The sequence below is a fragment of the Apodemus sylvaticus genome, chromosome 1 (assembly GCF_947179515.1).
Source record: "Apodemus sylvaticus chromosome 1, mApoSyl1.1, whole genome shotgun sequence".
NCBI lineage: Eukaryota > Metazoa > Chordata > Mammalia > Rodentia > Muridae > Apodemus > Apodemus sylvaticus.
The window spans coordinates 77,322,649-77,466,303 of NC_067472.1; the positions used below are offsets into that span (position 1 = coordinate 77,322,649).

At 45.6% G+C, this 143,655-nt stretch overlaps 2 protein-coding genes across 7 annotated transcripts; both read left to right on the top strand.

Annotated features, from left to right (window-relative positions):
- Window positions 1-28,414: 28,414 nt before the first annotated feature.
- On the top strand, window positions 28,415-51,501 carry Tial1 (TIA1 cytotoxic granule associated RNA binding protein like 1). Of its 6 annotated transcripts, XM_052197448.1 has the most exons (13): window positions 28,420-28,948; window positions 31,401-31,460; window positions 35,333-35,429; window positions 41,977-42,126; window positions 42,359-42,413; window positions 42,548-42,635; window positions 44,490-44,565; window positions 45,382-45,490; window positions 46,238-46,333; window positions 46,448-46,532; window positions 46,739-46,862; window positions 47,186-47,325; window positions 48,510-51,501. In XM_052197448.1, exons 3-13 carry the CDS (start codon window positions 35,418-35,420, stop codon window positions 48,634-48,636), a joined length of 1,062 nt encoding a protein of 353 aa, XP_052053408.1. In that variant the 5' UTR covers window positions 28,420-28,948; window positions 31,401-31,460; window positions 35,333-35,417; the 3' UTR covers window positions 48,637-51,501. The 6 variants fall into 6 exon arrangements, with proteins under 6 accessions (XP_052053417.1, XP_052053408.1, XP_052053390.1 ...); XM_052197457.1 differs by lacking the exons at window positions 31,401-31,460; window positions 48,510-51,501 and adding an exon at window positions 47,031-47,089 and having other exon boundaries at window positions 28,415-28,948; window positions 47,186-47,274; XM_052197430.1 differs by lacking the exon at window positions 31,401-31,460.
- Window positions 51,502-78,212: 26,711 nt separating this feature from the next.
- Rgs10 (regulator of G protein signaling 10) lies at window positions 78,213-112,820 on the top strand. Its single transcript, XM_052197484.1, has 5 exons — window positions 78,213-78,329; window positions 86,139-86,257; window positions 87,355-87,441; window positions 100,420-100,563; window positions 112,404-112,820. The coding sequence occupies exons 1-5, from the start codon at window positions 78,317-78,319 to the stop codon at window positions 112,548-112,550; spliced, it is 510 nt and encodes a 169-aa protein (XP_052053444.1). The 5' UTR covers window positions 78,213-78,316; the 3' UTR covers window positions 112,551-112,820.
- The last annotated feature ends 30,835 nt before the right edge of the window (window positions 112,821-143,655 follow it).

Consider the following 143,655-nt stretch of genomic DNA (forward strand, 5'->3'; position numbering starts at 1 on the left):
ACAGGATACTCGATAAAGTGGGGCTGAAGAAGCTGCTGCCCTGGGCGCTGGGCCCAGCATGGGAATAGGAGAGAACCGGACTCACATTTCATCAGTTGTCTGTGGACACACCTTAATTTTATAAAATACCAAATTATTAAAACAGGACAAATCAAGTTTATGGCAGTTGGAGATGTCAAAAGAATGCTTATGGGAGGCCTAACAATGTTAGTGTTTAATAACACAGTTTTATCCCAGGGCTGCTGGGTAAAGGTCACAGTGGTGGCAGCTGGGAGGCTTTCTATGCTGTCCCCAAGGTAGATGGAGTCAGGCCACTGTAAGACCATAATCAGGAAGACAATATCAATTACTTTTCCTAAGGGCTTCCCACTGGCCTTCTCTCTACCCTGCTTTTGCCAAATTCTGCCTATGCATCTAGAAACATCTTAAGTACCATCACTGAAGGCTGAGGGAGAGAGGGGCATAGAATCTATGTATGATCTTACTACCAGGGCAGCAGTTAAATATTTTCATGTTCCTCTCAGTTTTCAAACCCCAGAAAAGGGAAAAGCTTAGTTGTTTGGGAGGGTGTTGTTTGTTTTTGATGTTGTTTGTTTGTTTTGGTTTTTGAGACAAGGTTTCTCTGTGTAGCCCTGGCTGTCCCAGAACTTGTTCTTAAGGCCAGGTTGGCCTCAAACTCAGAAGTCTGCCTGCCTCTACCTCCATAGTGTGCCCCCCCCCACACACACACAGAGCTAGAATGTTTATAAGGTTTAAAGACAGGTCTGGAGAAATAGTTCAGTGGACAGTGTCTGCTTTGGACCCCCAGAACACACATAAGATCTGGATGCAGAAGTGCAGATCTGTCATCCCAGCAGTGCAACAGGGAGCCGGGAGGCAGAAACAGCCCATGGGGCAGCTAGACCAGCATGCACAGTGGTGAACAGCGAAAGAGACCCTGTCTCATGCAGGAGGGATAGCAGAGCCTGTCTTCTGATTTCCACATTTGTGCCAATCAAATGCGCATGAACGCACACGCCGCGCGCGCGCAGCGCGCGCACACACACACACACACACACACACACACACACATACACACACACACACACACACATACACACACACACAATTATGCACACACATCCAAGTAAATAAAACATAAAAATAAACAGGGTTTAACAATATCTTAAATAGTGTTTGACTTTGAAGTTGTTATACTTTGCTTCTTCTGGCCTCAGTCTCCTGACATGAACATGCAAGAGAATAGTAACATCTTCCTCGTACAATTACTGTGGAGATTAAATAGGTGCACAGAACAAGTGCTTGGTGTTATGCCCAATGAAAAACAAGCACCTGAAGGTTTTTTGGGTTTTTGTTTGTTTGTTTGGTTTGGTTTTGGTTTTTCAAGACGGGGGGTTTCTCTGTGTAGCCCTGGCTGGCCTCAAACTCACTCTGTAGACCAGGCTGACCTTGAACTCAGAAATCCACCTGCCTCTGCATCCCTAGTGCTGGACTAAAGGCGTGTGCCACCACTGTCCAGAGCCCCTGAAGGTTTCTGTCAGTTTCTGTCACAGACATTCTGTCTCCAAGAGTGTCTTGGAGTCTCTGAAGAAATGTGTTCATGAGAGAATACACGATGTACAAGCTTGTGACTTCAGCAATTGGGAGGCAGAGGCAGGAAGTAACAGGATCAGGAACTCAAGGTTGCTTTGTGAGTCTGAGGTCAGCACAGGATAAGTGAAACCCTATGTCAAAAACAAACAACAAAACCCAACAAACAAACAAAACTAGGTATGGCAGCACATGCCTTTAATTCCAGCACTTGGGATCTGCAGAGGCAGGCAGCTCTCTCTGAGGTTGGGGCCAGCCTGGCTTTTGTAGCAAGACCTTGTCTCAGAAAGAGATGGGGGATGGTGGTGGGGTAGGTGTGGGTGTAGGGGTGGGGGTGGGGGTGGGGGTGGGGGTGGGGAATACATCTGCACACATGCATTGAGGCGTTATATTTACCTCAATATCTTGAGTATATTTCTAGACGAATGAGTACTGATTCACTGTTCTTTTTTAATGATTGGGCAGTATTTCACTGAATGAGTATATCATAATTTATATGACCAAAGAGGATATTTAATATACATAATGACTTATTTGTTTGGATATTTTATTTTTGAAAAATGCATGCAGGCCATCATTTGAATAATTCAAACACAGTTTTGACATCCACAAATCCACAAATCGAGCTGAGAGGCAAACTGGGAAGGACCTCAGATCGAGAGCCAGAACAGATACCTCATGGGACAGGTTAAAAGCAGTCTAAGCTACTATACTTATTCCAGATTAATTTGGAACAGAATGGAGCATAATGGAGGTGTAATAGTTGTGTTTTTAAGCTTTTAACTACGATGTAAAAGGACTAGTAGTTTTACTATTATATTTTCCATTTGACTTCCCAGAACCTCAAATTCAATCAGTGTCCTGCTGTTCAGAGGTATTTTGAAATGTGCCAAATCTTAATTGAAGTGGAAGTGCCTGGAACCAGAGTTAATACCTGGAGCAACAGGGAGCCCAAATTATGGAGGTGAGCTGTTGCTAGTTCTGCATTTCAACTCTTCTCAGCTCCTGGGGCCAGTTTACATTCTGACAGTAGGCCTGGATGGCTGGGTGCTGAGCAGGGCAGGGTCAGACATGCAGCTCTGATGGTTCTGCTGGCCTTCAGAGGCTTGGGAATGTAAGGGCTGACAGAGCTGTGTTACACAGTCGGTCGGGGGTTAAGTCACTAGTACCTGCCATGCGGTCCACCAGTATGGAGTATCCTCTGATCCAGTGTAGAGAGAAGCTAACAACAGGACGAGGCTGGGTCTCACTTTCTTGGGGTTTAGAATCTACTCAGTGGTTTCCACACAAAGAAATAAATAAAACAAGCATGTGTGTGTGTGTGTGTGTGTGTGTGTGGTGTGTCCTGAGGAGGCCAAAGGAGTCAGATCCCCTGGAGCTGGAGTTATAGGTAGTTGTGAGGCACTCAATATGGATGCTGGAAATAAAACTGAGGTTCTCTGCAAGTTGTTACATGCGTTTAATGGCTGGTCTATCTCTCCAGCCCCAGCAGGTAAACCTTGTGATTAACCGCATGAGAAACAGGAGAGTGATGAACCAAAGAGTAACTGGGCATCTCCTGCCTTTCTGTTGCTGCCACAAGTCTCAAGAGCCTGGACATTCTGTTGAAAAGGGAGTTTCATCTGGCTCAGAGTCCTAGAGGGTCAAGAGCATTTCACTGACAGCTTCTTGTCTCTGGTGAGGACTTTTATGGCGGATAGCATCACAGTGAGAGTATGTACAAGAGGGTAAGCCAAATGTTAAAACTGGAAACAAGAAACTAAGGAAGGATCCAGGCCTATTATTTTTACAATAACCCAATCTTCAGGAACTAACTCCCCCAAGACCCGTGTTAATAATCTCTTTAGAAGGCAGAACCCATCCAAAGCAGACTAGGAGCCACTTACAGGTTCTGCCTCCTTAACATCACTACCCTAAGGATCATGCCTCAGGTCGGACACCTTTAACTGACACACTCACACCAGTCCCAAACCACAGCATCTGCTTTCAGTGGGAGGTATTGTGAACTCTGGCCTGATGGATGGATGAGACAGGCCCAGCTTTGAGAAAAGCTGCGAAAGAGCTTTCTAGACTCTGGCCCTGGGGTAGGATATGCCCATGGCCTGAGGCAATGCCCGTGGGAATCACAGTGAGCATAGGAGAATGTTCTCTGAGCCAGTGGGATTCTACAGAACAAATGGAAGAATTCAGACATCCGTTTCGCTGTGAGATGCGCAGGGGATTTTAGGCAAACAGTGGAATTATGCAAATCCTATTCTTTTCAAAAAATAGCTTCAACCTGTTGGTTTGAGGATTTGTCAAAAGAAGTAAGACCAACCCAGTAGTTGGTTGCAACTTTTCTCCAAAGACGTGATGTTATTGTTCTGTTTCTGTAAAGGACAACATGACCAAGGCAACTCTTATAAAAGAAAGCATTTAGTTGGGAGCTTTCTTACGGTTTCAGAGGCTTAGTCCATTACCGTCATGGCGGAGAGCGTGGCAGTAGGCAGGCGTGCTGCAGGAGAAGTAATCTGAAAGTGCATCTTGATCTGCAAGCAGAGGGGACGATTCTGGGCCTGGCACGGACTTTTGAAACCTCCAAGTGATAGACTTCTTTCAGCTGGCACCTCCTGATCCTTTTAATCCGTTCAAACAGTGTCACTCCCTGGTGACTAAGCCAACAAATATATGAGCCTAGTGGTGTTGACTTTGATTTTTCAAAGCCTACTTTTAATAAGGGCTCTTAAATGCTTTAACCTCCCTTCTAGCCCACCATTCACCAGAGGAAGTGGAAAGGAAAGCTTATTAGGGTGTGGGGGAAGTGGGCCTGTTTAAACTATTCCTTTGGAGTAAATCCACTTTGCATTGTCAGGATGTATATACCAGCAGTCCAGTTCAGCAGTGTCAGGATGGCCAACGTGAATCAGCAGTGATGGCCTGACCCAGCCAGCATAAACAGCCAGGCCTCTGCTGAACGGGAACAAGTCAGCAGATGCTACCAGGACCAGCAGGGACACCAGGAAAGTTCTCTGCCATGCTTCTCTCAATGGAGACCAGCGAAGATGAAGACATGACACCCCCGAACCGTCGCAAAGCTGGCTATGCAAGCTTCCACTCACTGTTTGTTGAGTCCTATTTATACTCCCTCCAAACAGCATCTGTCCTCCCATGAGTCTTGGCTCAGCCAAATACCATGTGAGTCTGTCTTAGCAAAACTCCATGTGAGTCTTGCCTGAGGCTGAGGTAAGAGGCAAGAAGCTGTCAGAACACCACCAGTTTTTTTGGTGTGTTTCTTTCTATGAAAAAATGATGACCTATAAGGAATGGCAAGGCATACCAATACCATCCAGCATCGTCCACCATCTGTTGGGTCCTTCTTAAGATCATACATTCTTTCATGTGTCTGCTTTAGCACAACATCCTTTCATCTGTGTCTGCTTCAGAGAAATGTTCCTTCATGACATATCTGCTCCAATAAAACACCATCCAACACAACTGACTTTCCAAACAAAAACAAACAAACAAAAAACCATGTTTCTACTTTATATCCCCCTTTCTGTTTAAGAATTGACCTTTTCTCTAACAAACATAATAGAAATAATTATAAGGACTACCACATTTTGAATAAATGGCTTATATACAATATAATCAAACAATAGTCTAACAAAACAACCTTAAATTTCTATCAATATACAGTAATTAAACAAAAAACCTTGCCTGACAGTGGTGGTGCACACCTTTAATGCCAGCACTTGGGAGGCAGAGGCAGGGAGATTTCTGAGTTCAAGGCTACCCTGGTCACAGAGTGAGTTCCAGGACAGCTAGGGCTACACAGGGCTACACTGTTCCAGTGTCTGTGTGATTGATCATTAGAGCTAGTCCTTTTGAAGTTGACTTGCATATTTTGGAGAAATCAGTAACTGAGACCTTCTGTGAATCACCTAGGCTATTTGCTTTGTGACAACATCTATGTCTCAGATGATGAGAGGTTTTTTTCTGGTTTAAACTACTCTTTAAAAAAAAAAAAGATTTATTTATTTATTTTGTATATGAGTACACTGTATCTGTCTTCAGACACACCAGAAGAGAGCATTAGATCCCATCACAGATGGTTGTGAGCCACCATGTGGTTGTTGGGTATTGAACTCAGGACCTCTGGAATAGCAGTCAGTGTTCTTAACCACTAAGCCATCTCTCCAGCCCCTGACCTAATCTTTATAAGTTTTGTTGGTAACCATATTTTTCATTCCCTGTAGATACACAAGCATAACCACGTCCCCATCTTAACACTATCACAGGTTTCCACTCTAATGTGGACCCATCCTTGTAGTGTTCTGGTTGACCCAGTTCCTCAGGTTTTTCCATAACCCAGTATCTCTCAGCAGCTGCTGCTGTTCCTTTTTCACCAACAGTAAGAAAACGTAGAGTTAACAAAGAATTATTTAGGCTGTCCCTGTGGGGATTACTCTCCCTTTTTTATTTAATAAGCATCTCTTTTAAGGTTTGATTGGCTTTCTACAACTGCTTGTCCTGTGAGATTATGTGGTATACCAGTAACATGTTTTATATTGTAATATGTGAAAAATTGCTTCATCTTATTGGAAGCATTGTCAGTGGGATCATCGTCAGTTTTAATGTGTACAGGTATCCCCATAATTGCCATTATCTCCAATAAATGCATAATTGTAATTACACAATCAGTCTTTTCAGAACTAAAGCAATTACTCATTGAAACCATGAGTAGGTGTCAATGGTGTGATGGACTTGCCTTTGTTTTCCAAGTTCTGCAAAATGGAGAACATCCATCTGTTAGCTGTCATTTCTTTTGGTACCCCTAGGGTTACTACCAGCAGGTAACAGACTTTGTTTGTATAGAGAACACATAGGACTCTTTGGTTTGTTGACAAGTGATGGTAATTTTTTTTTCTTTAAACTTTTCCCATTAACATGATCTCCAACATTTTAGGGTTTCCAAGGCAATCTGGGCTTCAACTTCACAGTTTCCTACAGTGGCTTCATTGGGCTACTATTCAGGGACATCCTTGACACATGCCTGGCCTCAGTGGCTTTTTGGGCTGTAGAGGAAGATTCAACAATACATTTCTTGTATTCTTAACTCTAAAGCCAGAACCATGTGATTGAAGCTGCCAAGTTCTGCTGTTTGCTATGGCTGGGACATGGCTCCCTCATTCAAATCGTTTTCATAATTTCTGTTGTTGATGGTTCCCTACACTATTTTAATTCTCCTTTAATTCTTTTTCTTGAGTTGGAAGCTTGGGTGGGTGGGGTCTTGCCCTGGGGTAATCATTCCCTTTATTCCATTTAGCAATAGGCTTTTCCTTAAACTTTTTATCTCTTCAAACACTGGGCTTGGCTCCCATATCACATTTCCTAGTGTTCTTTTTCTCCTTAAATTGTACATTTTGTATTTTCTTCATTTCTCAGTGTGTTCCTTTTCATTATAGATCTGCATAAGAGTGACTACTAATAGCTGCATATTAGATGCAACATTGAACTGTCTTGAAATCTCCTCTGCCAACACCATTAATCCCAGTGTCTGGGGCCTGGAGAGATGACTTAGAGGTTAAGAGCGCTGGCTGTTCTTCCAGAGGTCCTCAGTTCAATTCCCAGCAACCACATGGTGGCTCACAACCATCTGTAATGGCATCTGATGCCCTCTTCTGGTGTGTGTGAAGACAGGGTACTCATATACATAAGATAAATAGATTAAAAAAAAAAACAGCATCTTCAATTTAGCTTCAGATAGATTTTCAAAGCCATCATAAAAGACAGCCAAAATAGGGTAGGAATGGTGTCTAGGCCATTTACTAGTATAGTAGTCTTCCCCTCTGAAACTTCTTGAGGAGGCCTCCCACAGTTCCAATTGCCCTCAACACAGTCTTGCATGCTCCTAGGATGGTCCATTAAGCCCTGCTTAAAGCATCCAACTGCTTTTATAGCCCAAGTTCCCAAGTCTTTCAAACTCCTTCAGACAAAAGCATGGTCTGGCCTGTCATAGCAATACTCTAGTCCCTGGTACCAACTTCTGTCTTTCTTATTGTTCTATGAAGAGACACCATGACCAAGGCAATTTTTTTGTTTTTGTTTTTGTTTTGTTTTTTGAGACACGGTTTCTCTATATAGCCTTGGCTGTCCTGGAACTTACTCTGTAGACCAGGTTGGCCTCGAACTCAGAAATCTGCCTGCCTCTGCCTTCCGAGTGCTGGGATTAAAGGTGTGTGCCAACACTGCCTGGCTAGGCAATTATTTTAATTTTTTTTAACTAATTAAATGTTACTCTTGACAGCCATAAAGGCCTTAATTCATCCAGATGTGGTAGCACATACCTTTAATTCCAGTAGAGGCAGGAGGATCTCTGTGAGTTCCAGGCCAGTCTGGTCTATATAGAAAGTTCCAGGGTATGCAGGTATGGTATTTTGGGTGAAACCATCCCCCCATAGGCTCATAGGGAGTGATACTATTTTGGTAGTTGTGGTCTTGATGAAGTAGGTGTGGCCTCATTAGTGGGAGTATGTCACTGGGGGTGGTTTTGAGGTTCCAGATGTTCAAGACAGGCCCAGAGTCTCTCTTCCTGCGGCCTGCTGATCCAGATGTAGTATTCTCAACTACCTGTCCAGCACCATGTCTGCCTGCATGCTGCCATGCCTCCCACAATGATGATAATAGACTAAACTTCTGAACTGCAAGCCAGCCCCAATTAAATGTTTTTCTTTATAAGAGTTGCTGTGGTTGTGGTGTTTCCTTACAGCAATAGAAATCCTAAATACATACATCGGAGAATGACACCACATGAAAGGGATTAGAAATGCAGCCTCTTTGGAGTAGGTGTGGCTGTATTAGAGGAAGTGTGTCACTGGGAGTGGGCTTTGAGGTCTCAAGGGTCCAAACCAAGCCCAATTCTCTCTCTTCCTGCTGCCTGTGGATCTGGGTATAGAACTCTCATTTCCTTCTGATGTAGTATTCTCAACTACTCCAGCATCATGTCTGCCTGTGTGTCTCCACACTTGCCGCCATGCTGATAATAAACTAAACTCCTAAAACTGTATGCAAACCCCAATTAAATGCTTTCCTTTTTCTTTTATAAGAGTTGCTGTGGTCATAGTGTCTCTTCACAGCAACAGAACACTGACTAAGACACCAGGACTACATAGTGAGCATTTGTCTAAGAATAAAATATAAAATAAAGACCTTGCATGCTGCTATTGTCATCTTTGAAAGTCCAGCTGCTGTCATCCATCTTGCTCTAAGGATTCTGATCTGAAGACATCTCAGCTCCTGTAATATCTGACACATTTCACTTCTCCTGTGAATCCATTGGCTCAAGAAAACTTATAAATTGTTGGTATAGAAAAAAACATATTCGGAGATTTCAGACATGGCCTCAGAAAGCAATCTACCCGTTCTTTTGCTCATGTTTGGTACCATGACACAACCTTCTTCGCTAGCATGTTGTCACCAAGGGAATGGGGCTCTGATTTCTGAGCTATGATTACTTTTCTATTATGATAAGACATCATAACCAAGGCAATTTATTTTTTTATTTAGCTTTTTTATGATTTGTGAGTTTTTCACATCATGCATCCCAATCCCACTCATCTTCTTGTCCCACCCTTGCAACCTCCCCCACAAAAGAAAAAAAGTAAAAATAAAAATCTCATCATGGAAGCTGTAGTGTGTCCCACAGCATATCCTTTTGTCCACACTTCTTTACTTGCAAATGTGCATTACAATGAGTCATTGGTCTGGATCCAGGCCTCTGGCTTCTGCCATGCTATCAACACTGGATACTCAACAGGACTCTTCTCAGATATCCTGTTGTTGCCCTGTGTCATGCAACTTTGATCCTGCAGCTTTGGATCTGCAGAGCTGGTCTTTTCAACTGCTCCAGCAGTTCACAGACCAGGTAGATGTTGGGGTGGGCCAACTCAAAGCTCTGGATCTGGACCTGGGTAGTAACTGAACTGCTCGGCCTGCCAACTCTCCCACACCCACCAGAGCCAGCTCTTTTCTGTTGCCCAGATGTGGTGGTGTAGGGCCTGATCTCCTGAGTGTTGCAGCCAGTGAGGGGCTGGTCCAACTCCTCTGTTCTCATGACCCCAGAGCCAGCTCTCTCACCTGCTGCAGGTGGCGAGGGGTGGGGTCAGCTCAACCATCAGACATCAACACTTCCATGGGTGGCAGCCCAGACCTGGAACATGTGCCTGACCTTTGGTGGTAACAGATCTCTGCTATTGCAGGGGCCTGACCTGTCCATGGCCTTGGTGACTTTGCTAGCTACTCACATCAGGCTGTTCCTCAGTACCCTCGTGTCTCCAGTTCTGCCTCTCTTTATTGTGTATACTACCCCCTGCTTCTCCTTCTCTTCCATCTCTCTACCACTCACTTGCTCATCTTAGCGGTAACCAGGCCCTCTGGGTGTCTGGGGTTGTCTAAGGAGTGCTATGCCTCTCTAGTGTTTTGTGACACTGGGCAGGGGTTGACTTGGGCATAGTCTGTCTGTTTGAGCGATGTGACTCAGGACTGGGGGTCATCTCAGGGTTGCTTCCTGCCCTGGTTGCATGGCACCAGGCTGCAAGTCAACTTATTTTTAAAAATCATTTATTTGGACTTAAGTTTCCAGAGGATTAAAATGCATTATGGCGGAACAGTAAAGGCACAATGACAAGAATAGCAAAGGCACAAAGACAAGAATAGCTAAGAACTCACATTTGAACAGGAAGTAAGGAGAGCACTGGATGTCAAGAAGCTTGTGAGGCCTCCAAGCACAGCCTGGTGACACAGTTCCTTCAACAAGGCCACTCTTAATCCTTCCCTAACAGTTCAATCAACTGGAGACCAAGTAGCTAAGCATATGAGTCTATGAGGGTCATTCTCACTCAAACCTCCACATTCTACTTCCTGGCTCTCACACAGGCTTGTAGCTGAATCTTAATGCAACAGGTATTTAATCTGACTTCAAAAGTCTCTGTAGTCTTTCAGTCTAAACACTGTTTTAAAAAAAAAGTCCAAAGTTCATAATCTCTCCTGGGACTCAAGGCAATCGCTTAACTGTAAACCCCTGTAAATCAAAAGGCAAATTACAAACTTCCGACATGCAATGGGATAGACCGTTTATTCCATTCTAAAAGGGGGGAAACCAAGGCAGAGTGAGGAAATACTGGTTCTAAGCAAGATGGAAACCTAGCAGGGCAAACTCCAAATCCTGTATCTCTATGTCTAACAAGAGGATTCATGTGACTCTGTCCTCCCAGCTTTGCTAACTGCAACATTCTGCTCTCTCGGGCTTGTTCTGATTCCTGTGTGCATCTGTCCTTGGCAGATTCCCATACCACAGACTCCTTTACCACCTTGGAGTCCCCAATATAATCCTAATCCAGGCCTCACTTTCACAGCGGTACATCATGTTCTCTTAGGCCTCTTGCTCTTTCAAGGCCTTCAGGCAGAGACTTCCCTGACATCTGTGGCTCTTTAGCCAGGGAGGAAGATTCCACAATTCCTTTACTAGCCTAACTGTCAAAGAAATTAGTCCATTACTGTTCAATTTAGCCTCAGGCAAGTTCTTAGGAAGAAGGCAGAAAGCAGCCACTTTCTTTGCTAAAAGATTACTAGAATAGTCCCTGACCCGGTGGACTTACCCACTAAAACTTCCTGCGTTGGACCTCCACAATCCACATAGGTCTCAGCACTCCTGAGTAGATAGCTGTCTTTGGCTACTTGGTGGATTCTTCTTTCTTCCACCTCTCTCCACCCTTTTCCTTCCACTTTTCCAACTCTCTAACACTAGATAAGAGAGAAAAAAAGGATGGAGAGGAAAAAGCTCCCGGAATAACCTCCGGAGTCAGGAAAGGGGCAACTGTTATTGTTTGACTACTTCCTGCTGATCAGGTGCATCAAATTCCTTGGGGGCAATCCACTGTCTCTACTACCTAACAAAAGGTGACCAGCCACAACCAACAACCCACCTCTTCCCAGGCGCTAGCATTTATACACCCTCAGAAAAGTCCCCAGAAATCTGAATGTTACAAATCACAGAAACTGCAGATTTTGCAGCTGGCAAAATCACACCCTGCCAGAGCAGTAAGCAAATCATAGTCAGCAGCTGTGGACAGACTGAACCAGCCCCATAGCCCACACCTAGAATTAAAATGAAAGCATATTCTTTTACCATTTCTGTGTTTTTTTAAAGAAACCAAAATTCTCACCACACCACTGACTTCCAAGTTCCTACTGGGATGGCCTATTAAATTCTACTTAGAGCATTCAACAGCTTTTCTATTCCAAGTCCAAAGTCTTCCTGCAAGCCACCACATGGTCAGGTCTGTGGCGAACCTGCCTGACTCCATTCTGCGAGCAGAGGCCATTATGTTATATGGTTAAAAATAAGTTTCTATTTACTTTAGGAGATTCGGTTTTTAAGTCTCCCAGCCCTAGCCCATGACCTTGACTTGTTTTTGAGAACACCCAAACCCTTCCTAATTGGTGACTACACCCGCAGTTTTTTGTTTGTTTGTTTGGTTGGTTTTTTTGTGCATGGTTGTTTGTTTTGAGATCTCTTTGTACTATTTTACTGCTCCATTGTCTCTGCTTTGCAACTGCTTGCATTTTGCTCCTTAAAAGGGCCACTCGGGCCGCTTGCTTGCTCTCTAGCCCAGCTTAGGAGGCAGTCACTGGCCAGCTCTCAGAAACACGCCAATAAAAATCAAGCTTGCTTCACATTTGGCTCAAAAATGGTAGTGGTCTTATTCTATCTGGTGAGATTAACAGTCTGCCACAGTAATAGACCACTTCCTGGTAACAACTTCTGTTATTAGTTACTTTTTTATTGTGATGCTGTGATAAGACGTAACAACTAAGGTAGGTTATCAAAAAAAAAAAAAATCAATTGATTGGGCTTAAGTTTCCAGAGGTTAGAGCTCAAGATGGGGAGGAAAAAGCATGGTGTGAGCAGCAGATGAGGTCTCACATCGAGAGAGAGAGAGAGAGAGAGAGAGAGAGAGAGAGAGAGAAACACTGGGGGTGTTGGGAAGCTATTGAAGCCTCAAAGCCTACTCTTAGGACACATCTCCTCCTCTGAGAACACAAGTCCCTTCCCAAATAGTTCCGTCTACTGGATACCAAGTATTCAAACATACGTTCCCATTCAAATCACCACACTAGGCAAATGATGTACCAACTAAGACGGATCTTAAACTCATGATCCTCCTGCCTCAGCCTGCCAAGTATTGTTATACTGGCCTTTGTTACAATACCAAGCTTTGTCTTCGTTACTTTTTTTTTTTTTTATTGCTGGGAATAACACCATGACCAAGGCAGTTTATAAAAGGAAGGATTTATTTGGGCTTAGGTTCTAAAGAGATGAATCTATCACCATCATTGAGGGGAACATGGCAGCAGGCAGTATGGTGCTGGAGCAACAGCTGAGAGCTTACATTTCAACCTATAAACAGGAAGCAGAGAAAGCTAACTGAAAATGACATGAGCTTTTTGAAACTTCAAAGTTCACCCCACTGGCATACTTCCTCCAGCATGGCCACACTTCCCAAACCTTCCCAAAGAGCCGCCACTGGAATTCAAGTATTTAAACTATGGGGGCCATTCTCATTCAAACCACCACACTCTTTAGCAGGAGTTAGAATTACATCTGTATTTCTTTTGAGATAGATTCTCACTTTATAGTCCAGGCTGGCTCTAAAATCACAGTATATCCCAGGCTGGAATTGGATTTATGTTCCATTTTAGTGGAATTTTGCTAGGCATATTGGAAATGGCCATACACTTCCTTTGGCCTATTAGTTTTTCCTAGACCTTGATCTAAAACAGGCATCAATATAAAGGTGGTCAGAGAAGACAAAAGATGGTCAAAGGATCGTTCATTGTTTTTTCCAAGGCCTGATGCAGAGAAAGTGGGTAGAATGGGCTACATTGGGAGACTATGAAACCTGGGTGAGTACCAAGAACTACTGTTCATCTCCCATGTGGACTTGAGTCTCTGATTTTGCCTCAGTAGGGGAGGAGAGTCCCTTTTCCCTCACCCATCAACATCAGAGAAAATATTGCCAAAGGGCAAGAATGAGGCAGCTCCTAGAGCCAAATATAGGGACAGGACTAAGGATTTAGGGAGACAAGGTGGTCCAGGGAGGGAACAGACCTGCTCTCCAGTATTCCTGCCAGGGAATGCAGAACTAAGGAAGACAGCCATGCTGCTATTTCAGATTGCTTTTACTTGGGAACCTCTATGGGCCACTCCAGAGAACTGCCGTTCACCTTGGTGTGGGATTGGATGCAGTACAGTGTTATCCAGTGAAGGACCTTGGATTCTTTAAGGCAGATCCAGGTTCTTGTATTAAAAATTAACACTGTTAATCTGGAGCGTAGTCAATACTTTCTTCTTTTCCCTTCCCCAGCAAGGAGCCTTCCATCTCACAGGACACCCCGGGGTAGTGGCTCCTTAGAAACAGAGCTCCCCCTGCTGGGCCATGAGTGGGAACCTTCCGGATAATGTTCGTTCTTCCAGTGACATCAACCTCAATCGCCATCATGATTAGGTAGAATGATTAATAGTTGCTTACTAGTGTTGAAATGGTAAAGGTTCATGAGTTAGCTGAAACTCTTAGGAAGTTGTGACCTTTGGTATACTTCTTAAGCTCCCCATTTTCTCATCTTTAAAGTAAGGAGACAGAAATTACAAGCTAACAGAGAACATATGGGGAGGGAATTTTTAAAGATATGTTGGAAAATAGAAAAGTCACACAGGCCTTTGGAGACTACAGAGGATAATTGAATGAATTATCTTCCATCTTTTTTGGTTGAGGGGAGTCAGAATTGTTACTGTCACCAACTGCTGCATAACAACCATCCCAAATCTCTTTTGTCTTTTCTTTCCTTGTTTTTCTTTCCTTCCCTCCCTTCTTCCTCTTCTGCTCCTCCTTTTCCTCCTTTTATTCCTCCTTCTCCTTCTTCTCCTCCTACTCCTCCTTCTCCTTTTCCTCTCCTTCTTCTCCTTTCTTCTCCTCTTTCTCCTTCTCCTCCTCCCCCTCCTCCCCCTCTACCTCCCCCTTGTTCTTTCTTCTTTTTGACAGAGCTTCACTGTATGGACAGCCATTGTTGGCTTGGAACTCTTTATGTTAGACCAGTCTGACCTTGAATTTATAGAGATTCCCCTGCCTTTTGACTCCCAAGTTCTGGGATTAAGGATGTGGTCAATAACACCTGGCCTATTTTTATAATTATTATTTTTAATTTTGTGTATTTGTGTGTGTGGGGGGGGTGAGGTATACACATCTGAGTACAGGGTCTACAGATACTGGATACCCTGGAGCTGCAGTTACAGGTAGTTGTGACCCACTTGACATAGGTGCTAGAAACCAAGCGTGGGTCCTCTGTAAGAGTACTATGTGCACCTAACATGCCCAGTACTTGGGATACAGAGGCATGCATATATCTCTGTGAGTTCTAGGTCAGCCTGGTTTACAAATCGAGTTCCAGGACAACCAAGGCTATTAAGAGTTTAGCCTGTCTTGAAATCAAAAACAAAAACAAACCTCCCAACCAACCAACCAACAAACAAGAGTAGTATGTACTCTTAACTTTTGAACTATCTGTCAAGGTCCCAATTTCATTGATTCTTTTAAGAGTTATTTTTATTTGTATGGGCATTTTGTCTGTGTGTATCTATGTGTACCATATGCATGCTTGGTATTATCAGAGGCCAGAAGTAGACTTCAGATTCCTTGAAAAGGAGTTATTGGCAGTTATGAGCTCTGTGGACAGTGGGAACTAAACCTAGTCCTCTGTAAGAATAGCAACTATTCTTAACGCCAAGCCATCTCTTCAGCCCCACCTAATTCTTAAAAGTATTCATTTATTTGGTTTATTCTGCATAGTCCTGGCTTTCCTGGGACTCCCTCTATAGACCAGGCTGGCCTCAAGCTCATGGGGCTCTGCCTGCCTCTGCCTTCCAAGTGCTGGGATTAAAGGTGTGAGCCACCTATGTGAGCATTTATTTGTTTTGTTTTTGAAACAGGTTTTCACTCTGTAGCCCCTAGCTGACATGGAACCAGGCTTCCCTAGAACTTATAGACATCCTCTTGCCTTTGCCTCCTGAATTTGGGGATTAAAGGCATGAGCCATTATACCTGTCCCCTGTTTTATTTTTAGAGAAGAATCAAGCATAGTTTTACTAAGGGAAAGTGAGGAAAATTCCCAAGCATGGGAAGAGTTCTAAGGGAGAACTACGTGAATGTGTGTTTACTCCTTGTAGTTCTCTGAATATCCCAGGTTTTTTATTTCTATGAATAAGGTGCTTTGCCTAAATCTATATCTGTGCAATACTTGAGCACGTAGTACTCACAGAGGCCAGGAGAGGACTTTGAATCCCCTAGAACTGGAATTACAGAGAGTTGTGAGCTGCCAAGTGAGTGCTGGGAATTGAACCCAGGTCCTCTGGTGTAGTGGGAAATTGTTAAAATAAAGTACTGCCCTGCCAGGCCTCTGCTCCAAGTCCTGGTGGGTCTCTCTTTCCTGCCCAGCACCCACTCCTTCCAAGTATCCGGAAAGCATGACTCTTAAATTTGAGTGGTTAACCAAATATATTTATGTATATGAAACTCCCAATTACATAATGCCAAATTACAATGATAAAGTTTTATCCAACATTTCTAACCTCTCAGCACACCAGAAACACATCTGATGCCATCTGAATCTGCACATCTCACCCCTCCTCTCCCTCATGCAGCTCCCGGGCTCCCTCACTCTCCGCCCCTCCTTCTCTTAGCTCCTCCTTCTCATCTCTCCCCTCCAATACTGGCCTCTCATTGCTTCAATGGGAATGGATAGGAGATATCTTGCAACACTTTGGAAGAGTAGCAGTTCTCTTAATTACAGAGTCATCTCTCTAACTTTATCTTATTAATCCTCTGTATAATGTGTGTTTGGAAAGAATTTTGTTTTTTCATTCTTTTTTTTTTGTTTGTTTGTTTTTTTCCGAGACAGGGTTTCTCTGTGTAGCCCTGGCTGTCCTGGCACTCATTCTGTAGATCAGGCTGGCCTCCAACTCAGAAATCCACCTGCCTCTGCCTCCCAAGTGCTGGGATTAAAGGTGTGCGCCACCACTGACCGGCTTGTTTTTTTATTCTTTAGCAGGGTATCCAACATGCAACCTGCCAGGTTATTAGACTAAACATATATTTTTAATGACATTAAGACATAACATTATCATTTATAAAGTCTATGCTCTAGAACTGCTTGACCAAGTTACAAATTAATAAATAAAATATCACACACACACACATGTAATATAATAATGTGTCTATAGGTATAATAATGTCATAATTGTTATGGTAGTAACCCATCATTCTCTGCTTGCTTTGAGGCCTGCCTGCATCACAGGAAGGAATCTATCCTGGTACTGTAAACCTGGTTAAAACTCTGAGGGCAACCTACTACTGTTTTATTAAATGGGCATGCAGTCAAGCTGTCTTCTAAATATTTATGCTTACAAACATAGATTAGTGCTGCTCTTAACTTTGATCAGATATGCCCCCCACCCCCCCCCCACCAAGCAGAGAGCAATCAATGCAGAGAATCCAAAGGTCAAAGTGCTTTGACTGCTCAGCCCTAAGCATCTATATTATTTCCCACAAGGCTCAGGGAACTTCCGGAACAGAGGGTGGAAAGAAATTAAGAGCTGGAGGCCAAGGAGGAGTGCTGTGAAATTCTGTCTTCTGGACATGACATGGCCATTGTACTCATGAACTCACAGGAGCTGCAGTTATTTGCACAAGATCAATCCAGTCAATAATTCTAGCATGGATGGGGGAGGTGCTCATGAGCTCCCTCCTTGGCTGAGGTGCTATTGGCGACTGATGGCTGCTGGGGTGCTAGGGAGGCTAAAGTATGAGAGGGGACAGGCTAAAGAATGATGAGAAAGAAGAAGAAAGAATGAGAATATTCAGGGAACAGAGAGAGCGCATGAACTGGCACCTTGCATCTACTCTTCAATAATGACTCTGAGTCATTATTGAATCAGCTCAGCTCCCATTCCTGCCTTTCTCAGGACCCTCCTCATGCTGAGGCTGGACCTCGGCACTGGGGAGACAGTCACTGCCACCTATCTTAGATGGTGGTGACCACTTGTAGGTTGCCTGTGCACATGCAGGCAGCACTAATTAAACTGTAATTACACAGTAGGTTATGAAAGGGGAGGAGGGAGAGGAAGAGGAGGAGGAAGAGGTGGAGGAGGAGGAGAAAGAGGAGTGGAAGATGGGGGAGGGCACATTTAGGGAGCCTGTGGGGAAGGGGAAAAAGATAGGTTGAGTGTGGAGAATATGACCAAAATACATTGTATATGTGTGAGAGAAATTGTCAGAGAGGAAATGCAAATTTTAAAATAAAAATAATCTTATGCAGAAAAATGATTTAATATTTTAAGTAAGTTTATGCTTTTGTGTGGCCTTATAGTTAGTTACCTTTAGATGCATACAGCCTACAGGCCATGGAATGGACATTCCCCTAGGCTGTCTGTTCATTCTGCTGATTATTTCCTTTGCTGTGCAGCTTTATAATCTCACATAATCTTATTTGTCAGTTTTAGGAATTATATATTCTATTATTGGATTCATTTTCTTCTTAACGTATGTATTTCTACATATGTATATGTACTCCAGTATGCAGGAGCCCTTGGAGATCAGAAGAGACGTTACAGATACCTGCGATGGTGGTGCTGGGAACTGACCGAGTCCTCTACAAGGCAGTAACCACTCCTAACCATCAAACTATCTATCTAACCCCTATTGGAATCATATTCAGAAAGTCTTTATCTATGCATGTAGATCAAAGTATTTTGCTCCAGTATTTTCAGGTGTTCAAATCTTATGGTAGGATCTTTGATCTATTTTGAACTGATTTGGTGTGTGTGTGTGTGTGTGTGTGTGTGTGTGTGTGTTGAGTGAGAGATATGGATGCAATTTTATTATTCTCCATAGAGAATACAGTTTTTTTTTGGCATGATTTGTTAGAAGCTTTCTTTCCCTCAATACATGTTTTTAGACAACTTTGTCAAAATTAAGTAGCACTAACAGAGTAAGATTCTTTCTGGGTCTATATTATATTCTACTAGTCTACCTGTCTGTTTTTCTAGTTCTGTCTTTTGTTGTTGTTGTTGTTGTTGTTATTTTGAAAAAGAGTCTTGATATATAGCTCTTACTATGCAGACTAGGTTGGCCTTGAACTCATAGAGACCCTCCTGGTTCTGTCTGATCCCTGCTTCTGCTGGAATTAAAGGCTTGAGCCACCGCACCCAGCTGCATAGAAAACAAACAAACAAGGCCTTTTAATATTATTTGAGACTGGCTATTGTGGCACCCTGAGGATTGTTCTTTTCCTCATGAGTTGCTTGGCTTTCTGGGAGTCTTTTATGAATCTATATGAATTTTAGGATTTTTTCCCTAGTTCTGTGAAGCATGTCATTGGACTCTTGGTAGTTTTTGTATTGAATTGCAAAAATGCTCTCATATGTAGCCATTTCACAGTATTACTTTTGCCAATCTGTGTGCATAGGACATCTTTCCACCCTCTAGCATTCCTTTCTTTTCTTTCTTTGGGATCTTAAAAGTTTCTATTGTTGAGGCCAATCACTTTCTTGGTGAGTCTAAGTATTTTTTTAAGCTATTGGAAATGAAACTTCTCCTTTTGCTTTCTTTCTCAGTAACTTTGTTATTAGTATATAGGAAAGATACTAGTATTTGTATCCTGCTACTTTGTGGGAAGATTTTATCAGACCTAGGAGTTTTCTGGTGGAGTCTCTGGGAGTCTTTTAAGTATAACATCATGTGTACCACCATGCCTGACCTGAATATATTCTTGAACTCAATTCGCAAAACCTTTATCAAGACTTTTGAACATCTATATTCACCAGGGAAATTGGTCTATAAATTCTTTCTTTGTTGTGTTATTTGGTTTTAGTATCTGAGTAAAACTAACTTCATAGGTTGCTTTTGGTAGCTAGCTCAGTTAGCTAGCTCAGTCAGTAGAACATGAGACTCTTAATCTCAGGGTTGTCGGTTCAAGCCCCACGTTGGGCACCAATTGTTGCAAGAACTATTAAAAAAGAAACTCCCGGCAACTCACCAAAGCAGTGCCGGACCACGCTCCTGTGCTCCTGCCATCACCGCAGACTCTCTGGAACAGTCTCTGCCATTCCTGGAGCTAGCCCCCTGCAGCACCTGGCTTGCTTGTCTTGTGAGCCACTAGTTCCCTGTCACAATTCCCCATAACCAGAGGTCCCACAATCTAGTAACCAACTAGATCTGCTATCCTCATGGTTAGATAATACAATATACAGTAACCTGGTAAAGCATGACTTTTAATTAGTTAGCCAATTATATATATATGGCTAACTATATATATATAGTTAGCCATATATATATAATTGGCTAACTAATATATAATAGCCAGTTCCTGGCTGTCCTGGAACTTACTCCATAGACCAGGCTGGCCTCAAACTCAGAAATCTGCCTGCTTCTGCCTCCCAAGTGCTGGGATTATATATATATATAATAGACATGATTACAAGATGCCAATACAGTAATTCCAGAGCCAATTAAAAGTGATAAAGCTTTATCCCAGTATTTCTCTTTTTTTGTTTTTGTTTTTGTTTTTGGTTTTTGGTTTTTTTTGTTTTTTTTGTTTTTTTGGTTTTGGTTTTTGAGACAGGGTTTCTTTGTGTAGCCCTGGCTGTCCTGGAACTTACTCCATAGACCAGGCTGGCCTCAAACTCAGAAATCTGCCTGCTTCTGCCTCCCAAGTGCTGGGATTAAAGACGTGAACCACCAGCGCCCGGCTTATCCCAATATTTCTAACCTTATGAAATCACACAGAAAAACATCTGAAGCCATTCTGGTTCTTCTCTTCCTTCCGGAAAATGTGTGCCCTCTCCCCACAACTCCTAGCTCTGCCCCCTATTTCCCTGTCCAATCATAGACCCTCTCTGTACTGATGCAACTGGACAGGAAAATTCCTGCAAAGAGTGTTTCTTCCTTATCCATTTTATGAATGTTTGAAGTACAATGATGTTGGTTCCTTCGTAAATATTTGGTATATTCAGCAGTGACTCCATCTGGTCTTGACCTTTTCTTTGTTGGAAAGTTTTTTTCTTTCAAACTTCAGTTTTACTGGTGGTTATGGATGTCTTTAAGCTGTTTATATCTTCTTGATTTCAGTTATATATGACTAGAAACTTAACCATTTCTTCTAGTTTTTAAAAAATATTTAATGTATATGAGTACACTGTAGTTATCTTCAGATACAACAAAAGAGGGCATCAGACCCCATGACAGATGGTTGTGAGCCACCACGTGGTTGCTGGAAATTAAACTCAGGGCCTCAGAAGAGCAGTCAGTGCTCATAACCACTGAGCCGTCTCTCCAACCCCTAGTTTTGTTTTTTAATGTTTTCAAAATACTTTCTAATGATTTGTTCCATTTCATTAGTATCTATAGCAACCTTCCCCCTTTTCATCTCTAATTTAATGGATTTGTATCTTTTCTTTTAATTTTAGTTTGTCAGCCTTTTCCAAAGAGCCTTGTCTGATGAGCTTTATGAATTATTTTACTCACAATTTCATCAAATTCTATCCTTTGTTATTTTTTTCTGCCTGCTGCTTTGGGTTTGTTCTTGCTTTTCTAAAAACCCAAGTTGCGCCATTGATTTCTCCACTTTTTTGATGTAAATACTCTGTATTTGACAGGGTTCTCTAGAGCCATGGAACTTGTGGAAGGCCTCTATATATTAAGGAAATTTATTGTAATGACTTACAGTCTGCAGTCCAACTAACCCAACAATGGGCTGCTGTAAATGGGAAGTCTAACAATCTAGTAGTTGCTCAGTCCCATGGGGCTAGTTGTTTTTAGCTAGTCTTTTGTACAAGCTGGAATCCTGAAGAAGTATGTTCCAAAAGATGTGCTGGCAAGTAAGTATAAGTCTTTCTCTTTCCATTATCCTTATGTAGGCCTCTGCAGGCCATTCTGATGCGGGCCCATTTACCTGTGAAGGGAGATTGGGCCAGGGAGGGGATGGAAGTGAGTCCTTGGTCTAGTCTGGATGCTGGAAGCAGCTGAGAGGCCTGTTCCATTGTTCTAATACATCAGGTTTAGATAAGAGGAGACAGCCATGATTTTAAAGCTTTATTATAGAAAAGTAGGGGAAAAGAAAAGAGATAAAAGGTAAAGAGAGAAAGAAGAGATAGAGGGGTGAGAGCTGGTCATGGCCACGTAGAACGAGGAAGGGGAGAGAGGGGGAGCAGGGATGGGGCAAGAGAAAAAGAGGAGAAAAGAGGACAAGAGAGCGTGGGTAAGAGAGTGAGGAGGGGCCATGCATCCCCTTTTATAGTAGGCTGGGCTACCTGTCTGTAGCCAAGTGGCTGTGGAGGTGGAGTCCAGTCAGAATAGTAGAGGCCTATGTGACTGATGGCCACAGGGTTATGTCCGACAGGCCTCCAACAGAAGGTGTGGCCAAGATTAAAGTGTGTACCACCATGCCTGGATTTGGAACTTGCTCTGTCCCAGGTTGGCCTTGAACTCAGAGATCTGCTTGCCTCAGTCTACTGGGATTAAAGGCATGTACTACCTTGCTTGGGCTTAAACTGTTCATGACCACTATGCCTCAAGATCTCAATCAAAAGTGGGTGTCATCCCATGTCAAGATCTGGGTTAGAAGCCTGTGTCTTCCAGCCTCAAGATCTGGATCAAAGGTGTACTCTCCATTTCTGAACCATAGTTCATTCCAGATGTAGTCAAGTTGACAACCAAGAATAGCCATCACACACTCATAGCTATGAATGTTTTCTTGAAACTGCCTTAAACATATCCCAAAGGTTTTGCTTTCATTTTCACTTGCTTTTGTAAACGTTTATTTCCTCCCTAATTTCCACAATGCTCATTCCAACGTGTACTATTCAGTTTTCTATGCATTTGTGTAGTTTCTATAGTTTTTCTTGCTATCAATTTCTAGTTTGATTGCACTATTATCTAATAAGAGATATTTTGTGCACTTGATAAGACTTTATGACACAGAGTGTGGCTATTTTATGGTCTATTTAATACTTCATAGCTGCTAAGAAAAATGAGTGTTTTTGTTGGATGGACCATCCTGAAGATACTGGTTAAGATTATTTAATCTATGATGTCTCTAACTGAGGTTTCTTTATTTTTAGTTTGTGTTACCCATCTAGGGTACTAGAGCTACTCATCTGTCTGTCTATCTATCTATCTATCTATCTATCTATCTATCTATCTATCTATCTTATCATCTCTTATCTTATCATCTCTTATAAGTATCAAGTCAATAAAAAAGCTGATGGCCAATGAGTTGAGGCAAAAAATAGGTGGGGCACTGGCAGGAAGAGAAGATTCTAAGAGATAGTGAAAGGTGAAAGAGATTCAAGCAAGATGATTGGAGCACACAAAGGAAGCAGGTTGGGACTGAAGGAGAGGTAACTAACCATGTAGAAGACATAGAATAGTTTGAATGGGTTAAATAAATTACAAACTAGTCAGGGAATGAGCCAAAGCTTGTGGCCAAGGCATTTATTAATAGTCTCAGAGTTGTCATTCTGGGAGCAGGGAATGGGAAGAAGATGGATTATTTTTTACATATACACAATTGTTTAGTATCTTCTTCATGCAGTTTCTTCCTTAATATGTAGAGGCCTTTATTTCTCTTAATTTTGAGATCTACTTAATTAGATGTTAGAATGTCTATGCCAACATGTTTCATTTCCCCTTGCTTGCTTTCCATCTTTTGACTGTTAGTGTCTTCATCAGTGAGATGTGTTCCTTGCAGTCTATGGGTAGTTGGATATATTTTTTAAAATCCAGTTAGACACTCTGCATCACTTTTTTGGCAAGGTGGGGTCATTTATATTTAAGGGTACTAGTATGAGGATGCATACTAACTACTGTAATTTTTGTCCACTTTCTCTCATTGGTTGGATTACTGATTGTTTTTTACTTCTTCCCCATAAGTATCAGAGGTTCGATGGATTACTTAGTTTTTGATTTGTTCAGCTATTCATTTCACAAAATTTATTATTTTTTGTGATGTTGTGACTGAGACTTTCCCCCTCCTCTGTATAACATTCTTTTCAGTATTTCTCCAGCATTGGTCTGACTGTCATGTATGGTATTAGTCTGTGCTTGACTTGAAATGCTTGTCAAATTTAAAAGATAGCTTTGTTAACTACAGAAATCTTGATGGGCAATTATTTTCTTTCAGAAATTAAATATACCACTTCATGCTTCCCTGGATTTGAGGATTGCTGATGGGGGTCTGATGTTCTTCTGCCTCTGTAAGTGAGTTAATATTTTTCATTACTGCTTTAAATAGTTACTTTGTATGTTCTTCTTCTGAGACAGTTTCTCATGCATCCCTGAATGTCCTTGTACTTACTGTAGAGCTTAAACTTATGATCTTCGTGCCTTCTTCATCTCCCAAGTACTGCAATTACAGGTATGCATGGCTATAACCAATTCTTTATTGTGTTAGAGATTGAACTTGTGGCATCAGTTAGGCAAGTGCTCTACCAACTGAGCTACCCCAAGACTTTTTTTGGTATTTCTGACATGTTTATTATAATATTCTGTAGAAACATGGTATGTACTCACTTATAAGTGAATATTAGCTTAAAGGATGATCATGCTACAATCCACAGACCAGAGAGGTTAACACGGTGGGTTTAGGTTGGGGGAATGAAAGGTTCTTCCTGGGAAGATGCGGCATTAGAGTGGCTTCTTTCCAGGTCCTCAAAAACTGGAGACTGAGTTAACTGGTTGAGAGCTCACAGTGCTCTTGTAGAGGACCGAGTTTCAGTATTATCACCCACATTGTTGGGAAACTCACAACTGCCTCCAGCTTCAGGGGTAGCTCCTGCTTCTGGCCTCTCCAGGAACTGCCATTCTTGAGCACTTCCCCATACACATACCTAAAATTTAAAATCTCTAAAATATAAGGAGTTCAGGAAAAGGACAGGACTGTCTGTGTGTGCAGGATCAGGAAGGGATGTCAGCTGAACCCAGACTCTGGTCCTTCCTATGACTTACAATACTGAGGAATGGCTACTGATTGTCTGCAGTCTCCCAGTTCGGTCTCCACAGTGGCTGCTTTCCTTGTTTGTGCAACAGGGATGTCTGCTGGTCAAGTTTTACATTTTGTGGACTAGGCAGGTTTTCTCACTCTGCCCTGACTCTCCATATTACACTGCTAGGATAACTAGTGTTTTAGCTGAAGAGTGTCTCCCAAATGCAATGGGGTATGAGCTGCAGCCGCAGTATGGAGACTGAGACAGCTAGAGGCCCCGGCTTCATCCTTACAAGACCTCCTGAATACTAACCACCCTGCTGGAGGGATCCAGCTGTGGGTATCAGAAACACCCTGTTGGAACTTCAGTATCCTTAAGCACTAACAGTAGTAACAGGTAGGTGACTAGAATTTGATCCACCCATGAGTCTCATATCCACGTAATAATTTCTCCATGCTTTTCCCAGCTTGAGAATATACTGTCACTTGCATCCTTTGGTTTGTTGGTGATTGGCTCTTCTGCTCTCCACACAACATGTCTGGACCTTCCTTTATCTCCAGGTGCTAACAGGTTGAGGCTCTGTGGATGCTCCCTGGTTTCAGGTCCCCAGGTATCTGTTTTTAAAAATAGATTCTTCCTTCAGATTGCTTCTGGCTACTGTCCTCTGAATCATACCGTGTGACAAGATGAGATTCTCTCTGCTGCTGAATTTTTCTGCTGTGCAATTACTGTTGTGTCAAACATGGATTTAAGGCTTACAAGGGTTGTGGGCTTGTTCTGGGTATAGGACTGCCTGAGTTTCATTTGGCTTACCTTTTGGAAGTGGCTTCTTGTTTTTTTTGTTTTGTTTTGTTTTTTTTCCCCCGAGACAGGGTTTCTCTGTGTAGCCCTGGCTGTCTCGGAACTCACTCTGTAGACCAGGCTGGCCTTGAACTCAGAAATCCACCTGCCTCTGCCTCCCAAGTGCTGGGATTAAAGGTGTGCGCCACCACTGCCCGGCTGGAAGTGGCTTCTATTTTGCCTCCCTATCCTTGCCAGGGACTGTATGGCTGAGGCTGAGCTTAGGGCCTTGCCCCCCCACACACACACTTTTTTTTTTTTTTTAAGCAATTTCTTTTCTGATCCTTTTGTTTCACTTGTGTAGATTTCTGAAACTCTTCCCTTTTCACTTTGGAAAGCAATCCGTTTCCCATTCAGACTCTCCTTCCTGGGCTCATGGAGAAGCAGTATCCAATCTCCCACTGTCCTTATAAATTCATGTAGGGTTTCATTATGCAGCTAAGCAGATCTAGAAGCTACCCCAAAACTTTCTCTTGGCCACCAGACTTTTCTTTCCTTCAATGAGACACCATGCACAGAGATAATATCAAGCAACGGGGGGCATGGGAGAGATGGCTAAGAGCACACTTGCTCTTTCAGAGGTTTCTAGTTTGGTTCTCAGCATTCACATGCAGCTCACAACCACTCTTAACTCCAGTTTCAGGGAATCCCATACCCTTGTCTGACCCCTAGGGGCATCAGCCACACATACAGTGTACATACATGCAAACATACACTCATACCCACGAAATAAAAAGAAATCTTTGAAACAAACAAAAAAAAAGCTATGTGCCTAAGATGGTGCAGGCTGCTTCTCTACCAGAGAACTGAGTTACTTTTGTTCTCAGAGACAACTCTGTATGTAGGTTTTGGGTGTGGTATTAGTTACTTTTTAAATTGTTGTTGCTGGGACAAAATATCCAATAAATGCAAAAGAAAAGGGGATTCTGTCATACAATTTGAGGGTACTGTCCATCATGGAAGGTAAGAGATTGTGGTGGGTGTAGGAGGCAGTGGTCACTTTAAGGTCACAGTGATGAAGTAGAAGGAGATGAAGCTAAAAGATGATTTAAATAAGCATGCACTGTAAAGGAGCTTATGTATGCAGAACACAACTTAATAAGAGAACAAGAAATGGTAAAGACAGAAATTAGGGTCATGTACCTAAAGTGAAAGAAGATGTGGATAAATTAATATTACATTATTAAAAAGTCACTAATATGTACATTGAATAGCATAAAAAACCCTCAGAATGAGACTTTTAATATGGGAGCTAGGACTTTTTGCATGTGTTAAAAATCTTGAAATGGTCAAATTAATCACAAAGAGTTAAGTGAAAAGTTAATTAGAAAGAGATGAAAGAATAGGCCAAAAACGTAATATACTGCAGCCTTTGAAGATGGAGAGAGGTGCTAAGAGCCTAATAATATAGGCTATATCCAGAAATCAGAAGGAGGCAAAAACAAACCAAAGCAAAAGAGCTCAGTTAACACCTTGACTTTAGCCTAGTCTCTCATACCAACCCTGTTTTTTTTTTTTAATTAATTTAATTTTATGTGCATTGATGTGAGATCCCTTAGAACTGGGGTTACAGACAGTTGTGAGCTGCAGGTGCTAAGGATTGAACCCAGGTCCTCTGGAAGAGCAAGACAGTGCTCCTAACTGAGCCATCTCTCCAGCCCCTTTCTTGAGACAAGGTCTTAGATATGCGCGGCTGAATTTGCCTTTCTGACCTCTAGGACTGTAAGATAATGCACGTTGGTTTAAATTTATAATTTGTTACAATATCAACAAGAAATGTACACTGGGCTAGGCATGGGCTAATGAAATTATGGATACGATTAATGTAGTTCTATACCTATGTTTAACACTCCACCCCCCCCACCCCCACCCCTCACCCCCGAGTAGCCCTGGCTGTCTTGGATCTCGCTCTGAAGACCAGGCTGGCCTCAAACTCAGAGATCTGCTTGCCCCTACCTCCTGGGATTAACGGTGACCATCACCACCCAGCTTCTAGTAGACTGTCATGATTCTATCTTCTCTCTTGCTTTAGCAACTCAATACTAGCAATTCATACCCCCCCCCCCGGCCCCCCAATACCTAACTCCAGACTATGTTTTAGTATGAGATCTGGTCATTGAGTCTCTTTACTGTTTTCACTGATTATTAGTTTTTGATAAGGTCTTGATATCTATTTCCAGGTTGGCCTTAAATCCATTATCTTCCTGCTCAGCAATACTGTGCGCCACCACGCGAATATTTAAGTTTTAAGTAGGGATTTGAAAGAGCGGTAGAGGCGCATGTCATTTGCATGAGGGGCTGCTCTTTTGCCGCCTTACCCACTAATCCGATGAGATAATGGGTAGCGATCCTTGTGGAACTTGTAAAGCAAGTTAAAAGCAGTATAGTCTAGAAAGGCCTATCTGGTTGGAACACGTGCTCAGAGACCAGGCTGGCTCTGGTGTAGCTCGATGTCCGCCACATCCCTCTGGGTTCAGAGTTGCCTCTCTCCTGCCCGTCGCGTGAGGCGTCGGTTGTTGAACACGGACCAGCAGTTCTGAGAGTAGAGGCGGGCAAGGCCGGCTGGCGGGTGAACCACGAGGAGCCAGCACTCCGCCTGATCCGCAGTTGAAGAAACCGCTCTGGGGCTGGACGGAGGCGGAGCAGAAGCTCACACTGGACCAACAGAAGAGCCTTAAGATGCTAGGAGCGATCCTGGGGCGGGCCCCGGCGCGAGGCACTCTGGGATTTGTAGTTTACTTCCCGGACAGCTCCTCTCTCATTTCGGCCACCCGCCTTTCATTCCTCGCTCTCTCCCTGTACACCGCCTACTTTGTCGCGGCACGTCCTCACGTACGACTACACTACCCAGAAATCTCTCCTTCGCGCTCCGGCAGGCACAGGGTCTTCCTTGAACTACAGTTCCCAGAAGGCCACTGGAGAAGGGCTTCCCCCACTTTCCCGGGACTGCAATTCCCAGAGACTTGATTTCGCGGCTTTTTTCTCTGTGTTGGGTCTCTCTTGGAGCTGGATAGGTCTTGACCGGCTAGCAGACCCACAGCGACGACGTGTTCTGTCGTGTCCAGTCGTAGGGTATACTCTTTGGCCGGGCTTTCTGTCTCTTCAGCCACTTTTGCCGGACAGGCCGTCGCAGCTGGCCTGAGCAGTGACCTGGCGGGCCGCGCCTGCGCCCTGCCGCGTTTCCTGCCTGGCTGGTGGTGGCGGCCATTTTGTTCATCCTCCTCCTCCTCCTGCTCCTCCTGGTTGGAGCGCAGTGTCCGGAGCGGGCTGGGGGGAGCGAGCCCGAGAGCGGGGTTCAGTACCTTTTCCTCTGTCCCCAGCCGGCGCCCGGGGCCCCCCTCCCCTTCCTTCCCGCCCCCTCCCCTCCCCAGCCCTGCCCTCCCCCTTGTCCCGGGATCACTCCGTCGCACCCACCATGATGGAAGACGACGGACAGCCCCGGACTCTGTGAGTACCCGAGACCCGGGGTGCCAGGCACCGAGTGGCCGGGGCACTGCGGGATGCCGAGGGAGGGAGAGCATGAGACCGGGACTAGAAGCGGAGAGCCGGGCGTCGCGGTGGCGCGGCTGTGAAGTGCATTCCTCATCTGTCCCCCTTCCCAGAGAAGGAAGCCCTCCCTTCCCCCCAAACACAGTCACTTCCTAGGGTCTAGTGCTTGTCTCGACTTTTTCCTCCCGACCCCTCTTTTGCACACTCTCGCTTGCCTGGGCTTGTGCACGGCTGAGGCTGTCAGGCGCGGGAGAGCTCCTGTTCCCCCTGTGCTTTGGGGGCCCCGGGCTGAGCCAGGAGCTGTGGGTCCCTACGGGGGCAGGGCTTGGCGGGGGTGGGACCGCTGCTGCATCCTTTGGCTTGAACACTTAGCCTCAGTCCACGTCCTCAGCAGTCCACGTCCTCAGCCTCAGTCGCTCCGAGTCCATCTCTCCAGCCTACCACTCTTTAACCAGAGGAGCCCCTTGTCTCTTTCTGCCCCACGTGCCCCACGCTGTCAGAAACACCCGCCTAGCGCCTGGTGCTTTCGAAGTGCCAAAGTGATTGCCTTTTGCCGCCGTGCACCACCTCTGTCCCTTGGATAACGAAGTTTACTTTGAGCGCTTACTGCGCCAAACTGACAACCAGTTAAACTCCTTTCGCTCAGTTAGTGATGCCGCTTCCTAATCCGTTTGTGCGTCCGGACCATCAGAGTTCCGATGAAGGGATGTCTGCTCCCGCTATTTGATGCGTGTCTTTTGAGTGCTATTTTTCGCGGTATAGCTGTCGGGTTTCACCTGAAGCCCAATCTAATGAATGAATCGCATCTTCCAACTGCTTAATTGGCGTTTCCTTACCCCCCCCCGCACCCCCCCATGCAGAGTGATGACTCAGCGTCTGTATTCCTTTCCAAATAGTGTGGTACTCTTTTTTTTTTTTTTCCCTTTCGTCTGAGTAATTTCCAATTCATTGTAAAGTGAGCACCTTGGGTTTTCCCAGCCTCTCTAGGCCTACTACTCCTACCTGGAGTAAATACACAGAGTCAGCCTGCTGCTTTGTCTCTCTTGCCTCCCACTGCCTAGTATTGATTGATATGATGATCAGAGTCCACTTGGCTGGGTTAGCTGATAGGGAAAGTACTTTTTGGGGAATGGACGGCGGTGGATAGACATTCAGGACCTCTGACTAGCTAGCTTCTCAGAGCTTCATTCGTAGTACAGAAAATATGTTCTGTTAAGAAGGTGTTATATATATTCAGTGTTGATACAGGTTTGGTTTTTTTTGAGCATTGTTTATACTTTCCGTTTTTATTTCTCTTAACATCTGGTTTGGGGAACTTGAAAACATCCTAAACATATCATATACCCCTGAATGAAAAGAATCTTTATGTGTGTGTGTTTTTCAATTTCCATTTTCCCCAGAAAAAAGATAATTGAGACAAAATTTGAAATTTGTTCTGCAGTGAATCCAAGGCTTGGTATTTTACAGTTGTGGTGATAGGAGCATCTGGAAAGCTAGCAAGCATCTGGGGAAGGCCTAGCAAGTATATGTTTAAGGAAGATGACAGCTACATTGTATCTAAAACACCTGAAGTGTCATCATTGCATCATAATAGCTGCTGGATAATTGGTATATTCTCATGTCTCATTAACTGCATCTATTTGTTCCTTAGAGGAGGTTTCCCCGGTTTTGTCTGTTACATAGTATGCCTTTTCTGTTTTCTTTATTCCTGTAATCTTTGCATCCACTCTCAGATATTCTCCTCTAGAGCAGAGCTAAATTTTAATATTTCATACATTTATCATTTCAGATCTCTTGTCTTTTTTTCTGAAACACATTTCAGTTGTGTTTGTTTGGTTACCTAAAACTGTGATGTTTACATATGAGTGAATAAACATCTTAAGCTCTATTGTTCCTGTATGTCAGTATGTGTTTATATAGCTTCCTTTTCCCACTTTTCTCCATGGGAAGTCCAGGTGTTTTTGTTTTGTTTTTAAATGTAAGGACTGTACTGCTTCCTAGGACTTAACCCTTCCTGCACGTATTCACTCCTTGGAATATAAGAGGTGCTCAAATATTACAACTGTACTTTGGTTAAATTAGTGTCTTGTTTTTAAAAGTTCTGATTGATTTAAATTATAGGTATTGTCATACTTCCTGAAGTTCGTTTGTTTTTATATGTGTGTGTGTATGTATATAAATGTATATATATGTATGTGTGTGTAAACCTAATGTATAGTCTTGATATCAAAGTAAATGTTTAATAGGGTATGATTTCGTTTATGAAGGACCTGTATTTTGCATTGTGATCTATGGATTAGGTTTCTCAAGTGGCTACTATGGTTTGAAATAATGTACTCTAAATAAAGCTTATCTTAACTTGTTTACTTTAAAATGCCTGTGTGTTACTAGTAAGGTTTTCTTCCTGCAGACACACACAAGCTAAGACATATGGTTATCTTCAGAAAACAATATGGTGTTTATAGCCTAGGTAGGTTTTTAAATATTCATTTTCTACAGTATTACTAATTTATTTGTTGGTATTTAAAGTGGTATAGAATTGCCTTGATGTTGAGTCTGAAATCCTGTTTGTCATATAGTTGCTTTACAGGTCTGTTTTCTGGTGTTCCTCATTCTTATTTGACATTTAGTTGGGGTTATTAGTATTAGTGATCTTAAAAACAAACCAATGAGATACTAGACCAATGAGATCACAGTATGAGATACTGGACCAATGAAGTCACAGTATGAGATACTGGTGTTTGAAGTAGACCAGCTTGTACGATACACTTTAGCCTTGGGTTGTATCTTTGCAGTGCAGTGATTTATCTGTGGTATCTGAACCCACAGTGCGACACTAAATTATAACAATCAGTTGTAGTTTAGTCATCTGTTTGGTGTACTAAAACCCTAGAAAGTGTGGATCTAGGATAAAACCATTAAAGCTATTTATTCTTCTTTGATACTCAGTAAAAAGGAAGAAATAAGTCATTGATTTAGAGTATGTTCTGAACATGTGTGAACAAAGCAGCAGAAAACAATCTAAGCTCTCATAGCCTTGGCCACACCATTGATTTAGCTGTATTGTGGCTGTAATCAATCTGGTTCAACTTAATCATCTTTGTTTCTTCAAAGTGTGTATGGGGCCAACCTTTAAAAGGTCCTTGGTCAGGTTAGTGTCCTACTCTACTGTGCCTTTCTTCTACTTTGCTGCCTTCCTAAAATGAAGTAGTGACAACTTAGTCTTTTAGAGGACTACTGTTATTGTTGAAAATCTTTTATATAAGAACTTGTTAAGAATAATCCAAAAACTACCTTTATGGAATAAAGTAGCCCCACTATATTTTGTTTAAAAAGTACTGGTAATTTCAGCTTTGGTGGGGTTACTTTTTAGAATGAAAGCACATTCAGTGGAAAAGCTGTCATTAGCTTTCTGCAAGGCACAGTGTTCTTAATTTCTGCCCAGTTGGACATAGGAAGTAGTTCATTGGCAATGTGAACTTCTGCCTGCTGTGAAACTGCCAAGTTTTCTAGTCTCCAATTGACACTTAGACCCAATGTTAGGGATAAAGGTATTGTTTTCAGTTATTAATGCTTCAGTTCCTACAGTCCTGGTCTTAGAAGACAAAATAGACTGTAAAGTATGCATTTTCCTTATTTTTCCTTGAGTTAAAAATTGTTTTGGAATTTCCCAAGTGTTTTCTGTCACTGTACAAATTCAAGCCATTCTGCTGTTTTGTACATGTTTCTCTGGAAGAAACTGCTTATTTAAAAACTTGGACTTTAGAATATACTACTACTTAGCTGCAGCAGAAGGTGAAGTATAGAAAATACTATTTGGAGAGAAATGTATCAATTCAATAAGCTGCCAAAGATGATGCTAGAAGTATAAATTGTGCTTATATACATAAATCACAGAACCTTTAGTAGAAAAGTTAGTCTAAAGTTTAGATAAATGTACTTGAAATTATATACTGAATTGTGTCCTTTACATCTTAATAAATTACAATGTCCTCTGTTATGGAAGGCTTTGTATGTGTTTAAAACTTAGTCTGCTGCTTTAGCAGTTAAATCTTAGTGTAAGTATTTGAAAAAACAGGATAGCTCAGCACAGGACTTTTCTATAAATATTTCATGGCATTCTAAATCTTAAGTGTTAGCAGTTTTGATCTTTGACTGTGCTAGATATGGAAATCAATTATATCCATTAATGTGTCTCTAGAATCTGGCAGTTCCCTCACTGATTGGAAATGGGTTGTTAAACAAAAACAGCTTTTATTGTGACTTAGTTCTGAAAAGTAACATGATTTTTTTCTTTTAAATGAATGTTTTAAAACATTAACCCAAACTTAAACCTGTTTAAATCATCAAAACTTTGTAATAGTAAAATGATGTTCCGTTTTATTTTTGTTACTGGCTGGCTTCACATTTAAAAGCTACTGCTATCCCTTGTCCTCTCCCAGAAGTGAGTACACTAGACTGCTTAGATGAGTATAGTGTTTAGAAAATAAAGATTACTTGCTCATTTTCTTTCTTTTGTTTTTGTTTTGTTTGTTTTGTTTTGTTTTGTTTGTTTTTCGAGACAGGGTTTCTCTGTGTAGTCCTGGCTGTCCTGGAACTCACTTTGTAGACCAGGCTGGCCTTGAACTCAAGAAATCCGCCTACCTTTGCCTCCCAAGTGCTGGGATTACAGGTGTGCACCACTACCACCCGGCTCTCATTTTCTTTATACTGGGTCTCTTACAAAAGCAAGTTCTTCCATAGTCAAAGGCTCATAAAGCCCCGATGAATGAAAAGGAACAAGCAGGTGTTTATAGCTAGTTCATAATCCTTTAACTATCTACTACTACTGGAGAGGAAAAAAATCACTGCATGACCTACAGTGGGGTCAGCTCCATTTAAATTATAAGGAAAAGATGGCATATTAGAATTAAACCAGTTTGTCTGCTAACTTGTTCTTTTATTTCAGTAGCACAGGACTTGTATTTCAGCCTTAGAACATGTACCCTGAGGTTATTGGTAACCACAGTGAAGTTCTTAATAACCTGGGAAGCCGCTGCTCATTTTCTTTTTCTTTTTTTCTTTTTCATTTTTACGTGTGTGTGTGTGTGTGTGTGTGTGTGTGTGTGTGTGTATGTGTATGTGTGTGTGTATGTGCGTGTGCGTGCGTGCATTTTATGGGCATACATGTGAGCACAGAGGTGTGGGAGGAGGCCAGAAGAGAGTGCTGGTTCTTCTGGAACTGGAGTTGCAGCATTGTGAGCTGCCAGATTTAGGTGCTGGGAACTGAACTCTGCCCTCCACAAGAACAGCAGGCATACTTAATGTCTGGGCCACCTTTGTTGCCCCAGTTCCTTACCCATTCTTAACCAATCTTTTCAGGTTTTTCTCAACCCTTTCTCTTGCCCTTTTCCTTTTAACATGTTTCATTTGAAAGTTTTTTATGTATTTAATGTGGCAACTGTTGCAAGCCTAATTTTTGTCTCAGCACTTTTTTTTTTTTTTTTTTGATGTTGTATTGTGGTTAGAAAAGTAAAATGGTGTCCTTTTACTTCCTAGAAGAAACTATGTGACGTTTTACAAGTAATATTTTAGTTTATGAAGTAGCTTTTGACAAATGTACATTTAAGGTGTTTGTTGAGAACCAGAAAGACTTTTGTCAATTTGTTGAGATAAGTTAAACCCATAGTATAAGACATAAACCAAGGTAGTAATCTCTTGGGGGTAAGGTGGTGACTTTTCTTTTTTCTTGTTAACATTTTTAATCAATGGTAATTTGGGAGGAAAAAACCCTCAAACTTTTCAGTTAAAATATTCAATTAAAAATATTTTTTGGGTTTATCTTAATCTTTCTCTGAATTTCTAAAGAACTCTTCTTAAATTTTTATTTGTTGTCCTCAGGAAATTGTCTTTTGTTGATCCTGAAACTTTTTTTTTAATGATGAAGTTTAAATTATTCAATTCCCTTTTTCTTAAACAAAGCAGTGAAGATGTACCATCCATCAGTAATAGTCTTCTTTAGCCAAAAGTGGAACAGCCCAGCTTCTCCACCCCACTTACCCTCTGTTTTGCTAGAACTGGACTCCCACTCTCTTCTTTGTAAATGTAATTGTTTTGGTTGGCAGTGTTAAGATGAGCCCACTAACAACTACTGTTTAGTGTTAGTTCATCAAGATGTTTTAATAAATCAATATTTGTGGTATAAATTATTGTGAAATAGAAAATATAGCTATTATAAGGCTAGGCTTAACTGGAAAAAATTATTAAAGACAGGGACTTGAAATAGAAGATAACAAATTAAAATAACATTACAGGTGTAGCTAAAGAAACATTGCTGATAATGTTTTGTGTTTTCTTTCTCAGATACGTAGGTAACCTCTCCAGAGATGTGACAGAAGTCCTTATTCTTCAGTTATTCAGTCAGATCGGACCCTGTAAAAGCTGTAAAATGATAACAGAGGTAAGGTCTTCCTGGCTAGATGTGCCATGTTACCTTGATATTGAACATTTTTAAATGATACATGATTAACACAATTCTAAAATTCATTTTAAGCTTCAGATTATTCTGTTGGAGAGATTCCTGTTTGTGGTATTGACTTAATCTGTTGATTGGCCAGTAATCTAGGTGTGCAGTAAAGTTTGGTGTGAGAAGGCAAAGACTCTGCACTGATATTACATAGTCCTGATGGAGTTACCTTCAGGTGATTCTGCTTATGAACAGTCTGTCTGGGAAAGATGACAGATGATGGTATTTCACATACTCCAATACAAATACTGATAATTCAGTCTACAGTTCAGTTCAGGGTCTGGTATGTTTTGACGTCAGTATTTGGTTATTATGCGCACAGGAGAGCAGCGAACATATTATGTATCTAGAAAATGCTAAAGCTTGTGCAGATAGGAATTTAAACTGCATAATAATTTTATTTGCTCTAGAGATGTAGTACAGTGGTAGAACAGCATGTATTCATGATATGCAAAGCCCTGGGTTCAATCCATAGTCCCCAAATAAAATCTAAAGTTTGTATTACTTTCAAAGGAAAAATTTTACTTTTCTCATTAAGACTCTAGTTGTTGGGGGGGAGACCAAGAAAGGGGAAATCACTTGAAATGTAAATAAAAATTGTATATAATAAAAAAAAAAGAAAAAGAAAGACTCTAGTTGTATACAGTGATGCATGTATCAGTTACTCTTCTCTTCCTTTCTGCTTATTTATCAATTTTTTTTTACTGCTGTATACCAGATACTGTGGTAAGTGCTAAGAATCCATTGGTGAATAAGAGTTCCTATCCTGATAAGATTTTAGGGCTGGTAGGGGACTAAAATCAACACTCACATAGGATGTAGAGGGAAAGCTAGGGATCATTTAGCTTAAAGTGCTGTGGGGACTTCAGGTGACTATCTGCTGTGGTGTGGGTCGTGTGAAGTTTCTACTGGGAGTCAGAGCACAGACTGGAACACAAAGGATAACAGACACTTCAGCAGTGAAGTCTGAGGAAGAAGATCTATCTGTGAAGAGAAGAGTGCCGATGGAGCCTGCGGTGTAAGAGGAGTGCCTGTGAAAAAGAAAAACCAGAGATGTCTTTCCTGTTAGTTGTTTTCAGCATAAATGGAATTGGACATAGAAATGCCAGCAGGTGATAAGACAAGTGTGGGCAGGGCACAGAACTGTACTGCTTTCTAAGGAACTGCTGCTCAGCCGAAAATGGGGAGCTATAAAAAGTCTGTGAAGAGCACTGACCTTATAATTTCTTAATTGATGACACATTCTGTTGTGGTGTGTATATTTTTCCTTCTTTTCATTTCTAACTTTGAGTCTACATTCTTTGATTAATAAAAATACTTTTCATGAGCACTATTGAAGGCACTGTCAATACAATGGAACAGCAGAGGGAGTCCAGATGAATAGAGAGAAGAGCCATGGAGAGAATAAGTGTTCTGTGGGACTGAGTGGAGGGTGAGGCAGAGGCCACATGGCAGGGAAGACCTCACCTCGCTTAGTCTAGGCAGGAATATCACGATGGTATCATCTGTGTTAAAGACTAGAACAGAGGGAAAGCAAAACTGCAAAGCCCTCAACTTGAAAAGAGATGACTGGACTCTAGTTGATGGTTGTGGGGAAGGAGTCTAGTAAGGCAGGCAGGATTCAGAGTCTCATAGGGGCAGTATGGCCCAGGGCAGAGTTGAGATTTTAATGCCAGGTCATTGTAGAGGGTTAGGCAAGGAGAAGACAGAGTCTAATTTGTGTGTTTAAAGCTTAGTCTGTATGGAAAATAATTTGTAGAGGGTTGTAGGCTACAAGAGCAGGAGACAAACCAGGTGGGTTTATTCTGCTCATCTGTAGAAGAGACAATGAATGGCTGGGTGTGAGAGGAGTAGTGAAGAAAGACAGTACGTACGCTGAGACTTTTTATTTTGGAGGTAGGAACAATAGGACTAGAATATTATAGGAATCAGGGGAGACTTAAATTCTTGTCAGTGCAATCATGTGGGAGTAAACATGCTTCTTACTAAAATGGGAAAGACTGAGAAAGGCACAGGATGGATGGGGGAGTGATGGCAATCAAGAATTTTGTCTTGGCAGTGTTAAATTTAAGATACACTTTGGCTATACAAATGGAGGTTTTATGTAGGCAAATGAGTTTGGAATTGCAGAGAGAATAGTGCTGAAGGATACAGTAATGTTTTTAATCCGTGGGACTAGGTAAGATTACCTAGAAAAAGGTGATAGAAGAAAGTGGAGGGCCTGAGGTCTGAGGCCTAGAGCTTAGAACAGCTCAGCATACAAGAGTCACACAGACAGAGTTAAGCTGGACTGACAGACCTTCTGAAACAGCCTCCAGTGAGGAAGTGGGGCACCTACAAAAGAGTCCACTGACAGGAGGGAAGATGAGGGTTAGAAGAACAGAAGAGAGATGAGGTGGCAGAGAGGCCACTGTGAGTTAGCAGTTTCAGTGTCTGGGTTAGCTTGATGGCAGTAGCTCTGAATGACCTCAGGAATACAGAAGATTGAGAAAGGAAAGTCACTAGAATAGTCTTGATTCATCTGATGAGTTTTTTTTTTTTTAAAAAAAAATCTGTGTTTATACAGACATTTGAGGAATGAGAAGAACTCTTTACATCTTAATCATGTATGCTAATACCTAGATTTGAACCTGTAGATAGTTTTAAAATCTCTCATATGTGTTTTGACATTTATGTTATCTAGTCAGTAGTGGTGACCTGACTAATTAAGATAAGGACTCAACTAATTGGTAGAATGTTGCTTGGCAGTGGTCTAGGTCGGAAGTTTCAAAAGGACATAGACTCCAGGAAGGAATATCTAACATCTAGACAGTTTCCTTTACAAATTTGATTTTGTTATATATAAAGAATCCCAAGTAGCTGGATGGTGGTGGTGCACACCTTTAATCCCAGCACTTGAGAGGCAGAGGCAGGTGGATCTCTATGAGTTCAAGGCTAGCCTGGTCTACAGAGTAAGTTTCAGGACAGCCAGGCCTACACAGAGAAACCCTGTCTTGAAAACAAAGCAAAATAGTCTTGTTTTGTGTTTTATGACTATTAATTTGGTCTGTATTGTTGAGACAGGTCTTGCTATGTAGCAATGAAACTCACCCTGTTGTCCTTGAGCTAGTGGTGATACTCCTGAGTGGTGGGCTGTAGACCTGGGTAGCCACATCCACTTGCTTTTATTTCTCCCCCTTATATTAGCTATTATCATAGACTCTAGTTTTTACAGTATAATGGTATGCAATGTGTATATACATATAATCTCTAATTTTAAGACAAACATTAAAAATTTGAATCTTAGATAGTTGAGTTTAAACGGCTCAAACAATACAGTGTGAATGTTTAAACACAGTAGTCTTCCCTTACCTAAGGTCAGCTTCAGTTCAAGATATAAATGGAAATGGAGCCTGGCGGTGGTAATGCACGCCTTTAATTCCAGCACTTGGGAGGCATCGGCAGGTGGATTTATGAGTTTGAGGCCAGCCTGGTCTACAAAGTGAGTGCTAGGATAGCCAGGGCTACACAGAGAAACCCTGTCTCAAAAAAGCCAAAAAAAAAAAAAAAGGAAAAAAAAAGAAAAAATGGAAATGGAAAATTTCATAAGAAAACAATTTATAAGTTTGGTTTTTGTTTTTGAGACAGGGTCCCTGGCTGTTCTGGAGCTTGCTGTGTGAACCAGACTGACCTCAAACTAGCATAGATCCACCTGTTTTTGTCTCCTGAATGCTGGGATAAAAGGCAGGTGCCACCATGCCCATCCCAATTCCAAAGTTTTTATATTACAGATCTGAGTGGTATGAAGAAGTCTCTTAGTGTCCAGAATGAGACACAAAGGAATTGTGTCCAACATACTCAGATTGTGTATGCTACCCACCCATTAGTCACTTAGTAACTGTCACCAGATGACTATGAAGCGTCTATGTAGTGCTCATGTTCCAATAATTTGTACTTAATGATGGCTCCAGTATGAAGTAATGCTGATAATCAGAAATCCCAAAGATCAGTCATAAAGTGCTACCTTTAGATGAAAAGGTGAAAATTCTGCAGTTAGTAAAGAAAATTACATGCTGAGTGTGAATATCAGCAGTAGGAGCGAATCTTCTGTGAAAGTGTAAAAAAATGGGAAAAAAAGTTAATCCAAGTTTTTCTCTTGCACCTGAAACTCCACTTAGGGTATTCAGGCTACAGTGTGTTAAGATGGACCGCCTTTCTGGCCAGTCAGAGTCATGTGGTATTTGAAAACAAACAAACAAAAGATGGAATAGGCATTATAAGAAAAATAGTATGAAGGGGACATAATGCTATCATATATTTCAGGTATCTGTTAGGATCTTAGAACACATTACCCACAGATGAGAGCCACAACACACGCACACACACAGTATGAAAGTATCAATATGAACATATAGGAGCTGGCCTGTTCCTGCTGAGATGAAATTGGTATTATTCTGCATGAATATACTAGTTTTCTAAAATCTGTGTGTTGGTTTTATATATCACTGTATTAAAATGAGACAGGATCTTATTATATAGCCCTAGCTGGTCTAGAACTATGTAGACTAGGCTGGCTTCAAACTTGAATTTTGAGATCCACTTGCCTCTGCCTGCAGGGATTAAATATATGCTCCAAGATTGGCCCATATTGTATTTGTTTGTTTGTTTGTGGTCTGTCTGCCCGTCATCATCAGTGAATGTGTCTGCTAAATATTCACTCTTTCACAAGGGAAAACTTGAGTGTTTTTATTTTTTTGCTTCTTTCTTTTGTCTTATGGCTATGACAATAGGATTTTGTATGAGAGAGTGTAGAGTCTATGTATTATTCTTAGGACATTTTACATTAAATAGTGTTGAATCTTTTCAACCTGACATAAAAAGTATACATTGAGCTGCTGACCCATATAGGTTTCAGTTTTTTTAAAACAATATGTTTTTTAGGTGGCACTAATTTCTTAGCATCCTTATTAGTTATGTAGTTTCCAACTCGTGAACATTGTTTTGGTTTTTTGTTTGTTTTGTTTTTAACTTGGTGCTTTGTGATACGAATTTGTAGCTTTGTCCTGGGTATACTTAATATTTAGTTAGTTACTTGGTTTTAAGATCCTAGGTAGCAAGCCCGTCGGTGGTGGCGCACGCCTGTAATCCCAGCACTCTGGGAGGCAGAGGCAGGTGGATTTCTGAGTTCGAGGCCAGCCTGGTCTACAGAGTGAGTTCCAGGACAGCCAGGGCTATACAGAGAAACCCTGTCCCGGAAAAAAAAAAAAACAAATCAAAAAAAAAACCCCAAAAAAACAAAAAACAAGATCCTAGGTAGCAAACCTACACTTACTCTACCACTGAGCTATACCCAGCATGTACTAGAATATGTACATTTTATACAGCAATTATATTCTAGATCACTAGTATATTTGCTTGACACTGAAAGACAAATCTAAAATGTCTTTATATTTTCTAGTATATTATGCTTTTTTAAAGGTATGTCTTTCAATGTGTGTGTGTGTGCATATGGAGATGTTAGCCTTCAACTTAGTCTTCTGTTTCTCCTGCCTCTGCTTCCCAAATGCTAAGATTACATGTGTATGTAACATGCCCAACTATCATGCCTGTTTGAAAGATGGAGGATTCATTTTATTAATTAGTTACAAGAATTTTTTTTTCTTCTTTATTTCCTCTTTTAGAAAAGGACTACATTATATCTAGTCTGGTTAACAATGCAAAATGCTGTAAATTGTAGTGCTTACCACCCTAGTTTTGATTAGAGGTAAAATGGACTCATTTCTATATATTTTGTTTCTTTCTTTTGAGACAAGGTCTCTCTAGCCTTGGCTGTCCTGAAACTATACAGACTATGCTGGAATATAGACCATGCTGGCCTGGTCACAGATCTGCCTGCCTCTGCCTCCCAAGTGTTAGGATTAAAGGTTTGTGCCACCATGCCCAGCTACAGTTTTGTATTTTTTTTTTCTTATAAGCCTGAAATACAGTATATGAAGTATTGTAATACATAGGTAGAAATCAGCCTTTTAAAATAATGTTGGAGCTGGGTGGTCATGGAGTGTACCTTTAATCCCAGCACTCAGAAGGCAGAGGCAGGCAGATCTCTGAGTTTGAGGCCAGTCTGGTTTACCTAATGAGTTAAAGCACAGGAAGCAGGGTTTCTCTGTTTTGAAAACAAACAAACAAACAAACCCTAATAATAATTAATAATGACAATATTGGAAGAAAAGAGCAGTGATAGTGAGCAGTTCTCAATAAATCTGAGGTAGAGGTTTAAATCTAATAAAAGGTTCTATCTTATTAGACTTACTCCCCTAGTCGTCTATATTCTAATTCAATACTCACAGTCACGATTCTTTTCTGTTTGTATGGCTCTGCTTGAATACAAGAGTATTCTGAGGCTCAGCTTAAGTCTTAAGTGTTAGGCTTTCGTAAACTTATGGAATCTCACCTTGTGCATTCCTAGCTGTCAGTAATGTTTTTTCCTGGATTTTCTTCTCAGCAACCCGATAGCAGAAGGGTCAACTCTTCTGTTGGATTTTCTGTTTTGCAGCATACAAGCAATGACCCATATTGCTTTGTGGAATTTTATGAACACAGAGATGCAGCGGCTGCATTAGCTGCTATGAATGGGAGAAAAATTTTGGGAAAGGTAAGATAATGGGATGATGATATCCAATGAATGTGTATGTTTGCATGCTCAATCAGACTATATTCTTTCTTAGCAAGATTAAAAATAGACAATCGGCTACTGAGTGGTCTCTATTCAGCCTAGTGCCTTCACACAAATAATTCAACTTGATAGATGATTTATTAAGTGGTAAGTGTTAACAGTTCATAATGACATGCTTAATAATTGTATTAAATATAATCTTTGTTTTTAGGAAGTCAAAGTAAACTGGGCAACAACACCAAGTAGCCAGAAAAAAGATACTTCCAGTAAGTACTTCTGCGGCATTTTACTGTGGAAGCGTGACATTATCCTGGCAGCATCACCAGCTTACCTAAGGTCTTTCCTCCTTTAGTGTTGCCTGACTTCTTAAGTATTTGATTACCAAATGCTTTGATTTCAGATCACTTCCATGTGTTTGTTGGGGATTTGAGTCCAGAAATTACAACAGAAGATATCAAATCAGCATTTGCCCCCTTTGGTAAAATATCGTAAGTATCATAATCAGTATCAGACTCAGTAGTGATAGGCAAAACTGTATGATTAACATGTATTAGAATCAAGGTTTTCTTTCTCTAGTTAGTGTGTTTTTCTTTGGTTTTTAGTTTTCTTCTTTTGTTTTGTTTTGTTTTTTGAGTAGATGTTGTTGCAAATGTTGATGTCATTTCAGTGTTTGGGGTCTTGTTTTTAGATAACCTTGTGTATAATATGTTTCAAATTTTTAAGTGATTCTGTTTGTTACATTTAAAGCAAATATTTAGATGGTAAAACTTCTAGCTCTTGTCAAATGTTTTCAAATATTGATGGTTAAGAATATTGGGTTAATGAAAATTAAATGTGATCTTTATTGTGTATAAAACTTTTATTGAAGGAGTTTTTAAGTGGGGGGGATTCTAGGAAAATCCTTGTATTTTATGGTTAAATTGGAAATGTTCATGTTTAAATATAATGATAAATGTGTTTTGATATTTAGCTTTGAGAATATGTAATACCATTGCAATATTAAAATGTTTTCATGTCTAGATAATAAATATGAAATGAAATTGACTTTTGTTAATGGTACTTGATTTTGCTAGTTAGGGGACAAATATGGGTTGATTTTTAAAAATATATGCTCAAATTTTGTTATTTGATTAATTATATTGGAAAATTAAAAGTGGTTGTAAGTCCTATAAAATGTCATAATTTTGATTAAAATGAATTGGTTATGTATTTGTCGATTTAAATTAAATGTATAACTACAGAAATGTTTTAAGAACAACAGCTTTTCTATTCACTTGTAACGTGTTGTTCTATAGATTTAACTTATTTGTAAGAAAGATTTAATTCTTAATTTTCTATTTTGATATTTGCTTTGCTTTTTAATCTAAATGTGGTAAGTAGTACTGTTGTAAAATTAGTGTAAAATGATACAGGTTGCTGTTTTTGATCTTTATTTATACCTGAGACCTGCAGCTTTTCTACAGTCCAAGTCACAATTAAAAGTAATAGCATTCTGGTTATTTTGCAGAATTGCTCATAAGAATGGACAGGATCTTGAAGGCTAACTGCAAGGAACTGTGCACACTGGAACTCAGTTGTAGATTTTTTTTCTCATTTCTATTTATTCTTATTATACATTATTTATATATACATACTTTAGTATTTACATTTTAACATTCTATATTCAGTGGAGTTCTATATTTCCAATCATTTTAACTTACTCACTAAAATTTCTGTGTAAATTTGTTGTTTTCGTACTGGTGTGCTTAGCGTTGTTGTTAGTTTTTTATTCTCCTTTCTTAAATTTCTGAAAATGTCAATTTTTCAAAATTTACAGCTGCCCAAACTCCAAAATGATGATAGAGAATTGACCAAGAAAAATAAAGAAATCTGTTAACAGGCCATGTATGCCTTTTTAATTCCTATTTTTTCCTCTTTTTCAATTTTTTAATATTTCATATATTTTGTATCACTAGGCAGAAGACATTTAACTATTTAGATATTGCATGGTAAAGTAGTTAGCATTGTTACAGTAATTTATAGAATCAGTAAATCTTAGAGGACACTAGCAAATAGAATATTAGAAAAGGAAACTGTTGTTCCTGTTAATCTTCAGATTAGAGTATCTAGTTAGAAAGCACAGGTTATGTGGTTAGGTTGCATGATTATTACATGGTTTTGTCCTACTGCTTTTTTCTAACAGGTAAAGAAGCATTAGGGAGAGTTCAGGAATGGCTGTAGTTAATTAGGGCTAACTGGAGTTTACTTTTAAAATGCTCACAATACAGTGTGTGTGGTTCCTTTTAGTTTTTATTTGGAGGGTGATTTTTACTTCCCTCATTTAGCTGTGCTTCTTTTCACAGGGATGCCCGCGTAGTTAAAGACATGGCAACTGGGAAGTCCAAAGGCTATGGTTTTGTATCTTTTTATAACAAACTGGTATGTCCTTTCAATTAACTCAGCTAAAAACCTTCAGTTCTGGATTTAGTTGCTTCATTAAAATAAATGATTGAAACTTAATATGTTAGAATGTTAACTTAGAAATATATTATATAATTTCTTCAGCATAGTAGTAATAAAAAAATAATTCATCTTTCGTTAACTTGAAAGTACCTAGAGAAGGCTAGGGCGATAACACAGTGAGGGACGATGACTCAGACGCACTTGTACACTGGTGAAAGCAGAGCGAGGGAGACGTGAAGACCAAGACTGTAGGAGCAAACCAGCTACGGGGATTATGTTCAGTTTACCAGGAAAGGCGATTTTAATCATTTCACCAGAGCTATATTTCTACAATGAATATTGTTACAGCAATTATGTATGTATAACTAAAGAGTTAGCCTCTTTTTATATTTTCTTCAGTAAATGTTACAATACAAAGCAGCCATAAAATTAAGGCACTTTGAAGTGACCTTGTGAGATGCCTATTTTTCTTTTGACACATTTGTGTGTATTTGAGAGAAATGATTTTTGGGTGATCAGTGCGATTATTTTTTCCCCCTTATGTTAATTGTAACATAATTCTTGAACTTACGTGTTATATTAGTATTTTGAAACCCATTAAGTAAAAAACAACTTTTATGGTTCAAGTTGTTTTTTTGTTGGCACATTTGTTACTGGTGCTTCGCGCACTCCCAGATAACGATATGCGCTGGACGCAGCAGTGCCGGTTTTCCTTTGTCTTATTAGGTCTTAGGAAGTTTTTTCCTTTGTTTCTGATTGCTCTTTTTAAATTTTTTTTCTTTTTCTCCATAGGATGCAGAGAATGCAATTGTGCATATGGGGGGTCAGTGGTTGGGAGGTCGGCAAATCAGAACCAATTGGGCCACACGTAAACCACCTGCCCCTAAAAGTACACAAGAAAGTAAGTTACATCTGTATATGTATTGCAAGCATAGGTGTGATCACACTATGTAGCATTATGTCTTAATTTCTTAGTATTTAGTGTAAGACCTAACCTTGAATTTCACTATAGTAGCTTTAGATAGAAGTTGAGAACCAACTGGTTTATTTATAGATGAGATTTATATTTAAGACTAAGGCTATAGCTGAGTTTTGGTAGAAGTTCTTGTGCTTCCCTAAGATTCATGAAACTCCTGGATTTGATTCCTAGCATCATACAAACCAGGTGTGGTTGCTCAAACCTATAATTCTAGCACCTGGGAAATGGAGGCAGAAACAGAAGTTCAAAGTCCTCTTCAGTATCATAAGGAGTTCAAGCTTAGCCTGGAATACTTGAGACCCCACGCCCAATGTGTTAAGTCATAACATTGAGAAAAAAAATTTTTCCCTCCTACTGGGATATATCTTAACAATATATAGCCAGGAGTGGTGGAGCATGCCTTTAGTCCCAGTACTTGGAGGCAGAGGCCAGGCTAGTCCACTTAGGTCCAGTTTGGTCAGGGCTACATAGAGAGCCCCTGTCTTTAAAACTAAAGATTTAAAAATTATATATAAGAACAGAAAATTGTGTATGTGTGTAGTGCTGGGGTTTTAACTAGGTCCTTGCACATACTAGACAAATGTTCTACCAATCAGCTATAACCTTAGCTCAAAAAGTAGTTTTATAATACTGTATAACAATCCAGATTTCACTTTTTTCTTCTTATAGCTAACACTAAGCAGTTAAGATTTGAAGATGTAGTAAACCAGTCAAGTCCAAAAAACTGTACTGTGTACTGTGGAGGAATTGCTTCAGGGCTGACAGGTACAGTGCCTGGTTTCCTAATCACCTTCTCTGTTGATAGTTCAGCACTATTAGTATAAATTTCATGCTTACATGAGCTTTAAATATTTTCTTTGTATATTTTTCTTTGCATAGATCAACTTATGAGACAAACATTTTCACCATTTGGACAAATTATGGAAATAAGAGTTTTTCCAGAGAAGGGCTATTCCTTTGTCAGGTAATGCTCAAGCTATGAGATAATTAGTTCTTATGCATCCTCTTCATTCCTTTCACTTACATTATAGGATCCTTACCAGATGTCAATTTACCTATGGAATATATAATTTGAGAAAAGTGCCAGCTGAAAGGTGTCAATGAGTTCCTGTGTTGTTTGCCCAAGTTCTTAAAGATTGAAGGCAAAACCTTACTGTTTTCTCCTCCTAGATTTTCAACTCATGAAAGTGCAGCCCATGCCATTGTTTCTGTGAATGGTACTACAATTGAAGGACATGTGGTTAAATGCTATTGGGGTAAAGAATCTCCTGATATGACTAAAAACTTTCAACAGGTAATTCAATATTTCTTAGCATCTTTTAAGATTTCCATCTTACATACCTACATAGGAACTTTGGAAATTGTAAAATAAAGCATATAGGTGCTTTCAGTTGATTGTGTAAAATGCTATTTCAAAATTGTTTTGCGGTATTAACTGAATCTTAATACTTTCTTTTTACAGGTGTCACCACCCCAATAAACTTAGACAATGATAAATAACAGAGTCCTATTCACATAAGGGTGCTTACTTAGTTTTTCTCTTCCTTGTCTCCCACTCTTTCTTCAAATACGGTGTTTTGTTCTTGTTCCCTAAAACAATCATTTGCTTTTTCCTAGGTTGACTACAGTCAGTGGGGCCAGTGGAGCCAAGTGTATGGAAACCCACAACAGTACGGACAGTATATGGCAAATGGCTGGCAAGTTCCTCCCTATGGAGTATATGGGCAGCCGTGGAGCCAACAAGGATTTGGAGTAGAGTGAGTTGTTTTGGTTTTTCCTTTGTAGAAACAGATGAGCTTCTGGCAAAAGAGAAATCTGTGCTCTCCTAGAGGAGAGTCTATTGAAATGATTGTACATTAAGGCATTTATGTTATAGATGTTACAGTAACAAATCTCAGGAAATATGGTTTGTAATGCTTTTAATTACAGAGATGGGGAATGCAATGTGACCTCTCTGTAAGCAGTTAGTAGAATTTGACTTACCTACAGTTGCATTTTCATTTAATTTTGCGTGTATAAAACATCTATGTCTAGAATATGCTCAGAAACATGTTTTTATATTTTGCCTTTATAAGATATCTTCTCAAGGTATATGACAGCAGTTTGCTTTCTGTGGTGATGGTAGGATGGATTCGTTGCTTTACTTTTCTCTCCTAGGCTGAGCTAGACCTTTATTTTCACTGTTTCATTGAGAATCCTGCAAAGGTCAAGGGCTGTAACGAGTACTGCCTACTAAGTCATTTCTTTTTATTTTTGTAAGACAGTGTTTCCACTATAGCCCAGGTGACTCAGACTTAGACTTAGAGCTGCAGTCCTGTCCCAACTTTCCAGGTACAGGGATTACAGATAGGAAGGAGGCTATATACCTGGCTCTGCTGCTGCTGCTGCTGCTGCTGTTGTTGTTGTTGTTGTTACTATTATATTTTACTTTTAAGACAGGGCCTCTGTGTAGCCCTGGCTGTCCTGGATGTTTACTTTTTGAGATGGTCTCAGTATAAGCCCTGGTTGGCCAGTAATTACATAGACCAGTTTGGCCACAGACTTAAAAAGATCCTCCTGCTTCTGCCTCCTGAGTGCTGGGATTAAAGATGTGTGCTACCGTGCCCAGCCCTCATTATTTAAAAATAAAGTAAAATGGGCTTTCAGGTAGTTTGCAGACAGGAGGGAAGTTATGATTGTCTTAACAAACCGTGCTGGGCTGTTGGGCATTGTATCATGTGATCCCCAAGCACAGCAATGAAGTAAAAACAAATGAAAAGCAACTTAATGGTTAAAAAAAAGAGAGACTTGCTGGTAATGTATGTGTTCTGCATGTGTTCTGTTGGTTGTAGATTTGTGGTTTACCTTTGTGTTCTGTGATTAGACTCTGCCTGATTTTATATAGCTGTATAGATTATCTTTTTCTCGTGTTTGCTGAAGATTTTTCCCCCTTTCTTCCAAGTCAATCACCTTCTGCTGCTTGGATGGGTGGATTTGGTGCTCAGCCTCCTCAAGGACAAGCTCCCCCCCCTGTAATACCTCCTCCCAACCAAGCTGGGTACGGAATGGCGAGTTTCCCAACACAGTGAGCTGGGACTCTAAACAGTTGCAACTCACAGTTGCAACTCACCACAGGCTGCAACCTCCTCTCACACTCTGAAGACATGAAAAGTAAACATCGGAAAATGAAAATATTTATTTTAACAATTGAAATGTTTGGAACCGTTAGCACAGCTTTGCTTGGTGAAGGACACGTGTCTTCTAGTTCTGCCTTTTTAAGTTTTTGTTCATGATGGAGATGAACATGATTTTTCTTTATGTACAAAAAAAACTAAAATAAAGTCAATAAAGACAATTCTGACTATAAATTTTGATATAATAGGAGAAATGGGTAACACACTTTGATCCTTAGACACTATTCCGTTTTTTTTTTGCTGTTCAGTATTTTAACTCACTGTGTTTTTAAAAGAGCAAAAAAGGGAGTATCGTGAAAAACTGAGAATCACATCAGTTCATCTGAATTCTGATACTCCCCTCCCATCCCTGAGGTGGACCACACAAAAGTCAGCAGGAAAAGGTGTGATTTCAGAAGAAGTACATGATGTGAGAATCGCTGTGGAAGAAATACGTTATTCTCTATGTTAAAGAAAATGAAGCAGACTGAAAGCTTGCAGCCTCAATAAGGACCAGCATCGTAGGCGTGCGTCACTTGAATGATTGTTGGTGGTCCATATTAAGACATATTTTTAAAACTTTAAAAGTGTTGGTTATCAAAAATGTATATTACATTTCATTTGGGGGGGAAATTCCAAGTATGGTGTTTATATTAAAGTCAGATGGTCATACTTGTGCTTTTACATGGAGTTTAAATGATAAACATTGTAAATATTGAATAACTACAGTGTTTCAAAAGCATGCTTCAACATAGAAGTAGCAGCAATGTAATTATTCGAGGTGACAAGTAACATGCTCGCTGCCAGTGCAGTGCTCAGTAGCAGTGTTAACACTGACGTCCTCGCGTCTTCACGGTTGGCCATGTAAAATGAGAAGGACACAATGACTACACAGAAGAAGCCTTAATTTAATTTCATACTAATCTTTGATGCATTAGTATATTCTAAATTGTAAGTGGAAGTTAGATTTGGGCTTTTTTCTTTCTTTCTCCCCCACCATCTTCCTTCCTTCCTTCCTTCCTTCCTTCCTTCCTTCCTTCCTTCCTTCCTTCCTTCCTTCCTTCCTTCTCTCTTTCTTCCTTCCTTCCTTCTCTTTCTTTCTTCCTTCTCTCTCTCTCTCTCTCTCTCTCTTCTTTCTTTCTTTCTTTCTTTCTTTCTTTCTGTTTTCTTTCCTTTTCTTTAGTACATAAATACCTGATTAAAACCCAGTGAAGCAATTTCAGGGTTCCTCTAAGTTGTATAGCACAAGTTTTTTTAAAAAAAAAAATCTTGGGATGTTTTTAAAAATTAGTATATTTTGCCCAAGAATTTTTTAAACAAGATTGCTAAAATATCTTAGACAACTTGATGTACCAGTTTATAATCTGATAACCAATTTGAGTCGTACATAAAGTTGTGACTTTTATTTCTAATTTGTTTTTTTTCCCCTTGGGAGTGTGTGGATGACAGATCTGAGTAGGCCTGAGTTGTATGTGTGCAGTTGTAATTGAATCTTTGGGAAGATGCCGGAGTTCCAGGCATGCTCCCTCAGCATCTTCCAGTCTATGTGGATACAGTCTGCCTCATAGTTCTATAAAATGGGAATGTGAAATAGATAAAATCCTATGTGTTTCAATTGTGACAATTAGGAGGTGCAAATGTTTTGATAGTGTGTTAAACCTGTTGGCCTGTGTATGTACAAGAGCAGACAACCCTAACCTAACCTTTTTGAGGTAAGATGGGTAAGATGTACCTGGCGGCCACACTAAAGCATTGAAGTCTAAAGATTAAGATAATGTGTTTTTTTTTTTTTAATATTGCTGACCACAAAGATTCTGGAGTTTATTCCCTCCTTCACTTAGAAATACAGCCAAATGTATTCAGCATAAAAATTTACAGGGTCTGAAGTTCTTTTTTGAGCCGAAATCTTTATGTACCTTAGTTTTCTGTTTTTTTTTTTTTTTTTTTAACCACAACTGCCCTGTGTTATACATGTCAGTGACTAAATATACCCCTGGGTTTTTTTTTTTTTTTTTTTGGTCATACCTTTGGGGAATGTTTTTGGAAAAGTTATTTTATATTTTATAAGAGGAAAACAAGCTATATTCTGCCCTGGAGTTAAGATTTTCATTAAACTTTGTGAAACTCCAACAACCTAAAGACTTTTTAAGTTGATAAATTGATAAAAGCTTATTAAATAAATTTTCAGTTTCCCTGTTTTTTGCCTCTGCCAGTACATTAAGTGGCTTATTGAGATAACTAATGGCTAACTCAAGCTGCAGTCTTTTCTGTTTTATACCCTGTGCGTTAATAAGATTATCCAGACTAGTTACATTGCCATAGTAAGCATATGACTGGCATCTTTTGTCTTAATTTGATGAAAAACAACGTTTTTTGGTAAGTCAGTCATTTCACAGCACATAGTTTTAAGATAGGCCATGTGCAAATGAAATGCGCCATTTTAGGGACGATCAGGCTAACACAGGTCCAGACTGTCTTATAATGCAGATTTGAGTTTGTGCCCTCCGTCCACTTTAAGCCTAAGAACTGTTGCCTTTTCTTTCCTGTGTTCATCAAGAACAGCAGAGAGACTGGCATGCAAGGAAATGTCTCTTCATAGTTTCTTGAGATTTATCTTGGTGTTTCTGCCTGCCATTGTCTGTGCTTGAATCCTTTTCTACTAGCATTTCCTCGGTGCCAGTCCGTCTGATCTTTATGTTTGCCGGCAGTGAGAGGCCAACTAAAGCCAAAGCTGTAAACCACAGTTGAAGTAAGTCTTTCAATAAAGACTAGTCTATGTAAGTGGCTTTCTCTTATTGTTGTTCATTGTGTAACTGTTCAGTCTGCTTGGAATAAGCAGTTTAGCTTTATCAGGGAGAAGAAAGACATACCTATAGTTTCAGGACTTAAGTTCTTTGCATTAACTAAAGTTCAAGTTCTGAATATGGAGGGAAAGGAATTTGTAACCATGGGGTCCGTAAGATGACTCAGTGGGTAAAGGCGTTTGCTGCCACGCCTGAACTTGAGTCCTGTTCCCAGGAAACCATGTGGGAGAAGTGAACTGACCCCTGACTTCCATGCATACTGTGGCTTATGTGCACACTTGCACTGGTTTGTTTTGTTTTGTTTTGTTTCCTTTTGAGACAAGGTCTCTGTGAAATCTGGCTGTCTTAGAGCTAACTGTGTTGACCAGGCTGACTACTTAGAGAAATCTTCCAGCCTCTGCCTTCCAAGTACTGGAATTAAAGGTGTTCATTACCACACCTGACAATACAACTTTTAAAAAGAAAATTTCATCCTAAAAAGTATATTTTGTTATACAGTAAAACTTGGCTATTTTGAGTTCCATAAACTTATTTTTACCATGTTTGGTGGGTAAAAATTTGGTAGCCATCTTTAATATTATCTTTGATTAAAAATTATTGTTTAGAATCATAAATGTTAGGGAGTAAATACTATTGTTCTAGGTATCCCCAAATTAAACTTACTTGTATTGTGCATATTGCAAAGATGCAAAGCTTTTAGCTTTTTCCAATTTTAAAAAAGCCTTCACTCTACTTGGTATGGTGGTACACACCTGTAATCTCAATTCTCCAGATGCTGTATGTCAAGTTCTAGACCAGCCCAAGCTACATAGCAGAAACCTTGCCTTAATACCCTCCCCCAGGAAAAATCCTTACATTGCCTAGTGGGGTGTGTGTTTAAAAGCATGCGCTCCAATGCTTAGTAAAATTGTACCCTAGAAATTATGTTCGTATAGGTGAAGATTGATGACTTTGGGGGAGCAGGTTGATCAGTATGCCAGGGATGGAATCCTGTACCATGCTAGGCAAATGATCTACCCACGTAGCTAAATTTCTTAGGAGACCACCATTTGGTGAAGAGAACTTGAATGGGATCTTTCTATGTGTTCCAGACAGGCATAGAACTCATGATCCTACCAGAGCCTCCCTAGTGCTGGGATTACATGTATGTGCCACCACACCACACAGTGTTTGAATGCCTTGCTACTAAGAAAGTTGCTTCCAGTTCTCTATTGAAGTTAGGCTTGAAAGATAAGCAAGGCTAGGTACTATAATTCTTAAGGTACCTCTGTTAAGACAAAATTGACTAAAAACCTAAATGTGAAAACAGGGATTATGGTTAGCAGTAGAGGAATACACACTTCTATTTTAAACATTTCTACAAGGGGAACAAAGGTGGATCCAGGAAGGTGGCTCAGTTGATAAGAGCTCTGCAAATATGAAGACTTGAGTTGGATACCTAGCACCCACAGTTGGGACAAAGACAAGCAAATCCTGGCAGCTCACTGCTCAAGCCAGTTAGATAAAATGAGGTGTTTAGATTACAGTGAGAGACTTGTCAGGAAAGTCTGGTGAGATGGCCCCACTAGCAGATGCTTGCTGTCCACTGATGACCAGAGCTCCATCCTAGGCATTTGCATTGTGAAAAAAATTGAGTGTTGCAGGTTCTCTTTCTGACCTCTCCAGGTACATCCCCACCCAGTTACATAGACACTTAATACAGCGCATTTAAAGAGGTCAAGAAGCTATTGAGGAAGACGTCCAGTGTCAACCCTACCATATGCTGGCACAGATGAGATGAACACACCCTTACACATGTGCATGAATATATATTCCACCTTGCAGGGAGGCACCAGTTACTGATAGCAGTTGCTTCTTTAGTAGAATCAGACTTGTTTAATGGAGGGAGGCAGGTAGAGAGAGCGAGCATGAGTATTGTGGTTTAGTTTTGTTTCTGTGTAAGAGTTTACACCAGGGGCTTTGCTGTTGCTGAGTATGTCCTTCAGCACTGAGCCTCACAACACATTACTCTCCACTTGCCTTTTGTTTCTTTAAAATTCGTTGTGTATGAATGTTTGCTGGCATTTATATCTGTGTACCAAATGAGTGCCTGATGTCTACAAGGACAGAAGAGGGTTGCCTGATCCCCTGAAATGAGTTAAAAGATGGTTGTGAGCCATCATGGGGTCTGGAAATATAGAACCCAGGTCCTCTGGAAAAGCAGCCAGTGCTGCTGAGCTATTTCTCCAGCACCCTGTTTTCTTTTTATTGAAATTAGGGTGCCTGGGCTGTCCTCCAACTAGTGGACTCAAGGAATCTTCCAGCTACAGCCTCTGGAGTAGTTGGGACTGTAGGTTTAAACCAGTGTACCTGGCTGGTTTCATGTGTGATGTTTTGAAGTCACTTAGAAAATTCAGACCAATTAAAGCTAGTGCATTTGGATAGCTGTTAGAGGATGGCCAGGCAGTCCTGTGCTGAAAGCAATGGCTTCTGCTTAAGGTACAGTCATTAAACTTGAAGCTGAACTCCGCTTACCTGTGGACCTCACTTTGACTTCAGTCTTCCCACTGAGGAGTTTTGCACAATTTCTGGTTATTTGTTTTTTTGGGTTTTTTTTTGGGGGGGGGGTTGTTTGTTTGTTTTGATTTTTGTTTTTTTCCGAGACAGGGTTTCTCTGTATAGCCCTGGCTGTCCTGGAACTCACTCTGTAGACCAGGCTGGCCTTGAACTCAGAAATCCACCTGCCTCTGCCTCCCAGAGTGCTGGGATTACAGGTGTGCGCCACCACCGCCCGGCACAATTTCTGGTTATTAAGTGGCACTGTAGAATTGGGTCATTTTAAATGATAAACTGGATTTTAGTGTATATAGCCAGCAGATATAATGCTGCAATCCCCATCCCTCAGTTTTTTTAAGATTTATTTATTATTATATGTAAGTACTGTGTAGCTGTCTTTAGACATACCAGAAGGTGTCAGATCTCATTACAGATGGTTGTGAGCCACCATATGGTTGTTGGGATTTGAACTCAGGACCTTCGGGAGAGCAGTCAGTGTTCTTTACCGCTGAGCCATCTCACCAGCCCCCAACCCCTCAGTTTTAAAGACATTAAATTTAAGTATGCCAGTAAACAGAAATTCAAGCTTATTTAAGCAAAATGGCAAGAAGTAAGAAGCTGTATATGATATTGTGTTAATAATTGGTATGTGCACATTCCAGATTTTCATATTCAATAAACAGATTAAAAACTAAAGCTAAGCCAGCTGGAGCAATCTCAGCGGTTACAAACATTGACTGCTGTCTCAGAGGACCCAGATTTGATTCCCAGCATCTACAGATACAGATAGCTCGTAGCCATCAGTAACTCTAGTTCCAAGAGATGTAAAGCCCTCTTCTGGCCTCTGCAGATACCAGGCACACACATGGTGCACATATATACACGCAGGCAAAGCATCCATACACATAAACAATAATAAACTCCTAAAGTTAGGGCTGGGGGGATAGCTTAGTCCATAAACTTGACTTGTGGGCAATGAAGACCTGTCTGTTCAGTCTCCAGAACCCATGATAAGGTTGGATATGGGGACCCAAAGTTGTAATCCCAGTCCTGGAGTTGGGAAGAGAGAGGCTTTGGGTTCTTTGGCCAGTCAGCCTAGCCCAATCTAGGAGTCCCAACTCCCAGTGAGAGACTCTGTTTCAGAAAACAAGGTGGGCAGCTCATGAGGGACAACACCTGGGTTTGACCTCTGGCCTCCACATGCCAGCACACATACATGCACACAAATTTAATATTTTTCTTTTTAAAGTAAAGTGGATTTAGTGGCTAATAGTATTTATTGCTCCAACAGGATCTGGGCTTGTTTCCCAGCACCCACATGGTGATTCACAACCACTCATAACCTTAGTTACAGGGTATCTGATATCCTCTTTTGACCTCCATATTGAACCAAGCATGCACATAATGCACATGCATAACATGATGCATGTGCATAACATGATGCACATGCATAACATGGCGGCAAACTCACAAAATGTAGAAATCTAATTTTTAAAAAGTTAAATGGGGGGCTGGAGAGATGGCTCAGTGATTAAGAGCACTGATTGCTCTTCCAAAAGTCCTGAGTTCAAATTCCAGCAACCACATGGTGACTCACAACCATCTGCAACGAGATCTGATGCCCTCTTCTGGAGTGTCTGAAGACAGCTATAGTGTACCTACATATAATGAATAAAATAAATCTTTTTTTAAAAAAAAGTTTAAAAAAAAAAAAGTCAAATGGGATAGTGAGTTGGTGGAAGGGAAAAACTAACTCCTGAAAGTTCTCTTCTGACCACACACTTTGGCACATATATACACATTGTTCACACAATAGCAATTTTAAAAACAAAACATGCATAGGAGAACACACACACTCCTATTCAATCTTAGTTTGCTTCCTTTTAAAGCAAGGAGTAAACTTGAAAAGCATTTTAACTGTGTTTGGCCAGGCACTAGTATGGTACGGCCAACTTGACTGTCACTGGTTTAAGGGTATATATGTTATCAAGAATAGCAAGGCTGGGCATGGTGACACATGCTTATAATCTCAGCAAGAAGCAGGAGATTCACAAATTTGAAGCCAGCCTGGTCAACACAAGTTTCAGGGCAACCAGAGCTAGAAAGCAAGACACTGGTTCCTCCAAGCCCTTCACCCCCACCTAAACAAACAAACAAACAAACAAACAAAAAACCAATATTTGGCCCTGGTAGGTTTAGTTTCTAAGATATATTTATGTTTAGTAAAGTGAATTCTACATGTGTATTGGGCAAATGTTATTGGTTGAAAATAACTTCAAACCTCTAGCTCTATATGACAATGAAGCTGCAATATTTTATATGCAAATAGGAGATTCAGTCTTCCCTCCATCCTGTTATCTCAGTTTTTTATAGCCCCTGTAATGGCTGCTTTGTGTATCTGATAATTCTTTGCTTAATGATGCTCCCCAGAGGTTGGTTTCCTCTAAGGTGTTCCCAGTGGGGCTTGCAAAGGTGCTTGTGCACATATTGGAATGGAATTTCTGAGAGCAAAGCCAGCCTAGGTTTGCACTCTTCCCTTCATCCCAGGCATGCACGCCCTTGGTTCCCAAGTCAAGTTGCTCACTGAGACTTTGCTGTGAGCATCTGATGAGTGCTTATTCTGCTCCCTAGGTTCACTGGTGACTTGTCCCTGGGTGTAGTCTCTGTCAGCTTCTCAGGAACAAGAATAAAGAAAGGACGTGTAAAAGAAGTGGAAATCTAGCTTAATGAAGGATTTGAAATAATACAAAATGTTCGTATCCTGGGAATAGTGATCTAATTAACCACATTTTAAAATGTAGATGGGAAGAGAGAGAGGAAAGGAGGGAGAGGGAGGAGAGGAGGGAGAGAGAGAAGGGATGGGGAAAGAGAGAACACGCAGAGCAGACACATAGACTAGGACATAGGGGAGAGAATGTTGGCTCTCTCCTGCCACCTTGTGGGACCAAGCATCAGGCCTGTGCAGAAGTGTCTACCTGCTGAGCCACCTCACGGGCCTCACTATATGTAAGAATCAATCCTTTCTTCTGTGCATTAGTGGAAAGGGGACAAGTACCACGGAGTACTTGGGAGTACAGGGAGTCGTTCTTGCTTCTCACCCCGTGGGCCCCAGGTTGTCTGGTTTGGTAGCTTTTGCCTTTACCCATGGAATCATCTTGATGGTCCCCAGCTTCCCTGTCTCATACTCGAAACTTTTACATATTTTTTTCCATTTTTTATCTACCTTTCAATAACATACACCGACAAATTTACTATGGGCATTTAAAGTGTATCATTTTAAGCAGATGCCAACTGTGGTGGCTTACACCTATAATCACAGTACTCAGCAAGCTCAGGCAGGAGGATTACCCACAAGGTCAGCGTGAGCTACAGAGCAACTCCATGCCAGCCAGAGCTGCAGAACAAAACCCTGTCTCAAACAATGATTTTAATCAAAGCATTGGCAAGATTGTGGAAAACTAGAATGCTTGTGAATTGTTGGTGGGATGTAAAATTGTAGAGCTGTTATGACGGCAGTGTGGAGGCTTCTAAACACCATGAAATAGAATTGTCACATGACCCTAGCCCCACTTCTGGATGTATACCCAAAAGAACTGAAAGCAGATTTTTCTGAGATTTGCATGTCTCAGTTTGTAGCAACACTATTCACAATTGCCAGAGGCAGGGGGGACCTAAATGCTCACACACAGAGATGAATGGAAAGACAAAATGGGACCTATTCACAACGGAATACTGCTCAACCTTGAATTGAAATTAAGTTGGGTGGTTGTGCACCTGTAATCCCAGGACTGGGGATAGGGCTTAACTTGGCAGCCAAGTCATACTGACCCTGTCATATAAAAGTGGAAAAGGAGGGAAAAGAAGAAATGGAAACAAAGACTGGAGGGAGGAGATGAAGCTGTCAGCTTTTGCAGCATAGAGGAGCCATGAAGACATTTTGCTAAATGAAGTAAGCTAGAGACAAGCAATATGATTTTGTTTACATTATTAAGGTTACCACATTTAAAATACCTAGAGCATTCAAGGTGAAAGGAAAGGGGGTGAAGCTAGTTAATAGGTGGAATATCAGATTGATAAGACAGAAAATACTGGAGAACTTTGTGACCCGAATGTGTTCAATGTGATTGAGTTGAACACCTAAACTAGGTGCAGTATGGAATATGATATTGTGTTTTAATTTTTTTCATTGAATTTTATGTGTATGGGTGTTTTGCCTGCATGTATGTCTACACATCACATGTGTGCCTAGTACCCACAGAAGCCAGAAGAAGGTGTCAGAACCCCTGGAACTGGAATTACAGACAGTTGTGAGCCACTATGTGGGGTCTTGGAATTGAACCTGAGTCCTCTGGAAGAGCATCCAGTGTTCTTAATCACTGAGCCATCTCTCCGGCCCCTAGAGAAGCTTCTTTATGTAGTGCTGGCTAATTCAGAGATTCATAACCAGTGAAACCGCAGACAATCAGTACGACAGGGTGCTCAGCCCCCAGAGAGAATATTGATATCAATTCCCTCTAGGCTCAGGAGACATTACTGATACAGGAATGGGAAGGTAAAAAACCAGACAGAGAGGAGGCTTGCTGCCTCCTGGACATGACAGGCCTGTTGCACCCATCAGCTCACAGTCCTTATGGTTACCTGCACAGCTCCACAAGACTGGGCTCACGGAAGATTCCATCATGAGTGAAGAGAGGGCCCTTCCTTGAGGAGCTACGGACAGTTAGTGTTGCAGGAGAGGCCATCCATGCACACTTACAAGCAGGCCTACTTCATGTCAGCAGGTCACGTACACAAAAATGGACATGAATGTTAACATTAGGTGGTTTTTCCTCCCAGAAATAAGACTCAGACTCGATATAATTACAAATACCTTGGCTATATAGTTAGACTCTCCTCTGACTAGGTCATAACTTAAAACAACCCATTTATTCTTATCTACATTCTGCCACATGGCTGGTTACCTGTGCTCGAGGGACCATGCATCTTTCTTGTCACATCTTCCCTGGCCAATCTTCCTCCCGGCAGTATCCCAGAATCTTTTCTGCCTCCTGGATGTCCCAGCCCCTATTTCTTGCCTAAGCCATAGGCCATCGGATTTATTATTGACAGATGCCACATCCACACAGACACAAGATGTTCTGTCTACACACAAAAGCATGTGCTGGGGGAGGGGGCATTTGCTAGGAAGATAGGTTTCAGCAGGAGAGGGAGAGGGATGAGGGAGAGGGACGAGGGATGAGGAAGGCCAAGGTGGGGAGAAAAGGAAAAGGAAAAGAACCCAGCTACTATTGGCATATTAATAGGTTGTCGTTTGCTTCAAACCGCCATGAGTTAGTTTTAATCTGCTGGCGTGTAAAGCCCAGTGGCATAAAATAATATCTGCAGAAATAATCTCAGTAGTTTTGTTGGGCTCTCCATGCCTGCCGGACCTAGTGGACACAGGCTATGTGCCTCAGCTGCCACAAGTGTCAGCTCATGCTGGTGAGGATGGATGTACAGGGAACTCTCATCCTTGCTGTGGGACTGAGAACCGGTGCAGCCACCGTGGAAATCAGTGCGGCGGTTCCGTTGGAAGATGCACATCAATCTACCCCAGGATGCAGCTATACCACTCTTGGGCCTATACCCAAAGGACACTTCGTCCCACTACAGAGACATGGACTCAGTCATAGTCATTGCTATTATATTTATAATAGCCAGAAATTGGGAACAACCCACATATCCCTAAACAGAAAGAGGTATAAAGAAAATGTAGTATATTTACACAATGGAGTATTATTTGGCTATTTAAAAAAAAATGAAATTCTCAGGTAAATGAATGGAACTAGAAAAAAAATCATCCTGGATGAGGCACCCCATCGCCAGACAGATGAAATCGGTATGCATCTACTCATATGTGGATATTAGCTGTTCAGTGACAACCAAGCTACAGTCCCAAGAACCACTGAGGCTATGTGTAGAGTAAGAGTAAGGGACTGGCGGTGGGGGCATTAGATCTTGTTAGGAAGGGAAATAGAACACAAAGTTATGGATGAATGAAGGGTGGGGCTGAAATGGAAGGACCAAGAGCAGATGGGAAGGAGAGAAAGGGATAAGGGAGAGAATACGGGGAGAGATGGCTAAAAGTAAGGGCCATTTGAGGGTTAGTATGGAAACCTAATACAGTAGAAGCTTCCTAGAATATATACACATATGAAGGTGATCTAGATGAAACCACCAAATAATGAGGGACACAGAGACCCAACTGGACATCTCTTGCCACCAAATGACGCTTTCAGCACTGGGACTGGCTTACATCTGATTGAGCTGTTAGCCCAAGGAGCCCCATGGGAATTCCCAAACGACCCAGGCTGTTGCCAAGACTACAGGTGGCTCTCTACAAACTGATGGTAATGTTGTGGCAGCCCCCAAATATCTCATCAAACATGGAGAAGTCAAGCCGGCGCCTTCCCAGAGCCTTCACCCACGCGTGCTAGCATCTTTGGTACAGGAAGGCACTCTACCAAAGGAGAAACGTGTACTCCAATCCAGCCACAAACCCTCTGATCTACACTGGTGTCCTGTCTGCGAGATACACTAGTGCAATGGTGGCACAAAGCTCGTGAAGCAACCAACTGGTATCTGATCTGACTTAAGGCTCACGCCACGAGAAGGAACCCATACCTGACACTGCTTGGATGACCAAGCACCTGAGACTCGATAGGCCAGGGACCTGGGGCAAAACCAAATACTACTGTTGTAAACGAACAAGAAAAATGTAACAGTAAAATGACTTTTCATGACCTTTTGCTATACTCATAGATCAGTAACTTGCTCAGCCATCATCAGAGATGCTTCCTCCTGCAGCAGGTGGGAACAAATACAGAAATCCACAGCCAGGAATTATGCAGAGAATAAGGGGCCTTGGAATACCCAATCCTAAACTGGATGTCTCCATTAAATCCCTCGCCTTAGCGTTCAGGGTACTCTGTAGAGGAAGAGGCAGAAAGAGAGTAAGAGTCAGAGGGGATGGAGGACACCAGGAGAACAAGGCCTCTAATCCAACCTGATCAAAGCTTGTATGACCTCACAGAGACTGCGGCAGCGTGCACAGCGACTGCGCTAGTCGGCACCAGGTCCTTCCTGTGTATAGTATGGCTTCTGATCTAGTGTCTTGTTTTGTGTTTGCTTAGTTTTTGTTTGTCCGTCTTGTCCATGCAGGGTTTCTCTGTGTAGCCCTGGTTGTCCTGGAACTAGCTCTGTAGACCAAGCTGGCCTTGAACTCACAGAGATTTGATTACCTGTGCCTGTCAAGTGAAGGATTAAAGGTGTGTGCTACCTTCACCTGACTGACCAGTTTAGTGTTTTTATGGGATTTCTGAATGTACAAACAAGCTTCTTGTGCCTTCTCTTGTGCTTTTTTCCTTTTGTGTGTTTGTTTTGTCCAAGTCTAATGTGTTAGTTTTTGTTTTATTTATTTGTTATTATTTTTCTATTTAAACCTTAGGAGTCTGCTTGATTTTTAATGATATACAGAAAGGGAGTGATCCAGACAGGAGGAGGGTGGGGAGGAACTGGTGGGGAGTAGAGGGAGGGGAAACTGTAATCAGGATAAATTATGTAAGAAAGAAATCTTTTTTCAATAAAAGGCGGGGGTGGGGGTGGGGGGATGGGGGGTGGGGGGGAAGACAACGACAGGAAGCAGCCAACTCAAGGTAACTTCCGGAAGTCCCTGAAACTGACCATATTCACTAGGCCCCCTGAATGTGTGTGCTGCGTCTCCCCAGGAGACGTCCATCACGCAACAATATCCCTAGTGGGACATGTGCTTGCTCTGAAAGCCATTTTCCCCGATGTGGGTGGCTCGAACTTATTTCCAGGACCTGGAAGCACACTGACCGGTACACTGGCTCAGCTTCTCCTGAGCTGTGCCCCAGCCCCCACACTGATTTCTCTGTTCACTGTCACCAAAGAGCTTTTGGTAGTTTCCAAAAGCCAGGGAGAGCCATAGAGCCAGAAAAGACTTTTCCAGAAACACTTACAGGACGGACACATTCCCAAGAAGTTTCTGAGAAACCCAAGCATCAAGTGGCCCAGACAACCATCAGAGGCTGTGTGGTAGTAAAGGGTGTTGTATGAGGACAGTATTTACACCACACTTTCTGCAGAGTCAACCGCTTAAAAAGGCTTTGTCAACAGTACCAACTTTGTTCCAGTACCAAGTCTTACTGTGAATTAGGCAAGTGAGATCAGCAGAACTTTCAAGATGTATTTTTATTTTTAGTGAATGATATATGCATGCTATAGTAGTGTGAAAAACCAGACACTATCGATAGTGTTTGGAAAATACCATCTTCCTTTCCGTTTTTTGGGGCTTTCTCCTCAAGGCTGGTAGGTTTTACTTCCTGGTCATTTCTAGTGATTTACTCACTGGATTTACAACTGAAAACAACTCACTCTCTCCCAGAACCTATGGTAGCCAACATTTGGGGCAGGGTGTGCCCGGGGTGGGAGGGGGGAGGGGGGATGGGGAATGGGGGGGTGGGAACATTCTGTTTAAGTTGACAAGTAGTATTCCATTATAACCACACACCAGGATTTCACCTCGCAGTCAACAGCCGATGGGCATTTGGTGTTTCCAATTAGTGCTGCTTCAAATACAGCAGCTATGGGCACTGTGTTCAGCTTTCACATACACTTCCATTTAAAAATTTTATTATATTTTCATGTTTTGAGGGTGAGTTTGTGTGTATGTGTGTGTGTGTATGTGTGTGTGTGTGTGTGTGTGTGTGTGTATGTGTCAGTGTGTCCATGCATGCATGTGTAGCACAGTGTGTGTAGGTCTGAGGACAACTTTCAGGAGTTGATTCTCTCCTTTCACCATATGGGGCCCAGGGACTGAGCTCAGGTCACGGGGCTTGGTGGCAAATGCCTTTATACAATGAGCCATCTAGCTGGCCACATGCTTCCATTTTTTTCTGTGGAATGTTTGGATTATACACTAGACATGTATTTGATTGCCTTTTTTTTTTTTAAGAAAATGACATCTCATATATACATGCTGGCCTCAAAGTCACTGTAGCTAAGGATGACATCGAATCACTGATCCGTCCGTTCCTACTCCATGAGTACTTGCATGACAGCCATGCACGGACACACCTGCCTCATGTGGTGCTGAGGACAGAGCCAGAGCCTTGTGCTGGCAAACACTACCAGATGAGCTGCATCCCACCCCTCAGTGTGTCCAGCCAGATGGTTGTTATGTAGCCCAGGCTAGTCCAGAACTCCTGCTTCTCTAGCCTCTGCCTGGCACGCCGGGCCAAAAGGCTTGCGCCTCCAACAACAGTATATGTTGAAGTGTTCTGTTGTCGTTGGACTATTTACCTGTCTATACATTTATACATATATGCAACAATAACAAAGAATCAGAGGCCATAAGCTTGGGAAGGAAAGGGGTAGGGGCTACAGGAGGCGTTGGGGGGGAAGGGGGAGCGAAGGGGGAAGAGACACAACTAAGTAAATAAAATTGTTTGTTTTGCTTGGTTTTTTTTTTTCAAGACAGGGTTTCTTGTGTGGCTCTGGCTGTCCTGGAGACCAGGCTGGTCTTGAACTCACAGAGATCCATCTGCCTCTGCCTTCTGAGTGCTGGGATTAAATGTGTGGACCACTATTGCCCAGCTTATAATTGTATTTTAATTTCAAAATGTGCAAAGAAAGATAGTAGAAAGAGATCATGAGAGGGGAGAGATGCCTTCTTTTTAAAGTTGTTTTTTTTTTTTTTGTTTTTTTTTTTGTTTTTTTGAGACAGGGTTTCTCTGTGTAGCCCTGGCTGTCCTGGAACTCACTCTGTAGACCAGGCTGACCTCGAACTCAGAAATCTGCCTACCTCTGCCTCCCAAGTGCTGGGATTAAAGGCGTGCACCACCACCGCCTGGCCTTTTAAAAGATTTTTTTATTTATTTTACATATATGAGTGCTCTTCCACCAGCAAATGGGTGCGCTGCCCTGCGCCCCACCACCGGAATGTTCTCGGTGAGTGTTCCTGGTTATTTTTGTTTTGAGATGCCACGCTGGCACCCTTTGTGCAGGGCTGTCGTTATGCCCCTTGTAGGCTCTTTCCACTTGGAGATCAATTTTCTTCAGCCTGGGACATTTTCTCAAAATGCATCTTGGATGCCCTCTTTGACGCTCCCTCTGTAATGTCTTTGGACACTTCCTCGCCTTGGATTGGCTCACTAACCTTTGGTCTTTCTCTCCGCGGGACCCTTTCCTCACCTGATTTTTAGGAGAGTTTGACCTCAGTGTTTGACTCTATTGCTGAAATGCTTTGTTTCTACTTTAGTTTCTACATTCCAACTTCTTAAAAAAAAAAAGATTGATTTATTTTATCTCATGTGCATTGGTGTTCCGTCCGCATGTCTATCTGTGTGAGGATGTCAGATCACTTAGAGCAGGATTACAGGTAGGTAGGAGCTGCCATGTGTGTGCTGGGGTTCCGCTCGGCTCCTCTGGAAGAGTATCCAGGGCTCTTAACTGCTGAGCCATCTCTCCAGCCCCAACTTCTTTTGGAGTCTCTCTGTGTCCCTCTGTCTGTGTCTCTTCAACTTTCTTTGGCATTTCTTACATGACAGCAATCCTTGCACATGTGACTTTCCTATTGGAGAAGTGGGTATTAAATGTCCCTCTGGGTTAGGGCACAGTTTTCTTGTGACTGGACACTGCTAACTTTGGCTGGATGCAGAACGAGGGAGGAACAGGACCTGTGGAAATGGCACCGAGTTGTACTCATCTCAGGGAAGAGTGCTCTAGATATAAGGCACAAGGCACTGGGGCACAGGCAGGGTAATGTGGAGGCATTTAGGGAGTCCCAAGAAGGGTGAACTGGTCACCAGGAGCCTCACAGGTCTCTATGTGACCTAGGGCTTCCTCTCTGGGGACATGAGAGTGTCAAGAGTTCTGGCACGATAAGACCCACCTGGATGGAAGAGTCCCCTTGCATGCCATACAGCAGGTCCCTCAGAAGAGAAAGCAGGCTGGGAAGAGGCACATCCGTTGGCAGAAGTGGTGGTTTGAATGGAATGCAAGAGCAAGAAGTGTCAAATTCTGGATTTTAAAGGACTCCTGGGTGGACGTGACACAAGACAGGAACAATGACTGGCAGATACTTGTCCAAGTGTGAGTAATGGGGTACTGCTGCCTTTAGCTAGGATAGAGCCGCGGTGGGAAGGAAGCATTTGTTCTAGAAACAGTGCATTTGAAATGTCTTACTAGACTGCTCAAGGGGAAATTGAGGAGGTGCCGAGGACTGAAGACACAAGTCCTGGATCTGGAAAGCACATTTGATATAAACTCTGGGTAGCAATGGTGAGTCAGTGTAGCCTCCATCACAGGACCACGGATGCCGCTGTGGTGTGGGAGGCCTGGCGTGGGAGGCCTGGCGTGGGAGGCCTGGCGTGGGAGGCCTGGTGTGGGAGGCTGCCCACATGCAGGTCTGGGAGGAGAGCACAGCTCCGTTGAATTTTGCTGTGAACTTAAAAATTCTTCACAAAATAAACTTGATTTTTTTTGTTTTGTTTTGTTTTAAAGAAAATGCTATTCCAAACCATGAAACTTGACGGAACAGCCAAGAGATTAAGTGGGCATGAGCCTGCTCTGAGGGTCAGGCCTGTGGTGCATCAGTGCCAGGGGTGACTGTGGGACAGAAAGCGATGTGACTCAAGAAGCAACAGGGGTCAGAGGGAGGGACCAGACATGAACTATTGAGAGAGTCAAGTGATGCTGAGGAAGGGCTGGCTGTCAGTCTTCTCATTGAGAGAGATAGGTAATGGGCTAGAAAAGGCTGGGAGACGAGGAGGAGAGGGGGCCGGGGCTGTGAAGGAGGGTTCATTTAAAGTATCTTGTTGAAAAATGCTATGATGAAATTGGGCAAATAGAATAAGACACATTTTAAAGACATGTTTCCCTACGTAGCCCAGGCTGGTCTCAAACTTAGATTGTCTTGCCTCCGTACCCCATTGCTATGATTGTAGATTCACACCTCTACTACATTAGGCAGGCAAGTTTAATTTATTATTTGATTATTTCATAAAAATATTTAAATAGGGGGCTAGAGAGAGGGCTCAGTGGTTAAGAATGTATACTACTCTCAAAGAGGAGTTCAGTTCCCAGTGCTCACAACTGCCTGTCGCCCTAGCTTTAGGGAATTGGACATCCTCTTCTGGTCTCCCTGGGCACCTGCAGTCACATGCACACTCCTATAGGGGGCACACACATAGAGCTGGAATTCACACCATAATTCCCCAACTTCCCTCTTCCTCATGCCTCCGAGCCCTGGCAACCACCATTCTCCTTGGAGACTGTACAGATACAGCTACCATAGATTCCTCTGCTCCGTGGACTCATGGCATTCATTTTTCTGTCTGGCCTATTTCACCTAGCACAATGTCCTTCAAGTTCCCCCAGTTCGTGAGAAATAGCAGGATTTCCTTCTTTTCTTCTCAGGACTATTTTGGATTAGAGAAACACAAGCCTCGCTCACACTGACAGAATTAATTGGCCTTATTTTTATTTTTTGATTTTTTTTCTTGAGATAGTATCTCACTGCCTGACCTAGAACTCATTGTAGTCCAGGCTGGCTTCAAACTCATGGCAACCTTCCTAATTTAACCTCTATACTTCTGGGATTATAGACTTGAGCTAATCTGCCCTGCTAATCTGCCTGTTTAGCTGAAATGCTATCCAGAACTTTCAGTTTTCTCTCCATGGATGCAATGTAGCCCGAGGGGGGTGTTTCCAGTAGCCCTAGGGAGGGCACTTCCAACACAGTCATTAGCTGAAAAATAACCAAACCAGGTTGAGCTGCCGTCTGGCCGTGAGCTCCCTGATTTGCAGCCTAAGATGCTGACCTCCAAGGGTCCCTGAGTTTTGGCATGCCAGGAAGGCGTGGTGTGATTTCAAGAGAGATCAAAGCTGGGAACAGCAGACCCTGTTGGCCTGATGCTTCCATGGAAAATCAAGAGTTTTAAGAAAGAAAAACCAACGAGGTAAAAATGGCAACAGCGAAGAAGAGGACAATATGGGGCGTTAGTAATGGAAAATGATCCATCGGGGCAACGGCGTCCTAAGGAAGCCATTACCTTACATAATTTCACATAATATAACACATTAGTTTGAATACTCACTAAAATTAGGTAGAATTTTGTCAAATCAGAGTCTTACATATTTGTATCATTAACCCAAATGGAGCTTTCGGTTACCTTCCGCTTTCTGAGTTCCGGCTCTCCAGCAGAGGCAAATGGGTTTCTGTGAGTTCTAGGCCAGTCAGGGCTCCGACGCAGTGAGACCTTGTCTCAAAAAAAAAAAAAAAAAAAAAAAAGTGTAGAAGTGAAGCTGCAGCCATCTTTCAAAACATTAAAATGTAACATAAACATTGGCCTCATTTATTCAAAAAGCTTAGGGTTGACTCTACCAACAGGGCTATGTGTCCTGCAGGCTTATATCCCCAGCCAGGCTTATCAAAGTATTTAATCTTTCTCTCTCATTCTCTCTCTCTCTCTCTCTCTCTCTCATCCATGTATGCATGATGTATGTATATATGTATGTATGAAGTATGTATCTATCAGTCTCTCTATTCATCCATCCATCATTCATCATCCATCCATCTACCTACTTACTTATTTATTGTGTATGTGCATGGTTAGTGACAACTTGCAGGAAGTCAGTTCTCTTGTTCCACTCTGTGGGTCCAGGGGATCCTATTTTTCTGTGAAAGTTTTGTTAAAAGTCTGCTTGCACAACTCCACATGAGCTTCATTTGGTCTTTTTTTTTTTTTTTTTTTTTTTTTTTTGTGGTTGTTGTTGGTTTTTTTAGGCAAGGTCTCATGTCATCTAGACTGACCTCAAACTCAGCAGGTGGTTAACAATGATCTTGAATTCCTGATCACCTGCCTCCATCTCTTGAGTGCCAGGATTTAAACCATCCACCACACCACCCAGTTTGTGTGTTGCTGGGGACTGGGGATGGGATCCAGGGATTTTTGTGTGCTAGGCAAGTGCTTTACCAACTTAGTCACACTTCTTTCCAGCACGTGGTCTTTTACAGCTGTTACATAGTCTATCGTAGGAATGTGTTATAGCTTGATCATCTTCTGAGTGGGCATTTTTATCTACTATAAATAATACCAAGAAGAAACATGCAATGACACATGTAATAATTGTGCTGATTTCCTTTTTGTTTTTGGGCAAAAATGACTGGTTGTCAAATTATTTACTAGCTCAATGGACATAAATACTTCAAAGACTCCCATACACAAAGCCAAATAGCATCTTACCGCATCTGCCTCCTTGACCAACTGAGTAGATGTAAGGGCTTGTTCTCCCCTTACATCTTGCAAGAGTTACTATTAGTAATTATACCTTGTGCACATCACACCGTTACTACTATCAACTCCCTTTAATTAAAAAAAAAAAAAAATCCAGGACTGAGGTCTAGCTCAGTGGTAGAGAGAGCTAGCCTAGCATGCGCAAGGCTCTGGGTTTCATCCCCAGCACCGCACATAAGCAAAGCAAACACTCCCAAAACCTTTCCGCCTGTGTGTAGGGTGAGGTTTACTATTTATGGAAACAGCTTGCAGTGGGAGAGGGAGTGGTCTAGATTCCAGTGATTTCTCTGTGCGCCTACATGTGCTAGGCACCACGCCAGGTGCTTTCTGTGTTTATTACTGCTGCAACCACACCTCCAGAATGTAGGTGTTATCCTGTCCCCATGAGGCTGTGATATGTGTGGACAGAGTGCTGGTCATTTTGCACTGTCAAGACTGGTACCAGGTTGCTTGACTTGGAGCCTAGCATTGACCCATTTGTGTATTCAACTCTACCTCAAAGGGTTTTACATATGTATTCACATGTAAATACATACATTGCGTATGATTATGTATGTGTGTCATAAAATGAAGACAATTATTCACAGCTTAACAGTTCTTTCTCTCTCCCTCTCTCTCTTTTTTGAGGTTGAGTTTCATGTAGCATAGACTAGCTTTAAATTCACTCTGTAGTCAAGGGTGATCTTCAATTTTCAATCCTCCTGACTCCTGCTCCTGAGGGCCAGTGCTACAGATGTATACCACCATCACAACTCATCACACACCCCTGCTCTGTTTAGTGCTGGAGATCAAGTCCTCAGCTTGGTGCTTGCCTAGCAACTGAGCTCCAGCACCAGCCAGACTTACTGAAGTTTTACTACAGTTACTTATTTAGATAGTTTTACCTTCCTTTGTGTGTATGAATGGTTTCCTTGCATGCATGTATGTATGGCACATACATGCTTGTTAGATCCTCTGGAACCAGGACTGAGCTCTCTCTACCACTGAGCTAGACCTCAGTCCTGGTTCCAGGTGGTTGTGAATAACGAGGTGGGTCCTGAGCATTGAATCCAGGTCCTCTGTGAGTGCAGCGTGTGTTCTAATCACGGACACACCTCTCCAGTCCCCACACTGTATAAATGTATAAGGGTATACATATTGGGCTGGGCGTAGTGGCGTATGCCTTTAATCTCAGCACTAGGAAGGCAGAGGCAGGTGGATCTCTATGAATTTCAAGGCTAGTCTGGTCTACTTAGTGAGTTCTAAGACAGCCAGGCAGGGCTGCATAGAGAGATCCTATTTTAACAAATAAAATGTAAGTGCACATGCCACCATGTGAATGTGGGAAGTCAGAGGACAATTTGCAGAAGTCAGTTCTCTCTTTCCACCATGTGGATCCTGGTACCTACGGAGCCATTTCGTTCATCCCAATCAGAGTTTTTAAATTCCTGGGTAGAATAAGCCAACTGACCAGTAAAGCTTATTTCTCTGAAATCCCAACCTACCGGAAGAACTCCAGGGCCACCGCTTCTTGTCTGCTGTGATAGGTGGTCCTTGATCTAAATGTAAAGCCAGCGGGGTTGGGGGGGGGGTTGGGGGATTGGGGGGTGGGGGGGGTGAGGGTGGGGGGGGGAATGGGGCAGAGCCTATTTACCTTTTTGGGCAGTCAGCTGCCATCATTTCTTTTGAGGGTGTAAATAAGAAGCTGCAGAGGGAGTGACTTGGGGGATCCCTTGAGGGGGGTGTCTTCACTCGGGACAGAGCTGGTGCCCAGAACATACCCGTGTGAAAAGGTGAGTCTGCTCCGACAGCTTGAGGTGGTTTCCTCCCCCCCCCCCACTTGTTTTATTTTGTTTTGAGACAGGGTCTCACTGTATAGCCCTGGCTATTCTGGAACTCCCTATGTAGATCAGTCTGGCATCAAACCACAGAGATCCAGCAGCCTCTGCCTCTACCTCAAACTTTGGGATCAAAGGTATATCTTACCACAGGGCTTTTACTTTTACTCTGGGTCTCCTGCACACTACATGTGCTGGTTTTTGGATCTTTGGACATTATGAGTGTTTTGTCTGCATGTATGTATGTGTACCGTATGTGTGTCTGGTGCTTGCAGACGTCAGAGGAGGACATCAGATATCCTGGAAATGAAGTTACAGATGGCTGTGAGATGAACTGGTGCTGAGAATTGAACCCTGGAGCTCTGCAAAAGCAAATGCTCTTAATCACTGCGCCATCTCTCCAGCCCCCAGTATGCCCCACGCACCAACTTCATGAGTCAAACGAAAAAGAAAATTAAATTGTTTACTCATTCTTAACGCTGGTCGTTTGACAAGCTCACAGGACAGAAAGGGCTCTAAAGTTGCTAACCTTCCCCATTTTTTCCCATTGTCTAAGAAACTTGGATCTCTATGCTCAGTATGCTGGCCTCGAGCATATCTCAGGCCACACCAGGCTTGCTGAGGGCATGATGGGAGGAACCTGACTGCTAGTGCTGGGCTTGGCTGCCCGTGTCTAACTTCTACTCCACTGTGTAGAGTCTCCTCCTTTCCTGAGTTAGCTTCAGTGTATTTGTGATCAGCCTCTGGTAACGCTTTCAATGGAGGTGGGCAGGGAGAATTCTGTTACTGTTCTCAGAATGCAGTGATCTCATTGGGATGGCTCCACTCTCACTTTTCACCTCTCTCTCTCTCTCTCTCTCTCTCTCTCTCTCTCTCTCTCTCTCTCTCTCTCTCTCTCTCTCTCTCTCTCGTTCCTTTGTTCCCTTCCCTCCTTCCTCCCTCCTTCCCTCCCTTCTTTTCCTCCCTCCCTCCCTTCCTTACTCCCTCCTTCCCTCCCTCCCTCCTTCCCTCCCTCCCTTTCTTCCTTCCTTCCTTCTTTCTTTCCTTCCTTCCTTCCTTCCTTCCTTCCTTCCTTCCTTATAGCTATGTAGCCCTGGCTATCTTAGACACTGCTATGTACATCAGGGTGTCCTCTAACTCAAAGAATCTTCCTGCTTCTGCCTCCGAAGTGCTGGGGTTGCTGGTTGAGCACCATTATGCCTGTGTTGGTTTAGGCTCAGCTTTTACAGAGCCTATGACCCAAGAGCTATTTCAATGGCCAGGAAGCTCGTCCGGCGGCGGGGGGGGGGGGGGGGGGGGTGCCAATAGCAGCTGGAAACATTCAGAAAGCCCTGCTTGGAAGCTAGACTCTCTGATGGTGCTCACCTGCAAGCCGCAGCTGAAGACCTCTGCAGCCTTCAGGGGACGGAACATCCTCTTTGGATAGCACAAATGGCTATGCTATGCATTTGGAAATGACAGAGTGGGGAAGAGTAGGCAGAGAGACGGAGAATAACCACAGAGGACCAGAGCTGAGGTGGCGTTGGGACTGCAGGGTGGACAAAAAGGGAGGAAAATAGAGCAAAATGGGAAGCTCAGAATAGAAGATATAAAGGAAAGTGCCAACTAGTGAAAATCCTGCGAAAGAACGCGCACGGGGGTTGGGGGGGGGCAACTGGGGAATGGTTTAGAAAAATAGCAATTAGCACAGCTAAAAATAAAGACCAATTTCGAGACAAAGCCAGACCCACAAGGAGAAAAATAAAACTCGCCAGAAAGACAATTCCTTGCAAACCAAATGCTCAAGAAAATGGGGCTAACGACACCCCCCTCTTGGGCTGTTTGGTAAAAAGAAATGGGAAACTAGATGAGCGTGGAGCGCGGCGCTGAGCAGGTGACAGGCACCAGGAGGAGCGTTGAGCCCGGCGCTGGGATCTACAGGATTCCGGTAGTTGAGCGCAAAGGTCCTCCTGAGACTGCACCCAAGTGTCGTCCAAGTTAAAAAATGTGCCGGCGCGCTCCGATCCACTCTGGAACCGCAGAGGTTCAGGATATGTTCTCCGAGGTCTGTCCCGGAGCTTGGAAGCCCCGGCACAGGCGTGGCGTGGGCCAGAGTGGGCGCCCACTCGCGGCGGCTTGGCTGGGGACTCTGGTGACGCCTCCCGGGCATTCGCGGCGTGAGCAGGCCGCGCGCCCACGGAATCGGGTAGACCCGGGGGCGATCTGGGAGGTGACTAGGGCCTGGCAGAGACACCAAACACAGTATATCTCCAGGCCGGGAAGGGAGAGACCGGGATGTGCGCGGGAGCTGAGGGTCACCCGGGGCCACCGCGCCCTGCCCTGCGCGGGTAAATGAGGGCTGGACCCAGCAGTGCCCACGGGCGCGGGTGGGCAGGGAGAGGGAAGCGCGGAGGGGAGGAGGCGGAGGGCGGGGCCTGGAGGGGCGGCGTCGCGCGGGCTCCTCCTCCTCCTTGCCCTCTTCGGGCTCTGCCGCCGCGTTGCCCGGCTGCTCCGTCCTCTGGACGCCCGCGGCGATGTTCACCCGCGCCGTGAGCCGACTGAGTAGGAAGCGGCCGCCGTCTGGTAAGCGGTTGCGGGAGCTGGGGCCCGGGAAGGACCGGGTCGCCGGGTCCCCTGGCGCGGCTCGCCGTGCTGCCCGGACAGCAGCCGCGCTCCTCCCCGCTCTCTCTGTCCCAGCCGCGGCGGGAGCGCAGAGCTGGGGAGCCGCCCGGGGAGGAAGTTGGGCTTGAAGCGGGAGTCACAGCAGCTTTCTTTCTAGAGAAGGTCTGGGAGCCACGGGAGACACATTAACAGCCCCACACTCCGAGGCAGCGTGGGAAGCCAGGCTCCCCTCCTGCGTGCAGCCTCTTTCTCGGGCGGAATGGGAAGGATGCTCCGCCGGACCTCTGCATCCCCGGAGTGGCCCGGCCCCGCGGCGCCAAAAAAGTGGAGTCCCAGGGTGGCTGCACACCAGGACGGGGGTGGGGGGGAGGAACTTGTGTGACGCGGCGGGGGAGTCACTTTGTTTTTCCCCCTGAACCTGCCTGACCTACAGTTTGGGGCAACTTGGCAAGACAAAGAACCCAGAGTGCAGAAATGGTGATTTGAATCGTGTCATCCTTTTTGTTCTTAATAACACCTAACACTCTTTGATGGCTTACGTTGTGGCCAGGAGCTGTGTTGACACCTTCTGTGCTTTCTCTTGTCTTCACCATTAGAGCGGCCGCGTCGGAGGGGTGGGGCTCTAAAGCCAGGGTGTTGGGTAACCTGCTCTACTCTTAGCTGATGGATCTTTTAAACGTAGGTTTGTTTGCTTAACTCTAGGTTCAGGGGTTCAAAGGCTTGCTTTTCTGTCTCCTGGAGATTCACTACGCATTAGCTGGTTTCCTCTTTTCACGTAAATATCAAACGTGCTTAAGCGACTGCATTCAGACCTAGACCCAATCCCATTGCCACCACTCACCGGCTGTGTAACTTCTTTGTGACTAGGGATGTGCAAAGTGTAGCTTTAAGTGCTTGATTGGAGCGCTCCCCCCCCCATCAGCCTCATACTAATCATTTCATTAATTATTTAAGACAACCCCACTAAAGTCAGATTCCATAGAGTTATTGTAAAGAGTTTTCACTGTTGTCTTAATAATATACGCTGAAATGCTCCATTAGTGTTACCGGATTGGTCACATTCTCTTGTGATGCTGATGGCTGACACTGAGTGGTGGTCAGATTCTAGGCACCAGAGTTAAACTCCAACCTTGACTCTGCCACTCTGCCACACTGAATAATGAATGTCCTTGGACCTTTTTGTGCTGCAGAGCTGTGCTGGTGCTGGCTCAGTGTAGCTTTCAAGAACCAATTGCTAAATGTTCAGGGCATCTGGGAACTGGTTGCTACGTCATAGGTGGACTGAAATGAACTGTGGTGGGACATATCAACATATGTCAGCCATCAAGGCTTGAACAGTGTATTTCAGAAAGCTGTGGACTTAACTACATACTTAAATTTTATTTTAGATTACATTTATCATGTGTGTGTTTGTGTGTGCGAGTGTGTGTGCATATGTGTGTGTGGTGTGTGTGTGTGTGTACTTGCTACGGCTTGCATGTGGGGGTTAGAGGATGACTTCTGGAAATCAGTTTTCTTCTACCGATAGGTCCCAGTAATCAAAATCAAGCTGTCCGGCTTGGGTGCAAGCATCCTTACCCACTGAACTGTGTTGCGAGCCCTTCACTACAGATTATAATTCTGGTAAATATACACTTACATTAGTAATAGCAGGATCAGCAGTTAAGCGTGAGAGGCCCCAAGCGCAGTGCTGGATATGTGATAAAGGCATGGAACTTGCTAGTTTTCTTTTCTCGCTTTTTCTTATAATGTAGAAGAGTTATGTTTAGCCCTGCATAGGTTGCTTGCTGCTTAGAATTGTATTGGACATACCTGATAATAATACAAATAGAACCACTGAGACATGACAGATACCTGAATTTAGGATGCTTTTGCATATGGCCAGATTACAATCCCAAACTGAAAGGCAGTTTCACAATCATTGGTACCATGTATCTGTTCCGGGGCAACAGATTAACTGATGAAGTCCACAGCAGTGCGAGAAAGGCCAGGAGTTAACCTGCAGTGGTTGGTGTTGGAGGTCTGTACTTCAAGAGCCCAGTTTCCTTGAAATCTGTGGGAATAAGTTCTGCTGCCCTGTCAAAGGACATGAGCCCCTGCCAGTTTGGTCACTATCAACACCAACATCAAGAAAAGAAGGAGCTGAATGAGAGAGGAGGGAGGGTGAGGGCTCCTTACAGAGATGCTGTGCAGCAGGCAAGCGTCTGCAGGACAGTTAAGGATTTGGGAGGGGGTCATCATGATTATTTTTTTCTTGTGGTGCTAGAGGTGTGCCCAAGGCCTTGTACATGTAGGCAGGTGGCCTGCCCAGGGCAACACCCCCTCCGGAACTTCACTTTTAAAGTGGTTTTTCAGAGTATCCAACTGAAGCCCCACCAAAACTGGATACCTCCCTGCAGGAGCCTGGGCTCAGCTTGACTGCAAGCCTGTCTACCCCTGAGCATTCCAAGGTTCGTTGTCAGAGGCTCTGGGTTCTGCCTATCAGGTAGGGGAGGAGGGGCTTGATAAAAGTCAGACCCCAGTTCAATTTTGGGAAACCAAGGGGAGCAGGAAGAGTCACAGCTTCGTTTTTAGCAAGTACCCCAAATGATTTTTATGCTGAAGTGTGGGGAACTCTCAGAGGACCCTGGCTTCTACCCACAACCCACACTGCTAATAACTGGTGAGATCCTACCTCAGAACCAAAGTAAAAGCCACACCCCTACAGCCAGACCGCTGGGTGGCCAGCCTGTCAGAGAAGTCCTCTTTACATTATCCTATTAAACCTTGGCAACGGTTTCAGAGTTATTGCTGGGCTTATGTTTTTAGTCTGTATAGAAATTTAACGAATTTGTTTTAACAGTTTTACAGGGGAGCGTCTTGGCAGTTGGGGAAACCCATGGGCTGGACCTGGGGCTTGGAGGAGAGCAAGAGCAACCTCCAAATGTGGAAAGGCCAGGGCGAGATGGCCTTTTTGTCCAGATGATGTCAGCTCAGTCTGCTTGGGTCCCACCACAAGCAGCCTGTGGATGACAGGGGTGGACACGAGGTGCGATGTGGCTTCAGTTGCTGTCACTTGTCCATGTTTTGTCTTTCATTTTCTGAGACTCCCAGGCAGGGTCTGTGCCTACCATTTCCTAGAGCTTTCATGGGAGACGAGGCACTTCCCTCCCTGAGATGAGTCCCCTAGTGCTGGCTTCTGAGGACTCGTTTAGATGGTACTGAATTTAGTGTGGTTGCTTCTGCTTCCCCCAGATAGCTGTCCACTGCAGCAGCCCGCTGGGTGTCAGTGAGAGAAGAGGGGCCTCAGGCAGGCAATAGCAGCAGCCCCTTGATAAGAGCTGTCGGGAGGCGCCCACTACGTGAAACAGTCTGTGCAAACATTCAGGGACAAATTTCTCTTTGTCCTGGGCTCCCGTTTCTGAGGGCCATGTATGCTCAGGGTCGCCTTGCTGCCCCTCTGCCTCGTCTGCTCTTCTTTTCAACCCTTGCTCTGCTGGCAGAGGTATTGGGTGTCCCTGTCTCCTCCCTCGAGGGTGTCCTTCTTCCAGGCCTGATTGGTCCTCTGTGCCCAACAGTAGTTTGTCTCAGAATTTGGGTCCCCAGGAATGGGGACTATTTCAGGGATATTCATCTCCAAAGAAGCAGACAAGATTAATCTGCCTTGGCCCCTCCCCTGGAGCCACCTGAATGCACATCTACTCAGGCACCTTGTTAAACAGTTAATGAATAAATATGGAGGTGACAGCCTCTCCCCTGTCCTCCTCCTCCTGTCTGGGAATTCCTGGTCTTATTTCCCCTTCAATTCATTGTAAACCTGTGACTAAAAGCTTTCATTTCTCCAATCTTATAGTGCCCTTTCCTTCCCGGCCCCCTCAGCCAGCGGTCCTGAGGTGAATCCAGGCTCCTCCGCTGAGTCTCCTCCTTGTTTCCTTTCATCTCCTCCTGCCTTTTTTCCTTGTTGGGTTGCCGTACTTTCTCGGCGATTGTCACCTGTTTTTAGTGCCTCCCTTCTTTTCCTTTCAGCACCTCTTGATCAGATGCTTAGCTTAGCTCATTGCCCAGAAAGTATTGATCATTATAAGCTATATTCTGGAGTACCAGATGTGAGGTTGACCCTTGAGGAACACGTTGCCTTTGTTCTCAAGGAATGCATGGAACGGAGCAATGAGAGAGAGAGAGAGCACGGGTTGGCGGAGGGATGTCTATTCAACTTTAGGACCTGGGCTGGATCTCCAGAACCCCAAGGGTGGAAATCCCAACACTGGGAAGTGGAGCCACGTGGACCCCTGGAGCTCACTGGCCAGTGAGTCTAGCGTATTTAACACTCCCAGGATGGTGCGAGAATCTATCCAAAGACAAGGTGGACAGTGCCTGAGAAGAGATATCATGCACCAGCACACACAGGGACAGACACACAAATCTGTGGGCTGGGGCTGGGGGTGTAAGAGAGTGCTTATTTAGCAGGCATGACTCTCTGAATTCAATCCCTAGGAAGACATAAAACTGGCCATGGTGGATTTTAGCACCAGAGAGCTAGAGGATCAGAAATTCAGGATCATCCTCGGCTACATAGCAAGTCACGGCCATTCAGAGTACAGAGTACATGTGCCCCTTCACCACACACACACACACACACACAGAGAGAGAGAGAGAGAGAGAGAGACAGAGAGACAGAGAGACAGAGAGAAAGAGACACACACACACACACAAACACCCTACACACCAACACTCACATCCCAAACAAAGTAAAACAAAACAAAACACACAGAACAACAACAAAAACCAACCTCTCTACTAAAACAAACAAACCCTAGCAGGCAAGCAAGCAGGAAAATAAATGTATAGGCTAATTCATGAGTGATAGTGTACTTGGGAGGCTGGAGCCGGGGTTTGCTGGGAGTTGAGACCAACCAGGGCTACACAAGAAGAGCTTGCCTTAAAACTGCCTCCCCCTCACCACAAAGAAAGCATGACTGATCCTGAGGAACTGAACTACGCAGAAACTAAGGGACTTGGGATTAGCCCAGGGCCTGTGTGTGTTGGGTAAGTGCTCTACCACTGAGCCACACCCCCAGCCCAGAGGTCCTTTATCTTTGAAGTAAGGTGGAGACAGGAGGAGTGTGGTAGGGAAGGTACTTTATGCATAAGTGTCAAGCCCCGTTCCTGGAGACAAGGAAAGACAGTGACAGTGATGTGGGCCTGTCATTTTTCAGGGCCTTGGGGGCCATTCTTGTTTTTCTGAGCCTCTGGCTGTCTAGAGAGTGGGGATTCTTGGGAGGGAACAAACAACAGTCTGGCATCCTTATTTCCTTCCCTAGGCAGTGCTGAGCACTGTGACCATCTGTTGTTTAGTCCACCCAAAAGAGGATGTTGAGGATAGTTTTGTGTTTGGACCCAAGTGTGTCAGGGAACCCTGAGCCCCTGTTGTTTTACAAATCGGCTCTGAGAAGGCAGTACCACTTTGCCTGCTGGATCTGCTAGGCGGACCGGAGAGAGCATGGATATGGAACGTAAGGACTGCCCACCCCCCTTCAGAACAGATTCTCAGCACGGGTGTGTGTGTGGGGCAGAACGGGCTTAGGGGGGAGGGCGCTGTGTTGAAATGAGCACACTGGTGGCTTCTGAGGGGCTGCTGGGCACGATTGCTTGTTGAGTCCTGAGCTCTTTGACAAAGCGTCACAGTGCACCTTCAGAGCTGTGTGACCCTCTGTGGCCTGTTTTCCTGTTCCTGTCTTATGTGCCCCTTCTTAGTAGGATTCCTTTAAAACTTTTAAACTTCATTTCTCTCTCTCTTCCCCCCCCCTCTCTCTCTCTCTAACTGTAGTGAATTTCCATGTCCTCTGTTGGGCCCTTGTATACCTGTACATTCATTCTCAGGGGCTAGATACAAGTGATACATATGTAAAGTAATATTTAGATAAAGAATTTCTATGACCCAGTTTCGAGACTTAAGTAGATCACCAGTTAAAACAAACAGATTCTCTGCTTCTATATTGGGATGTAACTTTTTGAAAAATGTATTATGCTTGATGTGGTGTAGGTGATATGAACTTTCTGAATAAGTTTTGTGACTACGGCTTTCCCTTGAAACTATGTGCAAAGGAGAGCATTAATTGTTTTTCTTCCTTGTTCCTGTCCCCATTTCCTTCTTTATGGGCCAGGGTCTTAGGGAACTCACGCTGGTCTCAGGACTCTGCTATATAGATGAGGCCGGCCTGACCCTCCTACCTCTTACCCTTCTAAATCCTGGATTACAGATGGCAGCCACTACACCAGGCTGAAAGGAGAGGGCTTGAAAGTGGGGTGTTCTGTCTAACTGCTTTGGAATTTGGGGCTAACATCTCTGCCTTTTCCTCCATATGAATGTCTCCTTTGTCTCCGTCAACGTGCTATGGGTTTGTGAGTACTTAGAGTGGAGCCTGTGATAATGTACATTGCTTCTGCTATTGAGGAAGTTGGATGTTGAGGGCTTATTAAGATATTATTTGGATTGGGGAAATGGTCTACTACGCAGAGTCCTTACACGGCTCTCTCTACAGAGTCATAGCAGAAATTTAAGCTGCAAACATTCAGGTCTGATGACTGCCCCAGATGCCTTCTGAGTATGGATTTCTAGGGAATTCCTGTCTGGAGAAAGTCTCGATTAGCTGTGACATCATAGCTAATATAAATAATGTATTACGAAATGGATGGCCAGCAACAGGCTCCAGCCATCTGTATAGCAATGCTGCATGCATCTTCGAAGACAGGCTTTTACTGAAGTCAGAAACCACACAAACAGCACAGATGGAAATGAAACTGTCTGCACATTCTGTCTGTGTGCGAGGTGCTCCCCGCTTAGTCTTACAGGACTTCTGCCCTGACTTCCCCAGCACGGAACTCACCCCAAGTTTCTGTCTTTACCCACACGGTAACAATGTAATTGTTATTAGTCAGTCTCCCGTTCCTTGACCCCTCTCCTGACCCCTTCTCTCCCTCTCTCCAGGATCTTACCATAGAACTCTGGCTGAACTCTGTGTAGAGTAGGCTGGCCTTGGACTCAAGAGATGTGCCTGCCTCTGCCCCAAAAAGACTGGGACCAAAGGTGTGCCCGGCCACACCGTGCTGTTGTTAGTTAGCCTCTTCAAAATGCTCCTTTCTGATCTCTCAATGTAAAGATAAGCAGAAATCAGAAGCAAGCAGCAATGGAGCCTTGTGAGAAAGAACAGGTTTCCCAGTGCCAGGCCATCAGCCTTGGACCGAGATCTCCTGTCTTAGCATGTCTCACCTCTCAGCTTCCTTACCTGGAAAACAGGGACATTATAAATGTCGCATGAGGGTGCTTTCAACCCACAGGAAAGTTGCAGCACACAACCTCACACCTGGAGGACAAATCATAAGTAGTTTTGTCATCAGCTAAAGAGAAATTTACTGAAAAAAAAAATTAGGCCCAGACATGCAAAAGAAATTTCGTAGAGCTAGAAGTCAAAAGGAAAACAAAGCAAAGCAAAAACAAAGCCAAAAGCAGCAGCCAAGCAACAGTAGAACCCCCTTTCTTCGCCATAATATTTTAGAGTTGAAATAAACAAGCAAAATATAAGCAGACAAAAATTGAGACAAACTAATATCCCTCCAAATTGCTTCTTATAGCCCGAGAAATCTTAAAGCTACTAGGAAAACATGTTTAGTGTATTTTTTCCCACCTGGGCATTTTAAACCGTGTTTCTTACCTATTCACCCAAAATGGAAACTTGTCGATGAAAATGGGTAAGCAGACTGGGGAGCCTGCTCGGGCAATGAAGTGCCTGTCCTAAATGTGAGGGGGCCTGAGTCTGATCCCCAGGCCCAGGTAGAAGAAGCCAGTTTACTTTGTGATTGTAACCCCAGTGCTGGTGAGGCCAGGACAGGAGGATTCCTGGGACTCAGGGCCAGCCATCCTGGAAGAACCAGCCAGTTCTGGATAAAAGTGGCTAAGAAAAACCTCAGGAATTGACCTCTGGCCTATCCATGCACATGTGTATGCACACATACAGATACTCACGCACAAGAGTGAGAAAATAATCTGAATTTGGGAGACTCTTGGATCAGGTTTGGGCAGCTGTGTTATATTGGTTTTTTTTTTAATTTTTTAATTGTCATTATTAGTACTAATTATGGTAGCATTTTAAGATGGTCTCCCCATATAGCAGTGGCTGGTCAGGAGCTCCCCATGTGGATTGGCCTGGCCTTGAACCCTCAGGATCCTCCTGATAGTGTCTCCATGTATGGGATTACAGACGTGTGCCACCATGTTCAGAAGTAAGCTTAGAAGTAAGCTTGCTTGCTCTTGATAAAAGTTCTTCTTTATCTTGCATGTTATTAGGTAAAATACCATGTTTAAAGTGACCTGAGATAGCGTAGGATTCCTTAGTCTATATCAAAAAATAGATTTTTTCTGAGCAGGGGACACTGAGTCACAGATGTGCTCTGAATTCAGGGCCAGATGGAACAGGCTAGTGATTTGTTTCGTGGAGCCTGGAGAGGAGGGCTTGCTGTGACCTGGCTGAGGATGACTGTGTCAAAGCTCCTGTGCTGAAATGCAGATTCCATTGTGAGGTATTAGGAACGTGGAAGAAACTTTTCTTTTTTTAAGATATGTTTTTTAGAGTTGGGGCCTTTGGGAGCTGAATCAATGAGCCAAAACAAGCCCCTTGCTTTATAAGTAGCTTGCCTCAGGTATGTTGGTATAGAAATAAAAAACAGACAAAATATAGATGCCATTAAGTGAGTTGTGCCTGCAGACGTCGCTCAGAACAGCAACAACAGAAGTCTTCATTTCCAGACCAAGGAAGGGGAGAAGAGGGGGAGGAGGAAGTGGCGGACAGGAACACAGCGGTAAAGCACTTGCCTAGCATGTGCAGGGTCCTGGAGTCAGTCCCCAGGATTGAAAAACAAACAACAAAAACCCTTAAAGTCAATCTGAAGTCTTGGAAAAGATCCAAACCAATATCCAAGGAAAGAGAAGACACATGACAGGAGCCGGCAGAAGGATCCTGTGGGAAAGTTACCGTGGCAGAAACGGCCAAAAGGGAAGTCTTTAGTCAGGAGAACTAAAGTCCCAAAGCAGGCTTCGGAGTTCTTAAGTGTGTCCCTGGTGACTTGGAGTTTGGTTCTCAACTGGCTGGTCCAGTAGCTTGCACCCACCTGGAAACCCAACTCTGATGCCCCCTTCTGGCCTTCTTGGGCACTGTACTCATCAGCACATAATCCCCACCTTACACACACACACACACAAACACACACACACACACACACACACACACACACACACACACACTTAAGAGCTCCAAAGCTGAGGTTGGAGAGATTGCTCAGTGGTTAGAAGCACTGACTGCTCTTCTAGAGGTCCTGAGTTCAATTCACAGCAGCCACATGGTGTCTCACAACCACCTGTAACGGGATCTGATGCCCTTTTCTGGTGTGTCTGAAGGCAGCGACCGTGGACTCACATACATAAAATAAATAAATAAATCTTTTTTTTTTAAGAGCTCCAAAGTCAAAACACCAGTCACCAAGGATTTTGTGAATCCCTCCCCTGAATCACGCAATATCATTTTTATTTTCTGATGCAAGGGAGATGGGAGCCCAGGAACGTACGTGCCTATGAGGGACTACCATTTTCTGTGTTCCAAGGACCCTGGAGTCCCGTCGAGACAATCCTAGTGGGACAAATAGGTCTTACTGGTTCTGTGTAGCGATTCCTTAGAAAAGTCGCTCAGGACAAGTCATTTTCTTGGGCTTTTGCCTTCCAGTCTAAGGAGGCAGTCTAGATAGTAGATCTGGATTTGTATAACTTCGTGTGTGTGTGTGTGTGTGTGTGTGTGTGTGTGTGTGTGTGTTCGTGTGTATATGCATGAGCAGAACACACTTGAGGAAGCTAGAGATTGATGCTAGGTAGCTTCCTCAGTCATTTCCACCTTGTTAATTTGGAACATGATTTCTCACTGAACCTGGGATTCTATAATTCGGTTAGACTACCCTTGTCAGTGAGCCCCAGGAATCCTCCTGCCTCTGCCTTTTCAGCACTGGAACTACATAGGTACTGCTGTTCCTGGCTTTGTGTGTGGGTGCTGAGAATGGACCTAAGGCACCAAAAGGGCCAGCTCACTTCTTGTTCAAATGAGAGCTGACACAAAAAGTTACTCCACAGATTAGTAGTCAAGGGGGTGGTTTGCGTTTCCCCAGCAGTGGAGCCAGCTCTCAACTGGCTGGGTGCAACCTACCGTGTGCATTTATTTGCCAGAGAGCAGGGCAGCGAAACCCTGGCATGGTATGGTTGATTATTTAAGAGTGCCAAGAATTTCCGCGTCCTTTCAGACTAAGGCTAAAAACGTGGAAAGGAGCTCGTGGCTGCCTGAGGTAGTTCCTAGAATAGTGTGCGTGTGTCCTGGTGTTTATTTGCTTAAGAGGATCTGATGCGGCAGCGGAGCAAGCGGTCAGACAGTGCTCCCGAGGCAGAGGGCAGAAGGTGAGCTGGTGGGATGCTTGGCGGAAGAATCCCTCCTTCAGGAACCTCCTGTAATGATTTTCAAAACCTGATATTTGTGGAGAAACTGTGTCCAGGCATAGACATGCCAGAGTAGAGAAGGGGCCAGGAACTCATTTCTTACCCAAGAGTTGGAGAGCCACTTTGGAAGGTCAGCAGGATCATGTGGCCAGTTGTTCTAGGGAGCTTGCTTTGCCAAGAGGAATGGCACTTCCACAAATCCTCTCACGAATTACCTCACTGGTGAGCACTGGTGCACAGGCCCTGGGTTTCTGATGATGTTCTGTTTTATAGAGGTGCAGGAAAAGGACCTCAGAAGAGGTTAAGGTGTCAATCTGGGTGTGGTGGTACACACAGGCAGTTCCAGCCCAGGGAAAAGCTAAGAAGGAAGATGTTGAGTTTATGAGTTATAAGCCAGCACAGGCTACATATTAAGGCCCTCCTCTCTCAAAAAGAAAAGAAAAGAAAACAAACAAAATCAAGGTTAGGATGTGTGGTTTTACCTCCTAAAAAGACATCAATTGGCAACTACTAAGTCTATCATTCTCTCCCTCCCGCTGGCTTTGCACATGTGTGTGCATGTGTGCCCGAGTGTACAGGAGTGCTTGTGTGTATGTGCACATATGTGTTGAAGGCAGTGGACAACTTTAAGGGATGTTCCTTAGTAGCTATCTGCCTTTTTTGGAGATGGGGTCTCTCAGTGACCTGGAGCTTACCGGTTCAGCTAGACTCACATTTGGGTGCTGGGAATCAAACTTGGGTCCCCAGGTCTATGCAGAAGGCACTTTACCCACTAAGCCAGCTCCAAGTCTGGTATATTCTGAATCAAAATATTTCACTTTTATGGTTTCCTAGTTATTTTCAGTGGTTAATATGATTTTTTTCCCCAATCATGCTTTAAAAATGATTCACTTTTTGGTCTCTATATTTTCTCCTAGATTTAAGCTTTTTTTTTTTTTAATAGAACCTTGTCTTTAGTGTTTGGGACGAAAAAGTCAATTGTGGAAAAAAGTACTAGCTGTCAATATGGTTCCCTTGGTGGCTCATTGTTTGTGAGAAAAAGGGGAGAGAGACTGTCACAGTGTGCTGCCAGCTCTCTGATGGACCTCCTATTTTGTCCCCTGATGGACACATGATAATTATACATATTTGTTAGATACAGTGGGGGCATTTAAGTATATATTATTATATAAGGATTAGGTCAGAGTAGTTGTCATATCTATCACTTCAGAGTCTTCTTATTTCTTTGTGCTGGGAACGTGTAAAATCCTTCTACCTGCTGTGAAGAAATGCAGTTTGTACTTCTATCTTGAATGCTTAGATAAGCCCCAGCTCAGAGGATTTTCCTCAGCAGCACACACAGATTTTACTCAAGACCTTGTAGCTCAAACCAGTCAAGTTGGTTTTGAACTTGGACTCAACCAAAGTGACATACCAGCCATGATAGCATGATAGTGCAAGTCCTGTTGTCCCCTCCCCTCCCTCCCTCTTTCTTTCTTCCTTCCTTCCTTCCTTCCTTCCTTCCTTCCTTCCTTCCTTCCTTCCTTCCTTTCTTTCTTTCTTTCTTTCTTTCTTTCTTTCTTTCTTTCTTTCTTTCTTTCTTTCTTTCTTTCTTTCTTTCTTTCTTTCTTTCTTTCTTTCTTTCTTTCTTTCTTTCTTTCTCTCTTTCTCTCTTTCTCTCTTTCTCTCTTTTTTCTCTCTCCCCCTCTCTTTCTTTCTTTCTTTCTTTCTTTCTTTTTTTGGTAAAGAGGATTTTAAGAATCAAGCCTGTTGATATAAAATGTCTCATGCAGTCACCCATTTACCCTGTGTAGCAGCAGGTCAGTGACATTTAACTCTGTCACCATCCATCCATCCATAGGCAGGGTCTCATGTTTCTCAAGCTGGTCTTGAGCTTCCTGTGTAGCCAAGGCTGACTGAACACCTGATCTCTATCCTCCCAGGTGCTAGGATCCCAGGCAGGTGCTCCCATGGCTGCTTTTGTGCAGCTCTGAGGTCAGAACCCAGGACTCTGTGTCGCTAGACTAGCACTCTCCCCATAGAGTCACATCCCTGGCTGTATTTTTAAGGATACGACATACTTAAAAACAAAAAATGATGAACCAAACTACAGAAGTTCAGATAAAAACTGGATAAGTAACTGTGTTGGCAATCCGTCCTGGAGGTCCAGATGAGGGTGAATATGGAGATCTTTGAGGCTTTGTTTAAAATGCTGGCATTGCTTTGTCATGAGCTTTATCCTGGGACTCAGGATGGAACCCAGACGAGCATCCCCACCCACGTACCTCTAGCCCCATTATGTACATTAATTCGTACCACCTGAAGACATTTATCTCGGTGCTCAAGTATCTTTCTGACTCTTGGCGTGATTGCCCTCATCCGGGCCCTGCTCCACACTCTTTCTTATGTTCCACACGAGCTGGCTCCATAGGAGATTTCAGATCCATGGGGTCACCGTAACTGTGCAAAAGGGCAGGGGGATGCGATGTGTCGATGCTGAGTCGGGGCTCGGTGGGAGGTAGGTTGCAGAGAGACTCAAGGTCCAAGGGACAAACTGGGATGTAACAGAAATGGCAAGTCCCTCCATCATTGTTGGTTTGCTTGTTTTGTTGGTTTTGGTTTTGTCTGAACAATGGAGGGAACAGTGACTCTCACCCCAGTGGACTGGGCATTGTGACAGGCCCTAGCACATGTTGGTTTGGTGCCGATGGTGGTGGTGACCTTGCTGTGCAGAGTTACAGTAATTTGCTCATATGCATTGTCTGCGTGGGACAGAGGCTTTGAGTGGTGACACTGTCTGAACTGTGTTTTGCAGATCTCCATGACGGCGATGGGGGCTCAATCAGCGGCCACCAGAGCCTCAAGAGCACAGCCAAGTGGGCGTCCTCTTTGGAAAATCTTCTGGAAGATCCGGAAGGCGTGCAGAGATTTAGGGTTCGCCTTTTCATTGTTCATTAGAGTTGATGCAATAGGAAAAGTTTGATGCGTGTATGATGGGGGGTGGGGTGAGGCTGGGGACCAGGGCAGTGTTTAATACTGACTGTCCTGGCTACAGACTAAGACCTGGTCATCTGTCATGGCCATCTTGGACTTTCATTAAGGGACATGGAGCCTGTCTCTGGTTTTCCTATAGTTTGTGTGTGTGTGGGGGGGGGGCGGAGATTGGGGTGATGGAGGAGGATGTGTTACCTAAATGGGATTTAGAGGAAGTATTTTCAGGACTGGCAAGGATGTCCTGGGTCTTTGGGGTAGAGGTTTGTTCTTTCCAGTCTCAGACCCTCTCTGGATGCATCACTGCTGAGAGAGGTTGGATATTAACTGACTGAAGCAAAGCTAGGGGGAACCCAAAGGAGGGCTGATGGGCCTAAAGAGCTAAGGCCACCAAGAAACAGCTTTTCCTGCCAGCATAACCGCTGCTGCCCGTGGCAGGTCACAAGTGAATCCCACACTGACCCTACAGCTTGGGGCAGGGTGCTGCTGGTCCGCACGGAGCCCCGGGGTGGGAAGGAGAGCGGCGAGCGTTGTCTAGATGCCAGTGAGATTTGGATGCAGTCGTAGAGCTGACCATGTGCTGACTCCTCCATCGGTCATCCCAGGAAAGCACACCTCCAATTTAAAATGGTCTCCATCACTGTGATTTGGAGAGGCTTAATATGTTTTCTTTTCCTTTGTTTAAAAAAAAAGGGCCTGGCTTCGGAGGAATGCACTTTGCTTAAACAGTGTCTGGAAGGGGCTGATATATCTTCCACTTTAATTTACTTTTTGGTAATTTATTGTCAGCTCAGAAATGCAAGTAGATTCCCGCTTCATTTTTATTGTGCCTTGCAATGTCAAAACCATTAAGGTGAAATGCGTAAGAAATATTCGCTTCGACATTAAACACGTTCTTTGTTTTTTCCGGGTGGAGTTTTTTCAAGGGCTGATTAATCCAGGCTCCTCGGTCCACTTTTGCCAAGTCATCTTCTAAAGGAAGCGTGTCTTTTCTCAGTGTTGGACACTGTATGATTCCCTCTCCCCATTTTTATCTATAGGAGTTTCTGAAAAAGGAATTTAGTGAAGAAAATGTCTTGTTTTGGCTAGCGTGCGAAGATTTCAAGAAAACGGAGGACAGGAAGCAGGTACGCCTCTCTGCTTTCTGCTTGCCTGGTGGCTCCCCCTCATGACCCCACCTCAGACACCTGTTGCCCAGATTTAGGAAGTTCCCAGATCATCCTCGCTTATACCAGACTCAAGGGAAGGTTTAAATTTTTCAGTGGATACCTTGTGTTGACCAAATATTAATTTTTTTAAAAAGAGGACAAGTTAGTCATTTCTAAAGAGAGCTGTTCAAGAGGCCAGAATTCAGAACAGACATGAACATTTTTCATTTGTAGTTTGTCACTGTGTGGACTGTTTTCTTTATAAATATGAGGGTGTCTCCTCTGCGTGACACTGGTGTTGTCAGGTGTGAGCCAAGCAATTAGCAGACATATGTGTGGCCGTGAAAGCCCGTGGTTCATCAGACGGACTGCCAGCAGCTGACAGGAATTCTGTGTGAAGAGTTTGTAACGCCTCCCAGAAGGCGTTTGTCCTTTGTCATAGGTAGACTTCAGTCTCCATTCAGCCAGTGAAGGGGGGTCTGAGACAGGTGAGCTGGATGGGTTTCTGATGTTAGCTCCTTGTCTTTCCAAGGCCATACATAAGTCCTGTGAAAAAGTGTGGATTGTGGTCAAGGATGCTGGGAGTGAGGGGGAAGGGGTTGTGCCAGGGTCTGTGTCCAGCGCCTGCACTGCTCGCAGAGACCCCGAGGCTGGGCTTGCCCTGCTCAGCATCTGCCTTCAACTCACCTCCGGGAGGGCACTAGGCACCAGCTTTGCCACCATTGCCCTCTGTCCCTGGGACCTGGGACCTGGGACCCCCTCTTCCTATAGAGCCTTCTCCCCTGATCAGACATTCCGATTCTTCTTTGATTTCTTTTAGTGCTTGGAATCAGGCACCCACCTTACCATTGAGGCTTGTGCCCAGCGCCCACTGCACTGTCCTTTGAGACAAGGGCCCACTGATTGTCCAGGTTGGCCTTGAAGTCACTCCTGGAAGGCCACTGAATCTGAGTAGCTGGGATTACAGGCCTGTGCCTGTAATTCTAAAGTGAAACCACCTAATTTGACAATATTGGAGCTAATTTTAGTTTATAACCTTTCTGTCTTAGTTCCTGTTCTATTGCTGGGAAGAGACACCATGACCAAGGCAACTTATAAAAGAAGAAAAGCATTTAATGGGGGCTTGCTTATAGTTTGAGAAGGTTGGTATATGATCATCAAGGCAGAGAATATGGTGGCAGGCACAGAGCTGGATCTCTCTCTCTCTCTCTCTCTCTCTCTCTCTCACACACACACACACACACACACATACACGAGACAAAGACAGAGAGAGACAGAAAGACAGAAACATAGTGAGATGGAGAGACAGAGACAGAGAGAAATACAGAGACACAGAGACAGAGACAGAGAGACAGATAGAGAGAAAGACAGAGAGTGACAGAGAGAAAACTCCATGGGTAGATATGAGGCTGGTCCTGGCATGAGCTCTTGAAACCCACAACAAGGCCACACCTCCGGATCCTTCCCAGACAGTTCCACCAACTGGGAACCAGGCATCCAAACAAATGAGCTTACGGAGGCCACTCTTACTCAAAGCTCCAGGCTTGCCTCCAGACAGAGCAACACAGACGTCCCCCACACAGACGTTGCTTGTCGGCTGGTTGCAGACAAGCTAAAAGCTGAACTCTCCGGGGCCAGCAGCCATTAGATGTTTGCAGACGACAGCCTGGAAAGCTCACCTTGCTGCTCTCTTTCAAGGCTCTCTAGGATGGAGCAGTCGTGGCCTTCCTCTTCCGGGTGGGCAAGAAGCGATTTTGAGATGGCTTTCTCTGGCTTGAGTCTCTAGAACTGACCCAGCTCTTCTAGCGATGACTGTGTCTCTGCTATTTTCTGCCCAGGACACCCTGAACAGGGAAGGGACTTAGTGGGGGAAGAGTGGAAAGTTGTACTAGCATTGGACAGGTTGGATTCAGAGGTAAGGTCCCCTGGGAAGGAGGACACACCATTCACCTCTGTCCCCAGCACAGAAGACAGGCCTGGGAGAACCTCCGCTGCATTCTGCCCTTGAGCATCTAGTGTGACCAGCATCGCACCGTGGACATCTAGCTCAGAGTAAGGTGGCCATGCAGACATCCTTCATTTGCCTTGTTCTTTGACGGTCACGGGTGGGGAGGACCCACAAGAGAACAACTCCATCCTTGTGGCTCAGACAGGAAGTAGAGGTCCTGGGCAGAGTTGAGCTTAAACAGTGCTCTGGAGGCACCCAGACACCGTCCTGTGCCACACCTACCCTGTGTCTGTTCCCCTGGAGTTCCCAGGCCATGCAGAGTGCCAGGGGTTGTGAGAAGCGCCGGAGACACCCACCTCACGGACAAACCTGATAGCTTCTTTAGAGTACAAAGCTCTGTGAGTGTGATGCACAGAGACTTGGGGAGTGTGAAGACTGAGGACACTCGGGCAGTGGAGCTCACTGAGGTCTCTTGGGAAGTGAGTTGCAGCCTGAAACCGGCAATGGTGGTTGGGAGCAGGGAAGCGGCCATCCTAGACGTAGGAACAGAACTTGGAAAGAGCACAGAGCAGGGTGGGAGGGGAGGGTCCTGCTCGCCAGGGAGCTGCTGGGATGTGCTTGAAGCTAAGAATGGGCGTGGCCAGATATGGGCCTGTGTGTAACACAGCAAGAAGGGGACCTCACACCCTGGCCCTGGAATGTCCCTATAGGACCTTGATGTTCTATGTGGCAGATGTAGTATTGGGTGTGCTCTCCTGTGTGGAGAGCTAGAATCAGCAGCCCTGCTCTTCACCCCCATACCCCACACCTAGCCCAGGGCATCTGGAAGGCTTTTGTCTCTAAGTCTGGAACATACCGAGCAGTTTGGTGAATGCTGTATTGATTCTCTATTCTGTCTACGGAACAAAGACGCTTGTCTCAAACTCTCCTTTGGAACATCACAAGCTGGACCTCCATCTTATGCATTTTTTTCAGTGCTCTTATCTTTCAAGCTCTGACAGACCAGCTCACCAAGCTTTGAACACTTAGCTTTTATAGTCCAAAGTTGTAACCTCAGGCTTTGCCACCCACACCCAAGTTCACGAAATAATGACTCTGGGACTGAATTATTATGAATAATTGCCTGGGCTAAAAGCTGGGGCCTGTTCCTCAGCTTGTAAGTTGGGTATCCTGTTGACTCCATCAGGTTACCTCCCCTCAGGCTCATGACACTGCCTCCATCACCTTTTAGGGAGAATCCCCTGTACCTCAGACTCTCTCCCAGAAATCCTTTTTCTATACTGGAACTTCAGTGTCTCTATTTCTTGCCTAAGCTCACAGGCCAACAGCCTTTATGGACAGGTGAAGCTTCCACACATTGTACAAAAGATTCCCTCCACACAGAGTTCTAAAGGCTTTCTATAGTTCTTCTCAGAACTACATGGTCAGGTATGTCATGGGAATACTTCACTCCTAGAATCAATTTCTTTTTTTTTTTTTTTTTTCCGAGACAGGGTTTCTCTGTGTAGCCCTGGCTGTCCTGGAACTCACTCTGTAGATCAGGCTGGCCTCAAACTCAGAAATTCGCCTGCCTCTGCCTCCCAGCGTGCTGGGATTAAAGGCGTGCACCACCACCACCCAGCTTCTTTTTTTTTATTTTAAAGATTTATTTCATGTATATGAGAACACCATTGCCTTCTTAAGACACACCAGATGAGGGCATCAGATCCCATTACGGATGGTTGTGAGCCACCATGTGGTTGCTGGGAATTGAACTCAGGACCTCTGGAAGAGCAGTCAGTGCTCTTAACCACTGAGCCATCTCTCCAGCCCCTGGAATCAATGTCTATGCAAGTTAAGGTTACTATAGCTTTAATGAAACAAAAACAAGGTGGACAGGAAGGCTTTATTTGGTTTATACTTCCACATCACAATCTACTCTTGAAGGAAGTCAAGGCAGGAACTCTAAACAGGGCAGGAACCTGGAAGCAGAAACTGATGCAGAGGCCGTGAAGGAGTGGCGTTTACTGGGTCGCTCATCATGGCCTTCTCAGCCCCTGTAGCCCAGGAATTGCGGCACCCATAATAGATGGGTTGGCCCTTCCCACATCAATTATTAATTAAGCAAACTAAGGCTGTCTATAGCCTAATCTTATGGAAGCATTTTATCAATGGAGAATTCCTCCTCTCAGATGATTCTAACTTCTGTCAAGTTGACATAGAACCAGCCAGCACAGTGCTGCTGGGGGCGGGGGCGGGGTGGGGGCGGGGGTGGAGTCATTGGTGATACCAGCATGCCTGGGTCTGGGTCTGGGTCACAGCATCTCGCTTTCACACTGCTACGTGTGATTTGCGAGGTCAGTGGCAGCCAACGGTAGACTACTGCATGTTAGTTACATAAATGTGCAGAGCCAACCTCTGGGCCCAAGGCTCAACTGCTGGGGAGGTAAAGCTAGGCAGTCAGCTCTGAGTTACTAGTTTCCAGAAGTGGAGGAGGAGGCAGGCCCTGCAGAAGACACCTAACTGAATTTCACAATCAAGCTTACCACATCTGTCCCAAAGGGAGCGTGGGAGGCTCTATCTCTATCTGCAGTCAATTGCGGCAGCTGTGAGCTTGATGCAAATCAGGCCTTCAAACTTCTGCTGGCTTAAGGACAACTGGTCGGTTTGTTTTCTTTCTTTTTCTGGTGTGTGTACGTCTGTGCTTGCACATGCACAAGCACACACATGTGTTGTGCATGTGTGCAAGAGGCTTTTTTGTCTCTGTGTGAGTACATGCTCATGTACATGTCTGAACATGCGTGTGGAGTCCTGAGACTGATGTGAGGGTATCATCCTCCATCTCTCTTCCATTTCAGTCCCTGAGACAGGGTCTCTCAATCAAACCCAGAGCTTATTCATATGGCTAGTCTTACTAGTCAGCTTACACTGCCTCCCCCTTCCCAGGCTGAAATTGCAGGCAAAGCCAGCATACATAAGTTCTGGGGATCCAGACTCTGGTGTTCACTGTGTGGTGCTGGATTTACCTCTGAGCCTCTCCTCGGTGAATATCTCACGCTCACCTACTCTGAGCATCGTGTATAACAGTCTTCTCCATCTTTTGTAGTTTGTCTTTCTGTCTCCTACACCCATGAGTCTAGGCATCGTTGTCTTTCTTCCTCTCCTTAGTATCCAAACATCTAGATCCGTGCCAGGCACACAGTGTGTTTCTTCTCCTCTGTGGGATGACGGTGTGCCCTCCCAGTTAGCTTAGACTCATAAGAGTCTATGGTATTGATTTGGGGGAAGGCACTATATTTTACTTAACACTACAACTTGGTCTCATAACTGGATCTATTTGGGGCTGATTTTTTTGTTTTGTTTTGTTTTGTTTTGTTTTGTTTTGTTCCAAGACAGGGTTTCTCTGTATAGCCCTGGCTGTCCTGGAACTCACTCTGTAGACCAGGCTGACCTTGAACTCAGAAATCCGCCCGCCTCTGCCTCCCAAGTGCTGGGATTAAAGGCATGAGCCACCACTGCCCGGCTTGGGGGTGATTTTTAAAGTGGTTTTTAAAAGAGTTTGAACTGTTCCTTCAGAGCAGTTTGTGCTCTGTGAGTGAGTGGATTGCACAGGAAAAGCACATTGCCTTCTCCCCAGCCCCCCGCCCTCCGCCCCCGAGAACTCAGGTGCTGTCTAGAGCGGGTACTGTCTTTCTGACTACAGCCTGTGGTATGAAATTTTAATCCATTTCATCCATTTTCACCATGGGGGGTGGCAGGGTCCACACTGAGCCTTGGGAACCTGCTGTGGCATTGGCCCTGTGCCCACTGTCCCCTGCCTCTGCTTCTCCCTTTGTGAGCTGCGGGATGAAACTTCAGGGTAGAGGCCTGGTGGAGCACAGTTAGTGCCTTAATAAAGCATCAACTTACCTCCCCCACCCCTGTTTCTTTTACTGGAGACAGAATCTGGTGGTGACGGATGCAAGGCACACGTGTGGGACCAGCAGAGAAGGCCAGGTGTCAACTCAAGCTCTCTCCACCTCATTCCCTTGAAATGGGGGTTCTCGCTGAACCCGGAGCTCCCCGTTCTCTAGCTAGGCTGACTGGACCTCGAGTCCCAGTGATCTTCCTAAGACAAGCTCTTGCTCTATTGCCCATGCTTACCTTGAACTCTTGGCCTCAAGTGATCCTCCTTCCTGCAGATGCCTGTTGTTCTGTAGGTGTGTGTGTGTGTGTGTGTGTGTGTGTGTGTGTGTGTGTTTCCTATGATGGCCCCTGCCCCTGAGTTGTCAAGCTCTTAATTGTAATCTTTTTTTCTTCCCTTCCCATCTCTTTGGCTTCTAGTTCCTACTTTTTTTTTTTAAGACTTATTTTGTTTATTTCGTGTATATGAGTACACTGTCTGAAGAAGACACACCAGAAAAGGGCGTCGGATCCTATTACAGATGGTTGTGAGCCACCCTGTGGTTGCTGGGAATTGAACTCAGGACCTCTGGAAGAGCAATTGGTGTTCTTAATTGCTGAGCCATCTCCCCAGGCCCTGGTTCCTACTTTTATTTAATTTTTTTTTTTCTTAAAAAGAGTCCTTCTTTATCTGTAGGTGCTCTTTTGGTCTTTTCTTGGTTTTGTGGGGGTTTTTTTGTTTTTTTTTTTTTTTTTGTTTTTTTTGTTTTTTTTGTTTTTTTTTTTTACAGACAGGGACCTTTCAGTCCCTTCCTAGGGGACTGCAAGCCTGATGCACTCACAAACTGAACACATTTCCGTCCGGCTGTCGGAAGGTTTTGCTGGTGGCCTGTATGTAGAACTCATCTTGGCAACCTTATTAATCTTGGCACCCCACCCCCATCCTGGGGCCCTTGCCCTCATTGCTCTGGAGCCTCATCAATCAATCAATCAGTCAATCAATTAGTCAATCAATTTATTTATTTTGGCGCTGAGGACCCAGGCACTCTACTACTGAGCTGACCCCCAAATCCAGTCTTTAACATTATTTTATTAGACTTACTCATTTATTTTATCTGAGAATGTTTTGTGTCCGCACATACGTGTGAGCCACATGTATGCTTGCTAGCTGTGGAGGTCAGAAGTTCTCCTCAGATGATTTCATCTGGATTAATGGATGATTACGAGCCACCTTGAGGGTAATGGGAATTGAACCCGGAAGAGCAACAAGTGCTTTTTACTTGCTGAATCATCTTTCCAGTGGGAGGAGGGGAGACTTTAAAAAAGATTGATTTATTTGTATTTTATGTGCATGAGTGTGTGCGTGTATGTTTGTGTGCCATGTGCATGCCTGGTGCTCATGGAAGCCAAGGGAGGAAGGATGTCCGACTCCTAGAAAAGGCATTAAAGTTTATGACGAGCTTTCATGTAGGATACCAATGTATTTTTATTTACATATGTGGATTTGTGTCTGTGTGACTTTGTGTGTATGGCCGTGGAGGCCAGAGGTGGGCACTGGGCCCCTGATGCTTGAGTTCCAAGTGCTTGTGAGCCACCCAACATGGGTGCTGGGGTGCAGATCCCAACATGGGTGCTGGGGTGCAGATCCCAACATGGGTGCTGGGGTGCAGATCCCAACATGGGTGCTGGGGTGTAGATCCCAGCATGGGAGCTGGGGTCCAGATTCCAGTCCTGTGAAGAGGCAGGGACACTCTCTTTTTTTGGTGGTGGTGGTGGTGGTGGTGGTGGTGGTGGTGTGGGGTAGTGAGAAAGTCTTACCATGTAACCCTGGCTGTCCTAGGACTCACTTTGTAGACCAGGTTGGCCTTGAATTCACAAAGATCTGGCTGCCTTTACCTCCCAGGTGCTGGAATTAAAAGTATGTGCTACCACACCTGGATATCAGGAGACTCTTAACTGCAGAACTGTTTTATAAAAAAATATTTTGTGTGTGTGTGTGTGTGTGTGTGCGCGCGCACACACACATGTGAATGCAGATGTGGATGTATAGTTACTGCAACACACATGTGGAAATCAGAGGACAAGTTTTGGGAGAAACACACACATTTCACTTCCACTTGGGAAAGGTTAGGGTAACTCAGCTGCTCAGGGTTGGGGCGTGTGCTGAGAGCGCAGCCTCCCTCCTGTTGACTCCCCTCAGCCGAGGTGCCCGCCCGGACTCCCACTTGTCCCAGACATGTCTCTTCTACCCCTCCTCGAGGCTCGCTTGGGGGCCCTGGCCTCTTCCTCCTGCTACAGTCCGCTCTATTCCTACTCCGATTACCCTCCTTTTCCTGGCCCAGTTCTCGGAAAGTACCACTTAAAACTTTTAAAGTTACATTTATTTCAGTGCAGTGTGGCGGTCAGAGACCAGCTTGTGGAAGTCAGTTCTCTCCAACTGCCACGTGGGTCCCGGGGTGGGGTGGGTGGGGTGAAGCCCAGGTCACCAGGCTTGGCAACAAGTGCCTTTCTTTACCTGCCGAGCTCTCTGAGTGCCCTTCTATTTATTTGATGTTCCTTCTTCATTCTCTTTGAGAAGCGACGATGACTGCGGCTCATACACGACCCTGTCCCGTGTTTTCTTGTGTTCTCTCTAGGGTCCACCTCTGGGGAGGAGCAGGTGAGCGAGGCTAGAGAGGCTGATGTGTTCCAGAGTCAGGCATGTAGCAGATAGGGTGTGCGCCATATGGAGCGATGCCACAGGGACTTGAAGCTCCACCGCCTTCCTAGAGGAGAGCAGCCAGGAGGCGACCTTCCCTTCTCTTGGCATCTCTGGGACTCCCTACCTATGTTGCCAGTGGTCAGTTGACTCATGGGCCAGTAACTTGGGAGACTGTTGGACTGCATGGTAGAGAGTAGTTTCAGCATCCAGGGCAGGACTCAGATTTAGGGAGTGGCTAGGAGGGCACAGGGCCTGCTAAAGGAGAAAGGTAGAATCTGAGACTCCTGAGAGGACAAGGCTCTTCTGGCAAGCAGTGTGAAGGAAGAAGGCACCTGACCAGAGCCAGAGACCTCTGGAGGGGCTTAGCCCCCAGGATCAGCCAGAAGCCCCCAGGCAGCATGGCCTAGACTGCAGGGCTCAGTTGTGAAGGTAGAGAGCAGAGCGGGCAGGAAGAGCGCCCATCCACTCTCAAGATATGTCTGTGGAAATTGGGAGTGAGGAGGCTGATGGCCGCGAGGAAGTGAAATGAAAGCTTTTACGATGGCAGAGCATCAGCGCGGGCCCTGAGTGGGGGAGAGGAGACCACACCGCACCCTCCTGAGCACTGGACAACTGATGACTCGGCTGTTCTGAGCAGATGGCTGTCTGCGGCTCTGAGCAAAGCGAACTCACTTCTTTTAAACCTACACTGGTTGGGAGCAGGGTCTCAGGCTGACTTCCTACCCAGCGTTGGTGCAAACCAGGCTTTAGAACACAAGAAGGAAAGGCCCTGACCTGTGTCTGGAAGGAGCAGAGACCGGATACATCTATCTGTCTGTCTCAGGGAAGGAAGGGCTGTGGTGAGGGCGGTGGCTAGATGCGCGCATGCTAGCACTTTCACACACCCAGAACTGACTCCACTAAGGGAGCTTGTCTGTTCTTATTCTTACGGTGGCTAGAACAGGGTTAACAAAACTCTGGAAAAATCTACCGGAATAGCTCAAGTGAGCAGTTCTTCTTTTCTGTTCAGTGTTCCCAGCCTGGACACCAGGCCTTCCCGTGACTGGCCTGTGGTCAGCTGTCTCAGGGTTTCCCTTTTCGATCATACTTCCTATCCTAGTACAGATAAACCCAGCTGCTCACTCATTCTCCTGCACCCATTGGGTCAGCACAGGGGCGCACCCTGTGCTCAGTGGCTGGGGGAGGACAGCTGAGGCTCAGGGTTGGTTGAGAGCCGGGGTCTGGACCCCTGCAGCCCCGGCTCTTGCTTCCTCTCCCCTGGGTCACCTGCCCCCACATATGGAGTCCCAAGCTGCTCACTCATTTTTCAGAACTACCCAAGAGAGCCTGAATTCATGTGGGCCATGTGTGTGCATGCGTGCAAGGCAGAAAATCCATGTGCTTGTGGTTGTCTTAGGAGGGGAGGCCTGCAGACTGTAGTGAGGAGTTTGCTCATCTAGCCAACTGAAATTCTACTTTCATGAAGTAACTTTAAAACAGGAAGTGGGTTTCCAAAAATGTTCCCTTCTGACAGAATGGGGGTGGTGGGAGACACTCCTGGCTCTGTGGAGCTGGTGGGTCTTTGAGAGACATGAAGTTCCAAACTGCTTTTCCGGGCGGGCCTCGTGATGGTCCCCAGACCTACCCTAGGAACAGTCGTATTTATCTTTAGAGGCTCCCATGTCTTTGAGTTTGACATTAATTAATTGCTCCTGTAGTCAGAAAGAACAGACACAGGGCTTTGAGCGCTGACCCCCTCTGGGCGCTGTTCCTATATCAGCAGAGACAGAGCCAGGCCTCAGCAAAAAGGGTCTTTTGCCTTCTGGTCTCTGGCATGAAACAGGCTCATTTTCTTCTATTTTCAAGTACTGCTAATTGAAAACTTCCAGGGATTTTCATAAGACCAGAAGTTTTCGGAGCCGGGCGTTCCCCGGTGAAGCTCTGTGAGCACCCTCAGAGGCCGAGAGCCTCTCTGGGGGAAAAAGCGTTTCCTTCGGGCCTCCTGCCCTCCCCCACCTCCTCCACAAACCTCAGTGTGTGCTGCTTGTGAAAGGAATCTCTTCATTGCCTCGCTCTGTGGGGTCTGTGGGGTCGGAGGGGGCCTGAGGCCTGAGCTTCACACAGGAGCCATCTCTGCTGCCACAGAGGGCCCTGTCCTCTTCAAGAAGAGGGAGGGAAGAGCTAGGGAAGTTCTGGTGGAGAGTGCTGAGTCTGCAGCCCTGCCCACCACAGCTTTGAAGACTTTAAATAAAGCTGGCTTCTGCCATCAGGGAAGGTCACAGCCCTGTCGTGGTTCTTAATTGCTCCTACCATCAGGACATGTCACAGCCCTGCCACAACTCTCAGTGTAATGAGACTGCAGGTGAGTGACCATCTTGTCAGCCCTTGTCTCCAAGATTTCCAGTGGGGACGTGATGGGGACTCTGGGCACATAGCGAGTGCTCTCTGCATTACTTACACTTACTGTGTGATCCAGAGAAAGAACACTTCTTTTTCTGGAAGACTGATAAGCCATGTATCCTAGAGAGCTCAGTGTGCCTTGTGGGACCAGAGTAGGACTGAAGTTTGGAGTCCTGGCCCTGATCCCCAGCAGGAAACCAGCATTACCACAGGAAAAGACCAAGAGGTTAAGGGAAGGGAGGCAGGCTCCACAGCACAGCAGGTGCTGGTGGCGATGCGTTCACGTATGGGTGGTTTCGTGGGACTTTTTTTGTCCTGGTGAAACACAAATAATTAAAAACCTTTGTTTGGCGTGTCTCCATGGCACCCAGTGTATTCACAGTGCTGTGCAGGCACGACCACTTACTGGATCCCAAATCCTCTCAACAGTCCAAAGAGAATCTCCATGCCCACCATGCCTCTGCTCCAGGTGTTTACAGGTTCTTAGTCAAGGAACTGAAATAAAGGTGCACAAAAACTGTAAAGTAGCAAGGAAACAGGGCTGGAGAGACGGCGCAGTGGTTAAGAACACTGATTGCTCTTCCAGAGGTCCTGAGTTCAATTCCCAACAACCACATGGTGGCTCACAATCATCTGTAATGGGGATCTGATGCTCTTCTCTGGTGTGTCTGAACACAGCAACGCTGTATTCACATAAATAAATAAATAAATAAATAAATAAATAAATAAATAAATAAATAATAAGAAGCAGAGAAAATATTCAAAAGCTGAGCCGCCATTGTACCGCTCAAAAGAAAGACGCTGTCAGGAGGGACAAAACAGAGGCCAGGCCTGGTGGCACACACCTTTAATCCCAGCACTCAGGAAGCAGAAACAGATGGATGTCTGTGAGTGTGAGGCCAGCCTGGTCTACATAGTGAGTTCCAGGACAGCCAGAGTTACAGAGTGAGACCCCATCTTAAAAACATACGATGATTGGCAGAAGGCCACATGAGTGCGGGTATACTTAGGGGCCCCAGCTTATTGCCCGAGACAACACTGATGGGGGTCCTGAGGAAAGGGGGGCTGTTTACTAAGGGCCATGCCATGGGTGATTCTCTAATTTAACTGACATGTCTAAGACAGAAATTTTACTGGGCATATGTCCCTTCCCACAATGCATCTAGTTTGAATTCTATGCACGCTCAGTGTACACAGATGTAAGATGGTAAATAGAGAGAGTCTCTAAAAATTCACACAGAGGACACAGTTTGTTTTATTGCTCAACCACCCAAAACTAGTTCAGGTCAGGCTGGCCCCTACCAGTGCATCGAGTTACGACTGGAGTATGATTGAAGGGAAACATGGATAATGCTTGGTGGTTGTTAAGGGAAGGAGACATTTCATTCCATTGTTTGCAGGGAACTGTCTGTGTAGCTCAACACAGGCAGGGGTCCTAGGTCCCCAGGTGCATTGTTAGTAGCAGACACATGTGCACATAGTACGTGTGTTGTTGGAAGAAGGCTGTGTGCTCATCCCAGGCACAGTGAAGTCCCAGGATGCTCAGCGGCCGCTGTGCCTGCCCTCCTCATCCCTATCCCCAGTTCTCTCTCCCCCAGTCTCGAGCAACCACTAAATCTTTCTGTTCCTGGGCATCTGCACATTCTGTGAACAGCAGACTACATGCAGCCTCTTGTGTCTGGTTTCCCTCATGTAGCTCAACAGTTCCAAGGTTCCTTTAGGTCTGAGCTTTGACCAGTGAGTTTGATTCCACCTCAGGAGCGGGTAACATTTCCATGAGCTCTGAATTGGGAGGAGTTGCAGGGTGACCCTGGGTCAGGCTGGATTGCCACTTTCATTGTTTCTGAATGGTCAGGGTAGCAATTTTGTTTCAGAATACTTGGTCTCAGAAGCATCATTAGGTGTGGGGTAGGCCAGGCTGCCGCCGGCCTTTTCTGGGAGCTTGGCTCTAGAGGCTGCAACAGCTCCCAGCTGCAGCTCTTCCAGGGCGGGCTGGAGGGTGGAGCTGGCTTTAGGCCAGGAAAGGCTGTGCTGGTGGATAACAGTCCAGCATCTCTGTCTCCTCCAGATGCAGGAAAAAGCCAAGGAGATCTACATGACCTTCCTGTCCAATAAGGCCTCTTCGCAAGTCAACGTGGAGGGGCAGTCTCGGCTCACTGAAAAGATTCTGGAAGAACCACACCCTCTGATGTTCCAAAAGCTCCAGGACCAGGTAATGTGACCTCGTCGCCAGTGTCTTGATCTGAAAAGCTATGTATGTTCACTCCAGGCCTGGGAGAATTCTTCAGGGAAATGCCACATTCCCCAGGGAATACCTCATCCAGCTGTGCAGGCCAGGTTACGGAGGAGGCCTGACTGAGGAAGGTTGGGGAACCCCAGGTTCTGAATTTGGACTATGCTGACTCTTATTTTATGCACCATTTGAACTACTGGGGTTCGCAGCCATTTCCACCCAGATGGGGTGGGAGGCTGGGCCTGTCTGAGGGAAGCCGGGGAAAGAAACATGAAGGGAGGGGCAGTTAGGGAGCTCCACAAAGAGTGGCAGGGAATCCAAGACTGGTTTTGTTCAAATGAACGGACTTTTTTACTGCCGGTGGCCCAAAGCTGTAAGTAAATTTATAACGTGGCCCCTCAGTCACAACGGCGAAGTGAAAATTTTGCAGAATATTCCACTTAGAACCAGAAGAGGTAAGTTTTAAAATGGACATGTTAAAGAGGTAAACCTTAAGTTTTCTGGCAGAATTTCTTATGAGGAATGTTCAATAAATGTCACTAGACGAAAGGGACATGACCTGATATTCAGACCCGAGTTTATATGTGTGTGTGCACATCTGTACTCCTGTTAGATGTGAGACGGGCTCTGGCTGGGCTAAGCTTGCACCTCTACCTTGAAGGCAGACTGAGCCTGAGAGACTCGAAGGAATGTGGAACAGCTGTGGAAGGCAGAAAGAAACGGTTCTGGAAATAGCTGTGAGGATTCAAAGTAGCAGGAGAGCTGCTACTTTGTAGCGTTTTTGTGCACCTTTGAGGTGTTTTTGTGCAGACACCTAAAGACCTTCCTCACTGCCTGCCCTGAGGAGACCATTCACACACAGGCCTCCAACTTGAACAAACCAGTCACTTGAAGGGTGTGTTAAAGCTGATGGTTCACTCTCTCCCAAGGCCAACTTTTCAGAACTGTAGGTCATATATGGTGTGGAAACACTTCCCCATGTTCTTAGGGAAGGTTGTCTTTGCAGGGTTCAGGCTATCCACTGTGGAAACCGTGTTGTCAGCGTGTTGGATGAGCATTTGCTTTTGTGGAGGGGCTTTTTGATCACCTGGTGCATAGAGCCTAGAACAGCTTTCCTGAACCTGTGGGCCAAGACCCCTGTGGGGATCGCACATCAGATCTCCTGTGCATCAGATATTTATGTTACGATTTATAACAGTAGCAAAATTATAGTTATGAAGTAGCAATGAAATAATTTTATAGTGGAAGTTACCACAACCTGGGGATCTGTATTAAAAGGTCACAGCTTTAGGAAGGTTGAAAACCACTGGGCCGCAGGATGTCCCAGCATCCCAGAGGCTCCATCTTTGCTCCTCATCTGATAGAAAACAAAACACCCAGGCAGAAACATGAGCAGAAGTACTTCGAGAACAGTTTCCAACTGACACAGTGGGGAATGTAGATCCCACGTAAATTCTGAATAAAATTTGGGTGTTGAGGGAACTCTGTCTGGGTCTCTGGGGAGACTTATCAAGGGCCTTCTGCAGGAGTGATTTTGAGTAATAGGCATAGATTTGGGAGAGAGAGGGAAAAAGAAAAGGCAGTTTTTGTGACTGTAGACACATGGGAGCATCTGTCTATTCTGGCCCTCAGGATCTTCTAAAAGGTTCCCATGGATGCTTTCAAGTACATCCGGTGTTGAGAGGTTTGCCAACTACTAGGTTCTAGGTTACCTGCAGTAACATTGGCCAATCTGTCCTGAGAACTGTTGTCTCACTTGGCATGTCTTATCCTGGTTTTGTTGACCACCGAAACATGGCTCAAGGAGTCGTGGTGGCTCCTTAGTTGAAGTCACTCAGAAAAACCATGGGCACTCTGCTGCATGCCTCCCCTCATAGCCTTCACCCATCTTCCCATTCCAGGGCAGTTTCTGCTGGGCAGAGGCCATGGTGTCCTTGGGACAGGGATCATGTGGACACAGACACTTGCTCTGTGGGCTTACAGAGACCAAGGTGGAAATGAGCTGGGAGGGCCTGGTAGGACTTCACACAGTGGCTTGCATACAGTGACGAAGATCCCCACAAGACATCAAAATAGAGGCGTCTGCTGTGATCTGCACACAGCCTAGACAGTGCCTGCTGGGGCAGAGGGACGTCTGGCGCAGAAAGGAGACACACAGCAGACAGGATGAGGGGTTTTGTTTTGCTTTGTTTTTTGAGTGACACCACAGTTGTTATTCAGAGACATAGTCTGGCCTCTAACTCACACTCCATTCTTCTGCCTCCCAAATGCCGAGGTCACAGGTGTGTGTCACCACACCTGGCTGAGTGACAAAAGTTTTAAAAATACCTTTAATCTACCTGATAGCAAAAGGCACTTGGAAACAAAACTATGCTGAAGGCCGCCCCCGTGATTTCACCTGGAGATAGCCACTAGGCAACATCCCAGTTCTACCTGCCCATCTTTCGTGTTCTATAAATAACACATGTGACCCACACTCGTCACCAATGCGGTTCAGAGTTTGACTGTAAAGGAAGTGCTTTTATATCCTGTTGTGAAGCACTGTTCAGACAGAGAGAGAGAGAGAGAGAGAGAGAGAGAGAGAGAGAGACAGACAGACAGACAGACAGACAGACAGACAGACAGACAGACAGAAGGCATAGGTGGGTGGAAGAGAAAAAGTTGCAACCATTCCCTCTCTTGGTATCTCTGGAGACTGGGTGCAGGAACTCGTGTGATCCGCACAACTTCTGCTGAAGATCTTCTGTCACGTAGTATTGGATGGTGTATAACCTATACATCTTTCCACAAGGTTCCTCCGTAGGTGACTTACCCATCCTACTGTGTCTGTAGTTACATTATAGTTCTTAGGGAACTGTGACAGGAAAGGAAACCTTTATTTCCCCCTGTGAATTCGTGGCACAGCCTACTTGTGCAGTGTTTGCTGGTTTCCTGGAGGGGGAGTAGTGAAAGCACCAGGGTTTGGATTCCTGTTGGAAACCTCTGTCTGTCTGTCTGTCTGTCTGTCTGTTGGGGACTTAGACACAAAGGGGCTCAGCGTCACCTGCAGCCTTTGCTCCACAAAGCTCCTTAAGAACCCTGCTTTTTTTAAGGGATGGACAATAAATTAGAGAGAAACATGATGGAGACCCCAAGATTTGTGTGTGTGTGTGTGTGTGTGTTGCATATAGAGGACAGAGGTCAACATTGTGTGCCTTCCTCAGTTGCTTCCCACCTCATTTTTTTTAGAGTCTCCTCATTGGTCTAGAGCCCATGGCTTTAACCAGCCTGGCTTTCCAGGGACTCCTCTGCCTTTTCTTCTCCAGTACTGGGTCACAGACATGTATCATCATGACAAACTTTTACGTGGGTGCTGGGAATCAGAACTCAGGTCCTCATGCTTGTCCGACAGTCACTTTGCTGACTGAACCACCTCCCCAGGTCTCATTGAGCCTCATTCACAGCCCCAGATGACCGCCATGTGGCTTACAGTAGACCTACCTGAACAGGCTACCAACTTCTGCTTTCAGTCATCATCACCAGAAAAGCTTTGGGCGGCCCAGCCACTCACAATGCGGCCTTATTCTGCGGTGCTAAGGGGAGGCTGCTGAGGCAGCGGGGCTTTTGTGAGATGCAGCTGGAGCCTAAAGCACAGCAAACCTGGAGCTCAGATTAGATGGCCCCGCATCCTTACGCCCTTAAAAGAGCCCCTTAGGTGCTCTACTCAGGTCCTGCTAACTCTCGGGATGTACACTGGTCAAGCAGGTTTTTTAGTTCAGAGCAGATTTGAAGCAAAGTACTGGCAGGAGCTGGATGGCAGAAAGTATGTAACAACAGGGGAGGGAGCAGACAACGGTACTGAAACTTAACCACAGCACAGCGATCTGGGGCTGGAACACGCGGGGCCCATGTTCCCACACGCGGCAGGAGAGGCTTCTCTGTACTACAGGATGCTGACTCGATTGGTGAACTAACAACACTCACAAGACATCAAGCAAAAGCCAGTGATGGTCAGTATAGTGTGTGAAGGGTGCACTGGGCGTGTTAGCAAGCACGTTAGCAAAAGCCAGAGGAATTAGGGGCTTGTCGCTCTTATCTAGGAAGGTTCCCCTGTGGAATAAGAGGAGAGATGATTTCCTGATATAATTTATAGGTTTGGTCTGTCTGTATGCCCAGTGGTGATAGAAGCTGTACCGTGTGCGTCTCTTGGGCACTGTAGTCTAGAGTCGGAGGCTGAGCTGCATGGGAGGCAATGAGGGAGGCAGGAGCAGGAGGGAAGGTGGCTCCTTTCAGTTACTTCAGTGACTATGCTAAGAGCTATTTGTGCTGCAAGGAAATCAGATCCCGTCCATCCACAAGGACAGAGAAAGATGCTAAGAAGGAAACACAACAGCCATCAGTGAGTGTAGAACGTGGTGCGAGGCCGAGGGATGGGTGGGGGGGGGGGCGCTCCTAGGCTCTCTGGGTCCCTGCAGAAGCCAGAGCCCTGAAAGACAGCAGGTGCTGCAAGAGGAGACCTTGGAGGCGAGGCCAGCGCCAAGGCTGGTGTTGTTGTGTGTCAGGAAGGTCAGTGTCCCTACTAAGTGATGGCTAGGGGAGCTTGTTGGATCCTGGGGCTGTGGTGCCAGTTTAACTGAGGGATTTTGAAATTTAGTGTTTGTTTGTTTGTTTGTTTGTTTGTTTGTTTGTTTGTTTTTGCTTTTTGAGACAGGGTCTCTCTGTGTAGCCTTGACCGTCCTGGAACTCACTCTGTAGATCTGCCCGCCTCTGCCTCCCAAGTGCTGGGAGGACAGGTGTGTGCCATACTGCCAGGCTGAAATTTAGCTTTTTATCAGGTAGGTCAGTTGTACTAGTGTGTTTGCTCTTGAAAGTTGGGCTGATTGGCCCCGATGCCCAGCCCTGACTATCCTGCCTTTTCCTCGCTGGGCTCGAGAGAGCAGATGACTCAGTGAGGAGCCGCCTCTATCATTGAGGGTCAACTGTTGGCCTTGGCCTTCTAACCATGGCTTACCATTGGCTCTTGGCCTGAGTTCCAGTCCTCCACCCCACTCCCTGTCTCAGCCTGTCACTTCCTGGATGTTGGACTCAGAGTCATGGTAATGGTCACTGTGTGGTAAATTGGCTCTTGATATCAAAAGAGGGCTCCATCCTGCCTCAGACCCCACATGGGTTCTGTTTCTTAGTGTGGCCCTGGGTTCACTCTAGCTCCCCTGTTTCTCCACACAGGACCTCAATCTGTGCTTTCCTGCACCACCATGGTCCCTCTGTCTGGGCCTCACTTGGCAATCAGATCCAGGGTGTAGCCTGTCTGTTTACCGGTCCTCCTGACATGCTCTTCCAAGGATCAAACGTTGTCTAGAAATCAGCAGTTTCCAGGGAAGCCTGAATTTTTGTTCCAATGAAAACAAAAGGTTTCCTCACGTCTATGTGGTCAGACACGTTTGGCAGGATGGGGCATGAAGGCCGTTCTCTGAAGGACTTTCAGATCGACCCTATGACTTTAAGATAGCGGGTAGGCTGGGAGGGACATATGGAGAAGCAGCAGAGAAGCCCTAGACTCCAAGTCATGGCAGACGTGCAGGACAATCATTAAACTTTGAACTTGAGTTTTACAGGCTCAGGGGAAGACTGGATAGCCCACACTGAGGGAGTATATTTTGCCTCATGAAGAGGGTCTTTTTGACTCTATCTCTGGTCTTCTTGGAGTTCTGATCCTACCCTCGGTGCGTTCACCATCCCTAGTGGCCTGTCTGTGAACTAAAGTGCTGTCCAGATCGACGAAACCTTTCTAGTGGCCTGCTCATGACTAAGGGCAGGGTCTGCAGCCTCTGCCTGTCACCCTGAGAGCTCCTGGGTGCTCTCCACCCCTTCTGCAGAAGACAGAAGAGGGTCTCCATTCACAGGGTGGGCACATCAGCTTGCCAAACCCATTAAATCACCTGAGAGATGTAGGGAGAGGCTTCCTTTCCTCTCAGTTCTATATTCACACAGCCAGTAATCAGTTCTGTAATCTAGGTCCAAGGAAGGGGGGAGGCAGAGACAGAGAGACAGAGTGGGGGGAGGGGAAGGAATGTTCTAGAATGGCAAGTCCTATTACCAAACTTTATGTTACATTAAAGAATTTACATTTTTCCTCCTTATGTGGGTTGAAGTAACCTACAAAAGAAGGGAGGTGGGTATTTCATTGAGTTCTTCTAATGTACTTGATTCTGAGTGATCAAATATTTATCAAGCTCAAAATGCAGTGGACGGAGGCAGGGGATTAACCTGGAGTGGCCATGGTTCTGAGGCTGAGTGCTTCTAGGGGAGTCCTTCCCTCCCTCGAGCAGTCTGTTGGGTACTGCAAAGGTGGCTTTCCCCCTTGCTGCTCTGTCGCAGCTCCGAGCTCCAGGATTTGAAGAAGCATGGTGGGTGATGTTGGGCCCCTGCCCTGAAAGGCAGGCGCAGCAGGGTACCATTGTGCAGGCTCAGGATTTGCCTTCGCTCTTTTCCTCTCAGTCTGGAGCAGGGGATCCCAGGCAACCGGCTAAACAGTAACAGTTTATAGTGTAGGCATGCAGATGTGGGGCCTGCAAACCAGGAGCCTTGCTAAGCTGCATCTGCCCTGGCCAAAAAAAAAAAAAAAAAAAAAAAATGCCGGGAAGCAGCCCAGCTGCCTACTCACGGTTTTCTGCTTTGCTGCCTGCCTGCCGGGGACAGGTCTTCTCACGCTCAAGGGCCTTCTTCCTCTTCCTCCCCCTGGGCTGTTTCCATTTTCTCCTCTTTCCTGCAGACGTCTAGGATTCTGACCATGTTGTTTAGGTCCAGGTCAGCCTTGCCTGTCGGAGGCCTGGTCTTCTAGAGCAAACTAAGGTCTCAGGGCCAGCTGCTTTCTTCTTGAGTTGAGGCTTGCACATAGACCGTGCACTGCAGGTCTTCAGAACTGTGAGGGGCTCACGTCTGTGTTTCTGTCTGAGCAGTTTCCTAGTCGGTCAGTCTCATACGTTTTCAAACAGCAAACACTTCTTGCATATCTAGGAGACTAGGAATCTGAGCTCAGCCATGGGAGAGTCGGGGTCCTGAGGAAGGGCCTGGAAGAGGAACTTGCCGTAGTTCCAGCTTCTGGTCAGTTGCTTGCTTGTCACCTTTGGAACTCGTAGGCTGTGTCCATGTCATTCCTGTCTCTGTCACTGTTGTCACACACTTCCTTCTTTCTAGTCTCTCTGTGTGTCCTGCCTCTTTGGATCTGGGTCCCCCTACCCTGTAGGATGATTTCAACTTCATAGATATCACCAGATCTGTTTCCAAATAAAGTCGCATTTTGAGGTTCTAGGTAGATATACATTTTTGAAGACACTACCAACCTGTTGCCTTTACGACTATTCCTTTCCCTCTGACATATTTGGTATCATGGGTTAAAATTCAGTACATTTTGAAATTAAATATTCAATTGCTTAATGTTTATGGGCAAGTTTCTATGTTTAACTTTTTGCAAATCTTATTTCTCTGTTTCTCTGCACCTCTCTCTGTCTCTGTCTCTCGTCTGTCTCTATCTCTGTCTCTGTCTCTCTGTCTCTTTGTCTCTCTCTCTCTGCCTCTGTCTCTATCTCTCTCTCTCTCTCTCTCTCTCTCTCTCTCTCTCTCTCTCTCTCTCTCTCTCTCGTTTTCCCATGTAAATGAAAGGCTGATCTGGAACATGCGTGGCCCAGGCTGGTCTTGAACTTGTGATCCTCCTGCCTCTGCATTCCAAAAATGCAGACCATTTTAAAGAAATGTAGACCATTTTTTTTCAGTTGTTTCTTTAAACATTTACTTATTTATTCGAGGGGCAGGGAGCACACGTGCCACAGTGCACACATTAGAGCTGGGACAGCTCGGGAGCCTGGGTTCTCTCCTACCCTGTGGGATGGCAGCAGCGTGCCGTCAGGCTATCGGGCTTGCGTGTCACGTGTCTTTACCATCTGAAACCTCTCACTGGCTCCCAGACCTTATTTTTAATGACTGCATGGTGTTCCGTTGCACGAGGGTCATGCAGCAGGTTAGGTGGGATGGCGGAGAGGCCACCTGCCAGGCTTTGCCTCCCATCTGTCCCTTATGGGCTGTCTTGTGTCCTTCTCCTGTCCTGCTTCATATGTGGAAATTCTCACTTACTGTCAGTGTCTGGAGACGGGCTAAGAAAGGATAATTAGGTTAAATGAGTGGGCCCTGATCCAAAGTGACAAGGTTTTTTTTTAAGTAGTGTGTATGTGTGCATGTGTGTTCTCTGTATATGTGTGCACGTGTGTGGGTGCATATGTGTTGTGTCTGTGTGTGAAAGAGACAATATGCATGTGGTGGTCAGAGGACAACTGTGAGGAGTTGTTTCTCTCCTTCCACGTTTATGTGGATTCTGGAAATCAAATTTTACTTACCAGGCTCCCACAACAAATTACCCTCATCTGAACTTCACCTGCTGAGCCATCCTGTGGACCCCTGATGTGTGTTCTTATAAGACATACACCAGAGATGGCCTTGTGACACAGAGAGACACCCTGGAAGAAATTAGCCCGCTGGTAGCTTGACCTCAGAATCTGGCCTCTGGAACTATGAGGGAAAGTTGTCTATGGTTCTGTTTTGCCAGATAGAGCGGGAGCAGCCCTTGCCATCCACAAGGCCCTGTTTTCCTCCTCAGTGAAACCACAGTCCCCGGGGCCTTGCAATAGTGTCATGGGAGCATGTTCTATCAGATGCCTGGAGTGTGTGGTCACAGACCTCTCAGCAATGTTGGTCTTCGCCTGAATGTCTGCAGAACATGTGGGAAACATATGCAAGGCTTCGCCCTGGCTTCTGCCCTGTGGTGGTCAGTGGCTTCGGAAGGATTCATAGTTTCTGCATGCGCTGACACCTTGTTGCACGTCACCCCTGAGGGGCTCTATGGTGGACATTCCCAGGGCCACACCCTCTTATGCTCATGATTTGCCAGCAGCAGTGAGAAGCTGCCAGCAGCAGTGAGAAGCTGCTCCCTGGATCTCATGCAGAGCCATGGGGCTGTGGACATGCAGGAAGATGAGGTCTTCCTGGGCCTGCTGCCCGCAGTTGCTTCCCAGACCCCCTGGCACCTAGAGGTGACGAGAGCCAGACATCTGGAAACCACAGCCTAAGGACTTCGGTGCTGGCTGGGCATTTCACACCTGCACTCCACAGGGAATGGCCCTGTGCCCTTGATAAATTTTGTGGCTAGGGCAGCAAGATGACTCAGTAGGTTGGAGCACTTGTGACACAAACTTAAGTTGGATCCTTGGATCCTGTGGTAGGAGAGCTGGTTCCCAGAGTTGCCCTCTGATGTGGGTCCATGCACCCCCCATACTCACGTCTCCTCCACCCAAACCCACAATAATGAGACAAACACTTCATTGTGAGTTACTGCGTGGGTGCTGGGAGTCGAACCTGGGTCCTCCGCAAGAGCAACACGTGCTCTTAACTGCGGAGCCACCTCTCCAGCCCATTCGTACTTTTTAAAAGAAAAGTGAAATAGTTTACATCCAAGAGCTGAGTTGGCAGAAGCGAGCAGAGCCTCTGAGTGCCATCTCCCAATGAAGCGGGAGTCCGGGTTCAGTCTCCCACCTCCGCACCGCCCGGGTGCCCCACCACACCCCTTCTCTTCTCTCTGAGCTGTGAGCCTCAGAGTCACAGAAGGCAAACAGGATACTCCTCTCCCACCCACAGAGGCTTCAGATGAGAGGCCCTGCCCCTGCTCCTGGTGCTGGTTGGGTTTGTCACGGACCTGAGGAAGTGACAGGGATGGGGGCGGTGTACAGGGCTGCGGGGGTGGGGGGGAACCTGGGGGAAGTGACGGGGGCACAGACTGCATGCCAGGAAAGGCCTTCATAGAGCTGACTCCACTGGGTACTGCTGGAGCATCCGTCTGGAGTCTGAGCCAGGTGGGCCCATATAAGATCCCCTTGGGGGTCCATGAACTTGAAAGGCTGAAGGATGCCCAGTGGTCAAGGAGGTGAGACCTGCTCGGCGCGTTTGTGGGAACCCTAGCGAGGAGAGTGGCGTCTCTTATCCTCACCCTGCTGCTGATTTTTTTTTTTTTAATTTGGGAGGTGTTATATTTTCTTAAAAAGTGATGTGTCCAGACTTTAGCGAATTATACTCACTACTTAAAGATAACAACATTGATACTAAATAGGTAAACTACTCCAGAGCTTGGGTGAGACAGGAATGTCTCCAGGGGACTGGCGGGCACAGTGGGGTGGCAGGCACAGGTTGAACAGTTTACCGGCAGCCCAACGTACCTAAAGTTTCCTGGGTCATGGTCTCAGCAGAATGGGTGATTTGGGTCTCCAGCAGCTCTCTTGGAAGCATGAAGGTGAAAGATAAAAGGCTTCCATCATTTCTGGAGGAAACTCCTATCTCCCAAGCAGCTATCCCAAGGCCCCAGTACACGTGTGTGCTGGGGAAAACACACTTAAAAGATGCCAGGATTTTACCACCTCCATGACAATCCTGCCTGACAGCGAGTAGCATCTTGGGACTTTTCACTCAGCCAGACATGAGCTAGTGCTGTCCTGGGAGGCACCCCGGTGTGCCTTGTGGCCCTTTGATATGAGGGAAAGAGAGACAGAGATAGTGACAAGGAAAGAGACTATGTCTTGAAAAGGTGATTGTCTACGGCAGGTGGGAGCGCCCCCTTCCTTCCTCCCTTTCTCTGTTGTAGGAGTAGGAAGCAGGAGTGGACCTGGGATCCAGGGGGTGTGGCCCAAAGACAGGAGGCTTCTGTGGGATACAGCCCTTGGAGCACACGCCAGGAGGTGCAGCTCTGTCTAGCCCCAAGGACTTGGGCTCTGTCAGGGGTCCCGCTCAGCCCTGATGTACCTCAGAATCTTTCTAGAGACTCTTTCTAGAGACCTCACTGCTTTCTAGAGACCTCAACCTGTGTGGTTTTGCAGGGGTCTCTGCTGCTGACTTCCATTCTGTGTAACTGAGACCTGGTCCTGTGGCTTCTGACAGAGACTGTGCATAAGACACACTCCACTTTGTCTCTCGGCCTGGTAACAGGTTTGAGGTCTCCTAAACCAAATTTACTGGGTTTATTTATTTATTTAGTCTCAAGACAGGGTTCCACTCTGTAGTCCTGGCTGTCTCAGAACTTGGCTCTGTAGACCAGACTGATTTATCTGACCTCACTAGATCTATCTAACTAGGTCTAAATAGTAAGTTTTAAAATGATTTATTTTTTTCAAGACAAGGTCTCATGTAGCTCAGGCTAGACTCACACTCGCTATGTAGCTGAGGCTGAACTAGAACTCCCGAGTGCTGGAATTACTGGCCAGAGAGCATTCTTAAAGGGCCATTTGAGGCAAAGGTATGACTCAGGTTGTAGGCATCTATACTTCTGTGGGGAAAAAAAAGAGATGTATTTGTACATGTGATTCTCTAATCAATAGCATCCATTGAGATGATTACATGATGATCAGTAATGTACAGGAAGTCTGCCTTGCCCAGCACAGCCCTACCCCGTGCTGTTACTGTTGTCCTTCTCATGTCATTCTTGTCTGTGTGTGCCCTCGTGATGTGTCTGTCGGTGTGGGCAGGTGCATGCCGTGGCATGTGGGCGGAGGCTGGAGGACAACTTTTGGGGGTCAGTTCTCTCTCTTTCTACTGTGGGTTTTGGGGATCGAACTCAGGTCATCAGGCTTGCACGGCAAGTGCTTTTACCTGCTGAGCCATCTCTCGGGTCCTACACTAGCACGGGTGTGTGTGTGTGTGTGTGTATGTGTGTACGTGCTATTCTTTGGCTCACGGTAGGTATCTGACAGGGTGATTTGTGGTCTGCGCTGGCGGTGACCATCAGATGTCTTCTTGCTCCTCTTTAGATCTTCAACCTGATGAAATATGATAGCTACAGCCGCTTCTTGAAGTCTGATTTGTTTCTGAAGTCCAAGCGCCCCGAGGAAGAGGAAGAGGAGCCTCCGGACCCTCAAACTGCCGCGAAGCGAGCCTCCAGAATTTACAACACATGATCGGAGCCCTTCACCCCGACAGAGCGGAGGGACGGACTCTCAGATTGTACAGGGTGTCGTTGCTTTGTTGTGTTTGAGGGCTGGAGTGTGCGAGGCCTTCCCTCGAGATGTGTGCATTTTATTAATTGAACAGCAGCCTCTGCATGATGCTAATCTTCCATTAAAAACAACAGTAGCTTTGAAGTTTTAGTTCACAAAACACATGAGATTCCTCCAACACTGGATACTCAGAGCCTTTTAATCGTAATTAAAGTTTTCTTTTTTTTCTTTTCTTTTCTTTTTTTCTTTTTTTGGTTTTTTCGAGGCAGGGTTTCTCTGTGTAACCCTGGCTGTCCTGGAACTCACTCTGTAGACCAGGCTGGCCCTGGACTCAGAAATCCACCTGCCTCTGCCTCCCAAGTGCTGGGATCAAAGGTGTGTGCGCCGCCACCACCGCCTGGCGTAATTAAAGTTTACAGAGGCTACAGATTAAGCCTTTAGTCGCTCCTACTTTGTAAGCCTTTGTCCTGCCCTTCCTGCCTGGGCTGTGCGCGTCCACAGACCCTCTTGGCTAATGAGCCGAAGCCCCAGTTGGTCTGACAATCATAGGAGTGGTGGGTGTTGTTTGTGGATTGTTTTGGGGTTAAATAGTTCTCGGAAGAAGTTCAGTACTGTCTAAAGCCAATCTCTGACAGCTGCTAATGATCTAGGGGGGTTGCATGGCCATGTTAGCAAAAGGCTGTTATTTCTCATGTGGGGATCCTGAGCCCTTAATCTGTGACATTTCGGGCAACACACATTTAAACATCATCTCCACAGAAACACTGCTTCAGTCAGGAAGAAATCAAAATAGAGATTGTTCAGGGGTGATGGCTGCTCCGGGAGGTGTCCGCTGGGACCTCAACACAAGATATGCGCCGAAGGTGATGTTGATGCGATGTTTACCTGTCCCTTCATCCTCTGAGGGGCAAATCAACCCTGTACCTCCCCATCTGTGAACTCTGGCACTTTCGAGGCTAGGCCGGTCTACATATAAAGAAGCCTGATGCGGCTGGGCAGAGGCTGCGAATAGCCAGTGGGTTTCGGCCACCCTAGGTCACTCTTCTTTCACAGTGGATCCTATTAGGGTACCAGATCAGGCTCAGCTCCCTAGTGTCCACACCACTGGAGGGCATAACACTGCTGCTAGACAGTGTGCTTGCTCCCATCCCTACCCACAAAACAACAAGCCTCCCTTGCTCATCATAAGGCCTCCTGACTCTGTCATCTGCAAAATCTCTTGCCATTGAGGTAACTATGTGACTTATCACTTAAACCAGGACACGTAAGAGACGAGGTGAGGTACATTGTAAAATTATGAAGGTCATGCATGTTGGAATTCCAGCACTTTGGAGGCGAAGGTAGGTGGAGTCCACATCAGTAGACCAGCCTGGTCTACATATAAAGTTCAGGCTAGCCAGAGATACGTAGCGAGAACCTGTCTCACAAAATAATTAAGAGAGATAGCTCAGTGGTTTAAAACATTTGCTGCTTTTTCCAAAGGACCTGGGTTCCATTCCCAACAGCCACAAGGTAGCTCACAACTGTTTATCATTCCAGTTGCAAGGGATCTAATGCCCTCTTCTGGCCTCTGTGAGAACTGCAGGCGCATGGAGCACATAACAAAGTAGGCAAAAAACATTCATACATATAAAATAAAAATAAATCTTTAAAAATAAAAGATAAACATTCAAATAATACAAAAACACAAAGGAAATAAGCATTCAAATAATAAATATTCAAAATTACAAAAATCCAAAGGAATTATGGTGGCCTGACATCTCTGGTATGACCTGATGATGACCCTCTGGTGAACTTACCCTGTGTGGACTCTTTAGTCTGTTGCCTGCTTCCTGTCCTTTCCTCTTGGTCCTGGAGGAGGAAGAGCCTTCGGGCAGCTGTGCCCTGATGGGATTGGAGCAGCCACTGGGCATCTCCTAGTAACCATAAGCCCAGGCTGTTGCACACCCCTCAGGCACACGCCTCCTGTGGGTGTCTCTCTGCCTATCTCTGTAACCTGGGACTGAAGGGAGATACTGAGAGTGACACCTGCTACCAGAGCCTTCTGGTTACCGAAGGTGGAGGAGACCAGTGTATCATAAAGAGTGAAAGTTAACGATGCCGTCCTCCAGCTCCTCCTTTGCTTGGCTGGCCAGGGCGTGCAGGTGGACCCTCTGTGTCACTGAGGGCGCAGGCTGGCATTACTCAGAAGGCCCACCATAGGCAGAGATCGGAGTCGCTGGAGCCTCACGCTGACCTTTCTCTTTATACCACTGGGTTCAGACACTATGTTAGAAGGCACTAAACGGAATAAGAGGAATATAACTGAAGGGAGCCAGCAGGCTGTCCGTGTGAAGAAAGAGAAAGAGCACCTTCCCTCGTGTCCCCTCTCCTCACTTCTAGACTATCAGAATTTACACCAAACTTAGGTACACACAGAATTTTGTACCTGAAAAAGTGGTTGCAATGAGACTGAAATGTAGGGGATCCACGCAGCCAAATAGATGCTTCTATTCAACCCCCCACCTTTATCTCTATGTTTGTCTATTCAGTCCATTCCTCCCCACTTACCCACCCACCCACCCACCCTTTATTTATCCATCCAACACCCAGCCACTCACTCACCCACCGTCATCCCTCCATTCACTCGCCCATCATCCATCCATCCATCCATCCTTCCATCCATCCACTGACTAGAACTGAAACTAGGTCAGCAGTGTGCTGGGGATTGTTAGATGCTAATACTGAAGGTGGCAGGTGGATAAACAGCCGTGACAATTCACACACCATTGAGATCTACAGATGTAGTTCTTCTTATTAAGGTCTAGCAAGGACAACAGGCCAGAAGACAGTTACTATTGGAGAGATTTGGTTGCTCACAGTTCCTAAGAGGAGGGGTGCAGAGTTATGGCTGCACCAGGGTACCATGGGGAGGCAGGACAAGGAGGGTTGGGGAAGGAGCCTTTGTTGTCATTCCTTGGGGAGGGCAAGCAAAGCCAGGATTTTGGGGACTGGCCAATCTGCATATTTTTACTAGGCTCCTGGATATGACTGTCCCCAGTTATCTTGTGCCTGTGGGGTGATGAGGATGGGCAGACAGTAGCCCAGCATGAGAGAGCATGACACAGGTGGGCCCCAACATGGTGGCTTTGTGTACAAAAGACTCAATCCAGTTGCTTTTGACCTGGAAACTGACTAGCTCTGGGAGGAGCAGCCTAAGGTCATCAAGGTCTCAGATATCACAGCAGCAGAATCAAAAGGCGTGCTTAGTCCAGCGGTCTCCAGAGACCTCCGCACTCAGCCTGCAGGCCATGGGTACATTTCGCTGTCCTTGCCTGGGCATCTGTTTAAAATCTTGCTCTGCTGACGCCTGAGGCAGTGAGTGGCATCGTCTCTTGTGGCTCTTATGCTCTCTCTTCCCTGCTGCTTTGTCTCAGCCCCTCACATGCGTCTGTCACCTGCTGGTTCCCAGTGTGCACCCTCATCTCCGGTGCTGCAGAGAACACTGTCTGGGGAACAATTTCTCTGAGTTTGTGGTCACTCACCCCTCTTCCCTAGCCCTGCCCTGCCTGGCCTTCCGAGAGCATACCATGGAGGTTCCCTCCCTGAAGTTTCTGTTTGCCTTCTCTTCATCTTTAAAATTATGGTGTGTGTGTGTGTGTGTGTGTGTGCGCGCGCGCGCATGTGTATGCACATGATAACACATATATGTAGATCAGAGGACAGCTTGCAAAAGATGGTTCCCGCCTCCCACCACGTGGGTCCTAGGAATTGAGCTCAGGCGGTGTCAAGCCTGCAGGAAGTGCCCTTACCTGTGGAGCTACCTCACAGTCCTGCTGTCGCCTTCCCATTGCAGACTCCTTTCTAAACGGTGACAAGAACCACTCAACCACTCGAGCTTCCTTCTCTTAGCCTCCTCCCCAAAGAGATTTGGGGTGAGAACACCAAGCAGCAAATCCTTACAAATGCATGCCTGGGGGTGAAGGCACGCCTGTCTTCTGACCCAGCTCCCTTTAGGCTCATCCCCTCACTGAACAGAACCTTCGCAAGGCTGGGCAGGGGCAAACGCTGGCTTTTGGCGAGCATGCTCATTTCTCACCCAACAGGAATGTAATGAGCACCTACTGCATACATCCTGGGCCAAACAATGAGATATTCTGTGGGAGAAAAGGGTAGAAACAGCCGGTCAGGTGGTGACACAACTGGCCCCAGAAATGCGGGCTAGGTTGTGCTGCGGGTGCTAAGCGGCAATGCACAAAGCTTTGGATGGATAATGGTGGGTGAGTTCTGTTCTTGGGGTGAGCTGCTCATTTCAGCCTCAGGGTCTCCCCACAGTTGTGTGGACAGGGACAGGGACATGCATCCTGTCATGTGTCACAGAGTTAGAAGCTGATTAATTGATAGCCAGCTCCCAGGCTCCGCTCTGCCATGCGAGGAACACTTTGTTTATCCGCTTTGCAAACTGTTAGGCAAGGCCAGAGCACAGTCCAGATTCACATCCGCTACTATTTACTTTCATTTGGCCCGCGGATGGTCACTTAAGAGTGCTGCATGGCCTCGTACCATTAGCTTTCAAGGGGTTCATTTTTAATTGTCTCTCTTTTCGAGGCAGTGAGCCCTTCAAAGAGGCCAATGGCTAGGAAGGGCACAGAGAAACTCTGTGATGCTGAGATGGGCCCTAACCCTTGAGGAGATCCTGGGAACTCTCACAGGAATCCCACCCACGCTTTGAGTCCAAAGTCACATGGAAAGCTCTGGGTCCCTCTTGTGGGAGCCTCTGGGTGAGGGCCGTGTAGGCGACAACTGTGCTGGGGGCCGGACTGGCGGGGTGGTCCCAAAGTGTCGGCCACCACCGAGGAAGGCAGCCATTGTCAGGTTCCCACAACGCTGAAGGACAGAGGCAGCTGGGGGATCAAGCACTTCTTGTTTACCTCGCCTCAACATGTGGCACGTCACTGAGTTGTCTCCGGTTTTTGTTTGTTTTCTGTTTTTGGTACACGCTTGTGTGTTGCCGTGTGCATGTATGTGTGGAGGTGTTTGTGCCCATGCAGAGGTCAGGACTCGCTCTGCCTTGGTTGCTCCCTTCCCTGTCATTTTCTGTTCCTGCTTCCCCAGCTCTAGGGTTACAGGTGCAGTCACTGTATCTGGCATTTATGAGGGTGCCGGGAATCTGAACCTGGATCTTCATGCTTGGACAGCCTGAGCCTTCTAGACTCCAACGTGCGATATCATGCTTGTGTTTCCATTGGTGCAGTCCTGAGCAAGCAGCCTTGTCCCTGACCAGTGGCTGCTCTAGCTTCCCAGAACCCCCATTTCGCTGAGCATCTGTTGGAAACACAAACTTGGCCAGATGCGCTCACCCTGCCTAAGTCTCCTTCATGTTCTGCCTCTTCCTCCTCAGAATGAAAATTCAGGTCATCACTGTGGCCTTGGGGCTGCAAGACGAGAGAGTCCACTTGTACTTTACCTCCAGCAATCCCCAAGGCTCACCCTTCCAAGCCTCTTGGACCTTGTGTCAGATCTGCAAGCAGACACCATGCTACTCTTGGCAATCTTTGCATGCTGCCCTCTTTTGCTGAGGGTAGCCGCTTCTTAACCTTGGAGACCCATTTCTTCCCACGCATCAAGCCTCAGGCGGACTGCTAGCTCTGGGGAGACCCTTGAATCACCCCCTTACTTTGTGCTTCTCCTGGCTTTCTTTTACTTTTTCCAGTTCTGTCTCGCCAGGGGCAGAGACCAGGTCTGTTTCCTAGTGAATGCAGTGGTCAGCTCTCGGTGTGACACTGTGTGACACTGGCCACAGAGAAGTTGCCCCAGGACCACTGCCTGGGTTGAGTGTATGCGTGCAGAGAGGGCTTGGATCTGAAAAGTTCAATCGGTCTCGTTCATAGCCCATGTCACTGGCATCACAGTGCAGATCAGAGGATCAGAGGGTCAAACTCTCCTCCCACATCACAGGCGACACTACGCCACGGCAGCTGCGATTCTCCTGGGCTCTGTGGGGAACTGATCTTCAGGGTTGCTGAAACCTTCCCAGGTCTCTAGAGCTGTCCCCCAGGGCCACCAGAATCAGAATTAGGTCTTCAAGACGAGGCAATTCAAGACCTTTCCTTGCACCAAACTGGGCCAGCCTCTGGCTCGAGCAAAGCTGTTTTCTATTTAGAAAACATGTCTGCGGAAGCCAGGAAGATGGTTCAGTTTGTTAGCATGAGCACCTGAGCCTCACCCCAGAACTCACGCCAAGAGCCAGGTGACGATGCACACTTGTTATCTAATGCTGGAGAGAAGGGGACATGAATTTCTGGGGCTCACCAGCCAGCTAGTGAACCCCATGGAAAAGAAATTTGGTCAATGGCACCTGAAGAACAATGTCCAAAGTAGATCTCTGTCCTCCACATACATGTGCACACATGTCTACACATGAAAAAGAACATGTATCCTGTTTCTCTGGCTTCCACACACATGGGCACACATGGGCACACATGAAAAAGAACATGTATCCTGTTTCTCTGGCTTCCACACACATGTGCACACATGTACACACATGAAAAAGAACATATATCCTGTTTCTCTGGCTTCCACACACATGTACACACATGAAAAAGAACATGTATCCTGTTTCTCTGGCTTCCACACACATGTACACACATGAATACACATGAAAAAGAACATGTATCCTGTTTCTCTGGCTTCCACACACATGTGTACACACGTACACACACACACACACATGAAAATGGAAATGTGTCCCTTTTTTCAAGAACGAGGCTGCAGACAGTCAGTCTTGGTCCTATCTTCCTTTCAGCTTGCAATGCGAGACTGCAGGGGAGAGAGCCCGTCCCCTGCCCAGGGGCAGAGCCAATGCCCCTTCCAAAAGTCTAGTTTCATGTTTACAAACAGTGGGTTTTTTTTTCCCCCTTAGTGATATATAGGGAATGCCTTCCCATGCCAATAAACATAATGACACACTATTCCCCCAAAGTCTTGTTTGGAGATTAGACAGAAGATAAATGTTTCCCTTGTGCTAATTCTAGCTCAGTTTGTATTACTGTTTTGCAACGTAGGCAAACTGTTTTCTTCTTATTTAAGCATCGAAACCCTGTTTTTTAAACTGTTATGGCATACAAATCGCCTCAGAGTAACAGATGTCTGCTGGAGGGAGTTGTTTCCCAGGGAAAAAAACCGGCTGCTCTATGGTCTCCAGAGGAAGGGTGGCCAGGCAAATGTGTGTCATGTGGTCCATTTGTCACCCCCTCCCCCTCTTAAGACAGAGGGGACAATGCAGCGCCTTGGGGCTGCCTTCTCACTGTCTGCACTTCAGACAGAGACAGAGGACAGAGGCAAGACTCTGACATGGCAGGAGGGTCATCCTCTCTCTCCCTCTTGGAGGAAGGACATTTCTTCAGTTTCCTAGGTGAGCAGGGTCATGACACTGAGACACCAAACTGGGTGTATACTTTTACTAAGTTGTCAAATTTCCCCAGAATCTTAGTAGGTAATCTATCGATTATCATGGCCAGCATCAGCTGTCATCATCATAATCATCACCGTCATTATCACCACCAACCTCCACCACCATATCATCCTAATTGTCACCACCATCATCATCATCATCACCACCACCTGCATTAATGCTGATGTCATGATCCCTTTAATATTGAGAATTCTGGTTATGTAAGGATTTCTGGTTCATCCGTGCTGTGATGTTCCACTGTGTAAAGTCTGACCCTGAGCTCTTTCGCTTTCTAGCTGTGTGACCTTGGGTGAGTCCCACATCCTTATAAGCCTGCTTCTTCTTTGGTTAGGTGGTTATACCATGGAAGTCTAAGCTTTAGTCTCTCTAGGCTCCTATAACAAAACACCCTAGGCTGGTTGTTAGACAACGGAAACTCACATCTAGAGGCTGGGAGTCGAGATCAAGGCACTGGCAGGTAAGGTAGCTCCTCATAGGGACGCCGCCCTGCTGTGCTCCTGGATGCTGACAGGGGCAAGCACCCTCCCTCAGACCCCCTTTTAAAGGGCACCAATTCCATTCTTAGGTCAGAACCCCCAAGACTTAAGTCCTAAAGGCTACCCCTCTGGATCAGATCACACTGGGGCTTTGACTCCAACCCATAACTTTCGGAGGGACTCAAGGGTCCAGGTTCCAGCACTGCATAAGACTCACACGAGAGTACATGTCATGTGCAAGGCATGGTGCCCGGTACACAGGGGGTTAATAAATCCTAGTGTACTGGAGAGTGATACAGCTTCAGAGGCTGTCTGGTCTGTCTGAGGTCACACAGGAAGGACAGAGTTTCCTTGTCTGAGTGCTAGACTGGATCTCTTCTCACTGTCACCTGCCCAGCCAGCCCCAACACAAGCTCCGCCTGGCGTTGTTTGAGTAACCGCAGGAAGCAACCCGGAGCCAGAGCTGGCTCTGTATATCATTCAAATGATTAGTATCCTACTCTTCAGAGCGGGATCTGCTGAGGCCCAGAGGATGGCCGGCCAAGGGGCACCAGAGACGAGAGGGAGCAATAGAGACCCCAGCAGCTGGGGCATAGCTCAGTCCTCAACTGGAAGCCAGCTTGCTCAGTAAGTAGAGTGGCTAAGCTGAAGGAAGAGAGTGTGAGGGGCTGGGGGACTACAGGGGGGGGGAGTAGCTAGGGAGGCTGGCGCTGGGCAGCCATTCTCTAGACATCCTGCCTTAGAAGGAAGAAGAGACCTTGGCCTGTCTGGGTCATCTGGCAGGCGGAAAGGTTTCAGGACTGGGAGATGGCTCAGTTGGTATAGTGTTTGCTACATACTCATGAACACTTCAGTTGAGCCCCCAGTACCCACACCAGGGAAAGCTGTAACCCCAGCAGCGCTGTAAAGGTAGAGACAGGGGGATCCCAGGGGCTCGCTGGCCAGATAGTCTCTGTCTGTCTGTCTGTCTGTCTGTCTGTCTGTCTGTCTGTCTGTCTCTCTCTCTCTCTCTCTCTCTCTCTCTCTCTCACACACACACACACACACACACACACACACAGGAAGATTGCAGGATGTTCCTGCAATTCGAAGCTCTACCTCACAGGGGCGATAGTGAGCCACGGAGGGAGAGAGCCACTTAGCTCCTGGCAAAGAAAGTTTTTGCTGAGAGAGGACCCTCCCAGGCCCTGGTCACCATTCTGGGTGGATTCTTTTATACCAGAGGATGTCCCGAGAGGCCCTTTTCCTAGGTCTGGTTGTGAAGGCTCTCGTAATGATCTTCAAAGACCTGCCAGGTTTGTGCCCAGTGACAAGGGCCACTGACCTGGCAACCAAATATGGGCCGCAGAGGCTAAGACTCAGTCTAGAAGACAAACAGCCGTATCTCTCCCTGTCCACAGGCCTAGGGCTACCTGAACAGGAAGAAGAGGCCCAAGGTGACACGTGGTGTGTTGAGATTTACCTCAACTCTTGTTTCTGCTTTGGGTTTCATCTCCTGCTTTGGGCTCTGCCACCCTGACAGACACTACATATTCCCCAGAGGCCATCAGTGGGAAACTCGCTTCGTTAATGCTGATATTCATTTCATTGACACTGGTTTTTTGTTTTGTTTTAATGTGTGGAAGCAACGTTTTGTGGGATTTTCTTGTTGCTTTTTGGTACTGGGGCTTACATATGTAGCCCAGGCTGGCCTTGAACTCATGACAATCCTCTTGCTTCAGTCTCCCAACTGCTCACAAGCGAGATTACAAGCATGTATCACCTTACCCAGCAGAAGTATTGTTTCAACACAAGTTGAACTGAACTTAAAAGAACGGGAAGATTTTTTTTTTTAAATTTTATTTCACAATAAACTGTCTGAGCCTAAAGCTACATTAACAAAAGATCAAGAAGTGACTGGCTGGGCACACAGAAGCTTAAAAGTTTAAAATGGTTGAGATATTAAACTTTCCTTTGACCCATTACTCGGCCCATAAAGTAAACACTTAAATTCTTATCTTGAGCCAAAGAGATGACTCAGCAAGTAAAGGTGCTTGTCGCCCTGCTGACATCCGAGTTGGATCCCAGGTCCACAGGGTGGAAGGAGAGAAGTTATACTCTGACCTCCACACATGTGCCATGGCCCCGTGACAACCCCCACCCTGACACACAGGTACACACATAATAAATGAAGCAATAAAATGTAAATCTTCACTTTGCTTTGGGTGTTTATTATAAACTATAGTCATTATTTCTTAAATGTCAGAGACAAGGGGCTAAAATTTAATTCTTTCTACTCTTGCTGGCTGGAGTAATTTTCCTTGAACAGATGAATTATCTAAAAAAAAAAAAGTCTCAAAACTCAGAACCAGATTGATACCACCAGCTAATTTCCTGTTTCATATCCTCTTTTTATTATTACAGCATTTTAATTATACAGACTAATGGATTTTAATTATACAGACTAATAGATTTCATTGTGACAATTTCATACATAAATGTAACATACTTTTTGTGTTGCGTTTCTTTTTAATCACAGCAACATGATGAAAATCCAACTTTTCAAAGATCTGACTCCGTCTAAAGGAATGCAGGGCTAATGCCAGTGATGGGACGGACGGGGAGCTAGGGCCAGGGAAAGCAGGCACGGAGCAAGCTTCCTTCTTCTGTGTCCTTTATTCGGGCTGCCAGCAAAAGGCGTGGCCCACATTAAAGGTGGATCTTCCCACCTCAAAAGATCTGGATTAAAGGTTCATTTTTCCATCCCAAAGTATCCAAATTAAAAGTGGGCCTTCCCACTTCAAATGATTTAATTAAGGAAAAAAGATGTATCTACCTCAAGGGGTGTACCAGCCGCTTGGGTCTTAATTAAGTCCAGATGTGGTCAAGTTGACAACCAAGAGTAGCCACCACAGATCCACTGCTTCTTTCTTGGTCAGGAGGCCAGTGTTCAGGTCCTGGCCCTTTCCTGTAACACCGAAGTCTTGTGGGAAAAGAAGAGGCCATTTGAATGTCAAGGCAAACATCTGAGATCTCTCTCCCCCTCCCCCACCCCTACCCCTGTGCATGTGTGCTAGTGTGTGTGTGTAGATGTGACTGCATGTGGGGGGAGTCAGCGTTATTTTGGGTACCATTCTCAGTCCCTTTCCCCCTTGCTTTCTGAATCAGGCCTCTCTAGTCCCCTCTTCCCCAGGGCTGGGATTATACACATGTGCCGCTGTGCCCAACTTGTATGTGGGTTCTGGGGATCAAGCACAGGTCTTCACAGTTGAGTGGAAAGCTTTTTACCAACCGAGTCACTTTCCCAGCCTTTAACCCATAACCTTTAACATCATCACACCTTGCCTGACCTCATTCTGTGCAGAGACAATCCCTCTAGGTCTCCTCTGACAGAATTAACTCAGGAAAGGAAACAGGGAAAGACCTGGGACAAAGCCTGCTCCTCATCAGCCAGCAGGCAGCACAGAAGCTACACTGTTCTTCACTAACTTGCTCTCAGGAATGCGTTCTGGCTGAGACATCATGGGATGGCCACAAAGCCCCAGAGGGGCTGCCAGTGTTGAACAAGCCCAGGCCTGTCCTTGAGTTCTTCCTGAAGAGGACAGTGAGGGGATCCATCTTGCTGAGACATAGTTCATTGGTAGCACACTGTCCTCCCACGCAGGAGGCGTTGGCCTCAGTCCCTGGCATGGAGAGTTTGGAGAGAGGTGTCTAATCAAAGCTGACTTAAGATGGGGTGGATCTAGCGATGTTATTGCCGTTTTCCAGGGATATGGATAAAGTTGTCACTATGTGACCACCCTTTCCCACTTCCATACTTAATGAGGCCATTTTTGCCAAATCTCATTAGGAACAACTTGGGGCTGGTTTTATTTAATTATTTTTTTGTAAACTAAAGTACCAGTATTTCTTTGGTGGATTATTAAAATTCTAAATCAGAATGTGGTGCTTTTCTAGTTTTATTATTCCTTAATAATTAATGATAATGATCTATTTGCATGAACCCCACCTGACACATTCATTTGCATGGAACACCCCTGCTCTAGCTCACAGAGATGGGAGGCAGAGGGCTGCTTCACTTCCCTGGGTGATTTGTGACTTGGAGCTGTGCTCTGGCCCAGAGTGTGACCCCTGACCCCTTCATGCCCTTAGCTGCAGCTCTTTCCCAAAATGTGGGACTGTGGTGTGAGGCGGTCTGTGGCCTGGTTGAGCAAGGCCACTCCAGAGACCCAGTAGAACATTCTACAAGGGATGGAACCCATGAGCCATGCTCCCAGACTGCTGACTCCTCAACTCCATAATCCTGTGGCCATCAGTCACATATGGCCGCACCCCAGGCCCCTGGTTGGACTCCACCCCTACAGTCACCTGGCTACAGCCAGGTTCCCCACCCCCTCCAGTGTTGCCAGGTAACCCAGCCTACTATAAAAGAAGACTTCTTGCCCCTCCTCGCTCTCTCTGGCCCCTTATCTCTCGCCCCTCTCTTGTCCCTCTCTCTCTGTTCCCCTCTCTCTCCATTCTTTCCCCCTTTCCATGTGGTCATGGCCATCCCTTATCCCTCTATGTTCTCTTTCTCTCTTTACTTCTCTATCTCCTTTTCTCTTTCTACTCTTATAATAATAAAGCATTGAAACTATGAACTGTCTCTTCTTATCAAAATCCGCCATGTAAGAACATGGAGCAGGCCTCAGCGTTTCCAGCCACCAGGGAAGGACCCAGCCTCCTCTCAACCAAGCTTGTTCCACAGGTACCTGGGAGGACCCTGCCAGAATGACACCGCCTTCTGAGCAAAGACCCCCCTCCCCACTAGCCAGGCAGTCTCTACAGGTACTCGGCACCCACAGTCCCCATCCCAGTGCTTGTGCGGTGTGTGGTGTGCGGTGTGCGGTGTGCGGGTTAGTCAGTGTTCCCCTATCCCCCTATGCAGGCTCCGCCTGCCAGAGTTCTCCTATGCGCCAAAACTAGCTTCAGCCTGCAAAGACACTGTCAAAGTGTGATCAAGTTTAAATAACGTGCTCTGTATAAGGCATGGTGGAGACACTTTTTCTTCATCTCCTAGGCCCTCTGAAGTCTCCTCTGGGAGTAGGGGTGAAGGAAGGAAAGATTAGTGGTGGGAGGCAAGCATTCTTCCATGACGGTTACCTAGGGGAAGTCAAATGCTGTCTGTTCAGTCTCAAGAGGTAACGAGTCCCAGCTGTCCAGAGCATGCACGCAGGGCTGGGCCACCACCTGTCCATCATCCCAAAGTCTCCAGACCTCACCTGAGATTAGACAACAGAACCCAATAGCTTTCCGCACTCTAAGACGTGGCTTATGTTTGGGAAGATGCTTTCAAGGAAGACAGGAACTCAGGGCTGGGGTGTAGCCCAGTTCGTGTGCTTGCCTAGCTTGCACAAGGCCTTGGGTTTGAGCTTTAGCCAGGCACAAACCAGGCATATGGTACATGCGTGTGATTCTAGTATTTGGGAGGAACAAGGAGGAGGATCAGAGGCCAAAGGCAGCCTCAGCTACATACTGTATTTTATGCTGAGCTGGCCTATATGAAACCAGGTCTGAAAGGGGGGTGGGGCAGGCTGGAGAGATGGGTCAATAGTTAAGAGCACTAGCTGCTCTTCCAGAAGACCTAGGTTCCATTTTTGCATCCACATGGTGGGTCACAGCCTTCTGTAACTCCAGTCCCAGGAGATTCAATGCCCACTCTGGCCTCTACAACATCAGGCATACATGTGGTGCACAGATATAGATACAGGCATACACATAACATTAAATAATAAATGTTTTAAAAGATGGAAACCCAAATCTTCATCTTCACATGAAGGGGAATGAGAGAATGAAACAAGATGAGGGAAGGAAGGAAGGAAGGAAGGAAGGAAGGAAGGAAGGAAGGAAGGAAGGAAGGAAGGAAGGAAGGAAGTCCCCAGAAGGCCTGATTCATTTCAGTCCTGGCAGATGTTTTAGGTCAGGCTCTGGAGAGCTTTGTAGGCAGACTCGTGAAGGAACGTTTCACTGAAGCAGACACAGGAGAAAGGGTGTCCTGCTAAAGCAAGCACGTGGAAGGCCTCGTGATGAAGGACTCTTTGCTGACAACATGCATGTATTGGTTCGCCTTACACTGCATAGTTGAGCTGCATTTGTCCGTACTCCATAGAGGGAAACACAACAAAAACCTTCTGGTGGTGTGCTGCAGTTTGTTTCCTCTTCCAAGGACTCAGGCTGATTGGATGTACATGCTGAAGCAGGACAGGTGCTGAGGCGAGGCGCACGGAGGACACATGATTTTTGGAAGGTATAAATAGGCCTCCACAGAGTGACAGAGACAGAGCTTGGTTTGCTGGTGCAGCCAGCTGTGATGTGAGTCTCACATCTTCGCCGACCTTTGCTTCCCTGAGAGGCACAGCAGAGAACTTTTCCTGGAGTTCCTGTTGGCCCCTCCTGCTGACTCCAGCTGAGGCTGAGGCCTGGCTGTCTCTGCTAGGTCCTGTCACCACTGTTGCTAACCCAACTCTACCAAACTGGACTGCTGGTGTATCTGTGAAGCGTTTGTGAGTGGATCAAGCTACTGCTGTCTGCTGACCTGTGAACTGAACTGCTGATTTCCAGACAACACAGATGGGAGTTGCTCCAAAGAACCTTTCTAAACAGGTTCACTTCCCCACCCCCATTCTTTCTTTCCCACTACCTCTGGCCGGTGGTGGGCTATAAGGGGGATTAAAGCAGTTAAGAACCATCATTAGAAATAGGATTTGAAAAAAATTAAAGGCCGGGCAGTGATGGTGCACGCCTGTAATCCCAGCACTCTGGGAGGCAGAGGCAGGTGGATTTCTGAGTTCAAGGCCAGCCTGGTCTACAGAGTGAGCTCCATGATAGCCAGGGCTATACAAAGAAACCCTGTCTCAAAAAAAAAAAAAATCCAAAAAACAAAAAACAAAAAAAAAAAGAAAAAAATTAAAGTTATAAATCTCCTAGAACAATTGCAGAGGGATAATAAATATTAGTCAGTTGCCTGGTTACCAGCAGCCTTTGAAGCCCCCCATCGCTAGCCACTCTTCCTGCCTCACTGTAGTGGAATGATTCTGCATGACCCAGAAAGGCTAACTTCAGCTCTGCTGCACAGAAAGAGGAGAAAAAGATGGTAGACATGGCTGGAGAGATGGCTCAGCGATTAAGCGCCCACTGTTCTTGCAGAGGACCGGAGTTGGTTTTCCAACAGAGACTCATAACTGCCAGCAATCCAGCTCCAAGGGATCTGACACCCTCTACTGGGCTTGGCGGCACCTGCATGCCCATGTGTGTGTATGCATGCACAGACATGTACTAGCATACAAGTGTGTGACACACACACACACACACACACAGCCACATAAATATAAATAAAAGAAATATTCTTTTTAAAGGCAGCAGGAGCTGTCAGGGTGCCTAGGGGAGGGCTGTGGTGAAAGAGAACAGGCTGCTAATGAAGTCCCAGAACTTGGTGTTTAGCTTTTCTCAGGGAATCGGGGATAGAATACATCAGCCTTTGCTTGTTCAGTGTCAGGGCTGGACTGGTCCTGGGTTTTCTGATGGCTGCTGTATTTGCTGGGCTACACAGAAGTGGATGCACAGTGCCATGGAGTGTGGTTCAGCTGATTTGCCCCTGAGTGGTGGGCTGCCCTCCCTGTACAAATTACTCCCCCTCTGTCTCCTTCCAGACCTACTGTAAGCCCAGAGACCAACACACAGGGACCCGTAGACCACTGAATGGACAGGAAAGAAGCCAGAAGGGAGAAGCTGCTGAAGGAGCCCGAGTGTCTGCGCTTCCTTTTCCTGACCTGGCAGCTGGCGCTTCTCCCATCATTCCCTGCTAGAGTGCTAGGGACACCGGGCTTCCGTCTCTAGCTTGTAACTTGGTGTCATATCCCTAGGGAAACTCTGTGACTTTGGAACTCAGGCTGAATGTCAGCCTGCTTTATTTCCATGCTTTTGTTTGCTCGGTGCTGTTTCAAAGCCCGCTTACATTGTGAGTACGAGTGATGGCGCATCTGCCATAGCGTGGCGTGGGTAGTGGCGAACTGCTCTCTAGGCTGCGCGCGCAAAGAAACGATGCTGTTCTAATTACACCTGTCCGTCTGTCTGCCTCAGCATGGTCGCTGCTGATGGCCTTCCAAGCTCAGACGTGAGGGAGGCAGCCACGGCTTTGCTCTCTCCATGGTGTGACCACTGAGCTGAGGAAGGGTGCTGCTGTGAGGTTCTGCTTTCAACTTTGGTTGTGCCGGAGAAAGGGAAGATGGGGGACAGGTGTGTCGTGGAAGCCAGCGGCGGGGCAGAAGGCAGCAGCCGCAGTTGCAGCCAGGAAACGAAGCCGCCTATGGTTCAACTTGCAGCCAGTTTAAAGGATGGATTTGGAAAAGCTGCAGGTGCAATTCTGGAGTGTTTGGGGTCTAGATGCAAAAAGAAAACAAAATCTAACTTGGAAGCTCATCTGAAAGAGACCAGCTCAATGATTATTCCTTCTGACAGGGACTCCTGTCTAGGCCCAAGGCAGTCAGAGCCATGGAACAGGACATCCAAGGGAGGAGGCAGACACTAAATACACGTTTTGAGGCAGCCTTGTAGGGAACTCAGTAAATGCTTTCCTCGGGTCCCAGAATCCCACATGGAATCAGGATAGGACATGAGCAGGCTTTCTTTGGGTGACCTTATGAAATGGAAGGAAAGGATATTCTACGGTGCCGCTTTTTTTTTTTTTCTCAAGTTGGGGCTGTGGAAACCATAGCTTCTTAAAAGGTCAAGCCAGTTCTCTGAACTGGTTTTTCTCATTGGTATTGGGAAGAAATCGGAAGATGTTGTCAGCTGGGCAGAGCTTACTTTAAGTGTCTCAAGCTCGTGGGGGAGGGGTCTTGGGGGTGGGCTATCTCAGCATCCTTTTTGGACAGAAGCTGAGGGACAGATGTCATGTGACACACATCTCCCCACCTCAGCAGAGACCTAACACTCGATTCTGTACCCGTCTCCACTGTGCCTCTCTACCTGTGTAGACTTCAGTCTTGTATACACTTTGTTCAAGGTTCCCTGGATCACCAGTTCAGTGCGTGTATTCCGAAAGTTGACTGTTGCTGCCAGTCTGCAGCCCTCCATGTTCTCCTGCCGTGCTTAGCTGTTTGTGCACTGTCCAGTGGCCGTCCTTTCTGCCATGTCTGTTGTGTCTGGTAGAATGGATGTCAAAGCCTCTGTAGGGAGGGGTGTGCGCTGCAGAGCAGAAGGAGGGGAATGGTGGCAGAACCTCAAAGGTTTGATTGGGGGATTTTTTTTTTCACTGTCTCATGTAGCCCAGGCTGGCCTCACTTGGTGGCAATCCCACCTTTGCACCCTGCCCAGCAGAAGTCTGGACATTTCCATAATAAGAAGAGTCTCCGGTGTACCCTGTCCTCGTGTCCCTAAATACTTCATCCCCCATTAAACACTCACGCTCTGCACAGGAGCTTGTGCCCCAAACAGTATGAGCAGAAAGCCTGACTTCCATCCTTAGATCCTGCAGGCCAGAAGGAAGGCATGCTGGAGGGGGTGGGGCTAGTTGCTGCTAGAAGCATATGCTAACACCGTATAGTTGTCTTGGAATCAAATCCACTAAATGGGCAAACAGAGTTAGCTGAGCTGTGCCAATGGAATTCCACATTGCATCACTCGCAGTTTCTGTGGCCTGGCCCCTGTGTCCCCAGATCCCCTTCCCAGACATCTCTAAAGGCTGGGGTTTGACACGTGCCAAGGGAAAGGATGTCTTTTCAGAGAGAAAAAAATTTCTGGGTGAAGGGGGCTACTGAAGGGAAATTTGACAGGAGAGGAAGACACAGACTCCAAGTGCCCCAGGGAGACAGAGACATCAGCAATGGGGTAGAAAAAGTTGCTAGTAAGCTGAGGAAAGAGATGCTGAGGACCAGTTCCTCTAGCTGTCCCTCTGGGTTCTTCCCAGACTAGCCTGAGGAGGCACGGATGATGCCCTCTAGGGGTAGTTTGGAGGATGAACTTTTGTTCACATCAGGAAACAGACTCCCTTGACTAGCCTATGTCTTTCCCAGAGGCCACTAGCAGTGTGGTTTCAGAGATCCAAGGATGCTAGTCACTTCCGGTTCAGTTATCAGTACCACTCATAGGAAACATACTTCCTGGTACATTCCCGGAGGAAGCAAGTGATCAGCTGAGGGTGATGTTTTCTCTGGTGGCCTTGCACGCCCTTCACGGGACGACAGGTCCTTGGTCTCTCCGAGTCTCCTCCACATCTAGATGCACAACAAGGGTCTTCTTTGGGCTCGGAACCATGTGGTGGCCCCAGGGAGAACCTGGGAGCCTCCCTTGGTGAGCTGAAGGGCCTGGTATCTGCATCAATGCTGCCTCTGCCTAGGGCACTTACCACACATGCATAAGGCTCCACACTTCTCACACCAGAATGCAGCAGTGATGAAAACAGCTGGACAGATGAGAACCTAGACTCAGGGAGAATAGGAAACCTGTCCAAATTCACACAAAGGTAAATGAGGAAGACATAGCCAGAGCTTAATGCTGTGTAGCTTTGTGTTGCTATGACAAAATGCCCAAAGCTGAGTAAACTATAAAGAAAAGCTTATTGTGGGAATGGTTTTAGAGGAAGAAGGCCTCAGCCACATCTGGTGAAGGCCTCATGCTTTGTCAAGTCATGGTGGAAGTCATGGCGAGAGCTGAAGCAAGATGGTGTCATTACATTACAGTAGCTGTTCTGAAGGTGGCAGCCCAGCCCTCGAGACCTAACCCACTCTTTTGCTTATTTTATTATTTTTAATGACTAACCCGGTGCAAGTGTATGTGTGTATGTGTATGTGCATGTGTGTATGTGTGTATGCATGAGTGTGCATGTGTGTATGCATGTGTGTGTATGTGTGTGCATGTGTGTATGTATGTGTGCATGTATGTATGTGTACACACACACACACACACACACACACCTTAGGTTTCTGACATTGCCTTGTTACCTTGTCTGAGACAGGGTCTCTTATTGTTTGCTACTGCATACATACACACACAGGTAGTTACCCACGAGCTGCAGGGATTCACCCGTCCCTGCCTCCCATCCCCCCACAGAAGCACTGGGATTATAGATAAGTACTTTTGTGTCTGGCTATTATGTGGATTCTGGGAAGACAAACTCAGCTTGCTAGGATTTGGTAGCATTTTTACCCCCTGGACCATTGTGCCAGTCCCTAACTCACACCACAGAGTGCCATCAGTTCCTTCCAAGTACGGTGCCCAGGGATCTAATACCCTGTCCCTAGGTCTGACCTCTTAAAGGCTCCGCCACACCTCAGTACCATTACTCTGGGAACTAAGCCTCTAGCACATGAACCCTGAAGTCACAAACCATATCTAAAACAACAGGAACATTAACAGCTTGTCCCAGTTCATGCAACCTCCGTGGGTTGCAGAGCCTGTGGATACACCAGCTGCTTTGGCTCAAAGGCCCATCCTGAAAACCACGCCAGGCCCTGATCTTTCTTTTCCAAGAGTGGGCCAAGCAGGCTCCTCGTGTTTGCCTTGGTTTGCTGGCAGTGACAGGGGTTCTCAAACGTAATTTTCCTGACAACCTACAGATCCCAGGGGGAGACAAACGAGGGAAAGAAACACAGTGACTTATGAGGTAAAATATTGAGCCTATAAAGTATAATCTTTTCTCATTTAAAGGAATATTGTTTTAGCTTCCTGTGGCTGCTCTAACAACGTCCATAAATTTAGTGTCTTAAACCGACACTTACTCCTTCTCTTGTGGGAATGGGGGTCAGATGCCTAAAATGTGTCAGAAGAGCAGCCCAGGAGGTGGAGAGGTAATTGGGACCTGTAGTACTTTCTGATTTATAATATATTATACTCATCAAACACTTAAAAATATCAATGAAAATCAGCTTACTTTTAGGAGTCTCTACAGCTGGTCCCTACAGTCCCCACGCCCACCTTCCTGGCTTGCAGAGAGCAGCAGGGAATATGAGGAGGCAGGAGAAAGACACCCACATGCCTGTGTCAAGAACCTGCCCACTGTTCTGCAGGATAATCCAGCCGCGAGCAAGAACAGATACCGCGTGATGCTGGCAACATCATGGGCGCCATTTGGTCCTGATCCCCTTTCCATCTGCGCACTGTAGAGCATCAGGAAATGTGCACACGGCAGACCTCTGTCGAGGTGTGAATGAAGAGATGCCTCCCCAACCCTCAGACTTATGTAGTTAAAGACTTGGGCACTAGCTTTTGGGGGGGGGGGAGATACAGAATATTTAAGGTATAACCTTGCTGGAGGAGTTGTGTTTCTGGGAACAAGTTTTGAGGGTTCCTAGCCCTCCCCCACTTCCTGCTCTCCGCCTCTTTTTCCTGCGTGCGGAGGACAGCGTGGACCACACAGCTTCCTGCTCCTGCCGCCAGGGTGTATCTTCTCCGCCACTATGGACGCTCCTTCTGAAACCTTAAGCTAAAACAAACTACTCTCTAAGTTGCTTTTGGTCAGGGTGTTTTATCACAACACAGGAGCAAACTAGAACCCCATAGGTTCATGTGTTGGGTGCTTGGTCTTCAGCTTATGGGGATCCTGGGAACTTAGAGAAATGGCGCCTGGCTGGAGGAAACGGGTCACTAGGAGCATGCCTCTCAAAGTCGCTTCTTGTCCTCTGTCCCTATCTAGCTCCTGCTGCGTCCTAGCTGCCATGAGTTGGCTGCCTTCTCTGCCATAGACCCCACCCCACCCCCATCGTGTCCTTCCTCACCTCAGACTCAAAGCAACCGATCCAGTCAGCCATGGACTGAAACCTCTTTTGAAACTTGGAGCCAAAATACATCTTCCCTTATATCAGATATTTTGTCACAGCAGTGAGACACTAGCATAGCTTCTAGGGCATGGGTTGGCAGCCCTCTGGCATGACGTTGGGGCAAATTTTTACTCTTGTAGAAGCACTGCGTGCAGCGGCCTGCACTTCCCTGGTAGACAGAAGCCACCTTGTGCGTGCAAAGGTCTATCACGTACTCAGTCCCTGCCCCCATTGGGGTTTGAGTGGGTGGAGAATTAGCTCTGTGATTGGCAGCAGGGGCAGAGGCTGAAAGAGCGAGGTGGCTAGGAGCTGTTCAGGTAGGAGGCAGCCATGACTCAGAGTCTACAGTTCAGAGGTGAGATGCTCTTGTGAGGTCCAGGGCAAGGTAGCAGGCAAGGAGAAACTGAGTCCAGGGTAAGACACCACTGAGGCACTGAAGTGCTGGAGGGAGAAGATGTGGGCCCCCTGTTGCTCACGTACAGGTGGCAACAGTACAATATCAGTTCCATGTACCCTCCATAGACAGATGGAACAGGATTCAAATCCCAGCCTGTGGGGTCTTTGTCACTACCAGAGCCTAGAGAAATGACCCTTGTGAGGCAAGAAGGAAACCCAGTTCAAAACAACTCAATAGCCTGTGTCAGTTCACACGTCTAGAGTCTGACCCAGGCAGTCTATTTTTGGCTTACATATGTAATTAAAGTACAATTTTGGTAAAACTTTCTGGTGACAATTAACTCAATCCTGTGTGCCACAGCACTTGGGAGATGCAGGCAGAAGAACTAGAAATTTGAGGTCAACTTGGCTACATATTGAATTTGAGGCCAGCCTGGGTGGGCTACATGAGATTACCTCACATGGAGAAATGATTCAGAGGTTAAGAGCAGGCACTGCTCTTGCAGAATGACCCAGGCTTAGTTCCCAGCACCCAGGTTGGGAGGCTCACAACTGTTGGTTATCCCAGCGTCAGGGGATCTGACACCCTCTTCTAGATTCCCAGGACACCTGCATATACATGCACATACCCACACACATGCACACACGTAAACATAATTAAAAAACAAAAAATGTAATCTTAAAAAAATAATAAACAAGGGAAAAATGCTTTCCCTTATGCTCAGGGCTAGAGACAGACTGTGCAAGACTCTTCAGCCTCCAGAGAGGGCGCTGGGCCCAGTTCTACTGCTGTTCTCTGCTCCCTGACTCACAGTAAGTTTCCAGAAGGATTAAGGGAACCCTGCTGAATGCTTTACTGGATATTTTAGAATGTAAAATGAACTTACATAGCAACTGAGGTGACTCCACCCACTGCAGCTCAGAGTTGTCTGTACTCACATTATTATAATGGAGAGGACCACACAGAGATGCTTCCACACAGTGAATGTGGACCGGAATTAACTGACTATCCCCACACTGGCTCTGCAGAGCCAGTGCCCCCTGTATGGTCACAAGATGTCGTTCTATCATTTCCTGGGGAAAGTCTGCTCTGCCTTTGTAGCAGCATATCCCCACTGTGAATTTGGGTAGGGCAGATCTTGTTTCTAGGACCATAGCCATCTAACCCACTCATCCATTCATGCATGAATCATCCATTCATTCATCTATCCACACACTCATCCATTCATGCATCCACTCATCCTTCCACGCATGTGTCATTTTCCATCCCATCCATTCATGCATGCATTATCCATCTGTTCAACCATCCATCCACTCACCAACACACCTTCTATTAATCTGTTCACCCATCCACCCATCTACCCACCCATCTACTCATGCCTCCATTATCCATCATGTATGCATGCATCCATGCATCCAACCACCTATGCATGCACTATTCACCAATCTACCCATCCACTCATGCATCTGTGCATCTGTCCATACACCAGATCTATCCACTTATTTACCTTTCCATCCATGTTTCTACACATAGCACAGGGTCTTGTTCTCAGGACCATAGTCACACATCCATCCATCCATCCATGCATCTAGTCACAAGCTATCATCAGTCTTCCAGGCTCACTAACTTCCAGGAGAATCATTCGAAAGTCACTCTTTACTCTTGGAGTCCATGCATTCTCCCGTGTCTCCCTCTCTAGGAAGAAGAGCATCCACATCTGAACCTCCTTGGGAAGCTGGGAAATCACTCTGCACTCATTGTTGGAGGCTCTCCTCCCTCCTCTCTTCCTTCCTTCTCCTCTGCTTCCTTCCCACCATTCTAGCAGAAGATACACACAGCAGGATCAGGATGTGTGTGTGTGTGTGTGTGTGTGTGTGTGTGTGTGTGTGTGTAGTTGCCAGGGTCTGTGCAGATGTCTCTGGGAGGTAAGAATATTGTCCTTCCCCTTTAGATCTCCCATGGTAAAGGAATCATTTTCAAAGTCAACTCAGCAGGTTTTATGCAAATGTAAACATACTAAACATTTATGATGTTCACTAACGAGGGAACCAGGAAGAGGACAACCTCGTTCAAAGAATAAATTAGGTGCTAATAATTCTCTAGAAAAGAGTGTCTCAGGGGAGCAGAGAAGGATGATTGTGTAGAATGTAGGATTTGTTTTGTTTTGTTTTTTGGATTTGGTTTTTTTGGAGACAGGGTTTCTCTGTGTAGCCCTGGCTATCCTGGAACTCACTCTGTAGACCAGGCTGGCCTCAAACTCAGAAATCTGCCTGCCTCTGCCTCCCAGAGTGCTGGGATTACAGGCATGTGCCACCACTGCCCAGCTAGAATGTAGGATTTTTTAGGGCAATGAAACTTTAGTATGATGCTGTCATAGGGGATACATGCCATAACTTGTCCAAACTCATAGAACTGTGCATATCAAAGTGTGAGCCCTAACACACACCGTGGACATCACTAAATAACAATGTATTGATACTGACTGGTTATGTTTAATGACTGCACTGTGCTCATGAAGGGAAGCCAGTTGCTAAGCCTGGTGAGCCAGGCCTGTCATCCCAGCTATTTTACTTGAGAAGCTGAGTTCAGGGTCTCTAGTGTGAGGTCAAAGTCAGACTGGACAACTTTGTGAGGCTTCATCTCAAAACTAGGAAGAAAATGAGGGGTGGGGAGGGAACTGGTGGCTTCTTTGCACACTCAGGTGTGAACAAGCTGCTACACTTTCCTGTTGCAGGAAAGGCACCCACTTCCGTGTCTTCCCAAATGTGATAGACTGTGTAAGAACCCAAGCAAATCTAAAACAGATATATCATGAACTACTATCCAGCAAGAAGCAGGAATGTGCTCCCTCCTGTGAACCTGTCATATCTGTGTTTGTTCCTCTTGGATGCTGAGGAGGCAGCTGGGGGATAGAGGCTGGGGGTCCAAACTTCACCTCCTCTTCTCAAGACTGGCGCTCTAGGAGTGGCTTCAGGCCAGGGGACCCTCTCAGGCCCACTTTTCAAGCACTTAGCTGCAGTGGCAGCTGGATATTGTTTTCCACTAAGCTGTCTTTGTTCTCTGATGGAATCCAAGAACATGACACCTTCAGAAGGGTCTGGGTTAGGGCATTCTTCCCAGGGGGATCCTGGACGTCCCTCACCCGCCTTCCTGCCCAATACCTCTTTCAGATTTCCCTCTCGGTGTCAAGTGAGCGAACAATTTCTTCCTGTCCCACATTTCCTAGAAAGCAAGGCTTTGATAGGCCAGGGGCCTGGATGCAAACTCAGGAACCAAACTTTTATTTTCTTTAAGATGGGGTTTTACTGGAGAGCCCAGGAAACCTCGGCTCTCAAAGGGCCAGGATGATAGGTGAATGCTACCACATCCAGCCTCAGGGGATCTTTTTTAAATGCAACAAGACAGCAGACCATCTATAGATCTGGCCCCTCCTTCAGCCCCATGGTAGGAATTCCCAGAAGGGAACCCCTCTGCTTCTCCAAGGCTTTCATCTGGCCAGGTACGTTCTTCCCAGGGAAGGAGACTACTTCCTAGGTTATGAAGACCATCACCACAGGCCTCTGCCCTATTTCAGAACCTTCCAACACCCGAGGCTGCAGAACTGCTGCTCTCAGTACCTCCATTGCCTATTTTACCCAAAGCTGCTGTCTTCTGAATGCTGAGACAGCAAATGCTTCTTGGTTTAACCCACTTTGACTTTAACAAGCAGCAGTCAGGAGCTCTCTTGAAATGCTTTTCTTGTACCAAAGACTGACCGACACTGTATTGTGTGCTCATGTGGACAAGTGTGTATCCACAATGTATGTGCTTGTGGAGACCAGAGGTCAACGTTGGGTGTCAGCCCTCAGTGCCAGTCACCTTGTTTTGAGAGACAGGATTTCTCGCTGGCCTGTAGCTAACCAAATAGGCTACTCTGGCTGGCCAGTGAACCCTAAAGTTCACTGAACCTTGTTCAGAGAACCCATCTGTCGCTGCCTCCTCATCATTACGGTTATAAATGGACGCCACCACCTGTCTAGCTTTTCCATGGGGGTTCTGGGAATTGAACCTAGATCCTCCTGTTTGCACGGCAAGCACTTTACCATCTGAGCCTTCTCTTGGGAGTTGTAGGCATAAATTTTTCTCAACCTACTTTATTTAATAAGGGTTCAACCTTTCCTCTAGCCAACACCCACCAGAGGTAGTAGAAAAGAAAAGTTATTAGGCCATAGGGAAGTGGAACTGTTTAGGAATAGTTCTTTGGGGTAAGTTTTTGCTGTTCGCAGTCCAGTCCACTAGCAAACATCAAACACAAATCAGAAGCTGCAGTCCACTCCACTGGACAGACACCACACAGGAATCAGCAGCTGCTTTCCAGAGAGATGTAGGAAGACCCACGGAGCTGTGTAAAGAGATGACTTCCATCACATCACATGGCACAGCAAGTCTGTGGGGTCCCATGAAGGTGTCATGATCTGGTGTTCACTTTAGCACCTAGCCAGGGCCTGGATAAGGCTCTCTCATCTATGGAGACTTAGCAGTGGTCACTCAGGATGGACCCTGACTCTGATTTCTCCATGGCCTGATGGTTCGGGACACTTGGGACTCATGACAAGTCCTTACTACCAGTACACAGCTCCTAAAAATAATAAATAGTAGAAATACCCAAATACAACAGAACTCTCTTAGAAACCACTGGCTCGGGCTGGTGAGATGGTTCAGTGGTTAAGAGCACTGACTGCTCTTCCTAAGGTCCTGAGTTCAATTCCCAGCAACCACATGGTGGCTCACAACCATCTGTAATGGGATCCAATGCCCTCCTCTGGTGTCTGAAGACAGCTACAGTATACTCATATACATAAAATAAATAAATATATATTTTTTTAAAAAGAGAAAGAAACCACCGGCTCTAGTAAGTGGAGGGGCCCTTGAACCTGGTGGGCCACCATTGTCACCCCAAGGATGATCAACTTTCTATTTTTGTTCTAGGCATAAGTATGAAAGCCAGGGCAGTCCTGGATATCTACGTGCATCAGTGACCAGAGACATCTACTTCCACGCACCACCCCGTGACTTAGCGGCTCTTTTCCCAGCCCTGCCCAGCCAGCTCCCCGGGGATATCTCTGCTGCTTCACCTTCTTCTCCAGGCTCCTGCGTTCTCTCTGTAACTCCTAGTCCCACTTCTATTTAAGGGGTGTTTGCTGACACTTGGATTTTTCAGGCTGAGAGTTTGATGATAGAAATAACCCAGTGTCCTATTCACCATGTGTCCCCTGGGGCCTGGCACAGAGCCTGAGCCTGTGGAGAGACTGAGAAATACATCCAGTGTCATGCATGAGCTCATCCCATCGCCATGGCAACAGATAGCCCAAAGGCCAGCAGTATGGCTCTGGTCCTTTGGCAAACCTCAGACTGGGCGCTCAACTCATCTACAACATGGGGCACTGACCAGGAAGCCACTGCTGTGTTCTTGCTGTTACTCTAGATGGAGCAGTGGCCATTCCATAGCTCCCAACAAATGTAAAAACAACAAACTCCCAAATGGTGGCCTTTGCTGTAATGCAGTGCTTCTCAACCCCAGGCGCACCTTAGAATCATGAAAACTCCTGATGCCCAGGCTTGGTCCAAGGCTATTTGGAGCCTGGGTATAAGATTAGTTCTCTCTCTCTCTCTCTCTCTCTCTCTCTCTCTCTCTCTCTGTGTGTGTGTGTGTGTGTGTGTGTGTGTGGTGTGTGTGTGTGTGTTTCTCTCTTTTTTCTCTGGATGTTTCTGTGTGTGCTTGTCTGTGTTTCTGTGTGTGTGTGTGTGTCTTTCTGTCTGTCTTTCTCTTTATGTCTGTCTCTTTCTTTTTGTGTTTCTTCTGTCTGTCTGTTTCTCTCGGTATGTTTCTTTATGTGCTTGTCTGTGTCTCTGTGTGTGTATGTGTGTGTGTCTGTCTGTCTGTCTCTATTTCTCTGTCTCTCTGTGTCTTTTTCTCTGTTACCCTCTGTTTCTGTGTATGTTTTTGTCTCTCTGTGTATCTATCTTTCTGTGTCTCTGTGTATGTCTCTGTTTATCTCTGTCTCAGAGTAAGTGTGTATGTTTTTCTCTTTCTCTCTCTGTGTCTCTCTCTGTGTCTCTTGTGTCTGTGTGTGTGTGTGTCTGTGTGTGTAGGGGATAAGGGACAAGTTTGGGTGTCATCCTTAGGAATATTACCCACCTTCACTAAGACCGGGCCTCTCAGTGGTTTGGAGTTCTTATTTAGGTGAGACTGGCTGGCCAGGGAGCCCCAGGGATCCTCCTGTGTCTGCCCCCTCAGTGCAGGAATTACAAGTTTTCACACCTAGTTTTCTGTGGATGTTGGGTTTTGAACTTAGGTACTCATGCTAGCAATGCAAGCAGTGTGCTCCTGATGAGCCGTCTCCTCGTCTGCCCTTCCCTCTTTTGAGAGAAGGTCTTGTGTAGTCCAGGCTTGCCTTTCAGACAAGCTGAGGTGACCTTGACTATCTGACCCTTTTTCCTCCACATCCTAAATTCTGGGATTACAGTTGTGTGCTGTAACACCCAGTTCCTATGGTGCTGGATGAATGCTAGAGAAGCATTCTAGGGGATTCCAAACAGGCAACCAGTTTTGAGAGTCACTGCTGTGACCACCATTCCCTGCCGCACACTCATGGCCTTTTGGGTGGCATTTGCATAACTTCATGACAATCTCCTCAGTGTCAGAAAGGATCCTCTGGTCAGCCCCATGATGCGGCTTCTGTAGCGGGTGATCATGGACACTGTTGAGAGGCACCAGGGAGCCCTGGCTCCCCAATCCTCTGCTGCCCCTTATCCTGATGACCAGGGGACTTCCATCTGTGAGAGGATGCCAGAGATGCAGGGACCATTCCTCACAACCTTAGAGCTGTGCTAACAAACGATTCACGCCTGGAAGAGGGGGTCTTGGAGATCTCTGATTCAGATTATTTGTCAATTGCTGTGGTGTCAATACCCCATCCCCCATCCTGGGTCGGCTGCAGGTTCTCATCCTTCAGTGGTTGAGCAGAGGGTTGGGAAGAGACCTGTACCACATCTACCAACTTTCAAGAGTTGCAGCAAGGCAGCCCCACCCCCATGCTCCCCACCCCATTCTCCCCACCCCTGTGCTCTCCACCCCCGTGCTCCCCACCCCATGTTCCCTACTCCTGTGCTCCCCACTCCGTGCTCCTCATCCCCATGCTCTCTGTCCCCATGTTCTCCACCCCCATGCTCCCCACCCCCATGCTCCCACCCCTGTGCTCCCACAACTTCCATGGTCATTATTTGGCGCCATCCCCCAACCCTTGCCAATGGTTCTCAGTCTGCTGGGACTCTGAAGACACACAGCACCAACAGGTCTTGCTGGGTGGTGCTCTTTTGGACCTTGGACTGTGAGCCTGGGCTATACAGACTCAGTTGGCGGGGAGGGGGGAGCATCTTCAAGCTGACTCTTAATTGGCCTAGACAGCAGATGCTCAGTAGAGGACCCACATGTGGTTCCTCAGCGTTCGTGATGGTTGTTACCATTCAGGTCTCACTTCGCTTTTCGGTGTCTATGGCAGGTTCGGGGAGGGGAGTTGTCATGGGCTTCATTGGCAGGGGAGGAAACTGAAGCTCAGGGGTTTTTCGGGATCCTCCACTCCCGGGGGAGTGCCCAACTCTCTGGACAGCCAGTGTGGGCTCCAGAACTCATGCCCCACCTGTATTTCCTGACATGGAGATCTGTGGCACTGGCACAGTGTAACTAAAGTATAGGAAGGGGGAGTCTTCGGTACCCAAGGGCTGGCAGGAGTTGCTGATTTAGGTGCCGTGTGGGGCACAGCACTGGGTACTTAGCAAGCATGGGGGAGCGAAGGCTTTGGCTTTCTTTGTAGCTGCTCACATTTGGGATTCAGGGAGGGTGTCTTAGTCAGGGTTTCTATTCCTGCACAAACATCATGACCAAGAAGCAAGTTGGGGAGGAAAGGGTTTATTCAGCTTACAGTTCTGCATTGCTGTTCATCACCAAAGGAAGTCAGGACTGGAACTCAAGCAGGTCAGGAAGCAGGAGCTGATGCAGAGGCCATGGAGGGATGTTCCTTACTGGCTTGCTTCCCCTGGCTTTTTCAGCTTGCTTTCTCACAGAACCCAGGACTACCAGCCCAGGGGTGGCACCACACACAATGGGCCCTCCCCCCCTTGATCACTAATTGAGAAAATGCCTCACAGTTGGATCTCATGGAGGCACTTCCCCAACTGAAACTCCTTTCTCTATGATAACTCCAGCCTGTGTCAAGTTGACACACAAAACCAGCCAGTCCAGAGGGTCCAACAAGTCCCAACCTCCAGCACTAAAGTTTATGCTCCTGAGGATGAGGTGACTCTTGACTCCAGCAGCCCCCTCCTCCCAGCGGCCTGGCCTCTACTTTGAGTCTTTGGTGAACAGCTGTGATAGGAGACTCCCATAAGGCCATGTGCTTGGGCCTTTTCATCTATCCAGAAGCCAGAGAGGCAAAAGAACATCCGTGCTGTGGTTCCTCCACACGCCCCTCTAGCCTCTCTGGTGTCACCTCCTAGAATTCAGTCAGGAGGGGCATGTCTCCCTAATTGAAGACCTGAGGTGGCAGCAGGGTAGGCACATCCTTGTAAAAAGTAAGCCACACCCTCAGTCACCCCCGGAGTGCCCAGTCAGTGGCTCAATCACCCCAGGGTGCCCAGTCAGTGGCTCAGGTTGGTACCCACATCTGGGATTCTCTTTTCTAGTTTATTTTGTTTTAACGTTTACTTATTGTTATGTGTGAATGTAGGTGCCACAGTGTGTGTGTGTGTGTGTGTGTGTGTGTGTGTGTGTGTGTGTGTGTATGTGTGTAGGTTAGAGGATACCTTTATGGAACTGATTTTGTCCCTCTACCTTACACATAGGTTCCAGGAACTGAAGGTCACCAGGCCTGGTGAGAAACAGTTTACCTGCTGAGCCATCTCTTCAGCTCTGAGCTAATATCTTCCAGATGTAAAGAACTGGGCTATGTTGTTTCATCCCAAGAAACAAAACATTCATGGCCGCGCAATTGCTAAGCTCGCTACTGCAGCCCGGGAGCCCGCGGTGCTGGAGGATTGGTGGCATTGCCGAGGATGGCAAAGCTGAGAGGCAGGTTGAGAATCGAGGCTGGGCTGCCTGCTCATCAGCTCCTGCCAGGTGGGAATGACAGCTAGTCAAGACTTCCGCTTTCCATGAGCATCAGAAAACCAGGGTTTTAATGTGAAATTTCTTCATTCAAAAGTTTGACTATTAATTCAACATTTGTCTACTTCTAAGATACAGATGGAACAAAACACCCGCCTACAGTGTCACCAGTTTGCAAGCATGCTTCTGGGTGCATGTCAGCCCAGGTGGGGGGGGGTGGGAGAAGGCAGAGTCAGCTTCCTGGAGGTGAGCTGGGATGGCAAGGAGGGCTCAAAGGAAGGTGAGGACTGTCTAGAGACCTTGTTGGGGAATGGGGTGGTGCTAAGGATGGTTTAGGTCTGGGCCTCAGGGTTGGATCCAGGGCATGGGACAGTTAGGCTCGTAACCTCCTGGTCTCAGGAAGGCTGCCAATATGGAAACCAGTTACCTCGCTGTTTGTACAGTTACTCCACGGTTCTCAGGCCAGGCCCTGAATCTAACCCATTGGAGGAGTCAGGGCACAGAGGCCAGACTGAGGTGCTGTGGGTGAGAAGGTACAGAGCATAGTCCCCAAGAGAACACAGAGCAAAGCTTGAGGCTTCTGGTTGGTCTTCCCCATGGCAAAGATGAGGGCTTGACCATTTGACACTTTGCAGCCCCAGACCAGAGTATGAGGCTTGACCACTGCCTTTCCCTTTGTGGACACAAGGGGGCAGCAGAGGAACAGCAGTGTCCCTGATTGTCCCAAATGCTCCAACTCAGAGCCTGGGTTGGAGAGGTTTAGAGGGCCAGGGTAGGTGCAGGGAAGGGTAGAAGCAGGGCTCATCTTTATCTCATTCTCTCAGC

Bases quoted from the DNA above. Each gene is read 5' to 3' on its own strand.
- Rgs10 (XM_052197484.1), top strand. The intron at 86,258-87,354 runs GTTCGCCTTTTC...TTTTATCTATAG, and splicing joins AAGGCGTGCAGAGATTTAGG to GAGTTTCTGAAAAAGGAATT. The intron at 87,442-100,419 runs GTACGCCTCTCT...TGTCTCCTCCAG, and splicing joins AAACGGAGGACAGGAAGCAG to ATGCAGGAAAAAGCCAAGGA.
- Tial1 (XM_052197430.1), top strand. From the start codon at position 28,917: ATGATGGAAGACGACGGACAGCCCCGGACTCT. The intron at 46,863-47,185 runs GTAATTCAATAT...GCTTTTTCCTAG, and splicing joins TGACTAAAAACTTTCAACAG to GTTGACTACAGTCAGTGGGG. The intron at 47,326-48,509 runs GTGAGTTGTTTT...CTTTCTTCCAAG, and splicing joins CAACAAGGATTTGGAGTAGA to TCAATCACCTTCTGCTGCTT.